The 144,179-nt window shown below is 42.7% G+C and overlaps 2 protein-coding genes across 2 annotated transcripts in view; one reads left to right on the plus strand and one right to left on the minus strand.

Annotated features, from left to right (window-relative positions):
* The window catches only part of blnk (B cell linker), a gene marked incomplete at its 5' end in the record, with an annotated part of 19,579 nt that extends 2,445 nt beyond the window's left edge, over positions 1–17,134 (minus strand). The window contains 19 exons of the mRNA XM_079230138.1: positions 1–24; positions 328–358; positions 468–483; positions 594–648; positions 805–856; positions 941–968; positions 1,055–1,111; positions 1,214–1,242; positions 1,340–1,365; positions 2,504–2,587; positions 2,697–2,757; positions 2,899–3,005; positions 3,321–3,438; positions 3,519–3,556; positions 4,929–4,978; positions 5,433–5,498; positions 8,182–8,228; positions 16,753–16,815; positions 17,066–17,134. The exon at positions 1–24 is cut by the window's left edge and continues 52 nt beyond it. Coding sequence (XP_079086264.1) covers positions 1–24; positions 328–358; positions 468–483; positions 594–648; positions 805–856; positions 941–968; positions 1,055–1,111; positions 1,214–1,242; positions 1,340–1,365; positions 2,504–2,587; positions 2,697–2,757; positions 2,899–3,005; positions 3,321–3,438; positions 3,519–3,556; positions 4,929–4,978; positions 5,433–5,498; positions 8,182–8,228; positions 16,753–16,815; positions 17,066–17,134 — 1,021 coding nt within the window. The remainder of the gene's footprint in view (positions 25–327; positions 359–467; positions 484–593; positions 649–804; positions 857–940; positions 969–1,054; positions 1,112–1,213; positions 1,243–1,339; positions 1,366–2,503; positions 2,588–2,696; positions 2,758–2,898; positions 3,006–3,320; positions 3,439–3,518; positions 3,557–4,928; positions 4,979–5,432; positions 5,499–8,181; positions 8,229–16,752; positions 16,816–17,065) is intronic.
* Positions 17,135–21,188: 4,054 nt separating this feature from the next.
* dntt (deoxynucleotidyltransferase, terminal) lies at positions 21,189–95,025 on the plus strand (the record flags this gene model as incomplete). Its single annotated transcript, XM_079229310.1, has 11 exons — positions 21,189–21,382; positions 27,533–27,707; positions 30,109–30,210; positions 42,347–42,517; positions 45,208–45,279; positions 45,511–45,634; positions 47,764–47,896; positions 55,673–55,775; positions 64,451–64,699; positions 65,118–65,201; positions 94,939–95,025. The coding sequence occupies 11 exons, from the start codon at positions 21,189–21,191 to the stop codon at positions 95,023–95,025; spliced, it is 1,494 nt and encodes a 497-aa protein (XP_079085436.1).
* Positions 95,026–144,179: the final 49,154 nt, after the last annotated feature.

Here is a 144,179-nt window from a genome sequence, read left to right on the forward strand (position 1 = left end):
TCCGCATCGCCGGCAGCGTGCGGCCTGTGGAGATCCAGACAGATGGTGATCAGGCTGCGGTCGACACATCCCACAAATGAAATGTTTTTTTTTGTTGCACATTTGCTTTATCTGTATTCCCTTTCAACCGGAAGAGTTTAAATGCAGGACGTCTATAATGACTTGTACGTTAGGTTGTCGTGTATGTGCAGCCTGGGTTCAGAATTAGATCATTATTGGACACTAAAAGCAAATCTGGATTTGCAGCGCTAATTTCCCAACGTTTAATAAATGCTCTGGTGTGACTAATAGTAATGAGTGCACACATTTGAATTAATGTAAACTTACTCTCAAATTCCCTAGGTTTGAATTCTGGCCTCTGTAAAAAACAACAACAACAACACATTTCATTATTTCCACTGTCATAAATATAAGCATGTTGACAGATATTAAAGACAAGTATTCGTTGTATTCAGAGCGCTTCCTACCGGTGGTTTTGGTGACCTGCCGGGAGAAAAAGAAAAGAAAGAGAAGATCAGACATTCAGTTATTCCCTTCTTTAAGCTTTACACAGATGTATAATTAGAAAACATATTTGGTCGAGCGATGCTTACACTTTGGGCAAAGGTTTTGGTAGAGAAGGGCCTTCTGCACGTTTATCACTGGAACCTAGAGGAGCACACAAGGACAAGTGATCCACCAGTTATTGGGACCAGCTTTGGCAGGTCACATCTTGCTGTTGTCCAGTCACAGTAGTTAAATGCATCTTTCTGGCTGTCCTCTAGATGGCGTAACATGCTAGGAGGCCTTTGATTTCATACTCACGGTCCTCTGGATCACACACTTCATATTCATCTTCATCCGAAGGTTCCCGGACCTGGAAAAATTCACAATAGCAATGAGTCCGCGTCGTCCTAACCGTGCATCACAAATGCGAATCTCTGCAAAACTCGGCACTTACAGCAGTGGGAGATCTCCTTGTGTTCAATCTAAAGAAAGAAACGCGGCTCATCGTTAGTGTGGTTGAGTGGGAAAGCAGTGCAACGACTTGACAGCGGACAGAGGGCGGCACTACCTGGGGCTGGGCATCGGTGGCAGAGAATGTGACTTTGTTGTGGGGCTTGGACACAGTCTGCAAGGGAACAATTGGTCTCAGACTGCAGGCGAAAAGGATTTTCTACCAAATACTGTCTTTTGTACTGTACATCTATGCATTTAAAAGTCTCCCACTGACCTGCTTGCTGGAAGAGATAATGAGTTTCCCTGCAAAAGAGACGCCATTAAACGAAAAACCACGATGAGTTCCACAAGTAAATGCACTTTGAAAAATACTTGAAATGGCGATGACTTAAAAGCCTACCTTTTTTTCAGGAACTTCATAAAAGTCTGAAAAGCAACCAAAGCCAGAATTAGACACACTGCAGAGGCACAAAGGCCTCGGGTTTTCTCTTTTTTCTTTTCATTGTTTTCATTGCTTCAAACATGTCTTCAGCATGCAGCAGAATCTGCCCTTGGGCGTTTCTTTGTGTGTGTGTGTGTGTGTGTGTGTGTGTGTGTGTGTGTGTGTGTGTGTGTGTGTGTGTGTGTGTGTGTGTGGGCTAACTGCTTTCGTCTGTCTCTCATTGTAGTGTATTTTCAAAGACCTTTCATGCATAGGCCTGTAATCTGTTCATTCATTATTGCAGACGCAATGGAGGACCTCTTTTTTTCAGCCATACTGGTAACATGACAGAGTTAGTTGGGCCAACAACTAAACGTTAAATATTTTTAGGCAACCACAATGTTACAATTTACTTTGATGAAGTGAAAACACTCTGTGAAAAATTAAAGTGGAGAGACGAAAACACTCACAACTCCCAGACGTGGTAGCGACCTGTCAATCCCAAGGCAGCCCCGCCTTAAAATGGTCTATTTGACTCTAAATGGGCCCTCAGTTACTAAATGAACATCATGCTGTATTGAAGAAGACTTGAAACTAAAGATTAAGACCATAAACTAAATAAATCAATAGAGAAGTAGAGTCATTTTCTCATAGATTTCTATACAATTGGACATCTTTTGTCAACCAGAGGAGTCGCCCCCCGGCTGACCAGTAGAAAGAATGCAACTTTAAGGCGTATTCACGTTGGCTTCACTTTAACCTGCAAGACTAATTACTTTTCCATCAACCTCAGCTGTACTTAATTTTTAGTGCTAGTTAGCTAATGTTAGCATGCTAAAACTCACAGAGCGTGGCCACTATCCACTAACTAAATCTCTTTTCAGAAAAACTGTCTTGTTTTAAAGCTACGGACATTTTTTATATATATTTTTATTAATCAAATTCATGTCTTATTCTAACATCACCACGCTTGGAGGTACATGGTCAAATTGGCAACTGATTAAATGTAGTCATCACTGCACATCCTGGACAGTTTCTCCTTGTGTTACAGTACATTTTCAGAGGGGTGCATTTCACACAGAGAGTCGCGATGAGTGCACGTTATCAGGACCAATAGAATGGTGCCGAGGTTTCTGTACCTACCGGGACTGGGTGGATGCTCTGGTAAAGGTGTGTGCAACATGGGACGCTCCCTCCCTGCTCTGACCCCACCATGCATCACAGGAGCTGTGTAGAGGCATGAAGATTTTCATCATTATCACTATATTTATAAGTTTCCTTTTCATATCCTCTAATCAAAAACTCTGCCTCCTCTCTATTCCGGTATGTATCTTACTGGAGGACGGATTCCCTGCTGGCTCCACGTAGTTGTCGTCATCGGGATTGATGTAGTCCTCCTGCAAAGCGACACATTGTGAAAACAAGGTCAACCGTACGTGGTCATCGTAAGGTATTTAGCAATGCACCGGATATGGCGAAATTCTCTGTGGGAGAGTTTTTTGCGAGCTATGTGTGAGGTATAGGGGAAGTTGCTTTACTTCATCGCTCTCCTGCTGGGTGGGTTCGGGGGGTAGTTGCTTGGAGTCTTTGCCCGGGCGGAGGGGCTTCCTGGGTGGCCGGCAGGGCCGCTCACAGCGGCGGTCGTCTAGAAAGGAGAAGCAGAAGCAGAAACAGGGCGTCAGCATTTGCATGAAGCTCCATTCTGAAGACCCCCCCCACCCCCCCGTGTATTGTGGCTTTGGCCCTATGGTGCCAAGATGGCAAGCGGAGAGCGATGCAACTCCAGCTGGAGGAGAGACTCATCGCTGTAAAGGAGAAGTTGTTGAAGAACAGAAACTGTGTGCGAAAAAAGGAGTTTTGAATTCCACCACGAGGAGAGGAAGAGTTTCGGTAGCTATTCGTGGTGGAAAAAGAAGTGCAGATATAAACAGTTCTTCCCCGTCGGGAGACCGTTACCGACCGAGATACTCCCCCCTCGAGATGGAGGCGGAGAGAGTCGTGGTGGGGGTCCTGTGGCTGGGAGGAGGCTCGTAGCTGTCGTCCTGGTCCTCGCGGGGATCCTCATACGTGTCGTTATCCTGGGAACAACATGTTTGTCATGGCGCCAGGCAAAAACAACACTTTAAATTACCCACCAATCACGGATGCCTTAACTTACGTAGTCCGGATCAGACAGTTCATCATCTTGCCTGTCATCTGTGAACATTTAAAAGGGATTTTCTTTACAACAAGGGAGAAATGTGAAAAGCAAATTATGCATTTTGTTAAACCCAGCATTAAACACAAGCATTAAATTCCCCTGAGCAGGTGTCAGAGCACATTCTCTAATTTTAGAGCCCACGGTTGAGGGACCAGCGGAGCGCATCTCCTCACCTCTTGAACTATTGAATAATCTCTCCACAAGTGACATAATTATTGATGTTTTTTTTCTTCGCAGTTTGAGCACGATCGTCACGTAATTTAGTGCAGTGTGCTTCTCAAAACAACATCTGGAAACAGGTGTGATGGGGCCTACTTGTTCCCTGAAGTTCACTTGCAGTGTTTAACATTTATATATATATATATATATATATATATATATATATATATATATATATATATATATATATATATATATATATATATATGTATACTGTATATATACAGTAGATATGTCTGGATATTTCATGAGAATGGAGACATCTGCTGTACTTACAAATTTAGCATTTCAATATTTTACTTAATACATCTACTCCACTACACGGCAAAAGGAAATATGCTGCTTTTTCACACACTGTTCTGACTTCGATCTACTAGTTGTGCAAGTTTTGCTTGAAAAACACTTGATATTAATGTAATACACAGTATGTTATAATGTTCTACTCTGTATAAAACATTCTGCCCAACGGATGATTTAGCTTCGGGTCCTTTAACAGTTTTTTGTACTTAGTGCATTTGATCCGTGGACGTGGAAGTGTGACTGCACCGGGCATTTGTACGCTGTAATATCATGTGTTTGTGTGGGAGGAACATTAACATGCTCCTCAAACACATGTTGTGTTGCTGGTGTGCAATTATCAGATTGGGTTTTAGAAATCCAAACTTCTCTGCTCTCTCTCTCTTTTTCAAGCTCGCCTCATATGTTAACATATGTTATATGTGTCCGTTCCAGTGGATATTTAAAGATACCCTTCCCACACGAACATGATTCCAAAGGGGGACCAAATCCACGTTTTCGCTCTGCGTGAGAATACATCTCAGGATCAACCCTGGCCTCTTCTGTTGGATTTGGACACATTCAAGTGGGTGTTTTCTACAGCTACGCTACTTTGAGTATGAAATGTTCACTCGGTTTCCATCACGTTCCCTCGTGTCGGTGTGATGGGAGCACAGGGAGTGGATTCTGTACTAAAGCCCGTTACTTTGGAAAGGCACACTCGCGCGATCACAGTGACTCTTTCATCGTACACATCGGCATCTGAGCGTCATCACAGACGGCCTTGAACACAGATGGACGTCATTGTTATTATTATTATGTATAATGTTTTCGCACTGTCGTGGAAGCGTGCGACAGCATCCCAGTTCTTACCTCTGTTGTAATCTCTCGCAGGCACTTTTGGAAGCGGCTTGCTCTTCAGCCTGCCGTACAGAGAGACACTGACATCAGCAGCAGGCAATGAATGACTTCACAGGGTAAACGACACTTTGTCTCTGGGGGTAAAGAGACGTCCTAATTTGCACACACATACGTCCCGGGGGACACCTACGCTGTGAAAAGCGGTTGGCAGGACCGCTGTGCGCCTTTAGCAGACAAGGGCGAGAATCAGTGGGTTCTGCACTGCGTGTGTCACTACAGCATCTGTCCTTTGAGGGGACTAATTTTAGAGGAAAGGAAATCGAAACAGCCATCTGTTTACATTATTTGTGATCCGTGGGTCCGACTCTTACCCCGTCGGTTTGTGAAAGAGGAATTGACATTCTCTAAATATGCATACATGCGCTGCGCAGAGGCGTCGGCCGGACCTCTCAGGCATCTGGCTCGCGGAGTGCAAAGAGTGCAGCGAAGAAGAGTGTGAGATTTTCGGAGACTGACCTCCTCAGTTTGTTCAGCAAGCTGTCGTCGTTCTTCTTTATGTCTTGGACGATCTTCTGAAGCTGCCTGGAAAATACGATTTGTTATTCAGAAGTTATTATTTTTTGCCCAAGTTTGAACCCTTTCTTGAATGCGGGGGAAAGTTAACAGACGTTGAGACCATATTGCAAAAATGTAAGAAATTGTGGTTTACTTTTTGTCCAAATCAGCACATTAATACATACTCTTGGACAAAAAGTAAACCACAATTTCTTACATTTTCTGAAGAGCAAGCCGCTTCCAAAAGTGCCTGCGAGAGATTACACAGGTAAGAAATTGGACGCTGTCGCACGCTTCCACGACAGGGTTGACGCGTAGTGCCACAATTTCTTACCAATTGCTCTTTTAATTAATGCTTTTTATATTAAAAAGCATTAATTAGAAGAGCAATTGTGTCATTGCCACAAAATATCAGATAAAACCGAATTCCTTACCGAATCTTTGCCGTAGCAGGAGCAGCGAGTTTACTTAACGTATCCATATTCATGCTTAACATCTTTGATCTTGGGTCCTCTCCTGCATTAAGTGTGCGCTGCTGGAGTGTTTGCAGATGTGACTGTCACTGTCTACGAGTCACGTCTTTGTCATAGAGGGGAGGAGGGAGTTCAATTCTGACCATTCTCTGCAGGAGAAAAAAATCACTTCTCTTTTCCACTCCTCACCTCTCACAGACACACACGTACACACACACTCAACAATAGATTTCAAGATTTCAGTGAGCAAACCTGTTGCATCACATCTCTCCTGACCCTCTTCAATTCTACTTCCTTCCCATTTCAATTGCTGATAATAGCCACTGGTATACATATATCACCTGAATGAGATCCCTGGCTGAGGTCTTCAGATTAACATGGGCAACAGCTGGAGGCCTCAAAGCATCACGTTGACTGCGTCCACATTTTATACAGTCTGTGGTTTCAACAAAATTGCCTTTGCAGTCAACAACTTAGGTCCATGTTTACTTCCGTCAACTGATTTCATTCACATACACTTCAACAGGAAATTTAAAACTGTGAAATTGTTTGGTTGTGAGGTCAAAACCGTGTTGAAATCTTTTTTTGCTATTTAAATGTCTGTTTTACCTCTGATCACTGTCAACCTCAGCAGAAGAGGAGAAGAAACCAGGGAGCTGTATGTGGTCAGAAATGTGCTTTCAGAATTAAAGTTTGTATTTTGTAGGAACCAGCTGCACGATGAGAAAAGTCTTTAGACAGCCTTTAGTCTCCATTTGGTGTAGGGATTAATGTGAAAACCATTTGGGACACGTATGTACTGATGAGACATTTTAATTACTTTCACTTCACTACTTGTTTTCCAGTGAAGAAGTTTGGTTTATTCCTGGCTATGTGAGAGTAGAACATGTTGTGTACACAGTAGTAGTAAATAGTCACTTTTCCTACATTGTCTAAGAGAACAGGAGGATATTCACCCTGTTTGTTCTAATACCCATAATACCATTTAATATAGCACGACAGAAACATATTTAGTATGTCCCAAATGCCAAAAATGCCAGGATGTCCCGTGTATCTGGTCATATTTTGCAGTATGCAAGCTTGCATGTTTTATGGTAATTCTGACTCACAATCTTCTGCGTAAATGATATATGAGCAAGAGGCTCAAAGTTCAAGGTGCAATGTTATGAGGAAGTAGTGTGTCCCAATTGAATCTATACTGCGTGTAACTGAACATACTATGCAAGGGCAGCTGCAGTATGTACTAAAAACAATGATGTTACTTCCTGATTTAAGCGTTTGAATAACCACCTACAAAACAGGAACTCAAATAGAAAAGTATGGAAGCCCAGGATAGACAATATTCAAATTAGTTTATAGTTGGCGTAGTTGTGCAAGGTTTACAACAAAAGCTCCTTTCACTTTGCACCCTTAGTGCTGAAATGAAAATTATGAAATTGATTTTTGTTTTGTCTGTAGAAAAAAAAGGAAACCCCAACAAAATGACTTAGAAATAGAGCTACTTAATTTAATTCTAGTAGGTGGAGAAACGTCTTTGCAAGCTTAAAAATGAAAGCGTAAGGCCATAATTTGGGAATGATTTTAGCTTGTATTTACCCATAACTAGAAATAGATATTTTTCAAACACAAAGATGTCTCTTTTTATTTCATTTTTTAACTCATTTATTTACAGTTTAGTTTATTATTTCTATTAAATTATAATAGATAAAAGGGTTATAAAGGGGGTTCATACACACTTATTGCAAAACACGTTTTACATGCAGACTAAAGTGCACGTGTAGTCAGACATATGCACGTGCACACAATAACCCAGCTGTATGTACACAAGTACAAATAAACTGTCAGCGCACACACACACACACACACACACACACACACACACACACACACACACACACACACACACACACACACACACACACACACACACACACACACACACAGTGTAATTTTGTTTCTGAGGTATCCTCTTATTGTCATGTATGTAGGTTTTTAGGTTTTTATATATTATACAATACACTTTTCCCTCCAGTATGTCACTCAGAATTCATGCTTATAAATATAAATATTAATAATCTGACTATCACATGGGATATGAAGAGCATGCTGTGTTTTATTCCCTCAACAACAAGCGGAAGGGAGGTGAGAGAAAAATGGGAGGAGGTAGGAAAAGCCGAGAAGACAGGGAGGTGTTTGATTGAGGTGTGTGATGACAGCGGTGTAAAACTTTTACTTACGGTCGGCTGATGAGACTGAACTGGTTCATGTCACTGTCGGACAGGCTCTGTGGAAGCATCACACAAATCTAATTGTAAACGTGTGGTGACAAGTTGGGTGAAAATGACTCGATTGACTGCGATCTCCTGCCGCAGAGGCAATGTTTCAAATGTGTCACCTTGGCACCAAACACGCGCATGAGAGCATGTCAGTGTATGAAGGCCGCGCTACGAGAACATTGGTGTCGGCCGTGTGTCGCCTCTTGGCCAACAGCAGATGGCAGCACCTCACTAAGGGCCAATTCCACCCGCACAGTTTGGTTCTCTAAGGAAGCCCTTGTGATATTTTTTTTTAGGAAGAGGAAGCACCTTATTGGTACTTACCGTACGCACAGCATGGGAGCCGCAGGGTCAGATGACACACATTACATACTTGCATAACACAGAGAAGCATGTCGGTCGGATAATTGTCAATGTTGTTGGTTAGAAAACAAGACATCATGACACTCAAGGATGGGAGATTAAATTCAAATATCCTCTATTGGTGTGCTGAGTGTGGCTCGTTAATAGCGATCTGCAAACTGTTGAACAAGTCATGAAGGACACAGAGCTGACGACACAAAGGCCAAAAGCGATAAAGCAAAGCGATAAAATTAAGCTTTTTTTTGGGGTGCGCCGTTGCCTAGTTTCCATTTTGTGGATTAAAGCGGCTGACCTTCAAGTGAAGCGCTTGCTCCCGCGTCTAAAAACACACACCACCGTATTACACAATTTCATAAATCATCAAGCACTTAGAAAAGGTTTATCCGGCCGCCCGCTGCATTGGGATTTTGTGTTTGCATTTAATGTCGGCTCCGCACTGGGCCAATTGTGATTCGCAAATGAAAGGAAATGATTACCATAAAATATGCAACAAAATCCCGCTAAATTATGTATTCCCCTCCTCATTCATAATTCATCGCTCTGGGTCGTTACTCGCCCTGTCTCTTCTCTGCCTCATATTTGTCGTGACGCGATGACGATCCGGAGACAACAAATGTTTGTGAAAGTTCGGATATTTTCCGCGCTGGCGTCAAAAAAGAGCAAACAGAGAGAGAGGGGCTTGTGATGAGAGGCTAGCGTAAGAGGCGTGAGTCTAATACGGCTAATTTAGATATGAATAATGCACGAGTGGCCCTTTATCTGCAGAGTCTCATGTGGAACAAGTGTGGACTGTGAAGATGCCTACAGTGGATTAAATGGTAGTTTTTCAGAGATTTAATGATGCGGCTCACGTTACCTTGGTGTGCGAATGTGGGAAACGCGGGTGCACCAACAGGACGCATTACCTCGAGGAACGAGCGAAAGCCCGTTAAGCAGAGCTTGTGATTCAATCATTTGTAAATCAGAGAGTGAGATCGCTTAATATGAAAGGCTTTACCTCCTTCAAAGAACTGAACCTTGGCCCCGCAGACACACACACTTAATCGTCCCATTGGCTTACAGGAGAATATCGGTATAAAATCAGACTTAGCCTTTTGACACCGCATCTAATATCAAACAGGCGGCCCTGGTGGATAATCAGACACCGCTCCTACCTTGAATTATTTATAGGAGTGTCTGTGCTTGTTCAAATGAGACACAACAGCTCTACAAGCTGCAGCCACTCCTTTGGGCTGTGGACCAGGAGCCCTGCCTCAAAGCAGCGCTCAATGACAGCTCAAGTTTTTACACGTTTTTATAACGTGCAGACAGTCCAATTAGCATTTGTTCACGGAAACAACGCTCTCCACAGTCTAATCGTTTTTGAGCTTGAGTTCCTGCTTGCAGTGATGCGGCTTGTGTAAATAGCAATGTGTGCGAGTGCCAACTTTTAAGCTGAAGATTATTTGAATGAATGCTTTGTTGGTTCTGATATGAATTGTTTGCTATTTCTTTAAAGCCACCATATGTGAAATATTCAGCTATATGACATTGGCACCCCCTGGTGGTAGCAGGACTTCACATTTACCGTTAAGCTAGCAGCTCTGTGAGGCGCTCCATTCATTAGCATGTTCTAACAATGCTAGCATACTGTTTTATAGCAGGTACAATGTTTATCGTGTTCAACTAAACAGGTTTAGTCTGTCAACATGCTAACATGTGCTAATTAGCAGCTAAAGTACAGCTGAGGCTAGTAAAAATAGTTAGCAGATAACAAGAAAACTAAGTATTGTACAATTTACACATTTGACTTGCTAGAGCTGGATAGACAGTCAAGATGTTAGGATGGGAGTCATCCTTTGGGGACCATGAATCTTGATCACATTCTTCCTTCAAATCATTCAACTTGGTCATTGTACGTAAGCGTCAAACCATGACGCTCTACGTAACCCTCTAGCGTCAGTTTTGCACATGTCAGTGAGTCAGAGTGTCAACATACGCTCGATGCATGCATTAAATAAACTTCCAGTCTTCACAGGAAGTTAGGTTCAGGCAACAAAACACTTAGTTGGGTTTAGAAAAGAGCGTGGTTGACGTTAACTTAACTCACGTTACTTTAGTTTTGCATGTGACACAAACACTGTGACGCTTGTTATACTTCGTCAGTAGCTGTGCCTGCCAAGCCATGTCAAGTCTGTGCATCGTGAACACACGCTAAATGATCCCTAGCGCATTGATAACAGTCTGGCAAAATTAATTACATTTAGATTGTCAGGATTTTATCTTTTGTCAAAAAAGTACGCCATCAACTTAATTTAAAAAATCATGTAAAAATTCCACCCCCCTCCACTATATAATATATATATTTTGTTTCTCTTATCCTTTTAAAATCCAATCCCCCCCTAGATTGTTATATAATATATATATATATATATATATATATATATATATATATATATATATATATTGTTTTATGAAGAAAAAAAGAGCCCAAAACAGCTGTATTTGGACGCATTGAACACCATGAGTAATATACAAGTGAAATATATGGTTTGGTACATGAAAAAATTCAAATGTCACGGATGCACGCAAATGTGTGCAAATGTGCCCCAATGCAAATTCTTGAGACCTCGCCTGAATTTTCTTTGTACTAAACCCTCTTTAACGTTTTCCTGCTTCACTTTGTCAAAGTCAACCTTTGCAGAGAGAATGTTCACATATTGTGCTGGGATTTGGGTTAGAGTTAGACCTTACAGCTGGATCATTTCAAAGAAATAATCATCCTGAAAGAGGTTTTTTTCTAAGCGGACCTGAAACCTTTACATTTTTTTCTGTGTGTCATATTCATTTACTCTTAACGAGTAATATATAGACTGATATTTACACATCTGAACACATTCTCACATGTGTAACCTTTTATTGTAACCAAAATTATTCAAATAGCCCTAGTGGTTGCAGAGATACACCCTTTTTAGTTTGGGTATGCAATTTATTAGTATATAGTATATAGTTTTTAAAAGGCTATGTAACAAAATGGGACTACACACTGCATATTGTTGCGTACATACCCCTGTTCTACTATGACAATAGAACCTTGTCACCTTGTAACCTTGGATAAATCTTTGCTGTCAGACGTCTGTGCAGATGTTGGGTCAGCTGACCTAAGGCCCAAACAATAAATACGCTCTGAGTACAATAGTACCAAGTTTAAAGCACACAACCTGCAAAGTACACACATTGTGCAGCCCTTTCTTGGCAGTTCTGTCAGCGGGAAATCTCAGCCTCATCTGAAAACAGGCACATAAACGACCACTTCTTGTTCACATGTGGCTTGTCTTGTTCCGCTCGGAACGGCACGTGGAGGTGTTGACGCGTGGCACGTTCGTTAAAGCCTTCCTTCGAAATGAGCTTCATTTCACGATAGAGAGAACAGCTTCGCAGATACATGCCCACAAAATTAGCTTCGGTGCCTTCACACGGCAGCTGTGCAAAGTCTCACGGCTGTCGTTATGTGTGAGACTTTTCCTTTTCCACATGTTCACAAATCTACGCTGAATGATCCAAAATCACGGGTGGAACAGTTCTGGTTTTGTTTTTTTCACTCCTCTGAGGCAGTTTTCTTTATTACCCACTGCAAAATCCAGTAGGATATACAGTACATTAACACCTAATTTGAACCTTACATTTTGTTCTCTCTGTTTTTAACTACAGCCTGCATACATTTTACAAAGCACACACCATTTGTATCCCGACAACAAAGTCACCGTGTGATGCATCTTGCTGTCCTTTACCTTGAGCGGGCGGCTCACAAGGATGGAGGCTGACAGCTCTTTTGATCAACTACATGTCTCTTTTAACCCGTCTACCTGTGCGAGTGAACGTGGCATCAAAGAGATAGAGAACACCTTTATCCATGTACTGTCATTCCCATCCACACTGTAGTGAAGACACCCACCACTCAGACAGAACAATTTCTCCTCCGATGCTCATTCTTACTGCTCAATGAAGAGACCTTGTGGGCGGAATGTGATGCTGTGTGTGCAGCTCACATTTGTGTTGCCTACTCGCTTGTGCCCATTTTCTTAAGAATTGCAATGACCTTTGCTCTATCTACTGTATAACCGTCGCATGAATATGCAAAGGAAGCCAAAGGCGATGCTCAGCAGCAGCAGCACATTCGCTGGATGTCATTCAAAGCCCCCAGTACAGGCCCTCTGCCCTCAGACACATGCTGAGTTACTGATGAGTCAAACAGAACTTAGCATAAGAAGAAAAAAAAATCTTCCTCTTCTGCTTTGATTTAAGGTGACCAAAAGACAAACGTTTCTCCCTTTGAATAATGTAAAAACAGCCAATGACACACCAGCAATAAGTGTGCTAGAGTGTTATTAATTACCTCTTCCATGGCCATTTGTGGTTGTGCGGTCTGCTATTTATGGTAGTTTGATAGATTTTTCTCCCCACCAGCTAAGACCCGCCCCAGTCTGCCTCTGATTGGCTCGTACTTGTTGTCTCATTCACATATTTATATATTGCAGATGAACCGGATGTGGATGGTTGGTTAATGATTTCAACATGAACTATTTCATAAGGATGGCAGCTCTCTTGTATAGTGCTCTCATATATAATGACAATGTACTGATTAAATGTTGCAATCCACGTTGCATATATGGATGGAATGACATTACAGATCCTTTGGAGATTTTTAAACTTTGATGGTGTCACAATCAAAATGTAATGTCAACCGTGATCTTCATATAGCAAACAGATTAAGAAGAACATTTAAAATAAAAAAGGTTGCCTTATTGTTTGCAACACACGTTTTATAATAAAGCGGTTCTCGGAGTCAAAAAGTGTCAGTAAAAAAGTGTCAGTAAAAAAAATGTTTTGTTCCACTCTGATTCATAACTCAACCGGGATTGAACCTACACTAGAGCCGCACAGTTTACAGTTGCTGTTGTAAAATCCTCTTGCAACAGGAACTTGCATTCGACTGCCAGGGGCACCAGCATGGCAGTATGTCAAAAACAGAAGAGGAACTGGATAGTTCGAAAAAGCAATAACACTCATAACTGGAGAGGTAGAGAGTGCCAGCGACTGAACTCTGATATGAAGCATTTCGGAAACTGACAAACGCCTTTACAGTAATTAATTTAAGAGGTAAGATTGTCAATACAAAAATCTTTGGGGATGCAGAAGGCAGATTAATTATTAACACTGCTCTGTCTGACACAGATGATGAAGTGTGTGATAAGTAAGCACAAGGTACAATGACACACAAGGACAAAGAGACAAATCACTCTTTATGTACACAGAAGGCTTTCTTTACAGTATACTGGTCAGGTAGTCCATCAGCTAACTCACTGGCTCTAAAACATTTCCTGTAATGCTGTCCTTCAGAAGCCGTAAAAAATAAAAATAAAAGATGAAATAAAACAAATGCCCAAACCACCTCGCCAGCAAAAGCAATTTCATCTCCATCAATCATTAATCCTACTGTGGGAAACCACTAATAAAAAGAGCCAAATCGTATTTGATTTAAATAAAAAAAGGACCCAGGTTAGCAAGACAGCCTTGCTAGCATCGGAGCACTTTTGTTTGTTTATGTCCCCGCATGGTTCATAATCATGCAAATTTAGTTCCACTTTTCCGTCAATCGTCATCCTCCCTGCAGTAGCTCTATTCCGCCAAAAGGACTGCCCTCCTCCCAGTTTCAAAACCACTAGTTATTTGTAACTCACTGCAAATGTTGTTGCATTGACCTTTAATAATTTTGTCACAATAGTACCCCATTGAATACCAAGGCGTCTCCATCATTGCACAAACTCCTCAGCATGCTAACATGCTGATTGATGATTAAATGGTCAACTTCACCACGTTGTCCATCTTAAGAGACTTTACCCACCGGAGACGTGAGGAACAAACAAAACGAAAACGCTGAATACTCGCCTGTGAATATTGCGCATTAGAATCATCCATACCAGCAACATTGCGAATTTGCAACGATTACAACACTTTTTCAGTGAACGTATTGAAAATATTCTCGCACTACCAGGATCCTTTTGACCCAGAGCAGCGTGCGGTTAATTGTTGTATAGCCCAAGCTATGCTTGTAGACTGTATTTGATGTAGTTTTCGACAAATTGAAATGTTGTCCTGATGGCGGCGCTAGAGGAAACGTTAAGGGATCACCAAATTCATTAGGATTCATCACTGGATAATCAGAAATGTCCGCACACAGTTTTTCTCAACCTGCTGGAGGTTCTAAATGGGGACCATGAATATGTTCACATAATTTCAAGTGAAGTCAATTTATTTACATATTTCATGGAAATCCATCCAATTGTTGTTGGGCCATTTCAGTCTGGACTGAAGTGGTGGACCGAATGAGCAACATTGCCATAGAGCCACACCACTGGTATGGATCGGGAAAAAAAGAAAAGATGTCCACTCTGTCTCTTGTATTGGATGAATACTTTATAGGCCAATGCATATGAGATCATAAAGCCATTATATATAGTATGGATCCTCTGGGGACCATGGATATCTGCAGCAAATTTCACGGCAATCCAATGTCGTACAAAATGTCACTGCAATCTATTCGATAGTTGTTGATACATTCCACTCTGAACCATATATACCAACCTCACAGTGGCGCTAGAGGAGACGTCATGAGATCACATGATCTGGGGGACCATGAATGTACAACATGTAATGGCAATCCATCCAATAGTTGTTAAGATATTTCAGTCTAAAGCCCATCGTGATGGACATAGAGCCACGGCGCTAGCGAGGCGTAAAATCAAATACAGCGTACAAAAGGCCACACAACTGAGTGTTCGTCTCTGCAGCCTTAAAGCTGGTTAAATTGAAAGTGTGTGTAAAGCCAGCAGTGCAGCCGCGGTGAAATATTCCTTTCAATACGAGCGTGGGTTTACCTGCAGCTTAATGGAGCGCGGCTGTGCTGGTTGCTATAGCTGTGGGATCTATCAGTCAATACACATACGAAATGTATATGTATTTTTCAGATCTGCACTGGTAGCTTGGACATCAAAGCCCCTGCTCTGAAACATTAATCATTTTTACTCATAAATATCTACAGTGAGCATTTTTTTGGGGGATGCGGGGGGATAAGCCTCCGAGACAAAGGGCTAATATGATTCAATATTCTATTTAAAATGGAATCAACTCAGGGTTAGTGAATAATGAATAGAACAGCTTGATGCTCTCATTTGTTAGAAACAAGTGTTTATAAGTGGCCTCTAACAGGACACGTGAAGGAATGCTTCGACGGACATGCCAAGGTATTGCAGAGGTTTTATTATGGAGTCTCAAACTACTAAATATTAGGAAGTTACAAAACCCACACTCCAGTTATTTCACTGCATAAAATCCTCATTAGACAGCTTTCTACCCTCACTACTGAAGCAGATTTAATGATACTTACTTAATAAGTAGGGATCACAGCTTTATTATCCCCCGAGTCTCATTTCACAGTTCTTACTCTCTCCCACTGACACAGACATTCGGCTCTCATTGTGTCAGTGGGCCTTTCTAACCTGACTTCGGCACACAACGTGACAATGACGGACACGGTGAAACGAGGGCAATCTTTAAAGCAGAAGTTGCAGCTGACATACTGACTTCCAAATTAGGAGGGCTCCCGATTGCACCCTGTGTAGGAAGTATGACAAGCTGCTCGGTTTACACCAGACACGTTTCATATCCTGTATACTCTACTTTGGACATTCAATGTGCTGCAAGCATAGTTTAATAATTCATAGCGACATTCATACTTCAATGTATTAAAAAAATAGCAATTTGAAACGTTAAGGATTAAATATTTTAACAGGAAGAAACTAACTCCCTCAAACACATTTGACTTTGAAATGTTGTGAGGAGGTTACAAATGTTTGGCATTGTAAAATGGGCTTTTACCAAGTTTCTTAAAAAAAAAAAAAAAGGTGCAAAACTGACACAAATAGCTGGAGGGAAATGTAATCGGCTGTTTTTAATATCATAACTATAAGTGCTCGGGAGGATTTATCCAGTTTGATGTAATTGGAGCAAACTGAACACAACCGCAATCCAGATATGATCCAGAACGGATTAGTAGATTATGTAACAGCAGTAGCGACAGAACAAGCAGGAATTCAGGTGAAAGAAGGAACATGTGAGGGAATAACTCACCAGAAGTCTTTGGCCATTAATTCTCAGTCTGTTCACGATGTTGGTACATTCCTGCATTTTGTTCTGAGTGGCAATAAACACGTATTGGTTTACTGTTCTGAATTTACATTTAAATACACAAATGTCATCTTGTGCCACTACCTGTTTATTTTTACACTTGCTTCAGCTGTATATTTCTGAAGAGAAATACTCAAACATGATTCACATTAGCTAGACTGAACTACTGAACTTTTAAATGCTAAGTAAAAAGATCCATTAGCACGGGTTTTCTGATAGTTGTCTTATTTTGTCTCCTATTTTTTCTTGTACTCACCCTGCTCAAAAAGAAGGCTACTTGCGCCTGATCCCATCCCTCACACTCCTCTCTGGACGGCAGATTCATTTTTTGGCTCGACAGGGAACCTCTGAGCAGGAGTGTGCTTTTGGAAGTACAGTAATAGACTGACCCCTCACACAACGCGGCTCCAGCACACCAGAAGTACACGCAGGGAGGTCACTTCATTTAAACCAACACACACTCTCCGTCTCCCTCCTCTTCATCCAAAAGTAATGTGGCAATTCATGGCGTTTTTTTGAGAAATACAAATCTAAATCTGGGAACCCACAAAAAGGAAGCAGGGACTTCCTCAAAGTCATATATAAAAGTCTTGAGAAACCATTGTCATAATAGAGTGTGACTTGATTTTCACCGCTCGCTTCATTTACAGTCAAGCCAGAGTGAATTTATTTTCATTCCAAGGTGTAATCTTTTTTGAGTTCTGACTCCAAAGACGGGAAAGATTGCTGAAGTGGTAATGATAGCGGCACTGTCTTTAATGAGTCGTGTAGAGAAAAATCTCATCAAGCCAGGAAATAGGGTGTTTTTTTGTTTGTTTATTTTTGTAGCATCTCTCATACCAGAAATATGACTGTGGTTAGGCATCTCAGGAAGAACAGAGATCTAAATAAAATCTAAATATGATAAAAGATTTTTGGGGGTTCTATCAGACAATGAATTTGAGTCGTATAATGTTGAAAATAACAATTTTGATTTTTTGGATGTACCTGGCAGTACCAGGTCTCAGCCTGGTACTGCCAAAAAGTACCAGAGAAACAACAGAGAAGAAAGTTGTCTAACTTGTGATTTAAAGATGCTCAATACAAGTTTGGTAGCAGCTAACGTTACATTTCTTTTGGAGGCATGACATTGGCCACCATGGTCTGACGTTCACTTTCCTTTAAGCTAATTTTCACCTCAACTCTTGAGAAAATCATCCGAATTATTTTGCTCTTACACTTTGTTGTTACACTCTTTGTTCCCCAGCTAACGTTAACTGCTAACTCTGTCTGTCTTTAGCGCTAACAAAAGCACAACGGCTGGAGACACAGGCAAACAGCTCTGTCACTAAGTAACAAGACAATGTGTAATTTTAACACTTTCTTTTTAGCAGTATGCTAAGCTAACCTGTCGCCGGCGATAGCTACATTTACTTTATCGTACATCGTGTTTCTGCATTAAGTATGGAGCGAGAGCTCGGAGGGGATTAACTCCCATTACATTTTCACTACTTTGAATTTAGCAGCACCCAGCCACTGTTATTCGTGAGCTGAGAGGTGCTGGTATGCATATTTTTTTACTTTAGAGAGAGACAAGTGCTTTCCCCTGGTTCCAGTCTTAATCCTAAACTAACTACATGAGCTCATTTAATTCTCAGCAAAAGAAAATAACAGTTTTGCCCAACTTCAATGTTTTGGGAGATATGAATAGGGGCCTTTGTGGTCTGAAACAGTGTTTGTGAAAATCTTTTATTTAAATCTTAAACTCAAATAGAATTAGACTAGTCCCTTTTCTCGATGGAAGATTGCAATTACTTTATTTTTTACATTTTCCAATTATTTCCAGTAATAGTGTGCATGTGGTTGATCCTCTCATTACCCAGCAGCAAATTGAATCCTCCCTAGATAATGAGTACAAGCTTGAAATACAACCACGCACTTCCTTAACACGTGCAAAGTAATAAAGACCATCGCCCAATAAAGCAAAAGGAAACCATTACATCTTTTTATATCACTTTGTTTTGTTAGTGGGTTAGTCTGTTCAGGCTTGCCAGGAAGCATTCTTAACCTGAAATATTGATGAAACAAAACAACAACTCTTCAGCAGGAAAACTGGATAATAACACCAAACGTTACCTTCAGGCTGTGCTTTTCTCTGGTGAGAATTGATTTGAAAATACGTAATGCAGTAAGCCTGAAGGACCTGGCACGTCTTTATCTATCTCAAGTTCAATAAATCGATAGATGAGTTGGCTTGTTCTGCTGCCTTCACTCACCATAGTGTGTGTGTGTGTATGTATATATATAGGTATAGTGTGTGTGTGTATATATATATATATATATATATATATATATATATATACACACACACACTATACCTATATATATATATATATATATATATATATATATATATGTATGTTCTGTAGCTTGTTCAAGGTTTTCCATCAAATAGAAATATTTGATACAGTAAATGTCTTCAGTAGTGGAAAGAAGTATTTAGACCGTTACGTAGGTAAAGAACAGGAGTATTATATAGCCCACTCATGCAGTTTGGTAATACAGATAATACAGTATGATTATTACTGATGTAATAATGTAGAGGTAGTTTTTTTTTTATGTGGCAGTGGGTTCAGGGTTGAGCTGCTCTTTTCAGTGTTGGCTAGTTCATTCTACTGACTTTTTTAAAATCAGCATTGGAAATAACTTTGAATCTGAAACGAACCAGTAACTGTAGTGCTGTAAAATTTTCAATATTTCTCTCTTGAACAAGTGGAAAATAAAGTAACATGTAATGGTAATATTCAACCATATAAGTCAACTACCCTAAACATTGTACATAGATAGAACAATATTTGAGTTTGTCTCACAATTTCACTTGTGACATTGTGACTTTCTTAACCACATTGACCATGAAGTCGGCTGCCGTGCATCCTCTGATGAAAGTTGAATTAAGAAATTGGGTTCGTTGCTCATTGCGGCGATTGCTGCTGGCGGTTGAAGAGCCATTTGTCTTAGTGACGGTAGAATTTCATCTGTCTCAGTTTGAATGGGGGCCAGCACCCTCATATACAGTTGAGCGATTGGGGAAGGGGTAAATAATCAAACAATTAGTCATGCCTGGCCTGTGACACCCGTTAACCCTCAGAACCCCACGCTAATGAGAGCAGCCTAATACATTCTGTCTATAGTTGACAGAGGCAAGGTGTGCCTATTACTGTGAAGAAAGGAACAGAGGCTTTGTAATTGGAGTAGAATCAAGGCTGTAATGATTTCCCCTTCCCCCGCTTTTGCCTAAATCAACAAATCGTTCCTCTTTGGTCTACTGAAGCGGATGCAATATTGTAGATAATTACAGCCAAGTGACATTTAAACCTTTTCTCTCGCATTGTTGACCGCTGTAGCGGAGGAAATCAAAACAACACGAGACAATGGCTCATGTTGTAATTACCTCTTTGGAAAGAAAAAGGAATAGACAAGTTCAAAAACATTAAATCCATTTCCATGTTCCCGATCACTGCACATGCAGTTCTTTTTCGCCAGATAAATGTTCCTAATCATCAATGGTCTGCATATACAGTACATGTGTGTGTGTGTGTGTGTGTGTGTGTGTGTGTGTGTGTGTGTGTGTGTGTGTGTGTGTGTGTGTGTGTGTGTGTGTGTGTGTGCACAATGGCCGTGTGTGAGCATGTGGGATCTCGGGGGAAATGCCCACAAAGGTTTTCATTTTTAGGCAGAGAGCTAATTAAAGTGGTGGAGCAGATGGCGCAGACTCGGCCCGGACATAATGAGCCGGTGAGTGGCGAGACGAACCGGACATGGCAGGACAGCTGTGAGGGGTTTGCGAGGTGACTGGAATTCAGGCGTGTGTCCCAGGAGCTTCCCTCCGCTTCAGCCAAGAGACTGCAGTCACAACTGCACAGAAAACTTTTGAGCCACTTTTATTTATTTATTTATTTTGAAGAAGAACCGACTGCACCGGAGCGGGTGTTCAAACTTTGTGCTTGCAGAATAACTTTTGCTGGAAGTAAATACTGCCATGCCAACAGGGTGTCTTTCATTCGTCTTTCATCCGTCTTTCATCCGTCCTCAATCAGTCGATCTTTGGCAGGTGTTTTTTTTCGGTAAACACCAAATCCCTCAACACCTGTTGCCAGCTTTTCCTGTCTGCCAACTCTCACCAACCCTGCTCTAACTGACACACTGTTCCACAGTTGGGCAAATAACAAAACAGCTACAACTGTGAAATAAACAACTGTGGCTTTATCAAAAGTGTGTGTCTTTTTATCTGGATGGAAGTTAAGTGGCACACAACAACAACAACAGAATAAAAGGCTCAGAATAAAAGGCAGACATTCCTAGAGGTGCAGACGTACTTTGGGTAGCTCGCCTCAGAGGAGATGTTCCGATATCATGCTGCGTCCCGTGTGAGGAAAAGGTCAAGACCAGTGGAAGCTGGCGTTCCCCGGCTCAAAGAGGTGAAGTTTGAGGACGTCAGGGTGTACCTGGTGGAGAGGAAAATGGGCCGCAGCAGGAGGAGCTTTCTGACCCAGCTGGCCACGTCTAAGGGCTTCATCGTGGAAGACGTCCTCAGGTAGGGAAAAAGAAAAAGCTCACGTTTTTTCTCTCTCATCGACAATGAACAAAAAGAACCTCAAAGCTGAACGAGGACGGGCTGATGGTAGAGCTAAGAGGGGACGCAGGAGTGTTGTATGTGTTTGTGTTGCGTTTTTTTGGCTTTCAAGGCTTTTTTGGTTCACTCACAAAGGCCTGTTTGAGCGTGGTTGTGCTATTTAGCCCCTCGGGCCTATACACGCAAAATTAAGGCTTGTTTTGTACGCTTTCATTATTAATTTAAAGTCTGTGGGAGCAGTTCTAAAGGTGTAAATAATGTTACGATTGATTTAACTTAGAATAGGATCCTACAAAGATCAGGCTGTTCCTCGCAGAAAAAAAACTTAATTATCAGCATATGGAAAAGAGCTATTTTCCAGTGAGATTATTCAGTGTTACATTGTGCCGTTCTCTTAAGAAAGTTCAGGTCCAATTATTTAATCAGAGAGCCACTGTTGTGTCATGGATACTTCATTAGGACGGGTTAGGGCATCCATCCTGTCTATGCTACACCTTAGTGGATTTCCCCCCTGAGCCATAACTCACTGCTCCTACATAAATACGTTTGGATCGGGGAAGAAATTGACAAACCCCACTACCTCTTTTAGAAAAAAAAGAAAAAAAAAGAAAAAAAAAAAACATTGGAAGAAAGGTAACACAAACTTTTTTTTAATGAGTTGGGCAAAAGTTTTTTGAGAAGTCGCACTTTAGGAGAGATGTTTTGCGAGCTTGTTCCCTTTCGGCGATGAATTGTCTATTGTGCGGTAATTATGGAAGCAGCATGCCTTCTTAATTTTTTTTTCTGGCTCTAATTTGAAAGCATTTTTTGAATCCCAAACTGTGAACACAGCATAAAGACGTCCCACACTTGTCACCCGCAATGCTTCAGTCAGTTTCCCCTTGAGGCCGGCGATACTGTCGATGCAGCCTCCCGTTTTTTAAACGTCCACTTTGTTTTTTAGGGACCGGGCAGCTCAAGACTCAGACTTTGAGCTCCTCTGGTGTGTAGGTGTGTGTGTGTGTGTGTGTAGGTGTGTGTGTGTGTGTGTGTGTGTGTGTGCGTGTGTGTAGGTGTGTGTGCGTGCGTTTCTCTGCTTCTGTCGTTGCAAAGGATCAATTTGACTTTTACAAATTTACAGTAAAGGCAGTTTTCCCAAATTGCTGTTCCTTCAAGGTAAAAGATTGAAGTTAGCATTTGATTTTGGTTAATAGAGGGTCCTCACGAGTATAGTTTATCCAACGTGCGTGCGTGTGTGTTGGTTGCGTGCGTGCAAGTGTTTAAATGCGTGTTTAAGTGTGCCTGCCAGCCGCGCGCCAGCTTGGCCATGGCAGCATTCCCAGAAACACAGCTTGAGCGCTCCTACGGTTACACTTGGCTTGATACAATTGTTTGAAACCAACAACAGGAAGTAGAGCGCGCCCGCCTCAAACTGACATTAATTCTGCAAGTCGACAAAACTGGTATCAGCTGCAGATTGATGGCAACACCTCCTGCATCCAGTCTAGTCTTACACAAGTCATAGGCAGACGGCCTCGAGCATATGGTCGGACACGCCACGTGCATTCCTCTGTGCATCAAAGGAATGTGCTGGCGCAAACACACACACACACACACACACACACACACACACACACACACACACACACACACACACACACACTGTCCCCTTGGTGTAATTTCAAGTCTGATGCACATGAACATGGATCCAAATATCGACATGTTTGTCCCGGCTGATTGATGAGCTGCAATGAATGCTCTTTTACGAATGACTGTCGTATCATAAGTTTAGTTTGTTTCAAGTTTAACCCTGTGTTGGCAGTGGGAGGGCTGTCAGTTTTTTCCCCCCCTGGTTCAATCTATCTATTTTATTTTGTTTGCAATACCTTCTTGCTGACATGCCCATGTTTGTAAAATATATGTATATATAGTATAAAGACACCAACAGACATCCGGCCTTCGCGGCACACTGACCCTTCGCTAAGTCCGGACTCGAACGCATTTAATTCATTTTCAGGCTGGTTTTCTGGATTTGGAGCTAGTCGTGGTTAAAAAACGTATAAACTTAATTACGGCGTCATAGTACATACATTTTTACATACATACTTTCTCTCTCCATTTAACACATCCCACATCCATAGCAATTTAGGAGCAGTGGGCTCCTGAGTGGCTCCCGGGGACCAACTGGGGGTTCAGTGTCTTGATCAAGGACACTGGACGACCACTCTACCCATGAGCCACAGCCGCTAAACATTGTGCAATACTTGTTCCCCAAAGAGGTAGGACGGAGATATTCCCGTGGAGCTAACATTGCTACGCTAGCTGCTGAAAGGTGTACTGCATGAATACACATGCTGCTTTACAAATTGTAACGGTGAATAAAGACCAACACGACTTTACAGGAACAGCGTTGTTTCCTAATTTCATTGTCTTCTGTCTTGATCACCAGGTGATGTGGTTGTTTAGGTAACACTCTTTAACACTCTGATCTGTGGACTTTAGCTTCTGTCTTTATCGTTTTAACCTGTTTTTACTACTAAAGCAGTTTGACATCCTGGATATATTCTTCAAACGCATATTGGAGACCACTCTGTCCGCTTCTCTCTGAAATAGCTTTTTTTTCTTCACAAAATTAGATAATAATTATGCAGGGGATATAGTTAGTGACAGTGTGGGCTCCCAGGTAGCTCTGACAGCTTGATTGAGTATAGCAGCAGGGGGCGGGGCATAGCAAAGGTTAAATTAAATAAAGTTGAAGCTCAGGAACAGGTTTTTTAATTAACTGTTCTCTACATCCTGACCTCTTTACTTACTATTGCTATGCATGTTAAGCTTTTCCATTCTCGTATATATGCAGTTTACAATAATAAAGCACATAAATAAGCATTGTTTTTGGTAAATTGTCATTTACATACATACATACATACATATATACATGACATTTTACCCATCCTATGCATTTTTTAGGAGCAGTGGGGCTGCTGTGAAGCACCCGGGGAGCAACTTGGGAGTCTGTGTTTCGCTCAAGGACACTTCGACGTTCAAACTGTGGGAGGCCAGGGATCAAACAACCTTGTGGTTTCAGGACGACCACTCTACCCGATGAGCCACAGTGGTTACAAGGCTCTCGCTTCAAGTCAGCAACCGTCGCGTTCCTCCGTAACTGTCACAAGCGTATTTTATCACTCAAAGCTGGCCAGCTAATTCAAACGCCGTCTCCAGCCGGCTTTTAATATTTTCAGCTCGCTTGTTTTAAAACAAAAAAAGGCTGAGGCTATTGCCGCAATCTCCCAGGCATAAAAGTCAGCATCCTCACAGTTCAGAGTGTTGTGTAGAGATAGACAGTATATATATATATATATATATATATATATATATATATATATATATATATATATATATATATATATATATATGTGTCTTGAACAGAGCTCTTTTAAAACATAACCAAAATAATAAGTAGGTTTAAAAGCCAGTAGAACTTCTAACGTTAGGTTACTACCGTGTGCGATCTAGTTAGCTAGACATGCTAACTTTTTGCAGCTAGTGCCACAGACACCCTTCTTGATCCATACACTTTTTGCTTTGGAAAAGGTTAAAGAAAGAAAACACCAGCGTATCGCTTCAACTACCGCGCCATGCAAGATGCCGTGTGCAGAAATCCAAAGCTCGGCTGTGATCGGACATCACTGTTGGGCCAAAAGGCTGAGATCAGTTGATCCATTCCTCACGATGTTTGTATGTGATGTCTCAGTCGACCAGTTATGGAAGCAACTCCTATTGTCTCATTTTAAGGATCATTGAATGTCATTAAATTAGGATATGTATTCGTTAGGATTCATTGACGACCAACAATGAGCAGTGGAGATGTCTCTTGGGACTAGCTGTAGAAGGCAAACGGTTGAAGCCTGGCCATGGGGTAAAGATCTGTCATGGACATACTGCGTCTTTGATCTGCCTGTTGGCTTTCACTGGGAGGAAGTGGAGGGTATCTGCTGACATGAGACGAGACGAGAGAGAGAGAGAGAGAAAGAGAGCTCTCCCTATCAAAGCCCATTGACTTTAGCCCGTCCTTGTGTCTGGGCTCCCACTGATTCTGGGAAGTTCAATCTGGTACTGGGCTTGCATTTTCCCTCATTTGCATGTCAATCTGCCGTTTCACATTCTGTGCAGCTATACGCGCAAGATAATGATCCAAACTTCAGGGGCTGGATCATATCTAGCTGAACACGACACGAGGAGAGAGTGTAATTTTTTTCTTCTTTTTTTCCTATGATCTTTATCTGTGTTCCACCAGAGCAGCTCATGTGATTATAGAGTGAAGTCAGCCACAAGAGCTCACTCTCTATTACTGCGGTTAGACAACGGTTCACGGCAAAGAGATTCTGAGCTGTTGCAGATAAAAGCTGTGTCCCTGAGACACCTCAAATGCAGTAATGATAATGATTTATTTATATCGGACCTTTCATACAGGTAAATAAATAAATTGCGTGACAAAACCAAGCACAATGTGAAATATGTCTTATTTGAGGTCTCTTTGTCCACATCTTGGTGCTGGGAAGGGTTTCTTTATTTTGTAAACACGGACCATCGGTGGCCGGACCGGTATGCCGGTATACAGGATTAGTTTCGCCAGTGATTTGGCCAATTAGGCCCCAGCCTGAGCTCTGCTGGGACCTCTCTTAAAGAGTCTTTCCAGTGATTTACCCACGTCAGGAGAGAGGAAGAGGAGGAGCATGCCGAGGGTAATTATGCACGGCTGGGCGCCCTGATTGGGTACGGTAGTTAGACTCAGTGGGAGGAAGCAGAGGGGAGGAGGCCGCGATAAAACGTCTGTCGAGAGGAGTCTCGGCGGAGCTGGAGGAGGCGCCGGTTGAGCGGGTTCAGCTATCAAATGGCAGAGGGAGGCACAGTGGGTCTGTGCTGATTGTTGTTCAGCAAGTGTTGATCCCCAAACAGCACGGGCAGGACCATGATGCGGAGATCCGTGCTGCATTTCAAAAGTCTCTCTTCAACCTCTGGACTCTATAAAGGCCGTCGAGATGAAACCCAGGAAATTTCTCTTTGGTCAATCAAGCAGTGAAGGAAATCCTTCACAACAATTCATGGCTTCCTGGGAATCCGAATACATGAACACGGCATCAAAGCTTTTTTTACATGAAGAGAAATTGTATTACTTCAAAGCCCAAAACATGTATTTTCTCTATCAGCTTCTCATTCTGAGCGGTTTGGTCGTACATTAAAACATTATTGAATTAGGACAGTTTTGGTGTGTTGACATTTATTAGGATTCATTTCTTCTCAGAGGAGGAAAGGAGACGTCGCATGCTTCCGTCCACCAATCAGAAGACAGCAACATTTTATTCCAAATCAGTCAAATCTGATCAAACCACACCCACAATTCCCTGATGACGCAAATTAGTTATTAGAATTGAACTCCAACAAGTAGGATTAATTATCCTAATATTATTATTAATATTAAGTCTCGTATTTATTATGCACATGTAATGTTATAGAGAGGCACTCGAATACTTGAAATCAAGTTTTCTCAAGTTTTTTTTCTTGTTTTTTTCGGCAGCAGCAGACAGCTGTTTTCAGTGAAAAAGCTCTGATGAACTCATTGTATGTTACGTGGCCAGCACCACATAGCAGATAGACAAAGCTAGCGACTATCTGGTGAAGACAGTGGAGCATATAACGGCTATGGAGACAGACTTTTCTCTCAGACGTTGGTGGAGACCAAAACAAAGCAAAAAGAGAGTGCATTTCGGACTTCAATCCGCCAGTTAGCCAGAGAAATGACACCTAAGGATTGCTGATGTTGCTCTGTTCTGCTTGATGTCATATCAACTTTAAAGCTGATAATAAACGTCTGTTTTGGGTTTACAGCTCTTTCCAACTGCCCTCAAATGGCCCAAAAGAATTACAGCTCTAAAGTTGATACTCTGCATACTTTATTGCTTTGATTGTTATGTTCTGCTCCTGCATCCCATACAGATGCTTGCAACTTAAAACAGTTCAACACTTAATGACGCTCACCACCAACCCTTGAGCTTTAACATAATGGGATAAAGCCAGAAATAGAACAACAAACCTCCTGACAGTTTGTTTTCTCCTGTTCCGTCTCCACAGCGACAAGGTCACTCACGTGGTGTCAGAGGACAGCCCGGCTGCATCGCTGTGGAAGTGGCTGAAAGAGTGCGCCCCACTGGATCTACCCAACATGCATGTGCTGGACATCAGCTGGTTCACTGACAGCATGAGAGAGGGGAGACCTGTTGCCGTGGAGACCAGATACCTCATTCAGGTGTGTGTGTGTGTGTGTGTGCCAATGGAAACACAGAGAGAGATATAGGGCAAGCACTAGATGGCACTACGAACCAAAGAGGACGCTTTTCCTTGAGCAGGTTGCCACAAAATGAAACGGTACTAGGCATGCACATGCAGTATAAACACAGTTAGAGGGGAGGAAATGCATATTGTGAAGGCATTTCCTCCACATCTATGGGTATGTCTTGTGATGCTTCCTCTCCCAGCAAAATCTATGATGCCAATCCCCCCGACAGGGAGCACTTAAAAACAGGATACATCTAACTTCCCTCCGCCTCTGCTCATTTCACTTCACCTCGCGGACAGCAAAAGGAAACATCCCCCATATCGCGTGGGGAGAGTCAAAGAACCAGGTCAGCTGGACGTCAGGGCTCGGAGCGGCCCACTGACTGAAACACACACACACACACACACACACACATATTTACCATCGTCAACAGCCTCACGAGAGCCTGGCAGCGTGTATGGATTCTAAAATAAAGAAATATGTCGCTGTCCCGAAGTCACGTTTGCCAAGCTCCATCTCCGTTGCCTCCCTAACTGCCTGTGCCGCGATGTGAAACATCCCTTCCCGAAATGGGCTTTCGTCTCGCCCCGCGCGGCCACGTGAGCGCGGCGCCTTCCCGTCGGCTACATCATTAAGCGACAGGGCTAATGATGCCACGCTGACATTTATTGACCCATCTCCCCAGGTATCCCACGAGCTCATTTCTCTTCTCGTTTGGCGTCGCAGTTCCCCTCCGAAAGCCGACGAGGTAACGCGCGGTGGCATTTATGTCCGCCACTCTTCCAGTGGATTGTTTTTATGAGTCATAAATCCATTTAAGGAGGTACCATGTAGAGATAAAATATTCCCCAAACAGTCCACTTCTTGGGCACATTTGCCTGCAGCTCTTCTTGATAGTCTGGAAATGCAATGTGTTTTACCGTCATAAATATTCTACACCAAGTCAGGGAGGAATTTCAGGTATTAAACCCGTTGAAATGTAATATTTTCCATTATATTCCCTGGCTTGCAGAGCGGCTGTTTAGCCTGTTTAAGTGGCGAGGTGGTAAGAAGTAGGAATGTGCTGCTTGAAAGAAACGGAAACAGGGATGATTGCCTGGGATTTACAGTTTGCATCATGGTTTGTGAACACTTTTTCACCCTCACTCCTCCTCCAAGGATAATTGTGGGTCGGTGTGTTGCCGCGCTGCCTTTGGAAGGTGGAGGAAGGTGACCTTTACCCTACTTAGCGGCCCGAGAGGATTTCATTAACCCACCTGAGTGCACCTTTCTGCCTGTGTTAACTTGGAGGCTGGACATGTCCCAGAGTGTCTCCGCGGGTATCGGAGGAGGGAGCAGCAGGAGCAGCAGGAGTGGGCCCCCCGTTTAGTGACCACACAGCGAAGGTGAGGGGGACACTGGAGAGATGGCTGGATGAGGGCCGCGTTGCCTTCGAGATCAGCTTTAATTTCCACGTAGTTGTAGGCCAGTCTGTAATAATGCAGCCCAGATGGGAGAAAACCAGCCCCTGCATGCTGATTGCCCAGTTGCTGTCTCCACGAACCCACAAACCTGCAGCCGAGGAGGAAAAGCCTTGATGAAACCCCACCTGTTGTATTTAGAAGGAGTACAGTTAGAACGTTTCAGAGTCAATTTTACTTTTGATTGGCAGAAGAAATCATCCCGTGAGATATATTCAAAGTTATTCTGTTTCTTTTATTATCTTTTTTTTGGGGGGAGAAAATTATGAACCATTTTTGAATGAATTTGATTGATGCAGCCCAGTAGCGTGAGAGGTACCAGCTCTTTCTCATTATCTTTTTTTGAGACGCCCATGTTCCTTCCACAGCATCAGCCCCCACCAGTCAACGTAGACTGACAATATCTCCCTCTTCCTCCGCGCTCCTCTTCCTCCCCGCTCCGTATCACACTCCCGCCCCCCGCTCCATGGGTAATTTTATGGACACAATGTTCCCTTTTGTGATGTCTAATTGTCTGCGAGAATATTAATATTACATTGGTAATCCGTTTGACACGTATATAACAAACGGGGAACCGGAGAATGAAAAAAAATTAAAAAAAGGCAATTTACAGGAGGCAAATTGGATGATGGCAAGCAGATCTGTAATGCCACGGGTTAGGTAGCGTAATGGATTTGGATGCCACCAGACTGTGAGATGAGTGTCATTAGCCTGTTGCCCTGGAGACACGCAGCCATAAAAATAACTTCTCCAAGGCAAATGGCTACATTTTTTAAATATAACTCAATTTGAACCCCTGACTCTCTGTTCCTCCCACGTATTTACATGTTTAGCCCCCTCAACAATATGCAAGAGCTCGGATGTTCAAGGTAACGCATGTGTGGGTTAAGTCTCTTTTTTTTTGCATGCAGGACATCGAGCCCACGTCGGCAGAAGGTTCCACGCCCAGTCCCGTGTCCCAATACGCCTGCCAGAGACGGACGACCACGGAAAACAAAAACACAATATTCACAGTAAGGAACTGCTACCTCACCTCACTGTTATGATTCTTTCTTTTTGGACGGAGTGAGGGCACCTTTTCACCTCTATTTGACAGACGATGTGTAAAAATGCAGCATGCCTTTTATTACTAAACTATGGTCCCCTTTAGAGTAAAACTGGTGTGGCTACCCTTGTGATTGACAGGTCGCTACCGAGGAGTTGTCCGGTCGGTGAGTTTGTCCGCGCTTTCGTCTTACGACTTTAACCCTTCCACAGTGTGTTTGTTCAGTTCATGAAAGTACATTCTAACAATTGTGTCCACGTTGTCCATTTACTCATGTGCAATGGACTCATATGAAATCATACATCGAGATATCGTGATGCACAATTACTTTGTCTAAATTGACAATAACAAGCTCAACTTTCTCAGAAAATCTGATTATTTTGCACTTAGGTTCTTAATTAACTGAGATAATACTAAGGACTTTTCATTTGTCAAGTATTTAATTCACAAGTTTATACCAAATCATGTGATTATTTAATATACCCTATTTATTTATTTATTAATTTATTGCATAACCAGAAAAACATGCTATATCATAACATCATTTTGACCACAGTGCCAGCCTTGTTGCAGCCTATGACCGTGACATGTTGGTCGACACTAGTGGCCGTCGCTCTGACTTTCCAATGTAAAAGAAAAAAGAAACGTCTTCTAATCTGTTCTCCTCTAATTGGATGGCCGGCCTGCTTCACTCACCAGTGCTCTGACACAACTCTCCCCAAAATACATTAACCTGCAAATGAGCAGCATCTGCAGCTGCGGCGTGTTGGAGGCGCAACAGCTGACATGCCCACGATCCCTGGCACGGACACACGCCCCCAGGCGCAGTGTGATATGCCAAGATGGCCGACGGACGTGACACTCCTCACAAGCAATGATGGATCCGTCCCTCTGCCATCTGGTGGGCTGTGTGTGTGTTAGAACATCAGGTTCCCGCGCAGAGTGGGGAAGTGGTTGATCGGCTGAGGTGTTGATGAGCATGAAATAAAAGCTTTTCACGATTGCCTGACACCTTCGAGAGTAAATTAATCAAGGAAAGAATTGAATCATAAAACAATTGGAACTATTAAAACAGTAATAAGTCCAATTGCACTGCTGTCACCGAAAGGAACATTCACTAAAAGAAGATATGGAGACAATAAAAACATATCAACTTTGATGTACTCTTTACATTTCATTCATTTCCATTTTTAATCCTGCGATTCCTCTCCGAGTCACCTTCTCGACGCCATATTTGGCACGGCATATGAAATCGCAGGTCTGAGATGTGTGTGTGTGTGTGTGTGTGTTTGTTTGTGTGGGAGTCTGGAGACTAGCTGATGAGCTTCTACGCATATCAAGCACGGCTTACCGAGGGCCTGGGAGGCATCTGTGATGACATAATGACTTTTTACCTCGCAGTGCTGCTAAGTGTATGCGCACGTCTCACCTGGGGCCGGCCGCCGCTCCGTCTCTTATCCCCTGGTTTCTTTCCACAGCATTAACTCCATAATTAGCAATCCCACTCAATTTCCCCATCCCCGTGATTGACTCATTATCCCCACATAACGGCTCATCGAAGAAGGCTTTCTGATAAGAGAGAACGGTCGTTTGTGACGCGGTCTTGAGGAAGCCACCGCCACAGCCTGGTCTCTTACTGCATTACGTTCCCCATGCAACAAAACGGATTTCTCATTTCCGTTTCAAGGGATTTTTTCAAATCCGGATTACAGTCGCAGTTTTAAACACGTGGTTAAAGTTTGTCGAGTGAAGCAAAAGAAATCAAAAACAATTTAACAAACCTACTTGGTTAGGTTTAGTAGATGCAGTTTTGTTCAATGGCAGCGTAATGTTTAGCAGACCAGGATGCCACTGAGGCAGAATTAAATGCATTCTCTTGAGGTGTTTCCTGTTTATTGTTCGCCTGCAAGCCAAGTCTGTGTTTGGATACAAGCAGCAGCAAGCCAATAGACACCGGATATGATCTACTGTATTGCGGCGCTAATGAGGAGCAAGCTATTGATCCACAGCGGTGAAGTGGTCCTCGATCCGTCCTGCCGTTCTGCTTGATTGCAAGCCACAGTAATGATGCAATCCCAGTGAATGCACGTCTAATGAAAACACTTTCAAGAGACACTGAGTCCGTGTGTGCATGTGTGCGTGTGTGTGTGTGTGTGTGTGTGTGATGTGTCTTCATGTTGGTTGGTGGAAAGGATGTGCTTTGTGATGTAGTGTGAACTGAAAAGGTTGATGATTACTTACTCACCGTCTGAGAGCTTTGTAAGGCAAATGATAACCGAAATGAACAAAAAAAGTATATAATTTCCAACAGAAACAGGCATGATTTCAGGGAGTTATTTCCATAATGCAGAAACAACACTTTAGAAGAACGTGAACTAGCAGCTTGGTGCCCTTGCTGTCAAGTCATGTATGAACTCTGCGCCGTTGGAAAGTGGCCAGATATTGATCACTCCTTCATGACCGTTGTCAATGATGGATGCTTGAAAGGTTCAGGTTAGCAAATGGAGACGTCAGGGAGCAGTGTTGCGGTGATGCCGACGGGCACCACATGGTGGAATACCCTCACTTCTAATGGCATCACTACATTCAGTTCATCGTTGAGCGGCCATGTGAGGACATTCTCCTCTGACTCCGCTCAGGCTGCTCATCTGATTCAAACACACAGTAATGTGGTCCGGCTTATGGCCCAGCAACATGCACTGACGTGTGCCCTGGCTAGACAGTGCCACTGTCACCTAGCAACCACATCCATTTGAGTGTGCCGTCCTTTTCATTATTTGTTTGGCTATCTTTATATTATTTACCCAAAAAAAAACAAAGCCCCTGCCAATCCAGCATTTCCACTTCCACTCAAAATTTGGACTCCGCTATGAAAGTTCTTTTATAATTATTCCATGTAACTTCAAAAGCTTTGCACAATACATAAATTGCAGATGAAAAAGCATCTCTTGGAAATAACTGGAAATAACAAGGTTTTGACTCAAGATTCCTGTAGATTTAAAGGAACAGTGTGTGATTTGGCGTGGTGGCAGATTGCAATCAACGAATACCTGTTCGCATATACCTCCCTCGTCTTAAAGAGACGGTAAGACGGCGCAAAACCGTTCACCTCACTCAAAGGTCATCCACACCATAATAACACTACTTTTACTTTGTTCTAAGCCAACGAAACACAACAATTCTGAGTTTCAGGTGATTATACGCGCATGAAAACATAGTTACTATACTAACATTCCCTTTATATTCCCTTTCACATTTCACACACTGTACCTTTAAAGCGTCTGCCTGTAGCATTTAAGACTGGAGGACTCTGGTGACCCCCTAAGCGCCTTTATGTAACTACTGCAGACTGCAGAGTGAATGCAAATCTGCATAACTACCACAACAGGGGACCTTAAACTGTCTGGGACGAGCATTTGTATGGATGATAATTATTTCTTCGATGGTAAGAGATGTATTCATCGGGAGCAGAAACAGGCCAGTCAGTCAAATTGGAATCTCGCAGCTCAATCAAATAAAGCTCTCTTGACTTTGTATGGCGTTTGCTTTATAAATGTATGCGTGCAAACCTGTGTTTTTCTTTAACATTACAATAATTTAATATCTACTTGCATGCAGACCATGATCATAGTGTGGGCGTAAACATATACCTTTTCAAAACGATGACGTAGACACCAGCGTTTGCTACTTGATTAGGTCTTAGCAGTCATGACGTGTCCTTGTCTGATTCTTCACGCCGTGTGTTTGAGAGACATAGAGCAAAACCTGCAGCGTTGTTACTAAATTGAAAAATAATGTAAAAGATTTCCACGAAATGTGTCTGTCTGAGTGTATAGGGGAACATTATAGAAGACGATCTTAAGTATCAAGCGCAACCTTTATATTTCCTGTCACTACGCGACCAATCTGCCTCCTGTTTACACCCGTGTACGTGTATACCAGGGGTGTCAAACTCATTTTAGTCAAGGGGCCACATGCTGCCCATTTTGATCTCAAGTGGGCCGGACTAGTAAAATCACAGCATAATAGCGCATACATAATGACAATATTTCTCTATGTTTAAATCATTGATGAAGCTTTTTGGATGATAAACCCTATTTTAAGGTCTTTGTTCAATAAACTAGAAACATAAAGAACATTCAGACCTCAGCCCACTGTTTACCTGCCTAAACTCTCCTCTGCAGATTCCCTTGCAGTTGAGCAATATTTTTAGCAATGGTTAGAATTTCTGTCTTACTATCAGATGATCAGGGGTTTGAGTACCAGCTCAGGTATTTTAATTTTTTTTTTTTTTCTGCGATTTTAACAATTATCCTGTGGGCCGGACTGGACCCCCTGTCGGGCCGGATCCGGCCCGTGTGCCGTATGTTTGACACCCCTGGTATATACTGTATTCGTGTGGTTTTCGATGTCAGGCGTGCTAGCGTGGATGGAAAAATATTTTCGGAAAATGTTGCTGCCATGTCCGTGTGGAGGCGGATCGTTCACGTTTTAAAACCCCAGTTTTCAAACGTGAACATATCAGTGTGAGTGGTAGATGGATTCAACAGATAGAGAGGGGAGGAAGCGACCTGCGAGAACGGCGGGGAAGGAGGGGGAAGCATCCGCGGGCCAGCAGGGAGAGGAAGTAGGTGGTGCAGAGAGGTGTCAGGATCAGGAAGAGTGGTTGAGCATCATCCCAGCGGCAGCACCCCAGCGAGGTGTCAATCACGCGCCGGTAGCAAGCGGGCCCATTCCACAGCCGCGCGCTATTGATTTATTCATCCACGCTCCCTCTTTATCCCCTCGCCATCGCTGCCTCTCACTCTCTCACTCCCATACCACTTCTTCTTGCTCTTTTGTTTTGTCTCACACCGCCGCCCCCTGTCTACCCATTCTCACTGTGCTCCCTTTCACTCTTGTTGGGTCTCGCTGCGACTGGGTATTCCGCACGTCCACACACACACACACACACACACACACACACACACACACACACACACACACACACACACACACACACACACACACACACACACACACACACACACACACACACACGCCTACACCCTCTCTTTTCTTTATCTGCTTAGCCATGAGTCCTCTGCTGTCATAATTTCACCATAAGCCTGACGTACGCTGCCACAAAAATTGATATTTGTGTCTGGGCTGATTGACGTGCAGCATCGAATGCCTGTTCTCCGATGGCAACACACACACACACTCACACACACAGTTAACTTAACGAGGGAAGGGAGAGGATGAGGTACAGAGAGAAATGGCTCAACATCTAGAATGTGTTTCCCCCCCAGCAAAAGGCCTCCGATGTATTGATAGCAGCAAACGCCACGGATGAGGAGACGGGTGGAGGAGCGGGGGGGTCTGGGAGCACTGAACCTTAAATGCATCAAATTGATTTCCTCCGTTCCCCCGCGGAGTTAACATTCTCAACTTTATAGAGCTAACAAACAAAAAGCCTTGAGGATCAGAAGTGCTTGTTCAGCATTCGATCGGCGAGTGTTTTGAAAAGAAATATGAAGTTTTTTGTGTGGATTTCATATAAAATGCCTGCAACTGTCCTTTTGAAGCCACTACGTCGAAACTAAAAGTTGGAGATTGAATGATGTCCAGTCGCTACATATTCATTAGATATGGGATAGCTAATATCCATCTCCGTGCTGTTAATCGTTTTAAAACTCTTCTCAGTGGGCTCTCTGACCTCCTTTTGTGGTGTCTTTTTTGCACATGCAGCGAGGCGGGCCGCTGTGCACGAACATGACTCGCGGGCATGTCCATGCTATCCGGTGGCGGGGGGTAAATCGGCGCGCTATATCAACGTCCCCACACACCGAGTCCCCCCCAACCAGCCCTAACTCCTCATTAATTAGATGGATGCATATGCAGGGGGGTTTTGAGCCCGCAGCGCTGACTCCATGCAGCTGCTAAGACAACATGACAGTTGACAGATCAACTTTTATGTCACAATTATTTCACTTCACTCGTATCAAGATCTGATTTAAAGAAAAACACCACCATTTTGGGACATTGTCACACGTGATATGATGTGTTGTGTTGCGTATTTTTGCATTCCAGCAGATACAGAGCAACATTAGCATTCCATGGAGTCCCGTCTGTTGACCTGATGAATGCAAGTCACTCTCCTTTTAGCTATTTTTTGGTCTCCACCAAGTCCTGAGGGGAATATGTGCTCTTTAGCGTCCAAATGCTTCACCTTTTTTCACGAGCTTGTTGCTAACTTCATCCGTCTGCCGTTTGGCGCTAAACAGGGAGCATGTCAGAGATTGCTAAAACTCTTTGTAGAGCTGATGCGACCTGCAGAGTTCAGTGGTTTCATGGTCATTTGAGTGATTGTTAGTATAAATCCATTCATTAGTGCAACTTTAAATAAGAATCAACACAATTGTAATCTTTGATTTCATAAAAAAAAAGTCTAGGACTGTGGTTAGCTGAGTTAAGCTAAACGACTGGACTGATATTGTTTTTTTCTGACTCCAAATTAAGAACTCAAGCACAGTTTCCACAAGTTATCATGTTTCATACCATAGCAGAGAGCAAAGAAGGGGAAGGGAAGGGCGTCCATGCTAACCAGCTGCATTATTTTGATACATTTTGATATACTCATTGTCCCCATAAGGAATTCAGTGTTGGGCTCGCATTACCAGGCATTCTTGCACTGCTGCGCTATGTTGTACTGTGGGTTATCAATCTTTGGTAATCCATAGCCCCCCCCGTGCATATTATTAGTGAGTTGCCGGGAACCCCAAACCAGTAAAAGTCAAAACACATCGAGACAAACTGCTTGTACCCTACACACTAAACAAGCGCGCCCCATCACCTATCCAATTACAAGCATGCTTCTCTAATTTGTTGCGTGCTGTGAAGAGAGTCCAGCTGAATCTGTCTGTGTGTGTGTGTGTGTGTGTGTGTGTGTGTGTGTGTGTGTGTGTGTGTGTTGCATGTGAGTTGCATGCGAGTTGTAAAGGGTCATTCCCTGTCCCTGTGCTGAAGCAAACGGGTCAGTGCATCTCCAGGGTGAGCTGGACCGAAGCCTGCTGCTCGCTGACCTGAGGCTGCATGTCTGCGCAGGACAGCGGGTGGTGCAGTGACCTCAGATCGCGGCTCGGCTAGGGGAGAGGAAACAAAAGCGTGAGTATGTCGGAGTGCGCCCTGAGCTCTGGTCACCCGAGGCTGCATCGAGTCCCGGTCCTGGATTTAGAATTCCTCACCTTTAGCCCCATGTATTTATCCTTCAGGCACTGTGCGCTGGCAGACTGGTTTCATCAGCTGTATGCACCGACTTGTATTCCTTTTATTATCTTCCTCTTAAGCATAACTGATGTTTGTGCCTTACATACAGGGTAATGCAGCAGCATGCTCGACTTTGCATAATATGAAACGTTGACCCAAATGTCATGAGTGATTACCGACTAATTTCTAACCTCCTTGTGCTATCTAAGGTTTTAGAGAAGATCCTACATGCTCAGTCGCCTGCGTTCTTAAAGTTTCACTGAGCAATGCTTTTTTACTAATGCTGAATCAACTGAATGCCTGTAATGAGACACAAACATTGCCTCTTTTTGGCCGTGCACCGTTCAGTGCACCGTTCAGCGCAAACTGTTCTGTGGTCAGTGTAGGCCTATGTGGCGCACCACTTAGTAGCAATTTTTCCTGAGATACACATCGAAAGACGACTGAGAAAATGTGATAAAAACAAAGGTTTAAAGAATAAGAAAAGAGGGCTGAATCCGATTTAGCTGCTTCATTTTCAGGTCAACCCTGTTGCCTGAGAATTATTATTTTGGAATTGTACGTTTCTGAAGTAAAAATACGCTTCAGAAATCTGTTTCATTCTCGCCTCGTATCACGCTTGCAGAAACGCACAATGCAAAAATGGTGATTACAGTTGCTAAAGTGATCGGTTAGGTTTAAGAAACAAAACGAGACAGGACTGGTCTGCTTGTTATACTCGTTCATACTGTACCACATAACTTTCAATAAGTATCGCCTGTCGCCACTTCTCAGTTCTCCCGATGTGCTGCTTCGATCACTCTGACCTAATGCAAAGGCGTCCACATTCAACGAGGTTAGTACAATGGAAACATTTTCTTCCTATCCCCGGGGTCGGGGTTGTTCCGGTTACTGGTATTGTGCTCACGTCAGGCTGTCACGGCTTACTGGGACACTTGAATAGAACAGAGCCATGACTGTTATTAGAAACACTTGGCTTTTCCCACTATGACAAGTCAAAAATTTCTCCTGTGAAAAGGCACTATTGTACAATCCCTGACAAGAGAGAAAGGGTTCAGAGAATGGATGGAAGAGAGTCAAACACGAGAACAAAGAGAGCCGTCGGATTTCTCCAAAGTTGTTATAATGCAGGAGAATGTATCCTCACTTCTCGGATTCATTCTGTGTTGCACCAAAAAAATCACCTTATATATATGTATGCAGCTTTTTGTTTCAGTCCTTGTTTAACAGTAGATTATATAGAAATGGACATATTAGACGTAATATTAAAATCACTGCACATAATTTGAATCAAGAATGTGAAAAGGAAGTAAAGGATTTTTTTGGTCGACCACAAAAGGTTTTCTAAGAAGACAAAAGACAATGTTTGTTCTTTGAAGCTTACGATAAAATTTGTGGGTTGGAAAGTCATTTTTGTAGGAGGCATCCAGTGTAATAAAGCACCAAATTATAACTATATACAACAAATCAACAATTCCCCCACCACCAAAAATATAACCCTTCAACGACAATGAAGACAACGCAATTATTACATTTCCCTTGTGGAAAGAAGCACATAAGGCAACATGCTGAGGTGTTTTGGCAAGAAGAATACCCTGAGGATTCACATCATCAACACATTAACATTTCCTGTTACGTTCTTCTATGAGTGAGTGAAATATGATAATTGTATCAAGTCGTTAGTTGTTAGATGTTCACATACTGTACTGTAGTCTTTATGGCCATTACTGTACCTGGGACTTTATATCAGAGAATTCCACTTTCTTGCTTCTATAAAAACTAGCTCAATTTTTTTTCTTCAGGAAAGTGTTGCCTCTTAGAAATAATGGGAGTTCTCACATTAGTGCAGGCACAAAGCCCACCTGCAGCTCTTTACCCCTCACTGCACCAACCTGCTCCTTCTCAGAGACATTCAGACAGCGGCCTCATTTAAAATGTTTGTCATATAGCCCGCACAAGAGTTATTAACCGTTTATAATGAACGGCGATACCGATGATCCAACCCCCATGTGGCGACATGTTTTCCTCCACTTGGTTCTGCAACAGTAGCTCATCACTTCAGCAGCAGCTGCACGCCAACATAACAAAGTGTGACGGTGAAGTTGTTTTTTTCTTATTTCATTCTATTAAAAGGGTTTTGGGCAGGCTAGCGCCTGAACTATGATGTGGAGCAGCTAAATTCTCATTTGTTCCCTGGAATCTTTGGTCAAACACGTCTGTCTGTCTGTCTGTCTGTCTGTCTGTCTGTCTGTCTGTCTGTCTGCCTGCCTCAAAACCTTGACTATTAGTTGAAACTGGGCTGCTCCCTCTCTGCTCTCTGCTGCCAGCGCTTATGGGTTCACTAGGCTGAGATGATCAACTGGTAACAGCGCCAAATTCATTATTTGTCATGTTATAATTGGCTGCATCAGCCTCAAGGGTCTTCCTTTTTTGTGTGTTTGTTTGCCTGTCTCTCTCCACTCGGCTATTTCTCCAAATGTCTCGTAATATAATGTTAGAATGGACTGGACCAAAGGTATTGGCTTGGAGATATGCTGACATGTAATACCTGTGGTTAAACAGCTTTAGCCAGTCATTCAACAGCACTTGGTTATTTTTTATTTAAAAAATATGTATATTTTGCGTTTGCATTGACCCCAATTATCACGCGGCCCATCGGGAAAACTCCGGGTGCTCCAGATGGCCAGTCAGTTTGTCCAATACTTTGCTTTATGGCTAAATACCTGCAATACTAATGTCATTCTCATCAGCCTCAGCTGTCCTTAGTGTTTAGTGCAAATTACCAAATGATAGCATAAATAATGCAAACCCTATACCTGGCGTTAGCATTTAGCTCAAAGCAGCTCTGTGCCTGAGTAAAGCCTTGCACAGCTGCTGGAATTGCTGTAGACTTGTTTAACCTCTCCTCAGAAATATTGAATCCAACATTTACCAATTATGGACAACACTGAAAGTAATCCATAATCTCACTTAATTATTTCAGTTGTTAATTTTTTTTAAATGTACAACACCCTTTAGGTTTCTAAATGCTTGCGGTTATCGATAAATTGCAATTCATTTTCATTTTCAACCATGAAATGTCAATTCTCTTTTTTTTGTGGAAATAAATATCAATATTATCATCAGCATTGACGTGTTTCATCTCAGTACAGTTACACATTTAAGTTCAAAGCTCCGTGTGCAATTACTCTTTCATGTTAAGAATGTTAAATACAGCTCCTTTAATGATTGTCCTAATGCCCAGAATTCCCACTATATCCTTCGTATTCTCCAACATTCTGCACTATTAGCATTGTTTGTATTTTGATGCAGATTTACATAATATAATGTATTTTTTTAAACCAGCATGTTGTTTACCACTTTGGGGCAGCCTTATATCAAACGGCTGCCTCTTTACACATCCAGCAGACACAGAGCAGCGCTGCTCTTTTCACAGCAGACACTTTGACTCGTCAATTTGGGGAAAGCACAGGTGTAGATAGTACAATTGATGATGCCTGAGTGCTTTTGTGCACGCTGTCCCTCTTTTGTGGCCTACTCTGACACGCTTCATAGAACAAAGCCATGGTTTTTGTTATTGTCTTCAACAACACACCAATAATCACTCTCTATGTACAGCAATAATTTGTTTCTCTTCTCATTAGCTACTAAATGCTCCTTTTATGTTCTCCAGCTGTCTATCGCTTGGTGCTGGTCTCTACAAGCTACCCCTCTAAACCAACACGCATTCATTTGATCCATTATTAAAATAAAACACTGTTTATAGCAGCTTCAAATGTCCAACTTTAGATGGAAAAAGTTTGAGGATTGTTGTCAGAGCGGAGCTCTCTCTCGTAGATCCGTTCATTCCCTGATCCTGACTGCAGCCTGTTTGAGCGTTTGAACATGTTGCCTTTGTGAAGGGAGAGCCCGTGACTGGCCCCCTGGGGCAGCCTGTTGTGAACAAGGGGAAAATGACAGGTTGCTGTCTGGTGTTCGCCTGCCTCTAATGTCTCTGTCCGGTCATCCAGAAGAAAACCAACATGCAGCACAACCCGTCCCGCTGTAAAGGGACGGAGGCGGGGACAGGGACTCAGAGAGCTGAGATAGAGGGAAGGAACTGGAGGGAGCTTCGTTTCCCTGTCTGGGTTCCTGCACGGGTCAGTGCATCTCACATGTGAATGCACACCTCACACACATGTGCCAGGTCTCACTTTCTTTTTTGGGTTTTCTCTATCTGTCCGGGGATTTGTGCCTTTTTATTCTCATTAGACAATATATTCCATCTTATCTTCTCTCCTTCCCTCTTAGACATAACGGTGCGAACTAGAGCCATTTAGGGTTCCCTTTTTGGTAAAATAAAGTTCCACCTGGAACTTTTACATTAATTTTTTCAGAGGGTTCTATTTAAAGGGTTCTATTTAGAACCCAAAACAAAGTGTTATACCCAGAACATCTGTGAATGGCTCCACCCAGAACCCTCTCTTGAAGTTCCTTTCAGAACATTTCCAGCTTTTAAGGATAGTAACAAGAACCTACCCACAGAGTTCTACCAATAACACTTTTATAGGTTCCATCCAAATCCGCCCAGGGGATTCTCCGCAGAACCCTTTTATATGTCAAGGGTGTCATCTAGAACCTACCCAAGGGGGTTTACCTAAAACCCTTATCTAAAAGACCAGGGCTAATCATCATGGATTTACAATCACAATCACGTTGGTTGTTCCCTTTTAACACTCATGCGTTCAACAGTCCTTGAAGAACTCTTACTTCCAAAAAAGGGTTCTTCCGAAGCAAATGGTTCAGAAAGAACCCATTTGGAATCCTTTTTTCTGAGGGTTGTATCTCTTTCTCCCTTGACCTGCGCCTCCCTGTAGGATGCTTTTGAGGTGCTGGCAGAGAACTATGAATTCAACGAGATCGATGGTCCGTGCCTGGCCTTCAGGAGAGCTGCGTCCGTGCTGAAGAGTCTGCCCTGTGCAGTGCGATGCCTGGGGGAAACGCAGGACCTGCCCTGCCTGGGAGAACACACAAAGGCAGTCATGGAGGTAAGGCCCAGAGCTGTCCAGCTGACAGCCAGTCCCTTTGTATTATGTGTTGAGAATATCGGTCACATGAAACAACAATACAATACAATTTCTTTTCTGACAACATAGCTTGTGAACGTGAAGGCTCTCAAATTTCCAGTTTTCAGATCAGTCTGAAAACAATAGTGCAAACAATAGATAATGCGTTGTTTACTGTGATGGAATCACACCACGCACTTTCAAGGTCTCTTGACCTTGATGTTCATACTCATTTGAAATTATCTAAAATTCTGAGGCTGCCGTAGAAAGTTTGGAAAATGCATTGGAAAATGGTCATCAGTAAGGCTAAGTGTATATGGGATGCTATTATTGAGTTAATGAGCGTTTAATGGAACAGTAAACCAGGACCTTGACCCATGACCCTTTTGTACTAGGTGCAACAATACTGAGAGAACGGATTAAGACGAGTAATAGTCAGTATTAGTATCAGTTAAATATATTATGCGCTGAAAATAGTCCCTAAGAACTGCACTCTTTTACTCTTGTTTAATTGAAACAACAGTGCTGAGCGGTTTTACAAATTAGGAACATTTAAAAGATGTATGTCCTCATTCAGAACCAGTAGGCTTGGGATTGTGACCTGTAACCACCAACATCAAATCAGTTCATCCTTGAGTTAAAGTAAACGTTCCTAAGAATGCCCCGGACGAACAGAGCGATGTACTGTGAAGGCGATAATCCATTATGAGAGCTCACACAGAACAATGTACATCAAGTGACAGCCTATAATAAATCCAGCAGTACAGCCAGTCATTGTCATCCAACCCAATCATCATCGGTTAAAAAATATCATCACCATCATTGCCCACCAATTTGATACGACACACTCTCAGCTGACTCACCGGGAGCATTTCACATTTAGATGTCATGAGAGACAAAAAAAAAGAAGAGATGTCAGCTGCTCTCCTTGACCTTGTCATCTCTTCACAGTGCGAGTATTTCGTACTTTTTCCATCAACGTCTGTACAAATTGTGCGAGTGCGCTGTCAAGAAGAATGTAGCTGTAAATTCTTCCTCTAACAACGCCGATCTGCACACATGTACGCTTTCAGGTGACACCGAAGTGGAATTTCATCTTGCAAGAACACGTTGGCTGTGAGTTATTGAAGGCTTAAAAAAAAAGAAAAAGAAATACAATCTTTTAAAAAAATATCAAAAATAGTTTTGAAATTCCAAGTCCTGGACAGGCAGACACTCACTCTCACATAACACACGCTCACACATGAGCACACACACTGACAGGCATCTCGTCTTTTTTTTGGGGTGGGGGGGGGTCACTTGGTAATCATCCCCTCACCTACAGTCGTGCTCGGGGCAGAAATCACAGCGAGTTGTCAGGGAAAGTGTTGAGAAATGTTTGCTCGGAGAGGACGCCGAATCCCTGTAGGAGGAGCAGGGTGCAGCTCTGCAGTCCAACTCTCTGACACATTAAACCTAACAGACACGCGGCGGGTCTCGGAGCAAGTTTCACAATCTGTCAAATCTGTCAACGCTGAGGCAGAGTCATTAAACAAAATAACATAAATGTCCCCGGAGACTAAATTAGACTGCCTGTGAATGACCTCTCCCTGTTGTTGTTCTTACATGATTCAGACGCACAACCAGCAGTGAGGGTTTGTTTCTTCTCCTCCTTCTTCTTCTTCTGCTAGGTTGTCTCTTTGAACAGATCGCGGCTCAAAACAAGGAAAAAAATGACATGACACGAAAAAACAAAAGCGAAACCAAACAGAGTGAAAACAAAACGCCTGACGTGCCTGTGAACATCGGAGTGACACTCTCGTCAGCAGCGGCTGAATTCAAAAGATATAAACCGACTGACAAGAAAGTCTGGGAGCACCGAGGCAGAGTTAGGGAGGAATAGTCAGTACGTGTGTGTGTGTGTGTGTGATGTTGTGCATGTGGAGAAGTGTGTCCTCCTCCTCCCCCCCAGCTCAAAAGCAAGGAGTGTGCCGAAGCATTATCCCAGCGTCTGAGGGGTTGGCCTCAGCTCGAGGGTTGAAAAGCAGCAGTGGACGGGTGGATGCATCATTGAGCAGTGAAGGCTGCTGTAAAAACTGCCCTGCACTCACACGCCGGTACACAAGTTCACCGGCCCACTGATACTCAACGTCGTCCCTCCACCGGCTAGCTCAACAGATACGCCTTGTAAAAACAAAAAGAAACACACTCACTCATTTCCAACGCCAAGCGAACTTTTACAGTCACCCCAGTGGAAGGCGGCTGATATTAACCAGATAAGCTCGTTTTATGCCTCCCCCCTACATGAATGGAGGCAGTTAACAAATGCGACCTGCAAATTAGTCGTGCTCTGCCGAGACAATTAAAGGCGGGATAAAGTTGTTGCGGGGCAAACAGAAGCAAAAGGGAGGGAAAGCGTTACCTTGGGCTTTTTTTTATTTTATGAAGGCCATAAAAAACGGTATTAATCCCAGGTTTCACAACAACAAAGTCGTTATTTCTTGAAAAGAAAATGGAAAAATGAGGATGCGAGGAGCCCCCTGATTTCAATGGAAACTGTTTTTTCAAATGGGCCATTTGAGGCCATTTGTTAATTGCTGATTGAACGGGAACCCGTTGAGAGTATAGCGTGCCGATGCTGACACCGAGTGTTTTTTTTCTCAGGGACATTATCTGCCTTTTATGTTTTGCAGGAGGTCCTCCAATGTGGCCGTTCGTTTGAAGTCGAGAAGCTCCTCTCTGATGAAAGGTATCAAACACTTAAGGTCAGTAGACGGGGGGGGGGAAACAACAACTTCGTCCTTAGTTTTGCGTCCCTCACTTTTGGTGCTTTGAAATCGCTGCGAACATGATTTGCATTTGCTATCTCTTAAGGACGCAGAGCTCTTCAAAACTCTGAATGCTCACCCTTTCACTCTCCCCCCCCCCCTTGAGAAGAGCCTGTCATTTCAGAAAGCATGTCTTCTTGATTACGCCCTTACCTTGTTTCCTGCCAGCTGTTCACAAGTGTGTTTGGAATTGGACCCAAGACGGCTGACAAGTGGTACCGCAGAGGGCTGCGCTCATTCAGCGACATTCTGGCAGACCGCAGCATTCATCTGAACCAGATGCAGCAAAGTGGTACATCAACATCTCAGCACTTCCACTCTGCCACTCCACAAATTAGAGGCTGGAAATCACAACTCGAGTTTGCTTCCAAGAGACAGGGGGGTGTCATTTTATTTTTTTCTGCTCCCATACTAGGCTCCTTATGCGAGGCGCCGGCTGTAATGTGCTTTCTCCAAAAGGGAGATGAGATGTGACCAGCAGGGAGTTTTCAGTGAAAAAGCACAAAGGGAAAGGCAGCAGGGGTGTTTTTAATACAAAATCAATGAACAGTGACTGCGGAGGGGAACGTTCGCTGTGGAATTCCCATGATTCCTCACACATCAGCCGGGCGGAGAGAAGGCCATCCAAGCAGAGACCGTGAGAGGTCGCTGACTTAGTTATGGTTTCAAAGGTTAGAGGTACTTGTAAAAGGACGATTTTGTCTCAAATTACTGTGTTGGGGGGGTTGTGTAATATTGAGTATATTCACAGATGATTTTTAATATAGCGTTTGGACAGTTTCCAGAGCAGTGAATGAATCCGGACATGTTGAAACAACTAAGAGTCTGCAGCCAGGTCTTAGCGGCTCTTGAAAGCTCAATGTGAAGGACACCAAACTGTTATACAGACAAGAAGTTGAGCTCCAAAATTAAGCTTTTTGATCTTTTGAATTATCTGGTCCTTAGCAGTCTTAGTCATGTAAATGTAACACTTGTCCAGACGGGGGTGTCAGAAATGAAGACCGTTGGCAACCGCCAGCAGAGGAGTTAAGAGATGTGAGTGGTAAGCAGAAAGGTCATCGTGTTGAGTCACTCGTGAGAGTTCATGATATCATTTCCTAGAGATGGACGAGATGGAAAGAAATGAGCTTGAGGGATGTGAGAAATGTGATATATTTTGAGCCTCGTTAGCAGCATGTCTCTGGGAGGGCAATATTGGTCTGTCGGTTGGCCAACCACTTAAGTCCAGACTGAAAAATATCACCAACTCACCTCTCTGACGACCTCTCTGTACTGTAGCTCGTCAGTGTGTTCATCACCGCTTACCATGGATACCATCTCGGGTTAGCATGTTGGCTAACGTTTGCTAATTAGCTAGTACTACAGTATTTTAACCTATGACAGCGTTAGTTCACAAGTTTAGAAAGACTGTAAAAGTCTGCATCCTTCCAATAGTTGTTGAGACGGTTCACTCAATGAACCTCAAATGTCCACCAAATAGAGGAACTGACCGACAGACCGACACTGCCGTCCTTGGAGCCATGGTACCGCTGAAGGAGTTATAGTTCAGAGCGTATCTGCGGTGGTCATTCTCTGAGGCGACGGTCACGCTCGAATCTGGAAGAACTGTCTGGATGAACGGGAATGCAGCAGCCTCTGGACATGTAGATCGCATCAGCCTCAATCGTGTTGGTGACAGAAATCCCACGGAGCGTTTAATGTGCGTGGTTAAATGTCTCGAAGGGAAGCAGCTTTTCATTTGTATTCGTCCTCTGCTGCTGCTCAGGAGGTTGCTGGATACATATACTGTGGCACTGCATGAGGCGGTAATTCACAACATTATATTACACCGCTCGCAGGTTCCCATTCAGTTAGAAAACTCCATCCGATGATGTATTAGGCCGACAGACATCTTCATCAAACCGGTCATAATCCATCATTCGGAACACTGCAGTCTCCGCTCCGTGCCGAGAAATAATGCCTGCTTTTGACAAAGGAAATGTGTTTGAACCCCGATCTCTCCACTGTATTCTGTAAATCTTAAAAGCGCAGAAAAAAACAAGTTGTTAAATTATATTATTCTGCGGTGGAGACAAATATCATTAAGGATTTGGAGCTTCGTCTGTTCTGAGGGAAGAAATTAAAAATGTACGCTTTGTATGTAGCGCAAAGGAAAAAAAGAGAAAATACAAAGTGAGATGCATGAAATCAACAAGATACCCATCAATCCATCAATCATAATTTCAGCTCAGTATCTACACTGGCTGTAATCTTCTTGTATCTGCAGCAGGCGTGCACCGCTCGTCGCCCTCCATCAGCCAGCAGAACACATCACATTTTACTTTACTTTTAATTCACCCTGACTCGCCACTTCTCAGGAGCAAATGGCTATGATTGATGGCTGGCTCCCAGACTAATAACCACGTGGTCTCGTCCCCACAGGTTTTCTGCATTATGGAGACATATCCAGGGCTGTCAGTAAAGCGGAGGCCCGGTCCCTGAGGAACATTATCGACGGAGCTGCCCGTGCGATCACTCCGGCCGCCATACTAGCACTGACAGGTGGCTTTCGCAGGTACACGACTCGTCTCCTCATCCCTCGCTCTGTTGATACGGAACAGCACTTCCTGTCCTGCATCTATTCTTGTTTTCCACTGTTGTTGGGAATACAAGGATATTAGAAAAGTTTCAAGAGGTCTGCTTGAGTCGTTATGACTAACTGCTGTCACACAGTCACAGTGCGTGGTTTCGAAGCATCAGAGCTGCTGGCGCTTCAGTGCATCCTGCAGTTGATAGGATTGAGTAGATCAATTGTGTTGACTTGACAACACAACACAAGGTCACCATCTCTTTGCTCGTGAAAAAAAAAGAAAACATTCCCCGACATGGTATTGCATTTACATTAAGATGTTGAAATGCATTACATTGCCAATCTCAAAGTGCACGGTGAGTGCTCTTGCAAAGCCACCTACTGAGTGCAACTATTTGCTCACAGCCGGAGCCTCCATCTACCGCCACCTCTTTGTGCTGCTCTTTTCTTTTTTTTTATGTGCGTGAGTAAGCGCGGGGCACTCTGCTCCGTGGTGTTGTAAAAATGCAGCCGTAACCAGTGCCGTGTGCGGCAAATAATTCAAAAGCAGTCTGGCAGTGAGGACAGGCGCTTGCCTCTCAACAGGGGTGACAGAGCTGCCGCAGCTTAGCTGATGGCCTTTAATAGTGCCCGTGACAAACAACATTTCTCTAAACATCTTGTGAACCCTTTTTCTTTATTCGTTGTACTCTAACACATTCCAGTTTGGCAAAGTTTGACACGAAATTATCATAGACTGACTAAAGTGAGACAAAGTAAACAACGACTTCTGTGCAATTAGCAACGCTTCAGCAAAAGCTAATATGCTAAGCTATTGTAACAGCAGTGTAATTTAGTTTTGTACCGACAGTATATGTTGGCCTTAATATTATACTATGTTTTGCAGTTAGAACACAAGAATCAGTAAACTTGACTGTTTTATACTTACCGCTAAAAATGTGTGCGGAACGACGTCAAAGTGCGAGTGCGTATAATACTGCATTCATTACCGTGGAAATCACCACAGATGGAAGTTGGACAGTACTGTATGCATGACTGATTTAATGAGACACACATAGGACAGGAATGCTAATAAACAGCACATTACTGCAACTTATTTTTGACTGTTTATGGGTGGCACAGCCATCTTGGATTTTGAGGTTGGTGGGGTTTCCGGAAATTGCTTTTGAGCCAGCTAAGCACACACAACATATAAATACAACAACTGTGGAGATTCCCCGACACACAAGTGTCAAGTGACAGTGCATCCTTATCATTATGTAGCAATATTTACCTTAGGTTTACCTCAAGCTAACTTTATAGCCACTATATACTATTAGTCATATCAGACCAAGTAAGTGGGTAGCAATACAACCCCTGAATGTAAGCAATAAAAACCCTGAATGTAAAGAAGGTTTTACTGCTTATGAATTCAACTTCTCATTTCTAAGAGGAATATTGCATTTTCTCAAAGATTTCTAAACCGGGGTGTATATTTGATTTGTCTCAGTGGTTATAGGTCCACAGCTTTCTAAAGTAAAGATGGTATCAAACTGCACAAACAAAACCCCTCAAAAAAGACATCCAATATCTCTAATCTCCAAAACGATAAATGACAGCTGGAATGATATCTGATTATGTAAATAACTGCTCCTCAAGGGGATGATGTGGTAAAAGAGATGGGGAAAGCGATTAGAGCATCATGCATAGTTAACATCCAGAATGAAGGGGAGGAACGGCACAGGATTTATGGGCCAGGAGTCTGCTGCAAAGCGTAAAGGGGCCTGTAAGGAAGCTTTTATGGCTTCAAACTCAGGGAGATGAAATTATTTCATCTCATATTTGGTGCAGGCTTGGGGAGAATTATGTGAGACCTAATTGGAATCACACAGAGCTATAATTGAAGAAAGATGACTTGTACGTTATCAGTCGGTAAGTAAGTAATTTACCTTTATCTCGCCGAAAAAGCAGAATCTCCAGACATGGGTTGAACACAGCGGGAGACGCTATAAGGCCTATTACGCCAAAATAGTTCATATGCTCTGTAAGATGCCGGCAGCACTACTAATAACCCACTAATTCTCTCCTGTGTGACATATTTAAATATGTTCCCTTCTAAAGTCCTGTCAAAGCTCAATTTAATTACCTCTAATTTCCAGCGCAATGTAGAGTCTCTTATTGGCTTCATCTTTCCAGCCGATAGCCCTTGTCAAAAGATGGAGAAGCACACATACCCTATACCTCCTTAAAGAGATGCATGCGGCTGCGGCACATCTTTCATCTCTGGATATCGTACACAAAGAAAATAACTCGGCTTCCAAAAGTTCCACGAAATAAGTGCCGTGCTCCAGTAAACTCAAGCTGTCATCCACTTCAGAGGGACACAGCGTGGCGGGGATTTGTTGACGCCGCTGACATTAGCCTTATTGAAAGGACAGCTGTGGAAGGCGGGTGACAAGTCTTAAAGCGGTTTTGTTGGGGGGGAGGATTAAAAATAGATTAGGCTTGGAAATACAGCTCTTACCACCACTGTGTGTGAAATGCTCACACGGTGTCAGCGGAATATGTGTTTATTTCGGCGTGAAGCCGGCAACTCCCCGCAGTGGATCTTACTTAACATCAGATTGTCTGGAATAGGACTCAAAGTGACACTGATGAGGGGTCTAGTGGTGTCTGCTTTCAGATCCTCAGACAGAGGCTGAGTCCCACTCGTCGTTTCTCTCGAACAACAACCGAGATAAATAACCCTTATCAGTTTAGCTCGGAGTGTCATGATTTTTATAAACAACTCTGTTATCGACTTGGAGGGGAAAGAGCTAAATGAGCTGTCTGATCATGAGGTATGCCCCACGTACGCTTTTACACTTGTGCTTTTTCTTGTTTTTATGACATGTCTTCCTGGTTATCACCTCATTGTTCTGTGTTACCAAGAATCTTAAAGGGAACGTTAACCCCAAAGGTAAGTAATTTTCCTCGTACCTGTAGTGCTATTCATCAATCTAGATTGTTTTAGTGTGAGCTGCCTAGTTTTGGAGATATTGGCCAATGAGATGACTGCCATCTCTCCAATATAATGGGACTATATGGTACTCGGCTTATGGCTCATGATGTCTTTTCAGAAATCATGGGGACGGTTACTCAAAATAAACAAACGTTGTTGTGAGCAGTTTCATGAAGGAACATTTTTTTTCTACTAAACTACACCCGCTAAAGAAAGTGCATCTACTCGTGGACGTGATAGCGGTTGGCGGGTGTAGTTCGGTAGGAAGTAAATAGATCCTACGTGAAACTGCTCACAGCAAGGTTTGTGGATTATTTTTAGTAACCGGGTAATGATTTCTATAAAGACACATTGCTGCAGAGTTTGAGTTTCACGAGCCGAGTGACATGTCGTCCTATTATAGCGGAGAAAAGCCAAACATCTCTATGGCCGATATCTCCAACACTCGGCCACTCGCACTAAAACATCTCGATTGATAAATAGCACTACAGGTAAGAAGGGAAATATGGATCTTTGATTTTGGGGTGAACTGTCCCTTTAAGAAAGCGAGTGTGAAACAAGGTGAAACCTGCTTCATTTCCCTGATCAGCCACTTTTGACTGCCGCTCAACTCTTCTCAAGGCAAATAAATGCATCCTGTAAAATTTTCCAGCAGCAGCAACACTTCACACATCTGTATTATTCATACATGTCGCCGTGTCGTTGACACAAATTTGTATATAACTATGTATATTTTATGGGCTTTGTGCTGAAGGAATTAATAATTTAGCACTTCCCCTCACGCAATAAAATAGTAGAGCCGCTAAATTCAAGTGCTCTGCTCTTTTGTTGCACTTAATTTAAAGGAACACTGCCGGTGTTACTGCACAGTGTGTAACAGCACCATCAAAGCTAATCTTTTCAGCCCAACGTCTCCCGCTGAGCAGGAGTGTATGCCCTCATGCTAAATAAAAACAGTGTTCTGAAGGTGCACCATTAGAGGCACAGAAGAAGGAAAAAAAACACCCTCTCTGCCAGAGAGAATGTGTCTAGTTTTCCGCTGACTGCGGTTGAATATGTACAGACCCGACACATACTAATGCTCCGGTGCGATCAGGAAGGAGCTGAGGAGTGCAATGCCACGGCATCGTCCCCTCAAATAAACCCCAATTCCCGTGTTTCCCATGCCTCGATAAAACGAGCTCGTTTTAAAACTCTGATTGGAAGTAAACACAATTTATGCTGATGATCTTCCCCCTTTTTTTAACTATTCACGGCACACATTTATGCAGTGCACTCGAGTGAGTTTTGCAGGCGCAGCAGAGGCTAGCGGTGAGGTTTCACTTAACAACTTGAACGCGCTGCAAAAGCTGGAAGTGTTGTGGAATCTCAGCCTTGCCAATTAAGTGTTGGGGTGTTCGGGGGAAAAGTTGCTCCATCAGCAGATGAAAACCTGTGATGCAGTCTCAAATAGCGGCGTCCTAGCAGTCAAATCATTAATGAAGTGTCAGCTTTTCACATAAAGGCCGACATAAATACCACTGAAACACAAGTGAGCTCCCACGTCCTCGATCATTTTATAGAAAGAAGGGATTACACACAGTCGAGGGGCAAATTAAACGACTGTGACTGAGTATGTGCTGAGTGAACCTGCAAGCCAGCCACTCATCTCGTTAATGCCACGGGGGGTACATGCTCTCTGCCACGAACGCTAACCATTGACATTATCACGCCTTGTGGAGCTCTAATGGCTGTTTTCTACTTCCTTGCTCCCTGAATTAGCCACTGTGACCTTTTAGCAGCTTTCCAGCACGCCATTTGCAGCCTCCTTTAGTGCCCCTCGCTCTTCGCTGCCATCACTCATCTGTTCGAGGCAGCAAGGGCTACATCGCCGTGAGCCATCGCTCTTTGTCATTTCGCCGTGTTGGTGTGTACATCTTTATGATTAAGCCTATCGCAAAGGTTTGTGTATGTGTGTGTGAGCCAGCGGGTGTTGGTCAGTAATGGTCAGTTTGAAATGATGCCTGGCAAACTTGAACAGTTCACAGCCTGGCAGGAGGGAAGCTTCCGACATTTGTGGGGCAACTTCAGCACTCGTGCACCCGCGTTTCCCGCTCGCCTCAACTGTCGAAAAAGCTGCAATGTGAGCTTGTTGCCAACTGAACTGGCCGGAGCAGGACGGATGTTTTGCTCGAAGGAGAAATCCATAAACAGCAGGTGGAGTTGGCTTCAGTAACGGCACAACAAATCAGCTCCTCTCTAAAGACCTCCATAGCACAATATAGAGGCATACATATGCTTTCAAGGACAGGTGATGTCCCATGTGCAGGAAACGTTTAAACTCCGGTCAGAAATAGAATAGGAGTGGAGCGGACATGCCTGCTGTTCTGCTCATTTTCTGGAACCATGTGTAGCATAACAGCATGGCGAAATAAGAAAGCTAGATAACTAGCGCGCTAGCTGGTTTTGGAAAGTAAGGAGATCAAAAAATATCATGCTCAGCGTTACACATCTGGTGCACATGGCCATAAACGACTGTAAGCTGCAGCAACAACATCTAAGCGAGCACACCACCAAATTTGATTGTATCGGCGTTTGAAAAGATGAGTGAGTGTTTGTTTGCTTGCTATGCTTAACACAGGACTCTCAAGTGTCACGCATTGAGCGTGACTGTCACACATTTCGGTCTTAAGTCACGCCCTCCCGCCACACATCGTATTTCTCACGCTGAAAGAAAACTCTAGGCTATTTAATGTGCCTACATGACCTGGTCGCGCTGCCCTCACCATGGAGGAATCAAGCACGTCTCCCCCGAATCTCCTGCCAATAAAAAAAAAGACATGGGCTACACGAATAGCCAATCAGAAAAACGTATCTGTTGTATCTGGGTGAAATGTAATCCAGCAACCAATGAAAATAAAGCTAATAATAACATGGGGGGGGTAACTGGTCTGTGGGCATACAGCATGGGCGGAGGCGGGGGGGGGGGGGGGGGGGGGGGGGGAGGAGGAGGATATGTCACTCTTACCTGTCTTAAAAACTTGAGAGCCCTGTTAACATATGGTGCTTGCTTTAGCATGGTTGTAATGGTTGGGTCACTAAACCATCCACATCAAACACTAAACCAAGAGGAAGACCACGTTAAGTTAACCCTGTGGTTCTATTCTGGGGCTGTATGTTCATGTTTTGTTTCTTTTGATCATATTGCATCTCAATAGCCTGTTTAAAGTGATCATATACACAACTAATCAACGCTGATACTGTATGCTAATAGATAAAGAAGTGATGATAATACAGTGGCCTGCATGCTTTGAATTCCTTAGATATAGCTATGCAGTGTTCTAAGCAGACCGGATGACATGCAGCAGATGATAGAACACTCATTGCAATCATAAGAGACTTGACACTTGACTTGGACTGGCAAGAAATGACTTGTGAGAATCTCTGCCTTGAGGAGCTTCTATCCTTTACACTTAAACAGGAAGCTCTTCCTACAGACAAACCAAATACATTATCACGTACGACAATGAAACAACATTTCTATGAAAACAATGAACTCATTTCTAAATAATTATTCTAATCGTTCTAAGACAGAAATATTAACAGGATTACGGCACTTAAAAATACCGTATGTGTTTATTATGCGAACATAACTAGCCACAGAGCTCTGGTAGCCCTGGGATACACAACGTAACACAACTAGGACTACACATCTATTGTGCTTTTCAGGACGGAATAAATAATAAAACACAAAACCAAAAAGAAATAAACTAGAAGCTATCTGGCCAGTGTGCAACCTGCTCTTATAGTTCACAGGTTAGCACCGTCACATTGTACAGAAGCATTTACATTGCATATAAAGTCAAATAACAACAACAACAACAAAGAACCACCTCCGGCTGAGGGGGTTGAATACAGGTGGACTGTACAACAACACAAACAAGTACATGTTAGCTTAGCTATAGATTTACACAAGAGTATGAGAGTGAAACTAAGATAGCACAGACAGAACACCACCTCCTGATCTGTGAAACTCGGAAACCTACCGACATGACTGTGGTGGCAAATTCACACAGCGCTGAACATACTCATTTGACTTTCAGAGTAAGATTTTCATAACCAAATGTCCCAGGTTTACATTTCACTGCCTCATGGACTAGTGTTGTCCTCAAAGAAGTCACAACGTGAATTTAAAAAGAGATCAACAAATCTCAACCCCGCTACCATAAACCAGCTTTAATGGATCCACTGTGAGTGAATCATCTCAAGCTGCACCACTCTCCTGAATAACAGTGAAAACTATGTCCCGTCACTGATTCAGTACGTCGATTTCAGACAGAAGCTTTGATGTGCAATTTGTGTACGATTGTATGCACATGCAGGGGTTCTCTGCTGAGCGTTTCATTGTATCCGTTCCTGCCTGATAATCACTTAACAATCACTTCCACCACAGTCTAGTTGTGCTGACTGAGTAAATGCATTGTGTGAGCGCAGCCAGGCTCCATATGGGTCTGTTTTATGACACTGATCAAAGCAGAAGATGATGATTCTCATAAAAGTTAAAGCTCTGACAGCTGAGGCAACAAAACAAAAGAGGAGCTTTTTCCACTGAACAACTTAAGACAAATTGCTTGTTGGGATAATGTAAAAAAAGTCAATGCCATTAGTATGGCCTGTGCTTTTAATAGCTCTGCCTGCCACCTTCCCTCTTCATTAGTTAAGGGGCTGTGACTAAAAGATAATTCTATTCATTATTTCCTGCACACAGTGAATGAGTAACGGTGCTACGTCTTTATCTCCAGGGGAAAGGAGTTTGGTCATGATGTAGACTTTATCGTGACCACACCTGAGCTGGGCAGCGAGGAGAGTCTGCTACCCAAAATTATTGATGGACTGAAAAAGCAAGTAAGTATGTTGTTTCCTCTTTTTTTTGCAATTAAGGGAAGTAATGAGGTTGATCATTCTTTGTAAATGAAATTAATAGAATGCAAATAATGAAATCTAATTGGTAGGCACTATTGGTTTAAATCCAAATCACTGAATTAAAACAAATGCTGTGTAGATTTATTACAGGATACGGTAGAAAGTAGGACACAATTATTGAATGAACAGAGCACTTCAGAACACTGTTTGAACACTTTGCATTTAAAGATACATTTTTGAAACTGGTTCTGAGTTTCAAAGAAGGGAAACTTTGAGGTCAATCCGGCCACATGTGTTTCCAGTGCTTTCATGGACATTTACAGACACAGACACTAGGTCTTGAATAGGGATTATTATTAAATATTCCCATCTGTTGCGTAGCTAACTGAACTAGCTGTCAAAGCTACCGCTAGCTTGCTAGTACATGACTCGTTTTCATTGAAGAGTAAAGCAGGTAATATGGAGGACAGTCAGTATGTTCAATAACGATGTAAACTGGGATGATTTTTACTTGCATTGACCAAAAACAACACATTACACCTGAAATTACAAAACGCTACAGTGCAAAGTTTAGGTTTATAATCAGAGGCCGATTTTACATCGCATGAATACCACTAACTCTGACACACATAGTTATCAAATTACATTTACAAGGTTTAACCCTAACCCGTGCACTCATGTTTGAACCGTGTGATGCTACACTAACTTCCTTTTGAAGGCCACTTTTGATTGGAGGACAGTACTAATGTTTCCCATTACGGAAGCTACTATGTGAAGATTTCATGATGAAACCATATTCAACAAATCACCAGCTCCAAACAACTAATAGTTACTGAAAGCTTCAGACAGACTTTAAACACAAACTCAGGAATGGGTTTATGAATAGCTGGTGCAACCCAATCAAGGTGTTGTGCCTTTGTGTTTATGCACTATTGACTATGTGATTACAAACCTATTTCAATCAGAAGCCAATCTGTCATTTCCTTGCCTTAAAGTCACAGTGAAACAGAAGTTACAGTGTCAGAAAGAAGGTCTGTGGTGAACGCTAGCTTACGAGATTGTAACGCTTTGTTACACAACTTTGTAACAAAGTTGTTACACAACTTAAAAGAGGCGGCCGCTAACAAGTGGCTAAATGAGACGACTGAACGTTATCTGGGCAACTAGTCTCATTGTGGTGCCCATGCGACCGTGGTGGGGTTCATTTAACTAACTAACTATACTATACTAACTTTAGCTTTTTGCCTCTGTCGATTGCATTCACGCTTCCAAAATCATAAAAGTGAAAATTCTTTTGCTGAACAAAACCTGGTATCATAAACATTTGTTTGCACCTAATCTTATTTTCTACAATAATCCCCAAATCCAATGGAAAAAATGCCATTTAAAGTAAATCCTTTGCATGTGATTGGCCCGTTGCAAAGTGGGCGGGTTTAGGATGAATAATTGAGCAACAGGAGGACTGTGGCTCAACACACACATCTATCTCCCCTCTGGCTAAATGTTGCAGATTGATTGATGGGTGGATGTTATGATATTATTGGTTGGTACAAGCTCTGCGATATTCACCCAACGCGGTGCCTGCCATATTTTGTTTTACAAGAGAAGATGATTGAATTTTGATGTAAAAAATATGATAAATTAGTTATTTTTGGTGCGTGCACAACATGACAATATGATCTAAACGGTTAAACATGCATTTTTCATTTGATCCTCACCCTAAGGATATATCTCTGATGGAATATTTCGATAATAAGGCATTGAACGGAGTGGGTCACTTTTCCATTATTCAGAAGCGTCCTTTGAGACTTACAGCAGCCTTTCCGTAAAAGTCAGAGAGAAAAGTGGTCCGAGGTTCTGATTCAGTCGCCGTTAATGGAACGCGATTGGGGAAAGGTGAGTGAATCAGGTAAAAGAGAAATGGTACAATTTTGCAAGTCACTTCAAAACTTTTGGCTGGGCTTCCGAGGACCAGCGGCCGCTCTCGAGGCCCCTTAATGGAAAATGGATCCCTCTGGGAAGGAAGGAGGACAGAAAAGGAGAGGGTGGATGCGGAGGAGAGACGGACAGATGGCGTCTGATGAAAGCAGAGGGAAAGTCAGAGCGAGAGACAACACCCGGAGTGGTCGACAATGTTAAAGGCAGCTCGTGTTTACTCGCACGTAATGGTTGAATTATTGGCTGCTCTCAAATGTTGACAATTATTTGCCGCTAATATCGCAGTAATGTGACAAAAACATCAACGCGCTCCAGAAGTGTCTGATTAAAACCCAGTGCATGGGAACACATTTACCTAATTACATTAAACCGAGGTCTTTATCAGAATCGTGCAATAGACTTTAAAGCAGTGGTTCTTTTTCTCTCGTGAAGCTGAAGTAGATTCTCACTACCATTGGACGCACATGGTTATCACATCCTATTTAACCAGTAACGGGTTTGAGGAAACTATCTAGAGGAGCCAAGTGTCTAATAGGATAAATTAAGTAAGTGAGGACATTTTGGACGGACAAGGATGCAAACATGCAACGTGATTGGTCGGTCGAGGCGTTTGTGGTTGACAAGACAAAAGGCTCCTCTGCTGTGTTTCTGTATTGAGGGTGAGCAAGCTGGAGAGCAAGATAGGCTTCGACTGACTGTTTGCTTGATGTGCATGGCCAGTTTTTCTTTTCCTCCTTGTCAAAATGTTTTACTTTTTACATTATATATATATATATATATATATATATATATATATATATATATATATATATATATATATATATATATATTTTTGTTTTTTCTCTCATCACAACATTTTGAAAAGCACAGGTGGAACTAATTACATTACCGATGGTTTCTGGTCCAGTAATTACTGCAATGAAATATGGCAAATGACTATGTCATGAGTTACATCTGTGTTTGATAAGTCTGAGTGTCTATTCTAGTTTCACTCATCATTATAATTGGTTATCTGAAAATGCATTGACACAAACCAGGGCTGTTTTAGAGACAGAGTTTTGAAACATTCCTCCTCCTCTCCTGGCCATGCAGCATGAACCTGAGCTGAGCGATGATGCTCCTTTCAACCTGGCAACTTCATTGTGTCATACACCACTCTGCTGTGTTTTTACATCAATAAACCTTCAGTCTCATTCCTCTGTAACTTGAACTGGACTCGTCACTGGCCGGTACCTGAGGCAACACGTGCCCACAGCATCTGAGTGGACGTCGTGGTACACGTGGCGTGTTTGTATTGCATAAAGACACAGTTATATCTTATTTAGTTTAACATTTAAAACCAATTTATTTAAGGATGACCACATCAAATAGAGCTGCTAAAATGTCTGTGCATTACAGTGGAACTCTTTCCATTGAACATGACGAAACAACTTGTTGCTCCACAATTGGATCGCTGAAGGCCAACGCAAATGAATTATGGGCAACATCGCTGACAAAGGGTGTACAGTACATGGTGTTCTGTAAAGAAAAAAATAAAGGATTTGTCAACAAGGTTTTCTCCCTCAGATAAACGTGGCGCCGGAGAGTCACGAGAGGAGACAAGTGTTTGAGGAAGAGCAGGGACGCACGGTTTAGTCTCGGTCTCCCATGCGATAATTACCGCCCACTCACCGATGCGGGCAATGGCCGGGCTGCTCTGGCCTCTCGCAGCCATTCGATGCTCACTGAAGAGGCGAGAGGGGACGAGGTGAAGGTGCGAAAGGGTGCGCGAATGTGAGTGGGTGCAAAGGAGGTTAGGGTGGGAGAGGCAGGGTTAGGGTTAGGGTTTAGGGTACAACCGGAAGCTTTCTTTCTCTGCATGCCAGGTGGACCAGTGGACCAGTGGGCGGGTCTGCGGGGATGAGGACACAGGAGGCAATGATTAAGTGGCGGTGGCAGAGGTTGACTCTAAGTCGTGTAACCTTGTCATCGGCTATCAAGCCACCTGGGGCGGAGCCCACGTGTCTTCACTCAGGCCTAATATCACCCCTCCCTCCAGCCTGCAGGGAGTTTAAAATACATCTATCTAGAAACGTCCTTGTAAAAACGGGTTCATCATTTTTTTTCCTCCCTCCCTTTCCCACTCCTCCTCCTCGTCCCGCTGATATTCCGAAAGCATAACTTGGGGGCAGAGGCAAGGTCAGCCACCAAGCTTCTGTGGCAGACGGATGAGATTCAGCTTGGCCCTGGTAATTACGGCGGAGGGAGCGGGAGGGAGCCATGTTTCACCCACGTCCATCTATCACCGCTGTCTCTAAATACTGTATAAGTGTTGCTTTTTTGTTTTTTATTGTTGAAGGATGAGTACCCGCTAGCATGCGGTCACGGAGCGGAGACGCCCCCCTACCTCCTTTAGGTTGAACGGGCCATGCAGTCACACTCCGATTTGAATAAAATCCGAGCGGCAGCGGCCACTTCGGAATGACACTGAGAGGAAACACACGCACGGATGCACGGACCCGCTGCGCTTTAATTTCAGCAATCAGTCTCCTTCATTCCGCCGGAGCTGCGGAATCAAAGCGGAAGTGCAGTTCAAACGGCCCGGGGCTAACGCGCGCTAATCTTCGACTCCGAGGCAGGGTTTTTTGAAGTCTCTCTCTCTCTCTCTGTGAGTCAGAGAGATTGCGAGATGAGATCGGAGCCCCCTCGCGTCCCTTAAAAAAAAACGTCCTGCCTGTCCTCTGCTTGGATGCAGGAGGCAGCGGCCACTCATCACTCCCAGTCAAAGCAAAGAGTAAATCATTGAATAGAAAGCTTATTTTTTACATTTTTTATAATTTTTTTTATCACAATTTCAAAAGTCACGATTACTTGACTCTTTTTTCTCTCCCCAGCACTCAGAGGCAAAGCTTTGGGGAAAAGATTATCTTCCCGCTGTCCTCCTCTGTAATTCCCTCTGTAAACAGTTCTGGTGGAATACGCTTACTCTCAGATGCTCGCTGACATTACCTGCTGCGTGGGAGATGATTACAGAGCACTATAGGGCTAAACAGCCCCCGGCGATGCTGAGATGGGGAACTTCATGACATCCTGTTTTCATAGAAGATGTGTGTGTGTGTCCTAGAGAAGCGTGCCACTGCAACGTGCGCGTACGTGCGCGTCGGAAGGAGGGCCGCAAAGCCCGTGAAACAAAGGGTGTCCGCTTTCAGGTGCTTAACGACCTTCTGCAACTGTCCCCATAACTCATTAATATCGTTCTCTCAAGGCGTCACAAGGATTAGAGGCTCAGAGAAACACACCGCTGAGGAGGGGTCGGAAATACGTGCCGTCGGAGTGAGACGTGACCTACATTTTGCGGCCTCGTGCACGAGACGGGCTCGCGGACCTTCTCCCACAACTTGTCTTAACTGTGGCTCGCGGGGCTTTTAATTTCAGATTAGTCAGCGTTGGAGTGCTTTTATGCCGTTATCCTGGCCTCATTATCTGAGTGGGATGTGTCGCTGCCTTCAGCGAAGCTATTATCGGACGTGAAGGGAACTTTTAAGAAGCCATCTCCCTGCCCGTTGTTGGAAGGTGAGTGGTTATCGGTAATTGCAGAGGCGTCGCAGACGTCAAGATGTTCTTCTTTTTTTTGTGTGCCTTCAACAAACGAGTCCATCCCTAAAGACGATTAGAGGTGGAAGAGCGAGGAGGCGATTTCTTTGAGATCTGCTTCCCCGAGTGCCACCATGGATTTCTCACTACCTTCCTTTTTTCCCAGCGCCCTCTGGGGCACGCTGACTAGGTGTTTAATGCTTTGTGATTAACCTCAGTCATCGGCTGGGAGTGCAGGGCTCGCCGCACTCGCCGCACTCGCCGCACTCGCTCCCCCAATTATTGCTCTTTAAGGAGAGTGCGTCGGATTTATGGCCAGCGAGTGGAGGGTAGCATTCCAACAATTACGTCCGGGCGCTGGAATTAAATTGACAATTTGTAATCTTTATTGCCTTAATGTTGCTGCATCCGGGGAGGAGGCCCAATCAGCCGGGCCGAGGCTCGGAGGAAATCAGTTCACAGACTCTCCTGTCTTTATTTCCTCTCTCTCTCTCTCTCTCTCTCTCTCTCTCTCTCTCTCTCTCTCTCTCTCTCTCTCTCTCTCTCTTCTCTTCAACACACTGACATCTTACTTGGCAGATATTTCCATTATCGGAGGAGTGGAACCATTTACCAGGGAATGGGCTTCAGCCATCTACTATGGCTGAATGAAGGCTCATCTCTCTATTGGATGCTCAGCCATCCCCCCCTTTTTTTTTCTTCACCACTCTGGGCTCAAATTAGATCGATGACAAGTCTGAGCAGATGTTCACACAGGGGTCCATGTCCTTTTACTGGCATCCATATCCACTGTTTGCAGCCACGGCCAATGCTAAATGTTACTGATCAAGTTGATATTGCTTTTGATTTGATCACCAAGGAGATTGAATTATTGTATTCAGGTGCAACCTGATTTCCCAAACATCTCAAAGAGGCCATTTGTGTTATCCACTGCATATAGTACCCCCTCAATGCAGGCGGGATTCTTAGCTGATCGTCATAGCGCGTTACATTTTATTTTGTCCCCAGAGGGCTATTGGTTTTATAGCGAGACATAGTACACTACGTGAAATAACAGAGAAAATAAAGGACAGTAAAGAGGAGGGGAGATGTCGAGAAGTGGAATAGAAGTCCAACAACAGTACTCACTGATAAATACAAAGGGACAATGAGTCGAATACACAATCAACATCTCTGCCATAATCGTCATCATCAGTGGCATAGACATCCACATAAACATCACGGTCGACATCATCATCATCATGATCATCATCATCAGCAACCCAAACCACATCATCATGCCATCAGCTCCTCACCACCTCCTCCCTCTGGCCTGTGTTCAGAGGTCAAGCGGCTGTTAGAATGAAGGAGTGATTCAACTTCATACAGGGGAGTGGAATCTGAAATTCAGAGTATAGGGGGGACCGTATAGGATGGCTAGGTCGTGCACTAATCGGAAGATCATGGTTCTCCTTCAGTCCAAGTGTCCTTGGGGCCCAAATTGTGTGCCATGATTGTCTGAATGATTAGAATCTGATGGGCAGGCGGCACCTTGTGTGCACTTTCAGTAGGAAGAGTTCATTCTCTGCTACCCAGGACCTTGTTAACTTTCACTGTCCCGGATAGTCCATCCACCAGTCCACTACACGCTCCCCAGGAAAGTTTGTTTCAAAATAGATATCACCATGAAAACAATAATCTTTGCTATTATAATTTGTCTGAAATAGTAGTTTAAATATGCAAATGAGGCATTGTCTAATGCTAACCTTTGGTGAATTTAGGAGAAATCTACAGACGCAAAGATACAAATGAAGTAAAACAAACACCTGAATGTGTATTTTGGATGTTTTCTTTCCACTAGTCTGAAAGAAGATGGACCAGTGCATACAAACAATGTTTTTGCCAGTGATGTCCCCCCTCAACCACAACTCAGCCATGTTCAATACCTCCAGGACCGTATCGAATCCGCCTTTTATCTCTAAGATGTTGATATTGCTGGATCGAAAGAAAGTTGCAGTGCTCATGGAAGGCAACAACGTCTTGTGAGAATGGCAGTCGGACTCCTTTCAGGACCACAACACTGAAACTACTTCTGTTAATGATGAATCCAGAAAGAAGGTCTGTGAAAACAACATGAGGCCACAAATGGTCCCAAAGTTTGTTAACAGGCCTCCCAAATGGAGCTGGTTCCTCCGTAGCTGTGCTCTCATCCAACCTGTCAGAGAACAGAAAGACTGGCTTTGGTGTGTTTAATGGCTCAATTCCAGGTCAGACAGCGGGACAGTCGTCCTTGTCTGCCAGACTGGCAATCACTTCAACGCCGACAATATTCAGCCAACTCTTCCAGCAAAAACATTTCACTTAAATGTATTAATGCCTTCAGACTTTCCGCAGCTTATCTGTGAAAAAGAGAGAGGCTGTTTTTAATTTCCTGGACAAAAGTGAATCTGACAGTTCCCTGATAAATACTGTAACGTCCACCCATAAAGTGAAACGTTTTACTATAATTGTGCTTTTTGATCCAAGTGTGAGCAGTATTCCAGTAATCACGTCTTTTTAAAATACTAATTTAAACATTACATTCCTGCCAGTCAGTCTGGCAATCCTCTCATACTGATTACCACGTCGCTATCAAGGCACAACTCAGGTCTGGTGGAATCCTCCGTGCTTTCTGTTCAGGACCGATAGACAGCGTCACCGCAAATGATGTTGTCTTTTGGAATTGATGAGGTTGATTAACAACTCGCTTACAGATTATACGTCAGGACTTTTTACCTTCTACGAGCCTCTGATCGTCAGATAGAGTAGGGCTCCTCTTGGCTGCTTCTGAAGTCTGGGCTAAAGATGAAAGGTGACCGGGTTTTTGCTGTCAAGGCCCCCGGGTGCTCGCTGGAGGAAGATTGAGAGGCTGGCTGTCCTCTTTAAAGTCGCTCGCCAAGACCCAAGCAGAAAGGCCTTCCCATAATTTAAATTGCCTGACTTTGACTTGATTTTACATTTATATAGTGTTACAAATAATGGCGTTACTAATGCTTGTCAAGACTATGTTATGGGCTGATGTGTGTCGGACAAACAGAGAGGCTGATGTATAGTGGAAGCAAGCCTTTTATAAAGAAAACAATCTCCAAAATCGATGCTAAACTAGCGTATTCGTCCCTCCTCACCAGGGCATTCTGCTGTACTGTGACTACCAGGCCTCCACCTTCAATGTGGCGATGCTTCCCAGCCGGAGGTTTGAGGCCATGGACCACTTTGCAAAGTGCTTCCTGATCATGCGGCTGGAGGGCAGCCGAGTGGAGGGAGGTCTCAACAAGGCTGAGGGGGACGGCAGAGGCTGGAGGGCGGTGCGAGTGGACTTGGTGTCGCCACCTATGGATCATTACGCCTTTGCTCTCCTGGGCTGGACCGGCTCCAGGGTATGAGGGATTTATACAGTACAGACTGAGCGACAGCTCACTGCAGGTGGAATCCATTGGGTAAAAAATAGCAGAAAAAGCTAGAGACTGATGTCTTTCATGATAGATCATGTCGGCCACCACCATGTAATAGAACAAGGTCAAGGTCCAGGTAGTCTTTATTCTGTCTGGCTCTAAGGAGGCATACATTTTAGACAATAGAACAACCTTCAAAGAGGTTTGAAAGATATGAAAAAGTCAATACAAAGACAAGTGTACAATATTATGTAAAAAAATATCTGATATGAAAATACCTCCTTTATCCATCGGGAAGAAAAAAATGCATCGAGGTCACCCTATTTCCTTTCAGTGCCATAAAACACATGAAGAGAGTGAAATAGATATTTGATTTCAGACTATTGATTATTTTCTTCCACAGCAGTTTGAGAGAGACCTGAGGAGGTTCGCTCGAGGCAAGCGAGGGATGCTTCTGGACAACCACGCCCTGTACGACAAAACCAAGGTACATAGTGCAGCATGAGATACACAACCACAAGGGCCGGTTCATGAGTCAATCTACGGATAACGGGCAAGAAAGCAGTTAAGATTTACTCTTTAAGATTTATACTAGTGGCTCAAACAAAAGCGTACCCATATGACGGACTGACTGAAAATTGTGGTTTATTCAATTGTGGTTATTTAGAGCTGCAAAACGTAATGTTTGTGTCAAATACTCTTGAAAGTTGGCCAAAAGATGGTTTCTGTCATCTTAGTTGGTTATTGTCCTGCGGCTGTATGTTAAATCATTAACTGTTTGGTTTTAATGAGTTATTTGATTCTATAATTGGAGGGTTTGACATCATGATTGACAGCTGCTCTGAGCGAAGTAGTCGTGGAGGCACCTGTGGACTTGTGGGAATTGTATGTAGAGCAGGAATGGGGAGAGTAACTTGAACTTTCCATAACAGAGAGCGTCTGTTTCAACGTCTGGACCAAGCCAACCAACTATGAGATGATGAATTATGAAAAAACTCTTGTAAATAAAAAAAGGCAAAGGTACACGACAGTGTACATCATTATTTAATTAAAGAGTGAAACCATTGCAAATGAAACTCTCCTGTTTTGGAAACGCTCTCAAAACGTTTAAACTAACCATTCTCAATCTGAAATGCAGATTCAGCAACTCCACAGCTCACTTCTGACCTCAAACGCTTTCAGAAACACATTTCTCTCAATAATTTTCATATTATGAGAGAACATTTCCAAGTCAGTCAGCATTTATTGAATCCTCGTTTCTGAATATGAACAGGATATGTTGTAACTCACACAGCCGGCTGTTATGTCTGTGAAAAAGAAGAAAAAAAACAGCCGTTGGACACGACACCAGACCTATCTGAATTGCTGAACAATTTTAGAGGAGCACTGTAGGCGTTTCAGAGAGATATTTAATCCAATCTCAGGGAGGGCACAAGTAAAACGCTTTATACAGTTACTGCAAGTGAAACTCAAAAACCACAACCTCCTCTTCGATTGAGCTTTGAAAAGAAAGAGGGAGATGGAGCGGTTGGATCGTCGTTTCCCACAGAGTTTATACTTAGTCTCCCCATCTGGGTGTGCGCCTATGAATCTGGATAGTAAATTACTGCCAAATCTCTGGTCCTTCAAGGTTCTCCCCCACTAAGCAGAGCAGAGAGTTGACACTGGAGCGAGGACAACGTTTAAAAATAATACATTTTAGCACAGCTCTTAGTGGGAGGCGGGCCGGGCTTAGCGGGCCGGATGCGGTGCACACACACATAACGACACCAGAGTGTGTCGCAGGAACAAAACCCACCTTAATGTCTGTTTGCTTGTTCGCGTAAAAATAATTGCATCGGGGAGTCCAAGGTTCATTTACACATCTCAAAATCAAATAAACCACATCTGACCTTACGCAGAGAGCTACAGCGGAGAAATACTTTTTCACACCACACCTCCTGCGATCTAATAGCCAATTCACTCTCCGCTCCCCTGCAATGCAAGGGTTTTGTTTAGGAACACCTTGTCTTTGTCGGCGTGCAAGTGGGCTTACGTCCGGTAGTTACAAGTCCCATGCAGCGACGGTAATGCCACCCTGTCATAATTAGTGATTTATGACAAAGGGAAACCTTCAGTTATGGCACTTGAGATAAGTTTTGCCACACAAAGAAAGAAGCCTTTCTCCACATGCGACCAATCCAATGGCAGCCGTTTTCCGTTTTTCCGTGCAAAGAGCAACAAGTCGGGGAGTTTGAATCAAGCAAATGCCGAAACGTTTGTCTGCGTTTGCGTTGATCGGTGAAGCCACTTTCAGTGTTTGTATCAAATGCCAGTTATTTGTATGTCGTACATCAACTGGAGATGCACAGGCCTCAGCTTTGTTTATGGCACTCTGATTTACAGCGATCAGACAGACAGACCCACTCCTGAAAGCACCCGTGTGTGAGAGTAAACTTGAAGGAAAAAGGCTCGACATCTTCAGCTGCAGAACTCCATTATTTAGCAGGGGAAACTTTATAGCACTGACAAGACGACAAAAACAATTCCGGGGAACCATCAATCTTCGTGACTCCGAGTCTAGCGTTTTACCAGTCGCCCTCGACACTTTTCATTGCATCCTTGTAAGGCAGCCAACGGCTCATTTCCAATGCACGGGGAAGAGCGGTGTGCCGTTTGAGCGACGAGCGTGGGGCGGGAGGAGGGAACGTGGCGGGAGGAGGGCGCGTATCGGGGCAGCGGATCGACAGGGGAGACACCCTGTCAGTGCAGCGTCCCGTCAGCCAGTCCCCCAGGGATACACAGGTCAGAGTCGTACGGGATCGTCGGGTGGCAGCTTCCTGACAGATTTTATACACAACCGGCCGACTCAGATGGTGTTTATTCAAATGCAAGGGCAGAGCCAGGCTTGCTGACAGCGCAGCCATCCGTGCGCTTGAGCGGACGGGCCGGAAATCATGTGCAAAACACAGACACACACACACATTCTGAAGAAAACTTTGCACGCGAGTCTGATGAGGTAAGAAGGCGCGTCGAGCACTTTGAAGAAGAGCAGATCATTCTTGAAAGGGAGCGCAACAGGAGATTTTAAAAGTGCAGGGAAACGGGCCGAGATATTCACACACACACACACACACACACACACACACACACACACACACACACACACACACACACACACACACACACACACACACACTCACTTAAGCAGCCCCATCATTTCCCAGGCCCGTTTCAAGGTCAGCAGAAAGCTTAACGTTGTACATCCGGACAGAATCGCGCAGCAGTGTGATCCTCCGCTCCACATCACATCGCAATTAACGTAATGAAGACCAATTAACTGTCCTGCCGCCACGGCCTGCACTCAACGCTCACTCAACACGTTTTTTTTTCAGCCGCTCATCGCCATTAATTGGTCCGACGGTGGCGCTTTCATCTTCGCAAACCCGTCTAATTGGCCGGTGGATCCGGAGAGATTGGGCGCCGAGTCAGAGAAACAGGGGAGCGATGAGGACTGGTGTCTGATTAGAAAGGGGAGACATCCCCGCTAAAGACGGTCATTTTAGAGGACTTAAATCTTGTCGGCCTCAGAAGCTCTCGGCGGATACAAGCCGTCTTTTTATAAAATGCTTAAAAAAAGATAAGAGGGCTAATACTCAAGCTAATGATCTCCCAATTAAGGACAGGCTCATGGGGAGTCCTCGTCTCGCCGTGGGAGGGAGCTGGACAACCGTCACACGGACACACACCGATCTGGGATTCATGCACACCAAACATGTTGAAGCATTCACTGTCACACAGACTGCCTGCACCGGTGTAAACATCGTCATTGGAAACACAGGTGACACCGGAGGAACAGCAGCGAAAACGGCTGAAAGTGAAGTTTCTGGCCCATAGTGGGAACATTATCGAAACCAATTACGGGGAATGACCCCACAACACGGAGCTTTATGGGTGCCAGGAGACGGGTGTTGACACACAGGAGTTCCTCGCTTCTCGTAAAGCCTCGCATAACATAATGAACAGACCATAGGCTGCGCTGAGAATATGGGCCGAGGAGCCCGGTTCTCAGGTCCCTGAAAGGGAGCAGTCACGTTGAGATGCTAAGCCACGCTGGTTCTCCGGCAAATCCTTTCAACTGGCAGTTACCAATACGTCAGCTTCTTTTTAAGCCGACAGTCAAGGTAATAAGAAGGCCCAAGAAGAAAGTAAATCACAAACTGAAAATCCATTTCCCGTTTTCACTGTTTCGGAAGAACCATTGTGATTAGGCAGGTTGTCAGAGAGGCAGTTTTCCCCTGGTCTTTTTGTTCCTTGTAGTTTTCTGTTATTCGCTTGTCGCATACAGGTGGACAGAGAGTGAAAACAGCAGAAAGACGTAATCCGACATGGAAACAATCAGGTGTTTTATATATTTTTTTTATTTTATTTCTGCATTAATAGTAGAATGAACAATTTCCACTTAGTGCTGAAACAATTAGTTTATTTATTCATTAGACGGCTGACAAAAAGATAAATCTCTTGCAATTTTGACTGTCGATTAATTGTTTTGTCACTTATCAAGCAAAAATGTCAAACGTTCTCTGGTTCTGGCTTCCGATTTATATTCTTGGCCTTGACACATTTTAATCTGAGAACAGAAATTATTGTCCGATTTTATTATTGAGTTTTAAATTTAAATAACAGATTTTTAATGCCCATGGGGGCAGCGGAAATATGTGACCTTTTGTTGAATTGGCAAACTAGTTTGCAAACTAATTTGGAGTTGTGTTTCTGGCCACCTCATGAATGTAAATCCAACATTTCCTCTGTTTTAGCTCTGCTTTTGGTCTCAACCAGCTCCTGAGGGAAGCACATGACTCTTTAGAAATCTAAATGCTCCACTAAGTTCCCCAGCTGGTCGCTTACTCTGTCCGCGTTCTGTCTGGTGTTAAACATATAGCAAACAGTGGGTTTTTGGAGATCTTTGCGAGAAACAAACACCATGAGAGCGGAGCGAGTGAACATGAACAGTAAAGCGGCGGGTGTTGAGCAGCTGAACAGTGAACCACAACTCACTACAGAGCTCCGTAAAGCCGAAGGAAACTGAGCGACACCTTTTTTTTTTTTCACATTGTGAATCGTTACATTGCTGTTAAATAATGATAGTTGTAGCCCGTGTCACACTGGGAAACACCGCATGCTCCCTGTATGAATGAATGCTGTAGCAGCAGACATTTTGACTCGTCATAGTAGGGAAAGCAGGTGTTACTGAAAACATTCACGCTGGCTCTGTTCTGTCCAAGTGTCTGTCACACCCTGAAACTGAAGCAGCTGAATGGAACTCGACCACAACTGATTTTATCATTCACACCTGTGCTTTTCCTACCGTGACTTGTTGAAATGACCTTTGCCCTCATAGTTTTCAGGTAGCAACGACCCCCATGTTTCGTGGTCCTGAGCCCAAATTCCAGTGGGGGGCCGTCAGGGCTTGCTGAGCTTTTTTTTGTCACTCTGGTACATTGGGTGGCACCGGCGGTATGCACCTAGTCAAGTTGCGAGCCACCACTTAAACTTGTAGAAGAAGAAGAAGCCGCGCCGCGATCAGCTGTTAAACTAAATAGACAGAGCAGGCATAGGTACCAAATCCACGGCCCGCCACTGCCAAATTCAGATCTTGATTTACGAGAAGAGAAAAAAAGAGTGTTTTTTCAAACAAAGAAGCCACTAAGTCGGCCACCGCGAACAAGGAATCATTCACACCCCGGCGTGATCGATACGGCCGCACCTCCGCTGTCGGTTTGGGTTGGGACACCCTGCGAGCAATAACTGACATCTAGGCGTCCTCTGGAAATACTCTGCTGACTTGGAGTGCCACAGGCACTTACAACCAGCATCAGTGTCAGGCCTCCACGGTTGAATTTTAACTGTAGGTCTGAGGTGCCGTGCGTGTGTGTCCTCTGCTGTAAGTTTGAAGGTTTGTGATAATTAATACGTGTAGCGGTCTTGATGAATGAGGACAGGTGGAGGATTTCATCATGCCCAGACAGAGTGACTCCCTCCCTGGGCAGGAGGGATCCATGACCTGCACAACACCTAGAACAAAAAAAACACACTATGTGTGTGGCAAGATCTACCCTTGAAATTCATTCTGTGTCCATATTTGCGTGCGCAGCGTTTGAGTTGCTCTGCTGATTCCAGGCTGCAAACCGGCCCCAACAAAAGAGCCCAACTGTTAAAAATACGCCCGTACAAATGCAGATCCTTGGTCATTTGTTCCGCCTGTTTGTGCGCGCTTCCGCGTGCATACATTGTACGCTATATACTGCGGGTGTGTATCAGTATGTGTGTCTCTCTCAGAGGGTAATTACTCTATGTCATCTGTAGGAGTGTGATTAATGAGGTTCTGGTCAAAAGGCAGCGAGCGTAGATGTCCTGGCTTTAGTGCTGAAGCACAGTTACTGATATGAGAGGACCATTCATATTCTCCCCTGACACTCCTCCGGCTCTACACCACACTCTGATGAGGAGTTCAAGGAACCCAATGTTATCCAATATACAACATTTTGCCTGTAATATCAGTTATAAAGATACAAAAAAAGTTTTTGACATCTTAGAATTCAAAAATCTACTGTACACTTTAGATAGTTTTCCCCCCATTTTGTTATTACGATTATACATTTATTGTGTAATATGTAGTATATACCCCGCATTGTTGATTCTTTGAAAACGTCTGTGTAATTTCAATTAACAATAACAATCTATATTTACAATATTTATAATGTATAAATATGGAGGAAATATTGTTAAATTGGCTGAAGCAAAAAACAAATGGAAGTAGGAAAGTTACTCTGCTGCGAGACTGATGAGAAATCCTCTGAGGAGAATTTTGTATGACGAGCAGACGATAAGGAACTAATCCTTGTTTGCACAGCTGATGAATGGAAAATAAGAAGTGGTGTAACATCACGTCAAGTGCTAAAAAATCAAAGTAAAATCTACTCTTTTCTGAATGAGACATGTTGCTTCATCATGACTTAATATTATTTTGCACACCCTTTTTCAGAAGGTATTTCTGTACGGCACTCATCTAGGATCTACTGTTCGCCGAGGTAAGAGGCCTCAGGATTTCTCATCAATTTAAGAGCATTTTTAAGCAATGAGAAATTGAATACATAGCTTTCATCCTTACATTTATGAATAGTTTTTTATTTCACTTTTAGCAATAATACAGACCCGGACTAATACAGATTGAATGCAATATATATTTAATCTAATTCTATTTAATTAAATGGTATTATATTGTTCTAATCTAACGACCTGATAATACTATTTAATGCTCAAATACTAATAGCAGGAAAGGCTTTAAAAAAACAAACAAACCTTCAAAGAATTCTAGATCAGTAAAAGGTTCCTGTCGATAATCTGAACATAAACCAGCACGTGAAGTTCAAATGTGTGATCCAAAGAAAATTAAATGTGCTGATTTCACGGGGAAGAAATATACACATTACATAAAAAGCTCAATTCAAACAGAGTTTATTGGTTGTACCAATATTACGTTTTTTATGTGTTTAAAAAAAAGGCCCATCTGTTAAAACATTTAAAGAAACATGAAAGTCCACGGGAGATTCCTTTTAACATTTAAAAAGTACATAAATGAACACCATTCTGCGGATTGCACTCCCAATTTCCCTGACGAGCATAAAATGTTTACTTTAAAAAGAGATCACATGGAAGACCGTTTCTTTCTGGAGCTCCACCACTACTTCCTCTCTCTCTCTCTCTCTCTCTCTCTCTCTCTCTCTGTCTCTCTCTCTCTCTCTCTCTCTTTCTCTCTCTCTCTCTCTCTCTCCACCGGGGGAAACAGCAGAATTTAATACGAAGCTCACTGTCAAATTACGATATTTGGGATGTAGAGTGCTCACAGCTCTTTTGACCCCCCACCCTCTGAGCAGTGGATGAGTGGACAATAACAGGGCAATTGCACTGGGCTTTGGGGAGCGGCGGTGTCGAGTGCTCCCCTTGCCGGCCGGCTGGCCGGCTGGCTGGCTGGCTGAGGACGGGGGCCGCCTGGAATGGAGCCCCTCCCCCCCTCATCTCAGCGAGCAGCGGAAGGAGGAGGAGCGGTTTAATTTAGCGGATGGTGGCACATGGGCCCTCGGGGCGTCACATACTGTAAGACACACACCTACCTGAGTGCGCGTTGTGACGGACAAGCGAGCCGAAGAAGGCGCGGCCCCCGTCCTCCAAACATCCTGGTGGCAGGCTGGGAGAGCTGGGAAATTAGTCTTTTTTTTTTTTGTTTAAATGGAGTGATGGGAGTAGGTGGGGCAAGGTTGTTCACTTACCGTTCACATTTGCAAACGTTTCTCCTCAACCTTGGTGGCACGTCTGTTCTTACAGTATGAATTCTAATTAACGGAGGCAGATGAAGAGAAGTGTGCGTTTGGAAAAGGGAGGGTTACGTCTCGGTGTTTTTCAAGGTCAGAAGTTGACCCAGTTCATTCAGCCCGTAATGTGTGGCTATAAGCTTTCAACCGAAGCCATCCCATTATTACAATATGCTATATAGTAAATTAATCTTTGTGTTATGCCTCAGCACCCTCCGTGTGTACGTCCGTCCGTTCCAATCTCATGAACGCAATATCTCACAAACGCCTGGAGGGAAATTCTTCAAGGTCACTGTGACCCTTCCCCCCCACCCACCTTCGTCCCATTTACAGGTTATATGGCCAGTGAGCTTGAATTGATAGCAATGTGGTGGTCAAAGGTCACTGGCCTCACAAAACCCATTGCTCATGAATTCATATGCCAATTATGCCAATTTCACACGAATAGGATAAAAGGATGAAGTGATGACATTTTGGACAGGCATGGATGGGAACTGCAACGTGCAAGGAAGGGATTCTAGTTGGGGATGATATGAAGACGGGGGGTTTGGAGAAAAATCCAGAAAGGAGATCATGGCCGTCGGGGAACACAGTGGCAGCGTTCTCCAGAATACGGAGTCACACTGAAGGTTGCATCCCAACCGCCAGCCCCTCTGCCTTTGATCATGAAAGAACAAATATGATCCCGGACTAATTTGAAACACGCGGCAATTTCATGCTACTTCAGTGCCATTTGTGTTTCCATTAGTGTGCCATTAGCGGTCGGGTTTGATCCAATGCAGCCCACGATAAGCAAGGAGAACCTTAAATTATTCCTGTTTTGTTGCCTACATTTTAAGAAATCAATAACAAGGAGCGCAAAAAGAAAATCAAATTGCTAAAATAAAAGCATGGACCATTTGTGCTGTGCGTCTTGGTGATATTCATTGTGTCAGTATGGAAGCATCAGCCAGAGGGAAAATATTTCCTTTGTCTTACATGGATACAAATGATATGTAGCATTTCATTAGGCACACTAAGTGAATAACAAGTCGAATCATTGTCACTGTTTATTATTGTTGCGGAAGTGGAGTATTCCAGGAGCATTGCTGGTAATTGCTACACTGGGTGTTTTCAGCATCAGAAATTCAATTTCAATTCAGTTTATTTTATATAGCCCAACATCACAAATACAAGTTTGCCTCGGAGGGCTTTACAATCTGAACACATGACATCCCTGTCCTGGGACCTCACATCGGATCAGGAAAAACTCCCCCAATAAAGATAGTAAAAACCCTTTCACAGGGAAAAAAGGGGAAGAAACCTGAGGGAGAGCAACAGAGGAGGATCCCTCTCCCCGGATGGAAAGAAGCAATAGATGTCATGTGACCAGAATGAATAACGTAACGGAGTTACAGCACATTCAATGGATATGACAGGAATAATTCATATAATGAGTAGTATGCATGGTCCATGATCCAGATAGCCACGATCCATTAAGCAGAAGGAGGTAGAGAGGAGGGGCATCAGCAGGGCCATGGCAGTAGGCAGGACCGGTTCCAGTCAGCCACGATCCATGGCCGGGGTCCATGGCCAGGGTCCTCCCCCCTGTTTTTTTTCTTTTTTTCTGGGCTTCCTCCAGTATGTTGATGTCCTATTTCACTATAGTCTTTGTGCCGTTTCTTAGCACTTGATCGTGCACTCAGTATTGGATTGCGCTCTTTTTTATTTATTTGTATCCACATAAATTGGTCAATAACTCAGTGCGGTATGAAGTATAAAGGTTAGACATAAAGAACAAATGCATGTGGGAAGTGAAGCTCCAGTCTGAAGCTTGTTTACAACTTGTAACTCCTTTCGGTCTGTGAGAAAAAGGTAATGGACCCATACAGCTCTTTTCTAGTCTTCCGACCACTCAAAGCACTTCAACACTACATTACATCATTCACCCCCTGATGAGAGGAGATACCATGAGAGGAGCAATTCAGGGTTAAGTGTCTTGCTCAAGGACACATCGACATGGGTTAGCGGAGTCAGGGATCGAACCGCCAGTCCTCTGATTGGAAACAATCAGGTGTGAGCAGGACGACCCTGCTCACCACTGAGCCATAGTCACCCACAACTGTGCGTGGTGGATGTACTGCGTCAAGACACCTTCAGAGGTGTTCATATCACTTCATCATTTCAGAGGTGTTCATATCACCTTCAGAGGTGTTCATATCTCTGCCAGCCAGAAGCGTTGCGCATCCAACATGAATTGTTTACGTTAGGAACCAAGTCAGCGTTGATTTATTTGTCCTTACTTTTCCCTGATCCATGAGCTCGTACACACAAGAGCAGGCCTCGCGCAAGTCTTTTAACGACAGACACGCCCCCTTTTTTTATTTAATTTGTTTTCTGACTCCCCATCTGGTTGAAATATATGGTGATGGAAGGTCTGAACAACTAAAGGATCGCAAATTACTTTCTTCGTTTTCTTGAGAGAGATTTGTCTATTTATGAGCCGTTATTCCTCCCGTTAACTTTGTATTACGGCTGTAATTAAAGTCTGTCAGCAAGAAACACTTTTTACATCATTTATCTTCTTTTCCATTCAGTCACGTGAGGCAGACAATTCCAGAGCGTCGGGTTGGATGAGTTTCATAATTAAGATTTTCCTCAAAACATTTAGCCTAATAAATAATTTCCAATGTTCAATAGACACCGTAATGGTATTCTGGGTTATTTAATAATGACTTCAAAATGAGAACATTTGAATACATAAAGACACAAATAATGAACACATAAGACAAACGCAATCTTCCAGTAGAAATCGATCTTGTGCTTATAAACGGCACACAAAACCCAGTATAAATAAATAATGCCTTTTGTTAAAAGGTAAAAGGTGAGGAAACGTGAATGCTATTAACACACTCCTCTCTGCAGAAATCAGCCACGCTCCACTAAAATGGTCTCTTCCATGGTTTTTCTTGTATATTGTATAATGCCCTTGGAAAGGCCTTTGTGACTTCTCTGTGCAATACAGTATATAATAAAAATTCTTACTTACTTTATCTGCGTAAAATAGTGCATCAAAGATCAAAGACCATGGCTGCAACTTGTTTAATGTTGTGGCACCAAATACAAGTAATGTTCATTATAAGCCCGTAGTGAAGCGTTCATATTTGATATAGAAATTGCGTCACCAAAAGGTACAGGCCGGCTCACCGTAGGACATGTTCTCTCTATATACACATCAACATAAATACAAACGTAAACACATATGGGCGCTCGTACACACAGACACGAGAGGAAAAGAGAACGAGAGGGAGAGAACGTGTCAAAGGAGAACCTTCTCTTTACAAGCGTCTGTCGTCCTCCACTCAGTCAGTGAAACAGATCTCTAGATATACAGCTACTAGAAAAGTTTTTTTCTCTCTCTCTCTCGCGGCAGGTTGTGTCGGGGTAAAACCACACTTCTCTACAATCTTCAGTCATGGGGCATCCCGCTGCGCGCCCTGCAGAACAGAGCCCTTTGTCCCAGAACAGTCTCACACAAAGTCAAGTGGGATCTTTTGTGGAACATTGTCGTGCATCACTGCAAGTTAAGTCACTGTTTGGAGAAATGGCATCATTTTTGCCAAAAAAAAGAAGGAAAAAAAGAGGAAAAAAGCGTCATTGCCATGGGACCAGGATGTAGAAATTTCATCATCATGACGGGAAACATCCTCGCCGTGGGATTGAACAGTTATCACCGCGGATAGAAATGTCATCACCGTGGGTATCAATGTCATCACCTCAGGTAGAAACGTGACCTCAGGTAATACTACTCACTGCGTCCCCTATTCCTGGTCATATATCATTAAATGGTGCAATTATCTTTTGCGGAGAAAACTCACAGAAACATTGGACAGCGATGTGTCAGCGCTTTCCAGGAAAAATTGGGCAGTTCATAAAAGTAGAGCGATATACTGCATGAAGACATCTTGGCGCAGAGCAGAGCTGGATGAGGAGTTGCTTCTTAAGCTGGGATCAGACTCCAGGATTTAACGAAACTCAACATATCTCATATTTACAGGCTGCCCGCTCCAGATTTCTCTCATAAAGCCTTGTCTCGCGCTCCAAGAGAAGCTCCCACCTAGCCGTGAGATAAGGACGGGAAATTACAGATTACAAGATTCGTTCGGATTTGGAAAATAGGATTTGGGAAAATTGGACCGTCTTGAATGTTGCCAACATGTGCATTCTCGCAGTCTGCGGTGACAAACTCAAATCCAGCATGGAGCTGGGCCAGCAAGAAAATCACTGCAGTCACAATTCGTGGAGGGAAAGTGAAGTGAGAAAATGTGGATGACAGACTGGCAGTGCAGGTGTGGAAACCAGGAGCTTTTGGTTTTTACTGTGAAGACAATTGTCTCCTTCTAAAGCTGGTGTTAGCTGTGACTTCTCTTTTCAGTTTTGTTATTGCTTTGCTACTTCCTGATACCATGCTAGGGTGTGCTTGGAATTAACTGTTGTCTTGGCCCCACTCCAAGATGGTGAGAGACGCTATGCAATGTTGAAATAGGGATAACTGCGCACACCAGGACAGTCTATTCTTATAGGCATTAATGTGTTGCTCTTGGTTACATAAAAGTAAAGTGACGGAAGTAGTTACTTTCACCAAATTTGCAAATTGCCAACAGTAATTTGCATGCAAGATCATTTTCCTCATTTTGTTTTACGAATCAAAATAAACACCATACCTGCCACCCACACACAACAGTAATTTGTGAAGCCTGTTGCCGCCGCCATTTGAAATCGGTCTGAAAGCGATGCTGGTAAATTGCTTGTAAAACGGACAACTGGCTAATTGCTGGGTTGGTAGGGGACTTGTGTTTTGGAACCTTTCAAAAGTTGTCAGGCGCAGGCCCCAATACCAATGTCAAAAAAGTGTTGACGAAGAGGGTTTGAATGGATTTCCTAAAAACACACCATATCTATACGTAACAAGTGATTCCTCCTTTTTTCTACAAGTTCAGCAACACGTGTCAATTTCAAATCACAACATGCATTAATTTTTTCAAGTGAAACTTTAGGTTTAGAAATGGATTTGATTTGGGTTAAACTACGGAAGTTAAAAGACAAACAAATCAACTTTGACTTCCCGCTTCACACGAGGTACGAACAGCGGTCTCCTGCGTGAAAGACCGGTTGTTGTTTGGCCCTCCAACCCTCTATGAGTTTGTTGTAGACTTTATACTTCCTGGATCATCATTACGCAGATTTCATTAAAATTATTTAGTGGGATATCTATGAATTACAGCGCGTACATTTTTGTAGGAATGGCAACAAACGCTGTATGAGCCTGATCACTTCATCTTGCACCACCATGAGGTTTACATTTGTGCTTCTGAATTATTTGGTGAAACCCAGATTTTTTATCTAGAGACATCATCCGGTCCATTTTTGTAGGCACTAATACAGCGAGTGTTAGGATGCTAAAAGGCGAAACAAAGATGGTGACAAAGATTTTTTTTCTCACTTAAATTTGTATTCATTTAGACATATTAACATTATACATAGAAACTAAAATGAGGTATGTCAGACAATACAATAAGATCCCACATAAAGGGAAAAACAATAATAATGAGAAAAAAAAAAGAAGAAAAAAAACTGCACCCCTCCTCTAATTTTTAATATAAATCATTTTTTTCCATGCTTTGTCAGTTGTGTCTGGAATCTTCTTGACCCTGGAAATCACATTTTCAAATGCAGCTGTTGATCCATTCTTTGAGCATGGGCATATGTGGGCTCTTCCAGTTTCGCAGAACAAGCCTCGCTGCCACCATAAAACCTGTTAATGACGACGTGATCTCTGCTTTGGTGAGACCTGGTGGCACAAAACCATTTGTCTAATTGTGGGGATTCTTTGACACACTTTAGATGCCCAAAAGGGAAACCCAACCCTGTATCATTTACTATTTGCAAACGAGCTACTGTGTGTATTGTACATCCTCTGATACATGCAACAACGTGTGCAATTTCCACACACTACTAAAGAAAGGATTACAGTGACTGGGATTAGAGCCAGATCTAGTCGATAAAGACTTGATCATGTGTGCCACAAAGGTGATTCCCACCATCGCAACACTGGAGAGCAACACGCTAGAGCTGCTTGGCTTTTCGAGGTGCTTTTCTTTTCGAAATGTTTGTTGCGTGTGTAACTGCCCTTTGAAGATGAACACGATAGATATCGTGGCTTGGGGCATAAGAAGCGCGATAACATCACAGCACAGTTATGTGATACAACAACCAATTTGATCCTGGCCACCACAATCCCCTGAGGTCAATCCCATTGCACACCTTGGGATGAACTTGCTCGGTTTGAAACAGCGGGACGCTCCCGGTCCCATTCTGAGTCGCCGGCGTGCGGCGGTGTGGCAGTAAATGTCAGCGCCAAAAAGGTGGTAAAAGTAACACTGAACACCGGTTTCTTTCTTCTGGTCACTGAGGGAGAATAGAGTGCAGGAAGGACTGGTTACTTCACTGAAACGACCATGTCGCGATTGTTGCATCCTCAAGCAGACATGACTCTGTCTCTTCTCCTTGGCAACTTTCTCCATCAGTGTATCACGTTTGTTTGCCTCGACATGTCTGTTCTTTGTTGGTTTGGGCACAAGTTCATCATTTTCCTCTCCAATAGCAGCCACTCTAATAGTCTTTGCTTTTTTTCGAACTTGACAACTTGTTCTTTCTTTCCGTTTCAAGAGTGTACACCGCAGTCATTTTCTCAAGAAGGACTTCATCCGTCACTTCCGGACTTTGCAAGAATGGCTTCATGTCTGTTCGAATGGTGTCATCCTGTAGACCAGTCATTATCGTTTGGAGGAACTGATTTTGCATTAATTCTGAACTGTACTTCAAAACAGACTTGACTCTTTCTGAAGCAATGGCAACTTGTTGTCTGAGGTCCATTGCTCTCATCAAAAACTGTATGGGCGTTTCTTTAGGCTCCTGAACTGCACGTGTGAGGGCGTGGTATAGCTCTGTAGCATCCTTTTCAACATAATGTGTGCGTAGAATTTGCCTGAGCGCTTCCAATGTCAAATCCACTCTGTTTTCAAGATAACTCTTCAGTTTTGTTCCTGGAGCTATGGCTTGAATGACAGCTTCGACGACTTCTTCCTCATCATATCCTTTTTTCAGTGCCCTTTCAATTTGTCTTTCCAAACTACTGTAGGTTAGTTTATCCTTTTGATTTGGTTCTCCAATTTGTCCGATTATTTCCAAATCCCTCCTGTACAGCGGATGAACATCAGATATCTTCTTTGATTTAGCACGTGGACTTTCATCTGTTTTCCTCATCAGCAGGTTTCCCCATTAGCTTGCCAATATTGTCCTTTAGTTGCAGTAAAAGACTCATGCCTGCATCTTCTCTTAAAATCACATCATCTGTTTATATGTGTTGCAGAATAAGCCTCCTCAACCTGCGAGGTATGTCTTCATCCTCTTTGTTCACAGTAATGCCGAGGGATTCACATAATGCATGCAATTCTGGTGCTTTCAGTGTTAGCAATTTTTCTTCTATCTCTGCTACAAGACTTTCCCATTCCGCGGACATTTCTTGCACTTCCGACATGATAGAAAACATGTACCTTCACTGTTTCGTTTGTAGCTCTGCAGTATTGACGTTCAGCAGGCTTGGTTAGCCGCTACTGTTAGCCCTTGCCGTGCGCTTCGTCTTGACTTCTCCTTCGTTGGGGTAAAAACTGATGAAGACCGGGCGGAAACACCAGTTTTATGTTGCACCCTCAAGCAGACATGACTCCGTCTCTTCTCCTTGGCAACTTTTATTCGCCTCGATTCAGGACATCACTCGTTCCACACACCAACAACGCCGGCGCGAACCGCCATTTACCAACGTAAACACTACGGGACTTCCGTCCCTTTCTTCCGCGTTACGGCGCAGATCAATGACATCACTTCCGTATCTTAGCCATATCTATATACAATGAAAATAATAATATATTCATCTGCTTAAACCCATTGAAGCTGATCTTAGCTCCTTTTAGTGTATCTAATCAATATGCAAATTCCCAAATAGTTCTAGGGCACAACACGATCCCATGTGGAGGTCCTCCCTGGAAAAGATCCTCGGAGGGAAAAAACAAAAGGTGGCAAGTATTATGGCTCAGCTTGCAAAAGACTAAAATCCTGCTTGATAAACTATAAGTTCCATGGCAAAGAAAAATGTTCGGGGTGTACTTTGTATCTTCAATGTCACCTTTTCACCTCCCTTGCGCAGTTCAAATAGCATCTGATCAAGACAGACGGAATACAGATCGCAGCAAATACCATCAGATCTTTAATTACCTGGATAGCATATCCAGCTGCAGATTGTATTACCAGGTGTAAATGAGGTCTTTGTATTCTTGCCAAGAAATCAGTTCCGTAGGGACACTATAAATTCTGCGTTTTAAAAGCAAAGAGAGCTCTTTTATTCTCACTTTCATTCATGCTCATACAATCCCTGCACACGTCGGAAACCTCCGGGTTTGAGCATTTATTGCAGCACTTCGGCAAGGTTTTTATCTCTCGCTGATTCATTTGCTTCCAGTCCATGTGCAGGTACTATAATCAGGATCACCTTGTACACGACTGGAGGGCCTCTGTCGCCTCTCCGTCTATGTGAATGCCATAACCGCGCAACAGGTCCGAGTGTCTTCTCGCATTTATTCTGATTAAGAACCCTGTTCTCCTCCGAGGGTGCTGCCACTCAGCATTACAAAAACGGGGGTGCTGGTTCGCCATAAAAGCCTGCACACATTTCTGTTTTCTTTTTCTTCTTCGTCTGCCAGTCAAAATGGGGTTCAAGGAATTTTTCACTTCAGGGATTTGCTTTGATCACGCCAGTTTGGACATTTTCCCTGCTATGTCCCCGAGTTGGTCTTGAAAGGCTCTGACTGTAAGACGGAAGCCGAGTGGAATGATTGCAGACAGGTAAATCAGCATGTGTGTATGATGGATTATACAGTGACAGCATTCGTTGAGTGTAATGTGAAGGTGTGTGCAGCGACGTCTAGTTCCGCTCCCATGTTTTTCTTACCAATCCCTAGTCGTGATTTGTTCTCTACTGTTGTTTTGACAAAAATATTTTTAGTCTGGCAAAGGGTGGACACAAAGCCTTAGCATGTGTTATAGTAGATAACTCAAATGTCACATTTTGGTTAAGGAAATCTCAAGCAAGGCTTGAGAGGAATTGGAAAATTAAAATCAGCTGTCTACATGTCTTTCCATGTGATGGCAAGGTCGTTAAAACATCAAGATATTCATGAGAACAAATGTGCGAGAACCTTTCTTTTGTCCTCCCTTCTTGTGAACAAGAGGCCCCTTCGCTCCAACCTCATGTGGCGACGCCCCCATGACAGGTGGACAATGCAAATATGGACTCATTTCAGGATACAGTTGCCTTGCGATGGGGTGGTTCCACACAGAGGTCAGAGACACAATTAAGGGACTTTAATGGGAATGATCGGGGAGTGTGAAGTGGGAGGGCTGATGCAATAATGTTGCATAGTGATAGAGGTAGCTGAGTGTTACAGAGCCAGTTAACACAAATGGTTCACCAGCATTCGGTCTAATTGCTTATTTACTGGTACAATGATAGTCTTTATTTATATATATTTTTTAATTAGAATTTGACATGGTCATGTTTTGGCTCTAAAACTTGGTTTTGGACAAACATCATGGTTTAGCTTAAAATACCTACCTAATCTAAGTAAAATAATGTAGCACCACTAAACAGGAAACACATCATTAACTTCACAAACATCACTAACATAACTGACGGCAGAAAAACATTGTTCCGCGATTTTGAACATTATTGTATCCATTTACCCGCCCCCCACCTGACCGCCATAAGCGCTCTCTCTCACATTTTATAGTACATCAATTGTTGAGAGCGGAGCATATTCACGTGAATGCATTTATATTGCAGTCAATGCCGACTACACGGTGTACTAAGGACCAGAAGAAAGCAAGAAATGTTTATTATACCATGCAAAATGACTTAAAGATTGCTGTGTCATTCATGCATCATTTGGTGAGAGCGGGATGGATGCAAAGGAATAAAGCAGGAGAAAAACCGTGCTGAATTCCACTTTCTGTAGAAGAAGTGCTTCTCCCTCCTGTTTGGCAGATAGTTTGTGCTTCAGTCTAATGTTTCAATTCATCACTTTCTGTAGTCGGAGAAGATTCTGTTCATGCCTGACGCCACAGTTTTTCTGGGGGTCAATCGGGCAAGTCTAAAACATCACGGGGAAAGGGTCGTTTTTTGTGTGCTTCTTTTTTGCTGTAAATTTGGGATTTATGTCGACAGGACAACTATATTTTCACATGAAAGTGTTGCAGCGTGCAGCTTTAACAGGCTGGCATGTGATGCTTAATGTGAGAATGTGCTAAGGGAAAGCAAACAGTCATGGCAATAAAACAGGGCGAGAGATAGATAGATAGAGTGACACGTGAAGACACAGAAAGAGACAGGAAGGTTTTGTCGCCATTCTGTTATCCCCGACGAGGCTGTATCAGCAGGATGGTCATCTAATCAGCCTTCACAGTGGGACAACTGCATCAGTTAGCATCAATGATAAATCATATTGACAGCTATTGCCTGACAGAAGGGGGGTAATGATAGAGGAGGGAATGTGGAGCTGTTGAAAAATAGACTGAAATTAAAGGGAATTAAGGCGGGGAAAGAAGAGTGATGGACACAGCTAGGTGAGGGAACATTTCTAAAAGAAAAGAAAGACATTCCGGATAATTGCATGAACATTATCCATTCACTCACTTTACTTGAATTTCACCACAGTCACTTTTCCCCCTGTCACCCGTTTCACCGCTACACCACTGTCTCAATTTCTATGCCCATCCATCCACCCACACAGTCCCCGTTACCAGTGCTTAATGGCTGAAGATAAAGGATAGGACGTATTTGAGCCTGCATTTTGGATCACAAAAAAAGAAAAGAAATTAAATAGCAGGCACTCACAAATCCTGCAACCTGCAATCAGTTGTTCTGTAATTGCAGTGTAAAGGAAATACATGAGTTGACTCTGAACTGAGAAGGAGAGGACAAAGAATGCAATATAATGAGAGAGACGGAGATGTTGGAGGTGGGGGCTGCATGGGGATTGGGCTGAACCGGGTGTGTCAGCTCACTCTGGAGACAGATTCCGCTCCATTATTGATGAAAGTGAATGGCAGAAGGTTTCAGGAAAAGGCCCGGTGTTGGACCGTGTCTGCTTGCCATGTAACATTAATTGACACAGCCCTTGCGGTGGTACAGGCACCCGTCTGTCCGGGGCTCCTGTTTCAGTTTGTGCCATGATTTATTTACAGGGATGCTCGACTGAACAATCATTGGGGTGGTTCAGGCTTATCTTGTGGTCTCTGTGCTGCCATGCTCCTGAAAAGGCATGGCTGGTCTCACTGTAGAACACCAGGAAAAGGAGATGGCTCATGTTGCATGAGGTGTTCAGTTCATGTACGAACAAGTCTTTCACACAGACTCTTTAAACTGAACCGACTGCACGAAATCTTCACTGTCACGGAACGAATTAGTGTCTCCCCTCACTGGTGACTAATCTGTTGTCAGATCAGATGATTACTTGGTTAACAGCTTACTAAAATCAATGTATCCTCATACAACCGTTCTTATTATATCTTTTGAAGTTATTTTGTTATTTTTTGTGCATTTTTCTAGGAATCAGTGTACCTGCACAAAACCTACTTGATAAACCTACTAGATTTAGGCTTAGAAGAGTTTTCCAGACGTCCCTCTCCCCAGCGATCCTTTCAGGGTCCTCCCTGGGAACCCTGAGGTGTTCCCAAGCCAGAAGCGTTATATAATCCCTCCTCCTATCTCTAAAGCTGAGCCAGCCACCCTGCGAAGGAAGCTCATTTTGGCTGCCTCTATCCGTGATTTCATTCTTTCCGTCACTACCCAAAGCTCATGAACATAGATGAGGGTCAGAACGTAGGTGAAATGGTAATACAAGAGCTTTGCCTTCCCATCTCAGCTCCCTCTTCAACACAATGCTACAGTACAACACTGCTGCAACAATGTACCTGCCTCTCCAGCTAACCCTCCATGTTTCCCTCATTTGTGAGCATGAACCTAAGATAAATGATCTCCCTTGCTTGGGGACATTGACTCACTCCCAACCCTGAGGGTGCAATCAACCCTTTTCCGGCAGAGAACCATGGCCTCAGATGTGGAGGTACTGACTCTAACCCCGACCGCCTCATACTCGGCTGCAAACCACCCCAGTGTGTGCTGAAGGTCACGTTCTGAAGGAGCAAAGAGCTGAGACACAAACAGGATTGGTGACAAGGGAAAACACACACTGGAAACTTGCTTGACGTTGTGCCAAGTATACAGACACAGCTCTCAGTTGTCGTAATTCCTATAGTACCCCTCACAGGACTCCCCGGGGTACACGTTCGTAAGCCTTTTCCGTCAACAAAACACATGTAGATGGGCAAACTCGCCTGACCACTCCAACAGACCTGCAAGGGTAAAAAGCTGGTCCACTATTCCACGGTCAAGACGGAATTCGCATTGCGATCTGTGGTTAGACAACCGGACAGATCCTTTTTTCCAGGCATTATGGAATAAATGTTCCCGGGGAAGCATTGTGATACCCAGATAAGAAGAAGAGAACCATGACTCTAGTCTGCCAGGACCTTGTTGGGCAGTCTTGGCTGAGACGCTCCAAAGTATCACGTGGAGGACGTGGACAGTGCTTGTGGAGTGGCGTCTCAGCCAAGACTGCCCAACAATGTCCAGAGCACTCAGCATCTTAGGGCCCTTGCCAAATCAGGATCATATTGAAACTGTTTGGAAAATTCAATTACAGGCAGTTTGAGTCGGTAGTGATCTAATTACTGTTCAGAGGATCATTCAGTCTTTGCGAAAGTAATTTCGTTTGTAAATCAGAACAGATCATTAGATTATAAAATGCAGAAAAGGTTAGAAACATAAGGTTTTTGCAAACTGCTATTTGGTTCTGAGGCCTCAGGGACGAAGACTAACTGGTTGGTTTGACAAATGCAAGTCTGGTTAACCATTCCTCCTTTGACAAAGACAGGGGTGTAGTGCTGTTTGCTTTAGCGCTGAAGCGCACCTCTTACGCTTGCAAGCCATGCAGGTACGGTTAAGTTGTGACTAGATTCCAAGGTATTGTGACCACTGTTCTAAGGTGGCAAGTCTTCATACGTTAAAAACAAAAAAATAGAACGATGTTCTGTGGGACTGCCTCCCACACAGAACCAAACAGAACAGAACTATACTGTACTGTACTGAACTAAATGTGGCAGGTTAGAATATCAACTGACTGAATAACTACTGACCTGAAGAATCAGTGCGAACGTTACGGCGCTATAGCTTTGAAAAACGTGAGAGAATCTTTGAGCTGGACTGAACACAAATATTCAAATGATCACTACGATTGATAACCACAAGCAAATATAAATGTTTCATATATGAATCTATGTTATCAGTTACCTGTTCCCAGTTCATGAACTGTTGTAATGAGCTATTCTGAAAAACTGTCTGTTGATCAGAGCCCTTCTGCCAGAGGTGACTCGTTTTCTGTTTGCAGAACCAATAACTGCGGTTTGTTTGGACGAAATATGAGAGGACAAAGCAGCGATAAGAGGCTGCAGCTATTTTAGTTTTGACGCAGGCACACAGGATGTGGAAACAGATTTTTTTTTGTCTCTGTATGACCCCTAGTGACACTGTTGGAACCAGGGTGTGATTTGGGGGAATACATTATTTCCAGTGTGGGCCGTGACATGACTCATGACAAATTCAGATCACCTCTTTTTTTTCGTTTTAAAAGCCGTCTCCTCTGAGCGACCGCGCTCTAAGAATTTAGAGATGGAGAGAATAGTTTAGTGAAGAAAATCCACCACTAAAGACTCTCTGCCACAAAAGCATCTCCCAAGGGAAAGCAGATAGAAGGTACCTTAAATTAAATCGGCGTGGGATGTGATGGCACATTTGCCAACATGTTCCTGGCTTCTAAGAGAACCATTTCCCAATGTAGGACACTGTTCAATGATAGAGAAGAAGAAGGACGATATTTGCCAACCTTTTAACTCATGACGCATATTGGCAGTCCTGTGTTGGATGATAATAGTTCGAAGCACAGCCAGGAAAGCAGTTTAAATGAAAAATGACATTTATTTCAAAGTTTTAAGATCTCTTGATATGTACACCGGCGAAAAAATATATAGAAAAGGGCAGTTTCCTCTGCCATGAAACTCTGATAGAATCTGTCTGTGCGCTCACAGTCCAGGGCCCTGACACCGGAATTACCCAGCGGCGCTTGATTATTACTGACACACACTATATTGCACCTTCGGCTCCCCAATGGGTCATTCCCCCTCACAGTGAGTTCCGAAAATACAAAATGACTGCCATCAAGAAAATAAAGTGCATCAAGCCCACCAATGCCCCAAAATAGAAATACCTGAGTGCCCTTATAGAACAAATCCGCTGGCTGGGTCGTGTTTTCTCTCACCACACTGAAGTCACAGAATCAAATGGAATTCATGCATCCAATGACAGACACATTATTTTGTTGATAATCAGAGTCAGCAATTGTTTTCTCCGAAAGACAAAAGTACTTTTTTAGTAAAAAAATAAATAATTTTAAATTGGTTTTGACGTGTATAGACTAAGAGAAAAAAGTATAAATAATGGCAGCTTACTTTATTGTCAAATGAGTTTCCAAAACTCTGGAAAACAACTTACTTTTGGAATTGTTGTCTGGTCACAACTTGCATTTCTAACCTTCCAGAATAGCATATTCCCGGCCATGCCAGTCTCCAGTGGTGTGACCGATCAAATGACTCCGAAGATCCTGGCTCATGTCGGTACAAACGCACGTCGTTATGATTCCCAAACGAAGCTCATATTTTGCCAATGTGTTGTTTTAATTGAGCAGAATGAAAAGGAGTGCTGAGGCAGCAGTATCCGATCACACTGTCTGGAGGAGGAAGCAAATTGGTCACGCAAAACCAGCCCCTCCTCAACAAACCAATTAATTATTTATGGGCTTCAGTGGAGCAGAGAAAGTTAATTTATTGTTATCATTAGGAGAGCGTTCTGTTTGGGTCCATATGAGGAAGAGTCAAGCTACAATTACGGGCTCCACAGATTAGAGGGGACTTCGTACGACTGTGGCAGACAGTCATTCTCACACTTTACAAGTTCACAGGATGCCTCCAAACTTCAGAGAGATGATGGGCTAATAAATGAAAATTAAAAAGATGAGGACAACAAACAAACATTTTGCAAGGACAATTGTCCAAGCTGTGTGTCAGGAGGAATAGTAATTCCAGTTTGGAAGGAACTTTTAAGTGGTTCATGCTGATACCTCTTTGTGACCTACATAAGCAAACAATACTTTTTCTATACATCTATTCTTAATGCGGCTCCGTTCATCCACAAAATCAGACGAAACGATTTACGGCACGCAGGTTCACCAGAAACTCCTTCATCTCAGACTCCGGCAGGGTGCCACGCTGCTGGAGGCCCAGGCCGTACTGCTGGGCCCACTGGGGGGGAAGAGAGGCACGGAGGAACCTGAACCAGGACTCCGCAGGGCAGATTGTTAAACCCCACTGCAGTAAAATGTATATATTTTAGAAACACTCCCACTTTTGTCCACAGGAACCACCAAAACATTACTTGAAAAGGTTCTTTTTAGTAACTGTCATCTCTGGGAAAATTAATACATTGTCATTAAATTTGTATTGCGGCGTTTTGAGAAATAATAATGGCAGATCTACTGTTGTAATCTTCCATTCCATTATCCGAACCCCTTATCCTACTCACGCTCACATTCACACCTACGGGAATGTCCAATTAGAGTCTCCAATTAACTTGAGCTGCATGTCTTTGGACTGTGGGAGGAAGATGGGAACATGCAAACTCCACACAGAAGGATCGCCCGGGGTCGGGGATCGAACCCCGACTCCTCTTGCTGCAAGGTGACGGCGCTAGCCCCTGTTGTAATTTATCTCCTGTGAATACGATATATGTAGCTTTCATCTTTAATGCTATGTTATGGATGGGCAGAACCTACATGATTCAAATATTATGTATACAGAACATACTTGTGTAACCCATGGGAAAAAGGGTCACATTGTCTGTGAAGCACCTGTAATCACACACAACACACTTCTTCATCACTGCAGCAATGTGAGACGTTCAACCACTCACATTTGAGTTGCTCATTTAGCTGACAATATTACAGATAATACTTTTAAGATAGCTTTCTATGTATAACTTTCAATAATAATTCAGTAGAAACTTGATTGTTCTCATGAACATTTCAAGGCCGATGTATTATACAGTATACGTTATTCAACAGCCGGAATGAATATATAATGTTTTGTATCACAAAGAATTGTGTGGAGCTTTTGAAGTGCTATTGAACTGCGTCTTCCTTGGCATTCATGACGACCGAGCGAGAAGCTGCTTTGCCACGGCTCGAGCAGGCATGGCAACACACTGAAGGACTATGTCATGGCCAGCCATCGCTTCATTCAACTTCCTTTTATTCAATGATAATGATGTGCAAATGAAAACATCCATTCAGAAGTTCTACTTTGGCAACATCACAAGGACGCTGGAAAAACATCAAGCTTTTATTACACTTCTCTCCGACTCTTTGCCGTGTCTGCCCATTACCTTTCGGCAGCCTAATCAACTAAATAACTTTGATTTGCAAATGTTTACTTCTCCGCGGGAGCAAGGAGCCATAACGCCGGGGACGTCGAGTGGGGGGCCCGTTGTTTTCCGAGTAGGAATTCATTTTGTGCTCCTCCCCCCCTTGTCTGCCTCTCTGCCCAGTGCACGGGGTGATTAGCAAGCCGGGGACGGATAGGTAATGACGATAACACTAAACTCAATCGCTGTTTTATAGGCGGCGCTGCTTTATGACGCTTGCGCTAATTGCTGGTGTGATTAGTGAGGTGTCTGTGCCCTCTCTGGTTGCTCCCGCTGTCCTGTGAGCCGAGCTCTCGCAGACCGGAGCACAGGGGAGGTGTGGGTGTGCGGCGGATCGTTGCAGGAGGAAGACACAGGGGCATAATCGACTTCCCACTTTTTTTTGCTCCTGTCAGCCTTTTCCAGTGTGCTGCAATAAAGACAAATTAACTTAAAGGCAATCAAAGGATTTTCCCTCTTGATCTCTTGGCAATAAAGCAATCCATTTCTAACTTGTCAGTGAGAAGAAGAAGGTCCAAATAAAAAACAGGAGACTGAGATCATTGGCTGATCTGATAAACTGATATTCTGGGTGAAAAAAAACATCACTTCTCTTTCAGCCTTCGAGTGTGCATCTCTGATGGAAGTGTACCTTGTACTCGTCATATACAGGTGGAATGTCCTCAAACATGAAGTGCCAGTGAAAATACAACATGTTGATACTGAGTTTTAAAGCTTTTTGTGCATCTGCCATTCAGTCTGACCTCAATACTCGAGTTCTTGATACGCGGCCATTGCTTCTGTGGCAGAGCAGAAAGTGAGACGCCTGCACACTTACTGAGGCTTTTGTTCGGATTTTGTTCGTTTTACTAGCAGAGAGTAGCTGGAAGGGGATTTGCATGGATTTCAGGTTGTGTTTGCATACTTCTCCTCGTGACCTTTTAGCTTGGCTTTCTTTGCAGCCTTCTTTCCTTTTGTGTTTCTAAAGATATCTCTGTCTGCCTCATACTGTCTTCATACATTAACACTATTTATGTGAGATTATTCATGTCATGAAAGTATCCTGTTTGCAGCATTAAAAGATTACCGACCGTGGAACTGTGAGCAATATCTCATTTGTTGATTAAAAAGTCAAACATCGGATTTGTGTTCACATAAATATGAAATGAGATAATTCAACTATAACTCCCAATGTGCTTCACTAATCTTAAAACTCAGCAGTTTAAATCAGGCTACTTTTAGATTAAGGATGAATTCAGCCACATTTGAACACCATATTGTTCCCAATTAAAAAAAGTAGGACTTTTTCTCTGCTTCTTGTCTGATCTGACTGGCTTTATTCTGCATAACAACAGTGGTTGAGGCTCATGGGTATTGTAGTATTTATTGTATCCGTCCATCGTGTCAAACTATCAGAAATGAAATTGATTGAACCATCATGTTGACCCAAGTGCACAAAGTTTGCGTCATGTCTGATTGTGTCAGTCAAGCTGAGCATTGTCTGGAGAATTCACAGTGAGCGAGTGGGCGTGTTGAAGATGTTTCTACGCGACTGGCGTGAAACCGGAAGAACGCAAACATCCGAGGGCGAAGAAGAGGAGTCACTTTCACGGAGACGTCAACGGGAAAAATGTACTCGTCAGACAAATTCAAGGAACGGAAAGAGAGTCGTTTGTTTATGACCACATTTTGAAAGACCAGACCCAGACCACCATGTAATCCAAGTCCAACCGGCCTCCCCCACGCTCTACCAGGGCGCCGGCCTTCAATTTCACTGTTTAAAGTATTTCCAGTGGGTGAGGACGAGACTAACACAGACAATCTCCTGTTGCGTGCCGCATTCGTTAAGCGGCAACTCCTGACGATGGCTAGGAATGGTCCTCCAGACATTATCCACGGTTCATATGAGACATCGGCTTTGGTCAACAGCTGCAGAAGCTACATCTGTTTTTTTCTTTGCAACGTTAGTTCATTCTATAGAGACTCGGAGGTGGGCGGTATATTATACACATGCTATAAAAGCTAATATGTTCGCCATGTCCCTTCAGAAAGTTAATTTGATGAGATTGGTGAACGCTCAGTCGGATATTCAATCACATCCTTTCAAACAGAAGTAGCCATGCGTGGTAGTTCTAAAAATGATGCTAGAAAACAACAACTTGAAATGAAACCCAAGCTGAAATCAGAAGACAAGTTGATTTTGCCTGTTTCTAGTATAATTTGAGTGGTTATGCTCGTTTGGGTCTTGATTGAGCTTTCCTCCGTGTTTCTGTCCTTCAAGTGCTCGCTGGCAAGATAGCGTTGAACAGCGATCCAGGTTTTTCCCTCCGTCTCCCTTCCTCCTACTCCTCCACCACCTCCTCCTCCTCCTCCTCCTCTCTTTGATGTGTCAGATGAGTCGGGCCAGAGCCGGGCAGGCAGCCATGTCCATCAGCCCCATCCATCAAGCAGTGGGCCGGGTGGCAGAGAGAGGATGACGGGCAGCAGAGAAGGGGCAGATGTTTTTCACAGGAACTGATATGTGTCCACGTCCACGAGGGATGTCATTACGCGGCGGACAGAGAAACATGTAGCTGATTAGCGGCTTATTAAGTCAAGGACACTGGCTCGCCGTAACACACGCGGCTTCCATGCTGGCGCGCGGTGCTGATGGCGTGCCAGTCACTGAGAAACGCCGTGTTTCCGACAGATAACCTCTCCGTCTAATTAACCGCCGCTCTGTTCTTTAACTCTAAGCTCTTTTTGAGACACCCAAAAAAATAGATCGGCTTTGCCATTTGGAGTATAGTTCCCCTGCGTGTGCCTGAAGGGGAGAACTCAGGTATATAAGGCTCGTGGATTTTTATCTCACTTTGGTGTGCTAAGTAAATAAAACAGTGTCTCCCCGAGGGCTTGTGAGGATTGTAGGAATTGAGGGAAGTGGACAGTGAAGCGGAGAGAGGACTTTAGCCCTAATCCAGGACAATGGCTAAATTGGTAATGTTGAGAATCTCATCTGTTCCCTGTGTCTCTCCTTCAGCTGGATCTCCTGTAAGTCCTGTGTTGTTGGAAATGTGGATTTGTTCCAAATCACATCAGCCGTTTCTCTTTTCTTCCCTGCTTTCTTTTCACTCCTCCCCACCTCCACTTTTTTTATCACCTCCAAGTTATATACAGTGCGGCCTTCCGTATCATAAATTGCAGCGATCTGTGTTTTGAGCGGTGAGTTCAATAAATGGGTTCAGGGTTATGAGCACAATGAAAAATATAGGCAGTTGTGGAGCACATAATGGGCCTCGGGATGGTTTAACTCAAATATAATACTGTTTCACTCACAATACAGAGTTGCTGTCTCTTTTATTATTAAAGAGCAATACTGTTTCAAGGGGCAGCAGGGCTTTGTGTACAAGAGGAAAAAGATAAATAAACTAACGGGAATCACACATGAAAACGCTTCAAACTTGGTCTCTCCGGAGATTTTCTCTGATGTCCATCACAATAAACTGTTCCTCATATACATGGGAGCGAAATCTGCCCTCAGGTTTCTTTAATTCTCAACACCACATTACAGGAACCGGTTTTACCGTGTACATGTCATTCAAGAAATCTTACTGGAGAAAGATGACTGGAACACAGTTACTTAATTTCAGCGATCCAGCAAGACTTTTCAGCATGCAGATGTGCCAGAATTAAAAAAATAGGGCAAAAAGCATATCACCCCAAATCGTGTGTTTTGGTTTTTCATCCACAAATTGTTTGAAAATACATATAAGCTTGAATGACGTTGAAACATTGACTCCAACATTTCAATCCTTCATAAAAAAATTCGGAACAGGTTCGATTTTCTGTGTTTTTTTTTACGTCCGTCGGAACTGTTTGACCGCTCAGAGCCAAAATGGCATCCGATTCGCCTCCCAGCAAAGTGAAGACGACAGAGATGCTCAATTTAGAGATTGTGGAAGGGGATTGCAGAACAGATTGGAATCAGGGGTGGTTGCAAAATAGTAGTAAAGCATATATATTAATAATACTTTAATTTTATATAGTGCTTTTCTAAATACTCAAAGACACTTTGTAGTATATACAGTTACTGTCACAGTTACTGTATATACTGCAATGGTTTAACTCCACAACTCAGTACTACATAGTTCAGTCATAAATGCTCTGAGCAATTATTTTCTAACATATATAATGTGCTGAGAAAGAAATGTCAGCTTTAACTTTCCCTGGAAGCAAACCCCCCGGTTAGACAAACTTATTTGGGAGCCAAAAACTAAAAAGCTGAACGGTAAAACGTATCACACTTCCATAGTTGTGTTGGGTGATTTTCATTGACCTTTCAAATTTGCTCACTTTTACTTTTACTCCCAAACAAAGTGGTGAAGAGGATCTGCGATATGAACAAAGCCTAATGCGGCGTGCACCCAAACCTCCCCGCCGCATGGCTAACCTGTCATTTGCATTATAAATAACAAGGCAGCGTGTTGGGAGACGTGCCTGGTGGCGTTTTTCCCTCTCCTGGCTGCCGACTAGTTGCACTCAGTTATGTCTGCCTTCATGCTGGCACCGCGAGCCGGTGCGCTCTCGGTTTTTCCCCCTGCCATCTCTTCGCAGCCGTGTCAGGTCCAGTTTAGCACTTGGAGGAAGGATGTGTCAGAATCACAGCCCTCTCTCTCTCTCTCTCTCTCTCTCTCTCTCTCTCTCTCTCTCTCTCTCTCTCTCTCTCTCTCTCCAGGCTGTCTCGCTCTCAAGGTGAGTCAGTTCTCGTCACCGCTCCTATGGAGACATAACCCATCACACGGCCGCTGGTAGACGGCCAGCCGTTAATAGCCCCTGTCGTGATTTGTCAGGGAAAATACTTGTCTGCTGAGAAGTGCAATCACTTCGAGCAAGGTTAGACTGTTTATGGGTCGGAGGGGAGGTGGGCGTTCAAATATAAATCGGCACAGCGTTTGAGCCCTGGCACAGTCTGGGTGAATGAAATCCTCAATTGATATTGACAGCTTGCAGCGGAGATATGAGTACAAGTGCAGCTAAAGCTGCAAAACGTGAACACTTTCAGGACAAGTTAAGCTCAAATTTGAGAATTTTGTCGGATTTGCAGTGGTGTCGGCTAGACCAAATTCCTGCACACGTCACAGTCTTTCTGTTTGTTTGTCCTCTCTCTCTAGAATGAGTTCCTGGCAGCCGAGACTGAAGAGGACATCTTTGCCCATCTGGGTCTCGAGTACATCGAGCCCTGGCAGAGGAACGCGTAGGCCTCCGCTCCTCCCAGGCTGGATGATAACCCTGCGTGCACATCGCTGTTCATCCCATCTGCTTGCCATTCTGCGGCTCTCCCGTGATTCACTTTCAAAACGGCTCTTGATTTCCACACAGTTTGTGTGTTGTTGTTACTGCTACTGTGCTTGTTGTTGTCTGGACTGGTGTGATGATTCATAATTCTGCTTATTCGCTGTTTGTCTGCTAGCAAGCAAACACTCCGCCATACCGTCAGTGGCTTTGCCCGTCTCTGAGTGTTGTAATCATCGGCAGGACACAAAGACAAATCAGACGGAGTGCGATTCATCCGAGGTGCAGAAGAGGAGGGAGCCTTGAAAGAAACACAGAGGGGTGGAGGGAAAGAGGACCAGAGAAGAAGACAGGAAATGGCGAGGAAAGCAAAAGGGGAGTAGGGGGGGGGGGGTCTTTTGTCGAGCAAAATGTTGTAATCACCCTCCTCCTGGCAGGAGAGTGCTCGACGAGAAGCTGAGCCAGGTCTCTGGGGAATGGAGAGGCGGGTAATGAGCTTCAGATAGAGGAGTGTTCACGTCGCCATTTAGCCGGCGTCCACTGGAAATCATTTAGCTGGCAGCGCGGCAATACACAGAGACCCTCAGCCCCCGCTCTTGTCCCACAATGAATCCCCTTCCCCAGATGCACGGCTGAAATTAGAGGCAATCAGCTGCACTGGGGAAATCCGGAAGAATTCAGATGGAAGGTAAATGAGTCCACTAACCACATGAATGGGTCTCAGCATTCAAAGCAACTCCGGGCTCCGGCGCACAGAACATCCATTATCTTATTGGTTTGACTTTGGCTTATGTTTTATGCATGACGGTCAATTATTAAGATTTGTGTGCTTATTTTTTTCCCGTACGGTTGCTCTGTAGGACAATGATTCACTGATGAAGAAACGTTATTGATCCCCGTGGGCAATTTGGGTAAGTCCGCCCCGCTGTCCACACCCTTAACCCACTTTCCCATGATGCTCAGTCCCCGGTTTATCCCATGGTGCCTCAACAAGAGCAGAGACGGATGAGAGCCGGGCCTTCTTATGAACCACCCTATTTAAAGATCTTTTAAGTAGAACAGTCCGGCACTTTGAGGACTCGACCCGGGCCTCCTACCACCACCCTTTCTTCACTCTCCCTCTGGGTCTCTTTCTTTCTCTGCAACACAAAACAAACTGAAGGCTCCGAGTTAACCAGATGGAGCGAGCTCCGGCACCCGGTCTCCCGGGTTATCTAATGTTTTCACTTTAAAGCAGGGAAAAATTCTTACCAGAAAATAGAAAATATCTCCAGAGTGAAAAAAAAATCAAGCTGACCTCAATAAATTAACATTTGTCCTGCTCTCGTTTTCCTTTTCTTTTTCAAGTGCAAATTAGTTTTTTTTCTACTTCCACATTAAATATCCACCAGTGTAAAGGGATTAAAAGGTTGTAGCACTCAATTTAAGAATTCACACATTGTTGTTTTGGTCTTAGAGCGGGTTAAACTGTTTGTAAAGCTGAGAAGCATAGCTGCTCCAAGCCCTCCATTTCTTTCCCTACGGAGCAATACTTTCGTGGTATCACAAGTTGTTAAGTGAGACCATCTTTTCTCTTAGTTACTTTATCTGATTGAACTGTAGCTCATAGCTGTGGAAGCCTCACAACACAACTGATTATTATGGAGTGTTTCAACACTTAACCTCAGTGAACTCGAGGTAATTACTGATTGTAATACAGAAATTAATTCGCAGAGCACGTGCTTGGACTTCAGACATTTTTAGTCTCATCACAGGCTTTTAATTTAAAGGTTTCAAGTCATACACGTCCTGCATTCTAAATGCAACTTATACACCAACAGAAGTATTATCAGAAAACTGTACTTGAAGTGTTCAAAGTAAAAGTATAACTGTATGTAGAAAAAATACCCCTGTGTGTTACTACATATTGTATTATTAGATAGTTTATTCTTATGTCAGGGAGAAAAGGGCTTTAAACCACATCTGTTGGCCAATTTAATCTACAACAACACATCATATCTTATGAATGTATATGTTTTGTGTGTAAAGTCGCAATGTACAAAGTTAAATTTAGCTAACAAATGGCTAAAAATCACAACCCCTCCCTCTGGGATGTAAGGGAGTTGAAGTATGAAGTAAAGTAAAAAAAGAAATGACACAAGTAGCTGAGATATGTACTTGAATACATTTCTTGACTACATGTATTTGTATTATGCATATTAGTTGATGTTGAAGCAGAACTCCAGGTGAGTGTCTCAGGTGAGGTTTGAAAATTACTTTCAGCTGTTAGTAGTACTGGTTATTTTTCATTTATTTGAACATTTACAAAAAAACAGTCATACATATAAATGGTAAATATTCCTCAGATTTATACTAATACAATAAAACGTCAAATATATACAAAAAATGTACATAACTAAATACATATTGTAAATGTAAGTACATGTTTTGCTGTGTGTGTGTGTGTGTGTGTGCTGCGTGTGTGTGTGTGTGTGTGCATATGAAAGAGAAAGAGAGAGAGAGAGAGAGAGACAGAGCATGTACACGCACACACCACTGTGCTACCACAAGAAATGTCCCTCCCAAAGCTAAAAACAAGCCTTCCACCTTGAAGCAAACCAACTACTTTGCCTGTCTATTATTATTCTCTCTCAGTAAAACAGCCCATCGACTTTTATTGTAAGATACGCATCTTACAATAAAAGTAAAACTAAACTAAAACAAAAAAATAAAACAAAGTTCCAGTTATCGGACACTGCAGTACTTGTTGTTGCTATACACAGGCTCAATATTTCGGGGAAGAAATTACTTGATAAATTCTATTGACTCATTACAGTCCAAATTTCAATCTCGCTTGGAGAAATTGTTTTTGCGGAGGTCCAACTCAAAAGCCTCAGATCCAACTCATTTGTTTATGCATCACTTTCAGCCAATCACATGTGGCCTTTTTCTATGCAAATAATCGCCTTTGGCTCCCCGCAGTATGGCAAACCCTTTTTATTTTTGCATGTTTGATGTCTGAGGTCTGACTGAGATGACAGATGTGTGAATATATGAAATATTGCTTTGCATACAAGTGTTTGATTTGCTGACAAAATATATTTTTATTTTGCCATCCAATCAGTTTTCATTTTTAGCTATGCAATCATTTCCAGTCCCCAGTTTTCTCTCAGTGACATTCGAGCGCTTTCAATCATTGCAGTCTGACAACCATTCTTTTAACTCAGCCAGACCTGTCATGGCACAGGAGCTTTATATCGACACCTCGATGGTGTATGCCAGCCAGGTCTCATTCATTCTGTGTCTTCAAACATCCCAGCCCCCCTCTTGACCTTTTAACAAACATGTGCAGTGGGATACAGTCATGGATGGATCACCTGCATGCACCTGCTCAAGGGGCCAAAGCTGGCAAGGGCGCCCTGGACCAGAGACTCGGTTTAAATTGATTATCAATTGTGGTTCCAACATTTCTTGTTGGAAAGTCAACCAAAAGCCTATGACGAAATGAATGCAACAAAACAACCACAAAGACAAGAAATTACTACAAAGAGATGCAAAACAACTGAAAAGAGTCACACAAACGCAAATCACCGGCAAATAAATGTGACACGAAAAAATGGCAAAGAATGAATGCTTAATTACACAAGAGACACAAAAGGATCACAAAGTTCCACAAAACAACAAAGAGATACAAAACGACCACTAATAGACTGATAATGACCACAAAGAGACACAAAATAACTACAAAGAGATACAAAGCAACTTAAAAAAGAAAACAAATTGCCCACAAGGATCCATTAAACGACTATAAAGGGACGCAAAACAACTACCAAGAGATACAAATTGACCTCAAAGAGATAAAAACCAAACAAACAAAAAGATGTAAATCAGCCAAAAAAATACATAGCTACAAAGAGATGCAAAACAACTACAAAGGGATGTAAATCGACCAAAAAGAGACACTAAACAACTACAAAGAGAAGCAAAACAACTACAAATGGACACAAAACCACTACAAAGAGAGGCTAATCAGCCACAAACATACACAACATGTCTCCAAAGAGACACAACACAACTACAAAGGGACACAAAACAACTACAAAGAGACAAAGAAATGACCAAAACGACCCGCAAAACGACCACAAAGAAACTAGTGGGGCCCGTTGTCTCATAATTCCTCCATGGATACATTGCGATGTGAAATGACGTAAGGTCATTCTGCAGCTCTGTCAATTTGTCACTGCAGATATTATGAGGTTGATTGAGGGAGCCGATGATGTGGGAATGGTTTGCATTGATAGGGAGTGCTCAAAGATTAATGGGTGGCTCTTTGAGGAGGACACGTGTACCCAGGGGAACATGCATCAGCCATAATGCCTCTCCAGCGACAGGCTGAAGATAGAATATGAAGTGTCACTTTCCTCGCAAAGTCACGTGACAAAAGGTCACCATGAACAATGAATGACTAAGTGCCTAATGTGAATAATTGTTCCGAGACACCCCTCCGAAGTGAGAGCATGCATCTGTGAATGAAATGCCAAAAAGGATCTGCCACACAAATCCAGATCAGTTTAATTATTATTATTATTATTATTATTATTATTATTATTATTATTATTATAACCATTAATGCAGAGAAGAAGATCACAGTTTACATCACAGTGTGATACACAGGCATATATCTATCCTTTCATGTCAGATATCCAGCGGCTGCAAAGGAGAGGACCAAAATAGATCGGGACCAAACAGCGATAATGTCTGCGCCGAGCTCCTTGAGCAAACTTTCTCTTGTTTTGTATCAGAAGACAGTGATTTATTGGCTGTGCTGTAGGGGGCTTGAATGCTGCTGTTGGGGCCAGTCAGAGCCAATGGCAGAAGGTGACAGAATAAGGACACTGCGTATCCTTGCCTCTCAAGGCCTGTCACAACGTCAACTCAGCCGGAGAGAAGTGAAGCCGATGCGCGGCTCGGGCCAGCTCTAAAACAAAAGAACAGAGAGTGAAGAGAAGACGCTGCACACTGGGATGTCGACATTAAATAGATATCAAGACGTTTTTTAAATAAAGTTAAGAGTTCTCATCTCGAGCCTGTCACCACCTACGAGTTCTGCACAGATTTATTTTGGTTCAAATCACTTTTGAAGCTGAAATTTCTCACATCGCGAATACACAAACTAAAAAGGTTTATATTGACAAAATACCAATATAAAAGGTAAAATTTCTGCAAAACAAAGCCCTTTCAATGTGTCTGGGAAAAAAAGGGAAGGGAAGATGTTTAAAGTGGATCTGGGAGATAATTTTCCCGCAAGGACAAAGTCCCATCGATGTCATCGTGACTCTCCGACTCACTCGAGTACAGAGTGAGAACGATGGCGCGCTCGCACAACAAACTTTAGTTTGAGGTGACCTGCTCCCTTCATGATAAATGACCTACGTCCTTGATTTCGGGGAGGGCGGACAGTTTCTGAGAGAGTGCGTCCTCCTCCACAGGTGGCAGAGGAACGAGGAGGAGGATGAGGATGAAGAGATGAGCCATCTGCTGCAACGTGTCACCGCAACCCCCCCCACCCCCCCTCTCTGCTTTGTAGCTAACAAACTGTTTGTCTTTCAATGCGAGTGCGCATGCGGCGCTTTCTTCGCGGCACGTGCAATTGCAAGTCTGCGCTGATGTGTGTGTATGGCTGCATGTGTCACTTTGTCCCTCCGTAAATGGGCTCTTTGTTTTGTTCCATTCTGGGACGATCTATCGGTGCACCGTATCTGTAAGTTTGCATCCGTGTCACCAATTGTGAGGCTAGGGAGAATCAAATCTTTGGTCAAATTAGTTCTTAATTCCTGTTATATTTCCCAAACAAAAACACTATAATCATAAAGCTTCTTCTTGGCATTTTCGGTGATCTTGTATTCATAACTTATATTTGTATTCACTCTTACCTGACCTTTGTTTTCTCTGTGTTTAAATGTGACCTCTCTACTGCATGCCCTCTCCATAAACATGCAAAAAAGGCAGTTGGATGGTGATTTTTCTTTTTCTGTAAAATGTTCTTGAGACTTGAACGTGATAATAATTCGTAAAATAGTGGGGAGTGTTAACAGAAATGCTAATCGAAGCAGAATATCTAAATATCATGTTTACTAAGTGATACAACTGCGATGAATTAAGTTTTTCTTTATATATCCGTCCACGGGAGATATAGATTATTGGGGCAGATGCAAGAATGGGGAACATCCTCATAGTGAGTGTGTTGCCTCAAATATTCCCATGTGACCGTTTTATGGAGAAACAAACATTGTTTTAAATATTTATGGACTTTGAAGGTCAGTGTGAAAGGAATAACCCCAATGGTGCCATTAGGGTTAGAATGTAATGCACAGAGCCTATGTTACAAACTGGGGCAAGGATTTAAATAAGGAGAGTCATATTAAAATATGCTTATAGCCTACATTACCCAGAGCATGACATTACCCAGAGTCCCCCAACTTAATGAAGTGAGTATCCGATGAATGCAGAACAAACTGTCCACAGTAAGAAATGACTTAGTTTAAATGCATACCCAATGCAACCATGACCACTCAGTAACACTCATGCAGAGTATACAGTATTCATATTTTCTGCATCATCTTATGGGCATTTAAAATACACATACATTAATAAAAATTGGAGCAGGAACACATCTGTCCTGTTCCATGAGGAAAACCTATTCGCTAAGCTATAAACCGTGTTTTTACATCAAGTTATGAATTTGCCATTACACTTGGAAAAGGCTCTTGAGCAACAAATTAAAAGATGCACGAAGGTCTAAAGATGTAACAGAACTGACAGAATGTGCGATGGTGGTGACGTATCTGTCTCGGCATTGTGTGTTTGCGTCAGTGCTGTATGTGTCTGGGTGTGTGGACGTTTATGTCTTTGACTTTCACAGTGATCATCTGAGTGTGAGCTTCACTATATCTCCATCTTTGTCTGCTTGTTTCTGTGCTATTGTGTTGTGTGTGTGCGTGTGTTTGATGTGGTCAGTTAGTTCATCTTTTAGTTATTTCTGTCCTCTGTCTCTCTCTCTCTCTCTCCCTCTCTCTCTTTCTCTCTCTCTCTCTCTCTCTCTTGGTGCCGAGTCACAGTCTCTCTCCAGATGGAGCGGCTTCCAAAGCAGGCCGCTAATGAAGCAGCACTGTTCATTCTGAGGTTCCTCGAATGAGGAGGCCAACCATTTAACCCCGCTCAGCGCCCCCGACCCCCCTCGACCCCCCTCGACCTCCATGTATTTTTAGGCGTCACCTCATTTCATGCCAAATAAACACCTACGTCTGGCCACCCTCCGGCCCGAGCCACACGCCATCCCCATAGACTGAGCAAAAAAAATGAAAAGGTGAAATTGCTCGGCTGCAGTTGGCCTTATACTGCCGGTTGACAATGTCCAGTAAAACATGACCTTTAGCCCTTTTGAATAAACTTCGTCCAGGGCGTTACATGACTCTTTGTGTTACGTCTTACACCTCTTGTTTGTTGAAGGTGGTGTTGGCAGTTCGTTTCACATTTTGCTTCATGCAGTGAGAGTAGGTCTGAAATCTGCTGGAATACTTTGGAGCGCAAAATGGAAACAGCTTTGATTTTCATATTAATGTAAAACTCTGTTTCATATCCACTGTTATAATTGCATCATTTCAACTTTACATAAGCTTAAAATTGCACATTGATGAAAAGTTGCTACGAACTCCGTAACAGCCCTTACCAGACAAAAAAGTACATGAAAAGTAATGCTTGCTTGGTCAAACACTTAAAACTAAGGTCTGTTTTTCTACTATATGTTGCTACATGCATTGCCACAATACTTCAGATTGTGGTGTAGTGTGCAAAAGAGTCCTTGACACAGGAGACCTCCAGCTGTCTAAAAACAGCTTCTTTTAAACATGATTAGGGCTTTTCCTCAGCTTTAAAGCTGTTATACTTTTCGGTGCTTGACAGTGAGTCACAGTGAGTGTCAGTGAGTGTCAATGGAGCTTTGTCTCTGAACCAAACCAGTAACGTTGATGGCCGTAAAACCAAAACTATAGAGCGCTGCAGGAATGACGTATGCTGGCCAACCCGGATGATGGCCTCGCTCTGGTTCCCTCGACAAAGAGCCAATGAGATGGATATGGGTTATTGCAGAAAAGATGACGTTACACATTTTGTTCAGCCAGATAATCAGCCAGGGGGAAGGCAGCGGAAGTAGGAAGTCTACTCTTTCCGGTAGAAGTCAAACCATATTTCTGGGATGTATTATCCCGAAGATATGAATATTTACAAAACGTAAAACTGTCAAAACGCAGATCCGCGTCGCGAGTCTCGGAATGGTGGCGGACTAGTGTTCGACGTGATGGCGTTTTGTAGTCATTTAGCAACTGGTTAGCAACCAGATTTGTTTAAAGCTTAAAAAAGAAGAACAAAACATTAAAATCTCTGAAATTTCAGGCATCTTACCAAAAACCCATTGACTCGGTTCGTCGGTTCACGAGCAACACCTTTCACATTACAGTCATTTGCTCCCTTGTTAATATATCCATGTCAGATGTAAAAGGCTTTTGTTTCGGCACTTTTGGGCGTGTCAAGTCAAACCACGTCTTTTCATAACCGACCTTAGCACACCGAGTTGTGCTGAGTCTGACGCCCCTTTCTCCCCCTGATACACGTCTGTGCAGGAGACCAGAGAGAAAGACGTGTCTCGTAGAGAAAAAGTCTCCACTTGTTCAGTTCTCAGTACTTTGTGTAGCTTCTAACTGAACTTCTGTGGTTTTATAGGTTAGTTTTGCTCCTGTGTCCCTGTTTTGTTTTTACTTTCAGCTGATAGGAGTCTTGAAAAGTTAGTTTGTATCACGGAATTAACGGAGCTATGTTAGTGGCTATTCTTCAATAAAATCTACTAATACTGCAGGGAGGCAGAGTAAGCAGCAAAGATAATAGGGGACTTTTATTATGAAGAGTTTATAGGAAATTGAATTGGTTTACAAACCCTTTTACAACTGCTCATTGGACCCCCATGGTGAGACTCCTTCAAGTGGCTTGTGGTCCGACTTCACTGTGCAAGCAAGAGCAGTTCCAGAAATGAAGCAGCATTTGAGGTAATCGCCAACAGTTTGGGAAAGGAGGAGCTATGCAAGAACTTTCCTGCAATGCCAAAGAAAAGTAAAGCATCTAAAAACTACATACTGCAAACTGCAAAATACAACAAAACAAAACGTTAACTATATCCGATCACTATTCGATCAAGCAGGTCACCTTGAGGTGTCAAGGTGGACGCATATACGGACGCAGCTGTGTTCAATCAAATATCATCAGAACATCCATTCTCTAAAGTCTTATTTTGGAATAGCCATGGCTTTTGACCAATCGGGGTACCAGAAGGCAGCGACAATCTATTTTGTAGTTTTAAATTGGAAAACGACTTCATGGTGGGAGAGGGCAGATACGGACTGAGACTTTTATTCTATATAATCTGATTAAAAGTAGTTTGTATGGCTGATAATCCTCTAATGTTTAATAGAAATGTTTCGGGTGAAATAATATTTGGTAAAAATATACGTAAAAACATTCCAACTTGTAAATAGCGTTCACATCAACTTCCAAGTCACAATCTCAACTGGGAATGCCTTGTATTAGTGTAATTAACACAAATGTAATGGATGCAGTTCCATAATGTCAGTGCACATGTATCTCAAAACTCACACAACCAACTCTCATCAAACAACCGTCTTACTTTCAAGTCTCGAGCATCCATCCCTTGTGACCTGAACTTTATATCAGGAAGCAAGCTCTGAGTAAACTCTGCTACCGTCATGAACACACCACCACTCAAATCCTGTGGGGGATTACAATGCACTGGGGATTTGAGACATGGTCTTTACTGTGAGAAAAACTAGATTATTTAAGATTAGTGACTAAAAAGTAAAATAATGATGTCATAAAATCTTTTTTTTTTCTTTTTCTTTTTTTTCTCCCGTAAGCGCTCATTGTGTCAATCTAGATGATTGCTCCGGTTTAATGGGTGTAAAAGAGGAGTTGGATGTTTTCACTGAGCCAATCCCAAGGCGTCTTTAATTGTCAGTCTGGCACAAAATGAGTCTCTGTCCTAATTTATCAACACGCTGCCTTTCCATTCACACGGGAGCTCACTGTGACAGCTGTTGTATTGGTTTCTGCCTACGCACTACTTTCATCCTAATGCGTCCTGAGGTTTAACAAAGACACCTACATTTCAGCACTGATCACAGAGAAAACCATTATGTTGTCCGTTGACTTCCAAAAAGGCGGTCTAAGGCACGCGCCGACAGAGCTGCAATCAAACTGGGGAAACCGACAGGGATCAGACAGCCGGCTGCAATCAGTCTCCTACTCACGCTTTACTCCTCATTCCTTCTATCTCGTTTTCTCTCTTCTTCTCTGGGTCGCCTCTCACCCCATTGCTGCTGCTATCGATTAGCGTAGCAGCAGCCAGAGATGATGATGTTTCATTTGAGGGTGAGCAGAAATGTTATCTTTGAAAGATTGCAAAATCCTCGGCTTTCCAACAGGACAGAGTGAACATTTTCTTATGACAGTGTTTATAACCCGTCTTACTCTCTGCAACGTTTCCAGCCCACCACATAAAAGTGCACTTTGTAAATAGCAAGAGATCTGATAGAAGATGGGTCCAAAAGACTTACATTGATGTCTTTTTTTTCATTCACACGGAATTTAACAACTCAACACACTGCAGGAGGCATGACAGACGGATAGCTTAGTGCGATGACAGGGAACATAATTTACACTATCCTTTACTCACAGATTTATTGTTAACCCCACGCCAGGATGATGACAGTGAGTTAAAGTAAAAGAAAATCAATGTGTTGTAATACCTGTCCTGGCAAAACCTCACTAGATAATAGATATTTACAAGTTAGTCCACCCAAAGAAAAGCACGACTATCAGGCACCTTTGGTTTTATTTGCCCAGACTTTTGAGATGCTCTCATTTGTGAATTTCTGCCATAGTTATAGTTATTGGGACACTTTAGCAAGAAAATGCCATTGAATTAATCAAATGTGCTTTTGATTAATGTGATCACCACAAATTAAATGCCATTCACCTCCATTATACATGACAGATGGCAGAAATGTAAGACGGTATTTCTCACGACCGGGACAAATACTACCAAAACTGTCAGCATGGCTGAATACATTAAGAGGTTTAGAGAATATATATGGCAAGGCAATTTGATTCATGTAGAACATCAATGTGCAAGGGTCTCCCAAGGCAAATTGGTCTAAAGGGAGTTGCCACACCAAGAACAAATCACAGACCCCACATAAATCAACCAAGAGGGAGCTGCAGCACCTTGAGCGCCCTCCAAGGAGCCGCACCTGTTTGACTGTATTTTGTGCCAATGCACCATACAGCAGTCCTTAGTGTCCGGCTTTCATGGAGTCTCTGGTTGGCGTCCTTGCAACCCTTCAGCTGGGAGACTTTAGTGCTCAGATGGGCAAAGATGGAGAAACCTGAAATGAAAGGAATGGACAGCCCAATCTGAACCTGAGCAGCGCTTTGTTATTTGACTTCTGTGCTAGTCATGGATTGAGCATAACATACATCATGTTTGAGCATCGTGATTCATAAGTGTACCAGAAAACCTAAAGCCAAAGATTGATGATGGACTTTGTGGTTGGACTGGACTGATATGGTGAAGAAGGAGCTGAGCGGGAAGGCAGAGCTTTTTGATTTATCAGTCATTCCACATTCCAACCATAACTTATGGTCATAAGATTCGGCTGGTGACAGAGAGAATGTGATACAAGTAGCTGAACTGACTTTCCTCCGTAGGGTGGCTGGGCTCAGAGGTAGAGTCAGGGGCTCCGACATCCAGAGGGAGCTCAGAGCAAAGCCAGTGTTCCTTTGCATCGAAAGGAGCCGGTTAAGGTAAACCACCTTGTCCATCTGATCAGGAAGCCTCCTGGGCGTCTCCCTTTTGGAGGTTTTCCAGGCCCGTACAAACTGGTAGGAGACCAAAAAGTAAAGCCAGAACAGAGCGAGATTATCCTTCTCATCTGGCTTGGGAACATCTCAAGATCCCCCAGGTAGGAACATGCTGCTTGAGAGAGGGTCGTCTGGATTACCTTGCCAGGTCTGCTTCTTCTTTTCAAATTAAAAGCGTATCAGGAATGGAAGGGATTATGCCTTCTGAGCCGCTGGAAGACTTTCAGTTTGACTTATCTGCTCAAAAAATGTTATTCAGAGCAACTCAACAGTGATCAAGAAAAAGCACAATGGAGGTGATTATTATAATTTGTTCTGGTAATGGCCACTATTCAAAGACAAGATGCTTTCACACTCTATGTTGGCACAATAAACGCCTTTACAGTATTCCCTCTGTAACTTCTCGGTGGAAAGGATCAAAACAATGGCAAAAACTTTGTCGCCAAAATAACATGGTTTCTCTTACAAAAGGCACAATGTGCTGTTCTCGTCTTCTACCTCTCATTATAAGCTTCAACAATGCTTTGAACATTGCAACCCCTTGACTCTGGGTCTGCAGGCTACACAGTGACAGCTGGAGGTAATTCACTTTGCTTCATTTTTGCTCGCTGTTAACGGCTCATGGGATGATAGCGGCAGCGCGGAAGCTTTAATCATATTGCTCTGCCTTCAAGAGAGATATTGCTTTTTCTCACAGTTTATTGAGCGGGTAAGGGAGGTGTGTGTGTGTGTGTGTGTGTGTGTGTGTGTGTGTGTGTGTGCGGCAGAGTAAAAAAGCAGGAACGTGGGGCCCGGTCGTGCGATATGTGTGTGTTTTGCTGGTTGGTGTCATGGGTGGCTGGGGGACATGTATCATCGATCCGCTACTCGGGGCTTCCTGTACACGAGGCGGCATTAAAATGATCCATGGCCTTTTTCCCGTGCTAATACCAGTGATATTGAGATATCAGACCGCTGTTTTCTGTTCCTGGCAGCAGGGGGGCACACGCCCACGCAGACAGCACTTGCACACACGCACACACACACACACACACACACACACACACACACACACACACACACACACACACACACACAGACAAAGACAGGAGGAGAGAGTTCTTCCACAGGGGCTGAGGTGATAATCTAATAGGTACATTTGTTTTCGTCTCCCGCTCATCCCTCGCCCGTCTCCTCCTCTCCCCTCCTCGAGCGCCGTAAAAACAAAAGCTTTCGTCGAGGGGGCCCGCTGCTGCTGCCTCTGTGGCGTATAAATAACAGCCGCGCGACAGCGAAACAAGTGTAACGCGCGCCATCTGGCCTTCCGCCGGTGTCGGCCTCAGTCACAGAGACAGGCAGGAGTGGCGTATCAAAGGGGGAGGAGGTGGGGATTAGATGATCAACTCAAGAGGGATGCAACACGGGAGCCAAAATAGAACGTATCTTTTTCTACCCAGTTATAAATAAAACAAAAGTGCAATTCCTTTGTTTAATAAACAACAAGTCTGCCGCATAGGTTTTATCTGAAGGTACTGCCATATGTATGATCACCTCTGGCTACAAATCATTATGAATCCGTCCACAAGCAGGACGTGGGCTGGAAGCAAGGTGTCACATACAGTAGATTTACATACATCAAGCTTCTCCTGAGGGGTTTAGTTTGTGTACATCTACTTCAGTTTTGGCAGAATATAGAGCGATGTTGATGCATGATTTTTGCATGACTTTTCCTCTCTTGTTATTTCTATTTCGGCTCAATCAATATAAGATGTCTGGAAAATCCAGGAGCTCGTTACCCCCCATGTGATTGTCCTCTAATTCATTTCTCTGATAACAGCCAGATATATATTTTTTCATCACTTCCACTCCTATCGATTCTTTGAGCAGAGCATGTGCCGTGACCAAGAATTAGTCATCCATTGATGGGCCATGAGGGATATTAATCAATGCAGCCGTTGTAATTACAACCTTGTGATTCTTTCGAAGCCAAGCTAAACGAGAATTTGGCTGTGCAGACATTTTACATTGCTATAGATCTTGTGTGAAGGCAGGCTACACAGTCAATACCCACAGGCAATGAGAAATGGACTTTTTTATGACTGCATCCTGCAGAGAAAAGCAGTTTTCCTCTTTTATCAGATGTACATCGTTCTTCTGGGAACATTTGATCAGAGGTGGAGAGCAACGAAGTACATTTAATCAAGTTTTGTACAAATACTGTTTGAGGTGCTGGTGCTTTTGTATTTATGTTCTTGGCAACTTGATTCTTTTATTCCCATCTGATACCTGTATTTGATGTTTCTAGACAAATACCACATAAGCATGACACATTACTACTCCTGTGAAGTTTTGTTTGTTTTTTACTGTTTTCACCAAACTATTTTTAGGCCCTTTCCTCGAAGATTGCAAACCCAAACTAAAAAGGGTGTATCTCTGCAAACAATAGGGCTATCTGAATAATTTTAGTATTATAATAAAAGGCTACACATGTGAGATTTTGTTCAGAAGTGTACATATCAGTCTATATGTTACTGGTTAAGAGTAAATGAAGATGACACACAGCTAAAATTAAAAGGTTTCAGGTCCGCCTAGAAAAAAAGCTCTTTCAGGATGATTATTTATTTGAAATGACGCAGCAGTAAGATCTAAACCTCTCCCAAATCACAGCACAATATGAGAACAGTCTCTCTGCAAAGGTTGACTTTGATAAAGTGAAGCAGAACAAAGTTAGAGAGGGTTTAGTACAGAGAAAATTCAGGCGAGGACTCAAAATTTTTAATTTTTTCATGTACCAAACCATATATTTCACTTGTATGGTGTTCAATACATCCAAATACAGTCGTTTTGGCCTTGTTTTTTTAATAAAACAAGCTATGATTTACGGTTTTATATAACAATTAGTCTTCCCCTAGCCCCCCTAGGGGATTGGATTTTAAAAGGTTAACATTTGGTAGAAAATATTTCTCAACAAAAACCTGTCGATAGCAAAGTGTGGATAGCAAGGCCAGAGGAGAAAACTATGATTTAGAATACATTGAATGTTGAAATATTCCCGATACAAATAAATTGTATTTAGCTGTTAGATGTATTTTAATTTTAATGACATAAAATAGGATTCTCCTGATCTTAAATTGTCCTGTACATCAGTATAACAATTACATGTTTGATCTTAAACCACTCATTTTGTTTGTTCATTTTTCTAAGTTATTTTGAGAAGGCCATTTTGTTCGTCTCCCTGACAGCCCGTTCTCCCGCCTACTCACCTCCTTCTCCCTTCACCTGAGCTTCTCCGCCCATCTCTCCACCGGCACCTCATCCTCTCGTCAGATTAGTTTGCATTTTAAGGCCCGGTTTTCACTTCAGTCCCTGCATTCGTCGCGTGGCGTTCATGTCGGCTGCCAGCACCGAACCGTGAATTCCAGTTGTTTCTCCGAGTTCCAGTAGCTGCTATCTTCTGCATTTGGGTCCACCTGCCCCACTCTTCATCATATGAACAAACCGTTCACAGTCTGACAATATAAAACAATACAGATTAGTTCTGCTGTGAGATTTTGAATGTCATCCTTTAAGGTTGTCGGACGCCAATTGTCTTATTTTATTATTCTCTCTTAATGATCTGTTTTTGGATACGGTTATCTGACCCTTTAAAATGTTATCCTGCTCGGTTTTTAAGTCTTCTGAAATACATGCTGTTTAATGACCCATGACTAGGGTCAGAAGTTAATGGGCAGTGAGGGCAAGTTCACAAAATGCCCATAAAATGAGGCAAGAAATGCCTTAGTAATTAGGCAAGAATTTTATTTAATTTATTTTTTGCATTTTACCCAGTTGACATTTATTTTAATAGAGTTGTGAAATATTCAAACAAGCATGCGGCTCCTGACCTCTTTGGGCCACTTGGGCAGCTTGTGACTGATAGAGTTTTTACATTGCGTCGTGCCTGCTAATATGGAGGGACTAGAAAACACTACACTACACACATGACTACACAAATAAATGTGTAATTCCTAGATATCCCACGAAATCAATGCATATGCAATTCACGTGATCATGAACCAGGAAGTATAAAGACCGCAAAAAACCCAGACAGGGTTTGAGGGCTGAACAAAAAACAGTCTTACATACAAGAGATTCAATGTTGATATTTTTGGTTCTGCGTAACTGCTGATCTCAAGTAAGCCCATTTCCGTAGTTATTTTAACTCCAATTAGAATCTTTTCCTAAACCTAACTAAGTTGTGTCCTGTGAAGACGAAAGTTAATTTAGAAAAATTGGTATGCATGTAATAAGCAGAAATTGACACATGTTGCTGGACTTTTGTGGGAAAACGCACAAAGAAATTAGTATGTTTTTTTGTAAGATATCATACGAACCTTTGTGAGATGATGAGTTGGCTTTAGATGTATGAAGAGAACTGGGATTCAGCGATCCTGTGACTGTTGCTCAGTGGTGCATGATGCAAAAAGAAATTGACTTCCGTGAATAGAATTACCTGGATCTTCCTCATTGCGCAAGCGCATCAGCGTTTTTTTTAACCACGAATCCGAGCCCACGTCCCTGCTGAGGAAATTAACTCTGGATGTGTCTATAAGTTCATTTAAAGAAAATAAAAAATAAATAAAAATGGCTAATGATCTCTTTCCAAATTGTAGTCTCTGGGAATACAAGTATTTTGGGGCCAAATGGCAGCATGTGACGGACCTGGAAATTGTAATTCCAGTGTTTGGACACTTTGTAAAATTTGCTCCAAAACTCGGGGCGCTTGTTGAGAACTTGCTAGAATGCAGAGATCATCTATTTATAGGATGTATATTTTAAACAAAAACTAATCCAAGCAGTGAAAATGTTGCAAATATAGAAACAAAAATGATTTCACACAAGTGAAATATATGAGTCATAGAAGAGTAATCTTAAACACAGCAAAGGTGCCAAAACGACTTTCTCACTTTGATTTCTCTGAGGTGAGCACTCATCACGTTAGTGTACCTGTCACTGTGAGAGATCTTTCATCGATATTTGCAATATATGCAGTTGTGATAATCATGTCAGTAATTTAATGTGAATCCAAGTGTCACAGATGAATTAGGCCTGTTACTTGTGAGGTTAAAAGATGCATAGATGTATGTTCAACAGTGTGAAAATTAAATTACATTCAATGAGCCAATGAGTCTGATTCCTCTGGGATTACGGGGAGTCTTTGCTAATGAATGACAAATGTCTGCTCCTCGTACGTATGTTAATTAAACCACTCCCACACCCCTGCAGACACACTTTGAAAATACAGTCTAACAGAGTAAATATGACAACTCAGGAATGCAGAAGTGCGTTTTCACGGTCGTGCTCATGAAATGGGAGTGATTTATTGGAAGGAAACATCGTGGATAGGCAGATCAGGAGGGCGGCGGAGGACAGAGAACTCGCACATCGGAGTGTTTGCTCTCTCAAACTCATAATCTTCAATAAACAGTGTAAACTCAGAAAGTTAAATATTTATCCCGAGTACCCTCGCGCCACTGCTCCTCCTGGCGTGCACACAGCTCTGGATAAATAAGCACTTATATTACTTGGGAGGACTGTCTATAGATTAATAGTATAAAGGCCAGATCATAACTGGATCTTATGATAAAACACCGGGTGTAATAAACGTATTTCATATTACTATTGATAATATTTATTACAGTCCTGTAGTTTGAGCTCACTGGGGGTTGGTGCTCCAATCAAGCATTACATTTTCTATAACGCTACGAAGTGGCACATAAAATAATGTGAAAACACAAGGACAATCCCAAACTGTCTCTGATATAGACACTGACATTACTGTGTCGACTTTAGACGTCACATGATTTAAAGCTGAAAATGACTTAAATCCTGGTTCCAAAATTTGATCCTATGATTGGATGTTTGTAAAAAGGTTGCTGCTGTAGGCCCCGGCTGTATTGCTGAGCCGGCTGGAGGCAAGGAAAACACAGGAGGACCAGGACCAGGAGCGAGCTGGGCAGACTGTCAGACCCTAAAACTAATTCTAAAGGGACTCTGGTCCTCGGAAACACTACCGCTTTTCTCCATGGGGACCGGCCATATCAACAACACATCCTCGTATGTATCATAACTGCAAAAACACGTGAGACACCTTGAGGCGTAATGAAGGCCAACGCTCATGTGGTCTCTTGCCAGTGTTTTTTGTGTCGTGCTTCCTGTCCCAAAGAAGATGTTGCCACTACCTCCTTTTTTAGTCCCTGTGATTTGTTTTCCTCTTTGTCTCTCTGGAGGATCAATAACCGATGAGAACGATTTTTTGTTACTACGAGCTCTTTGGCTTCGTTTGTACTGTAAGTCCAATAAAACAGCATTTTCCCGTTTCTCGTTGTACTGTAAAGCAATTTAACAATCTGCACAATTTTGGCAGACAGGACAGGGGACCTTAAATAAATATGCAGGCATTTATTGCATTTTGATACACGTGCTCACCAAAATAACTCTATACTGTCTGAAAGAAGGAGAATGATTATAATTACACTGCTGCTGACACCGACATCTCAGAAGAGACACCGATGAACGACACCAACCTCCTCAGTGCTGCCTGCCGCTCACTACATTCATCAGATCTTAATGTGTGACAGGAAGGCCTCTCCGACAGTTACTGTCTATTATGACTTCAATTACAACAGCGGCAGTATGCTATGTAAGTGGAATAATTACATCTTTGGCTCTCAGCCTAACAGGCATGAAGCTGTCCGCGGCCATTTGTTGGGTCTCTTCTGGGTCTCTCCATGACAGCTGGAATTTGAGTGAGAAGATGGCAAGCAATGGTAATTTATCAAGAGAACAAGCGTATCCTTTACTGAGCATTCAGTACATTTTGCGTTGTGAGATTAAATTGATTCGAACATTTAAAAAGCTTTTTTTATCTTGATCAAATTGCTGTCTGCAGGCATAAAAATCCCGAAGAGGCGTGACAAACCCTTTTCATGTGCTTTGTCACATTTGTGCACAAACACATTGTTCTATCAGCTGCGTGTAATTATTCTCGACTTAGACACGACGTCAGCTGCCAACCCAGGACATCAAATGTCCACTTGGACATGCCACGCAGAGAAAAGTCCCAGCCAAACCAGAGTCCAGACTTTGGACCAGCTCTCTCTTTGGCCCGAGCCCTGCCGCCAATTGAAACCCGAGCAGATGGTCCACCGCCATACAGAGAGAGCGCTTTCCCAAAAGAAATGAGCCAATATTTGGCAATAATCTCAGAGATGTCAGAGCTGGACTCAGGTTATTTTCACTGGATATCATGCAGAGGGTAAAAGGGGACCGGCGTTTGAGCGGCCCATAAAAATTACTCAGATTCAGAGGGGACCAAAATTGCCGACACGCTCTGGTAATGATTACATCACCCTCACCTCTCTCTACCTGCTAAACTAATCCTATCTGAAAAGTGCTGCATCTAGTGAGGGCTTTTGGGGGGAATTACATGGCAGTTCGTTATAGTGTGAATGATTTCAGCGAAGAATTCTGAAGCCCCTCTTGATTTCCATTAGCAATAACAGATGGCATGTAATGACGCAATTATTAAGCATTAAGTTAAGATTACACACAGTGAATAAAGATAAGCGCATCTCTAGATCTCATTAGTTTTCATTACATTCAATCAACGGCTGGGATTAGCTTCTTAATTCTGTCGATTTCACGATGAGCAAAGTCTGTTAAAACAACTGACTCCATTGATCCAACAGATATTTTGGTCCCATTTTCATCACCTCCGTTGACATGATGACTGATGAAGACAGAAGGGCTTCGACCAGTAACAATACAAATCCTATCGGGAAACAAAGAACATGACTCCTGGTAAATAATGCAGTCTCTCTGGTATTACGCTGCCACCACTGTCTACTTCTGCGAATGGTATCAATAATAAAGTCCATTTCTAGGTTGCTGTCTGCGCATGATTCGCCCTGAAGCATGCGTGTACGGCAGCTGTCAGTCATTTTTCTTTTTTTTGGGTTGTTGAGCCAATTAAGTTCAAAGGGTGAGTTTCTGACACATGAGCACCCTTCCATACCTGTGTTGGCACCCTCTGTGCCAGGAGCGATCGAGTTCCCGGTGTTTATTGTAAATTCTTGACGAAATCCATCTTGCACTTGGCGGAAAGAGAAAATTGCCCAAGAACAGAATGTTAGGGATGTGTGCACTTCACATGTACCGACTCCTGGCCTCCTCTGACACTACGGTTGCAGCAACATAATATTGAAATGCTGTTAATATGGTGATAAGTGGATCTAACATGGACAATTGGCAGCGCACTTGGTAGCAACATTTTCTTTGCGATAAGAATGAACGAAGCAGACTGCAAAATGCATTTCCTGAAACATTCAATTCAAATGTTATCAGTTATCAAAGGCCTTTACACACCGTATGATTATGATGCATGTCAATATGTTTTTGAGGGCGGGCACTTTCACACTGAACGAGAAAATTACACAGTGAAAAAGCGATGCCGTTTATAAAAAATGTTGGCGCACGGTCAATTGTTCTGAGCCTTCTTAGCACAAATAAATATATATATATATGTATGTATATATATATATATATACATATATATATATATATATATATATATATATATATATATATATATATATATATATATATATATATATATGCGTAACTGTTTACCAGAAGGAACTACAATGTATTCAGAGCATTTTGCTAAAAGGAAACTTAATCAGATAGCTTCCAGTATCTTAGGCTACACAATATTTACCTCAGGCAGCCTGCCAGACGCTGCTCTCAATAGGATCCCGTAGTTGGTCCTCCTGTCTGTGCGAAATTATTTGAACCTTTTTTATTGAAAAAGCGTCGCAACTGTTACAATTACCAGCGCTGCTGGTGTGAATAGTTTTGATGCAAAGTCAAGCATTTCACATGGGTATTGTTTATCCGTCAGGCTCCGGAAGTGCAAAGGCCTTAATGCCTCAGACAGGGCAAACTAACTCCACACCGAACCACATGCTATGAGAGTCACGTGTTTTAAAAGTGTCTTAAAAACGTGGTTAACCATGTGATTTAAACACAACTACATGGTTAAGTTGAGGAAAAGATCACGGTTTGGGTTCAAATGAAGCTCAAGCAGAAGTTCAGTAAGGAAGACACTCTTTACACTTCGGTTCATTCACAACCTCAGCCTCTAATTCTCCCAGCGATTACTCCATCAGCTGTAGGTTAAATGGACCAACCAAATTCTGCGTAGTTTCTGTAAGCCAATCACATCGTTGTTGTCAAACTTTTAAATATGTTCTCCTCTCTGCTGCTGTCAGTTGTCATTTCAGCTCAAACTGATGCAACCCTCCTCCACCCCAGGCTCCTCCAACAACTCCCTTCTTCACCATCACCACCACCAGTCTGGACTCCAGGGGTGATTCTGCCTTAGCAGATATCAGCATCACTGCCCATTGCTTATCATAATTCAGGATTGAGTCCAATCATCCAAAGACTTCGCACTATTCAAATATATGCAATTGTAATAAATTATTGTTAAACTCTAAAAAAAATTGTTATGTACGTACGTTAAGTTATAGCATATAACCACAACGTCCCGAGTTCCATTCTGGCATTGGGACCTTTGTAGCATGTCATTCACCCCCCCACCCTTCATTTCCAGTCTGTCTTTATGCTATCATCTGTCTAATAAAAGGTGAAAAATGCCAAAGCATTGATCTTGAAATAGAGAAAAAAAACACCAGTCAAAGTTTTTGACTCTTATGGCAGGAAGTGAAAAAGGGCATGCCTGCTCAGCAGACTCTCTAAAGGTAACAAAGAAGATTTCTCAAGGGTAATGGCTGAACTTAGCTCATCACTGTCGTTAAAGAAGGGGCTTACATTATTAGGTCTCCTCCACTTTCTGCCTAATGTAGTGTAGAAAAGGCTCATGCAAATTCAGGGTAAATCCAGTTATAGGCACAATGCCTTCTATCCTGCTTGCTGCTGCCAGTCCAGAGAGTGAATAGGCATTTAAAGCATTGCTGCCGTTGCAATGAGTGTAAGCTTTAGATATGAAGAAAAGTACAACACTATATCAAACTCTTGGATGTGGTTTGCTTCTCTGCATGATTTGCCCTTGCACCATCTTTACTGAGCTTGTGACACGAGTTTAACGTGTTGGAAATGAGTCTCAGTGTGGTATTATTGACGCAGCTTTGATGTAAACACTTTTCTCTGAGGGTGTTAAAGATTGTTTTCAGGATTTGGAGAGCTATTTCCTTTGCAACTGAAATGTGGTGTAATTATCGTTGAGGCTTTCGACATTATACAGACGTTTGCACTTCTAACAGGAGGAAAGATAAACAACTTCAGAATTAAAGATTCATTTTGCTTGCAGCCCTTCGCCCTATGATCTTTGGACTACTCCCTCGCACAACACACACAAACACACATGCACAAACACACGCATATTAAAACAGCGGTATCCTAAGCCCACCAGTCTTGTTAGGCATTCTGCTGCAGTCCAGATGCAGCAGGACCAACTCCATCCACCATGATGCACACATCATTAAATCTTCAAAATATATGAATTATTCACAGCTACACATAAGGCCATATAGCAGCATGTCATTGTTATTATATGTGTGTCTAAATGCTTTTGTGTGTGCGTCAACATTCATGAGCGCACGTGTTCATGCTATATAGAGCACTTTATGCATTTATAACAATAGAGGCTGTGTCCGAGAGGAATGATAGAGATACGTTTATTGTTTTTATTTTGCATCATCGAAACCATTTGAATGCCCGTGGCGGAGATCATTATGCTGAGACTGTCCACACAAGAAAAACAATAGTTAACATTGAATATATTCATGACAAATCCATCAGCAATCAAGGTTAAAGTTATTCCACATTAAGATTTTACCACTCAAAAGCTCAGGTTATCTGCATCATCAAGGCGGTGTTGAGTGTAGTTTGAGCACATTTGACCTGTCAACATGAGCAAGTATAATCGGATTATCATTCAAATGTTGCTGAATCTTAATTAGTGCAGCGAAGTGTGTGACAAACCTTTTCCCCAACCTCACCTCATCACTAGTCGTTCCCCAGACCACTGAGAAGGGCGCAGAGAAAAAAAACTAAGTGGTTGAAAAATGAAGCCAACGCGCCAATAACTGCAGTTCCCCAAACGGCCACTTGAGGCTGGCACCCAAAGCGAATCAATCCACATTGACGCCCATGTTAAAGTGCCCAACTTCACACCAGAAATGTTTTGTAGTCTGGTTCAACAAACAGATTTGGTTTCCACGTTCAAGAGAAATGTACAGAAGGCACATTTTCATATAACTCACGCGTTTAAATGATATTACGGCTTAAAGTTATCCATTATTAAGGCCGTGGCTGCTTTGTGTGACAGGTGGGTGCCGGCTCAGGTGACTAGCTGTCTCCTCTGCTGCATCACCCTGTCAAGTCTACTGTTGATAAATGATCCCTGGAAAACTGACAATGTCCAAGAGCCTGGGTTGGAATGGAGGCAGGAAATATTGTATCATTTGCATAGAAATTAACATTAAGGTACTTATGTATGTATGTATGTATGTATGTATGTATGTATGTATGTATGTATGTATGTGTATGTATGTATATATAGTTAAAAACATCCTTACCAAACCATTAACATAGAGGTGAGAATTCAGAAAATGTTCATGAATTATTTTTGTAACATGGATAATTTTTGAAGGCACTTTGGAAGCATGCTGCACCACCCTCAAATCAGTCTTGAAAATGAGAGGAAGAACAACAGCATTAGTCTTATCAGTTTCAAAACAGCACAATGGAAAACATATACATATTGAAATGAACTTTGTTGAATGGAGCCCGACATCTTCAAGATCTTCATTTCCTACGACTGCTTCTTTGTAATTGTTGATACAAAATTTGAAACTTGAAACTCGTTGGGCTAACATAACATCAGACTTCATCACAAGATCTGCTGTTTGTTTCTCATTCCAAAGCGCCTGTCAATTTTGGTTTCAAACCTTTTTTGGATCCAAACCTTAACCAAGTGGTTTATATTGTAAACATGAAGAGGAAAGTCCCCGAAGGACTCAGGATACTCCATCGGAACTAGTTTGAATGACGTGTTTTCCTGTCACATCGGAAATCCAAACTGCTTCTTCTGGGATACATTTGTTTAAATATGAGAATGGCTGCGCACATTTTCAGAAAATCCCTCCTAGAAGACATTCATAGTGTACTCAATTGTTCATGAACACTGATAGAATGAAGGACTTCACGAGCGTAATAGTCTTTGTGGCTACCGACATCCCGGTGTGTTTAGCATGCCGGAGACAAGCACAGGTGTCAGCTGAAGCCGACAATGCAATCGCTTTTTTGTCGTTGCCTAAACCCAACCAAACCTAAAGTCAGCCACAGCAGAAGGAAGCATTCAAATATTTTGATTTAGTCAGTTGTTATTTTTCAAGCCTTCCTGCTCATAGAAAGCTTAAATATTGTACTATTTCAACCCAGTGTTGACATTTTCCAGGTTTGAGTGTGTGATTATTCCTTTACTGTATTCAGCATTTCCCCCCTGCAGCGGAGATGAAACCGTGTCTGGGGAGGAGTGAAAACTAAAGCACAATGTTGTGGAGATGCTCACTCTCTGATCTACTGGCGTGTCATTGACAATGTAAACATGTAATTGTTAGAGATTTTAATCCGACCGGTCGTCACTAAGCAAATATATTTTAATCAGAAAGGGTTTGCCGAGCGTGTCTGCTCTTTTCCAGAAACACCTCAAATAGACAGAGAGGGAGAGGAGAATATATTTAACTCGAACCCGTTAAGGCCTCCCTCTGCCCTTCTCCATCTGGGAGACAATCCCAATCCAAGCATTCTTTTCACCGAATCAGAGGGCCATTTATTTTTAATGGGCAGCCTTCAAAAGGAAAATAAAAAACAGCTTTTTCTTGTCCTCCCTTCTCCTCTGTTTTCCATGCCAGGCCACTGAGAAACGGAGAGGTATGAATAAATTAGTGGCAGGATTTGATTTTCTCGGGGCAGAGCAAGAAGAAAAGTGTTCATGAGGAGCTGAATGCATGGAACCCTTTTGTTTATAAAAGCAGGACCGGCGGATGCACAGAGCTAAACGGAGGGCCGGGTGCTCATATGAGCAAATATGCCTGTGATGAGCACAATGAGCTGTGTTATGTTTTATAATAACGGTCTGCAAGATTGAAAAGCTCGAAGAATTGAAAAACTTGGTTTCAATGAGGGCTTTAATTCTGACTGCAGACATCTTGCCTATTGTTGATAACACCGCTTCACGTTAAAGACGGACACTATTTAAATAAATGTGTTGTTTTTATTTATGCTAAGACAGACACTAAATTCAGGTACCAGGTGACGATTCAAAATATTGAAATATAATTGAACATAATGCATTAAGACTTTTAGTCATTCAGTATTGCTTTCAAATATGTATTATCCTGTAGATTGACTTTTCTCATTTAGTGTTATCTCTGCGGAGGCATTATTTACTCTTCCCTCCTCTTCTGTGTTTTTAACCTCTTCTAAAGGTGCATGTGACACATATTCACCTCAATGATGAATGGAATACATTTTATTATATTTGCATATCTCTGTATGTAACATTGATCTTGGTTGAAATAACAAGGGGATTAATAAATAAATAAAACATCAATAATTCCACATAATGCATCCACCTATTAAGCTCCTTAACATACACTTTAGGACCAAAGCATGTTGCCAGCTGATGTGTTGGGCAACTTTGAGAGGACAGGGTGAAATTCAGATATGTAACATTAATCTTGGCTGAATTAAAAGGGGTATGCAAATCCTGGCAGGTGAAAAAATAACTAATGCCACCTAATGCATGCACCTATGCAGTTCCTTTACATACATGTTATCACCATTTAATGAATTCACAGTTTGATTTGAAGTGTTCTCACTGAGAAGTTAAACGGTAAATGTATGTTTGGTAGAATAGATTAGCTGCCAAGTAATGGCTTCCCTTTTTTTCCAGTTAAGGCTGTACGTTCTTATTAAATGTATGGAAGTATCAGCATTTATAGATCTCTATAAACAAAGTTATTATGTGGAGCAATTATTCATTAGAGGTATATTTGATTGCCTGCAAAGCTCCTTCCTCAGACAAGGGGAGTTTTAAATGTATGAAATGGATACTGTTCCAAGATTGATGTTAGATATATGAAATTCACACTAAAGAGCTATACAAAATAATCAGCTGCTTACATTGTTTGATCATGATCATGGTGTTATCAGCACATACTTCATTTAATCTACTTTGACAGAGTGAATGTGACATGTGTCTGCATTTAAACACCTTAATTTAAAATAACAGTCGAGTGTTGCTTTCTGAAATCTGTAAAACACAACGAAAAAGAACAGAAGAGTTCGCCCTCAGGAATGTTTAAAGATTATTCAAAGAAACCGTGCAAATCTCAGACCAATCGTATCAAGGAAAAGTGAGGTTACTGAGTCTAATCAGATATTGATGACTCTAACCGTTCATAATCTATAGACTTAAAAAAATATATATTTATCATCGCTGATAAACCCCAACAAGAAGTTTCTATTTTTTTAAGCCGTACTTTGTCGTAGAAACAATTGAAGTGTTTGATATGTTTTATGTTCCGCTCCCGCGAGGTGCATTCATATTTCGGCATGACACTGGACTGTCAGCTACGGACAGTCGTGGATTGCCGTGGAGCTGCTGATGAAATTATCATCATTGGGTGTAGAAATAAAGAATGGCACAACAGAGCACCAATAGTTTTTGATAACATCTTCTAATACTGTGTGTGGAGGGAGGGAACCAACAACGCCACCTGGGGAATTACACCCCGGGGAATGTAAGCTTAACAACCTCAAGATAAGTTTTTTAGAATTGTTAAGGCACACAGATTCGTTACTGATATTAAACCGGCACGTGTTTCGTAGAAATGAACCAATGCTTTTATTAAAGAAATCAAAGAAAATAATCAAGACAAAATAAACAACCAAAACCGCAGCAGGTGAACCACCTCATACTGTATATGGGGTTCCAACATAAGAAGTCATTGAGACGGCTGGACAATGAAGAAATGTCTGGAACATGAAAACTACTATGAACCACCACAGGGCGAGACAGGGGCCAAAAATTAATGAGGCCATACCAGCAGGTGCCTTTTTATATGCTGGCACTGATTGGGGAATCGGTTGGGGGAGGAGCCAGCAATGAGGGCTGCATTCACAACCCTATACTTCATTCTCTGGGGAGCATCCTCCACTACATGTGCATATATCACAAAGTACTGATCTGGTTTTCACATGTTTTGTTTTTGTGTGTAATATCGCTCTAGTGACATGGATGTGCTGTCAGGCAATGGAGACGCCGCGGTGCACCACACTCTCTGCCTTCTCCTCATCCCTACAGACAGCTGCCTTGGTTGATGGCTTCCCTTCCCATCCTTCCAGGACTCACACATTGCCAGTCAGCAAGCCATCTGAAGTTCGTTTAAATATTTGGTTTAGGACATGTCCCTACGTCCGTATGCAACACTTTACAGCCTTGCATTTTAAGTCAGGGAAACAACCCAGACAGGTTTCTGCCATTGGCTAACACACATGAATGACTTTGAGACATGCACCTTGTTAGCATGAGTAACTGTGATGATCTGACATTGGATGTCTTACCACACTTCAAACACGGCACCAGTCTCATCAGCTGTACCTCATCCTTCTATCATCAGTATGATACACACACTGGTTAAGACACATTCAATATGACTACAATAGCCACGGTTCGATTCCCGGCTGTGGTACCTTATTTTACATGCAGACCCTTCTCTCTGCCGTTCAAATGAAGGCTAAAATACTAAAAGATTGTAATGATTGTATTATGTCAATCATGATCTCTTCTGCGCAAAGAAAATGAAATCTGTATAAAAATGAGGACACAATGCGAAAGAGACAATTTGAAGTTGTTGGGAGATTCTTCTCAAACCTTTGTGACCGGTAAAGAGGTTCGACCACAGTTAATATTTAATTAATTTAATAATGATGTCTCAATGCTCATATCCATTCAGCCCAACTGCATTAATGCCAACTGATTAATAAGAATACAATAATTTAAGGAGAGTCGAGAGTCTCTGTCTTTGTGTTGCATTTTGGCTCGTTTTAGTAAATCTCACACAAGGAACATGACTGTAAAAGAAAGCTGCTGTGTGTCTGAACGACAAAAAGGCCAACATTTAAACAGATACATCTATCCAGCCCTGTAGGTAAATCAGTATTTGTGTATAAGTAACTATACACTATACACAAACACACTGCTGTGGCTAATCACGTAACCGGCAATCCAGAACTGTAGAACCCAGCCATGAGGGAACAAAGGATGTTGATCAATCATCATGCAGTTGCTTGGGTTCAATAGTCCAGTAAGAGACAATCCCACACCCCAGCACACCCCTGTGCAACGCCGGATTGCTACGAGCAGCCTGAAGAGGGGGACCAATGGCCCTTTCCCTCTTCTTACCCCTGTATTTCTGTCTCCCTTGCTTGGACAATGATGGTTGGGACCATCATTTTGATCCCAACTACACATCCGTACAGTTTTGTGACCAGATCTCGCGATGACACAATCTGTCCACAGACACCTGGCAAAGAACTCAAAGCCTCGTTGTCGGGGCTGGTAATGACAAAGCCTTCCCTGGGTCATTGTCGCTGTTACAACCTAGACTCTTGCTGCCAAATAGCTGCAAAATCGAGATTCGTCCTTGGCTATTGCTGCTCCTGTGGAAAGCTGATACATGCATACATGCTTTTAGTGACTAGGTTGTCATTTAGACCTTCCGTGACATGAATAATTCAGGGTTTCAGTCAGATAACGCAAATGTATTATCATGTACCTGGCATTGCAAAGAACATTACTGTCTACATTGCCTAGTGTAGTTTAAAGTATAAGACTCATTATACAGTACATTTGGAGTCTGCAGAGCATGCTGGTAATACACATGTACTTTAATATTACACAGTGCATGCATCATATACGCTGTGGGTCTGGACTTGTTTATCTGTAATGTTCCTCCACTGTCGTACACTGTGTTAGGTTGGGTAAATTGGGGCCTCTGAAACACTATACCGTATGTTGTCAGGATGAGATGTCTGCTCAATAAAAGATGAGCAACATCTCTTTTCACTTTTGCCAAATGCATTCGGAGTGACTGTTGATCCCGATGTTTAGGGCAATTTTACTGGTGTTTAAGTCTTAGCTACAACCGTGTGTATGAAGGAAGAGCTGGAATAGTTGAAGTTGCCTTAAATGACACGATTGGGTGGAGTTGGAGTATTTACCTCCTGAAAGCAGTGAAACGGTTCCCCATAATTACGAAAAGCAACATTAATAAGGAAAAATGGAAAACCATGTGCAAAGTAGTAAAGTGGGGAAACCATAGAGTGCTGGGCTCCAGTGCAGTTCTGGCGAGTAGAAGTATTTATCCCGAAATGAATTATGGTAATATCGGGCTAAATGGGGTGTGAATCCAACATTTCCCCCTAAGCTTCGGCTCATTGGAAGATCTATGTGCGAGACTGCTTCAGCCTGCAGATGGCCCAGGCTGATCGCGCTCCCAGACAGGTGGGGGAGCCCTCTCGTCTAATTGATATCCCCATTGTTCCTACTTGGTTAAGCATGCGTCAGTAATCTCGACGGAGAAGGCTCTCGCAATGAATGTGTTACAATTCACAAAGCATAAAAGCACCAGCATTTTACGTCTTTGTGATGTATACTCAGTGGAGATGAAACTGCCTGTGATTATACTCTACCAAGGAGTTATATCCCGCCGGGCACCTAAATCTTTTGATAACCGCTCGTCTTACGCATCAGTGATTTCTCCTTTTATTTATTTTGCCCACAGTTCCCTAACAATAAGTGTATTATTAATAATAATGAAATATTGCTGTGTTATTACCTCAGGGGAATATTGCAATAACATCAATAAATCATTTTATTTACCAAGCACATTACATGGACTGGGATGTGTTGAGGGGGCAGTGGCACTGGTGCTGAACACAAACTCTGAAATGCACATTTCAATATGTAAAATGCAATTATCACAAATTATGGGATGATTGCATTTCAGCACCACAAACCAGTCTTTGTGGGGAAAAATACCACAAATTGGATGCATTAGTGTTAAGCTAATGCTATGCTTCAAGCTACACTAGGCAACAGTTGTATATTAGCAATAGATCAAATGGTCCATGTGATCATGTGCGACGTAATGAGAAAGGTGTCGCTCATAGTGACGAACACAAAGAGAAATATCACCCAAGTCTGCAGTTCAGCTCGGCTCTAAAGAGCGTTTTAGAGTCTTTCAGCTCATTGTTTTGGTTTTATGACCCGTACTGTTTTGATTCACTCTCATCGCTCTCGTCAACTTTGTTCCCAGCCACAGCGGACAGGCAACATACAAAGTTAGCAGCTAGTTGGTAAACATGGTGAAGAATGTAGCAGCTAAAAAGACAGGTGAGTTGGTTGAGACCCAAACCGAGCAAAAACCAGAGTCAGTATTTTACTAAAGATGACCAGAGACACAACTCCCACTGAATGTTAAACGTGCTCTTTGCCAAATGTGAAAAAACATGACAGCTGTTTGCATACACCTTTGGCACAATAACTTTATAATGTAGTAAAATGGCAATGGTGAATTTACAGCTTGTTTTGCTGCCCGAGTGTCTAATTGATGCTACTTTAAATTCTGGTTATTTGGATTGCAAAAATGGGCCAAGAGGTGGATCTTTGATGGAGCTGAGGCGACTGGGTGACACCGCAGAGCAGACAGCTCGCGACCTGGTACAGCACCCACTTGTCACTCAAAGCGGCCATGTATAACTTTAAGCTTTGACATCATTTTAACTGTTGAGTTGTATAAAAATTCAACCCGCCTACAGTTGTCATTAACGGGGACATTATCTATAGAGAGCAAAACCTTTTTTCTTCTTTTACCAGGCTGTAAACATGTTGACTTCTTCTGTAAAGTTGGGCATTTCACTTCAGCGAGATTCCAATTGAATTGTGATTGATTTGCTGTCGGGTTTGAGCTTTCTCTTATTTATTTGTGGCCATTTAAGGAACTGCAGATTTTGGCACTTCCGCGTTGGCCTCATTTCTCAGCAACAGGGGTTGCCACTTGAAAGAGCGCCCGTCCTTCAGTGGAGGCGAGCCCCCGCCCCTCCCAACCCCTGCTCTTATGTCTTCCTCCCCACGGCAGTGTGAGGAAATCACATGTCACCATGATATCTGGAATATTCACAAGTGCTACTATTTCAAGTTGCAGAGCACATCATTCCCCCGTATGGATCCGGAAACCTCCATAGAGCGGCGTATCATTTATTAAGCACGTACATGTTTGTGAAATCTGTTATGCTGTTCATTCATCATGGCGGCCCCAGATGCATGACATGTGGACCAGTTGAGATTGCGGAGCAAGAGTGCATCTCTGAAGGGCTCAGAGACCATTTAGCCTGCTTCAGCTGGCAGCCCACACATTATTCAGGGATGGATGCCGGGGTGCGTTCACACGTTGGTGTCACGGAGAGTTCAACACCTAGCTGCTCCGCGCAGGTGTACTTTGCAACCCCCCCGCATACAGACCGAGGAGCAATTGGCACCTGTTAATTTTAATTTGACTGGATGTTTGCATGAGGTGCCTCAAATTGTTTGTTTATGTTGTTTGGATTAGCATTTTGTTTAAAAGCATCTTGGAAAAATATTCAGTCCTCAGCAGTATTCGCTTCCTAGTACTTTTCTTTCAGACATAAAGTTATCTTTGTCTTTCGAACAAAAGATGTGTATTCCTTAATTTCATGCAACCACTGACACTGTTCTGGTGGTTCAGCAATACATTTATATTTTGTAATAACATCTCTTTCATTGTTAGTGGCAGAGTCCGCCATTCCCCTTGCAGGATTCAAATTGCTTCCACACGCACAAGGAATTCACAGGCAATGATGCATTCATTGTATTTTTAGTTAACCTTTATTTAGCCAGTATTCTCCCATTTTAGATGTTTTTTCTAATATCCTTTGCAAGGGGAACCTGCCCAAGATGGCTGCACAAAAAAAAAAATGTAACAGTTGTAAAAACCAACAACAAAAAACAGAAAATGTCATCAATCAAATAAATTGTTATTCAGTGTCAGCAGAAGTTGAAAGTTCCAAGGACTTTAAAGGTTCAGGAGATGAGGGTTTGATCACAGGTTTTGCTTCAGGGAGACGCAAAATGGATTTTGTTCAGGGCCACCAAAACACCACCAGAACTGGATCTGTTTTATTGTACATTTCTTGACCCTTTTTTTTGTTATATTTGTTTAAGTACATTTTTTCCTATTTTTTTAATAATAATACTAACAATAGCTGGCATAAGCAGGGGCCTTACCGTTGTATTTAAATTGTTTTACCTCTGTTTGACACGTGCACCATTATGTCGACAGTGTCTTTCTAACATGAACAAAATTATTTAATTGTCCTCTTCCGCACGATGAGTGACAACCCACACAGTGTTTAAATCAAAGAATCTTTCTGGCTCTAAATATATGAAGGCTTCAGCCTTTTCTTTAACTTTATTTCTGCTGTTCTTTGATAAGTTCCCCCATCCGTTAATAAGTTTACAAGCTCAGGGAAGTTATATACATAACTTCTCAAAGATTAAGTTTCATCAAGATTTCTAAACCAACTACAGTTTAGTTTAGATCTTTTTTAAATATGTAATGAAGTGAACAAATGTCTGATTTTCGTGACGAGCACATGGTTGATTTAGTTGAGTCAACAGCACTTGTAGTTATACAACAGGGCTGCATTTCAAATAGCGTTGGTCTGTTTTGTAGTGGAGGGAGCAACCACTTTCTAATCAAGTGGATTATAATCGGTGGGAGTCGGTTTTATGGGAAATGAGCTCGACGTGACAATCAGTTTCTCAGTAGGCACAAATCAACAGCACAACAAGTTGAGTCACCCTTTAAACTTGATTTACCAAACCCATAGATGCGTCAAATTGAGTCAAATGAACTGCATCACTTGAGCTATTGTTAATGTTTTCATGGTGTTCGTTTTACAATGCGAAACCTGCTCTGTGCATGTTTTCCTCTTTGCAGTCGATCCAGCAGCATTGTATAATCAGTGACAGTGTTGTGGCAGTGGCGGATCCATTAGACCCTACAGATGTCACATAACTGGGAATGAACGACACAGGTGGAGCTATATGGCTCCATAGGAGATCCGAATAAAAGCCATATTTCTGGCTATTATCTATTCCTGCACAGACAGACATTGTGTTTCAGACCTTGGCTTCTGGCATCCTATTGCATGGTGAGCAGGTAACTTCATATTCATGTGTTTAAATACAAATATGAAGACGAAAAAAAATTAAGATGTTCTGAAAACTCTGACTGCCAACCTTGGAGTTTATGCTTCAATTACAGTATGCAAATCTATTAGAATATAAAGTAAATATTGCTTTATCCGGTGAAATTTACCCAGAAACCTCATTTGCATGGACGGATTACGAGAAACTGGGCACCCGCGTGCAGACATGTAAAAGCTCCACGGAAAGAAACGCAAAACAACTACAAACCTGACCACGTCTTTTGTCTTTTTGTAGTAATTTTGCATCTCTTTGTAATGTGTCTTGTTGTAGTTGTTTTGTGTCTCATTGTAGTACTGTTACGTATCTTGAAGTCTAGTTGTAATCGTTTGTGTCTCCGCAGGCGAGCCCGTTAGTCTGGGCTCCGTTAATAATCCATCCATGGTTGGTAGAGAGGTCTATCTCTGGGGTTAACAAGCAGACATTTTACAACACACATGTTCCAATGAATGAATTGCATAGCACCTCCAGAAGTCATCCTATAATCATCCCCTCTTTACCAACATCCAGGGCTTTTCAAGCCAACACTCACCCTTGATTAGGAGTACATTCACATCAAGTATGTTTAGAATGTTGTATGCAGGCTCGTTCATGCAGAACATCTCAATGCTCTTTCAAGAACGCTGTGTAGTGCCATGTTTTGTATGGCGAGAAAATAGCTAATCAAACCACTGAGAAGGAGCTAGATTGCAAAGTTTTGTATGCATGAAGAAATGGATCGCTGTCTTAAGTGGTACCAACACAGGATGAGGTCAATTATGGCATGGAGAGCAGATCATCTGTCGTGCTCAGCTAGAGTTGAACTGGATTTGTTATGTATCTCCCCCCGCTGAGATGACATGTAACCAAAACTCTGCCAACAAGATAATTATGAGTCATTTTGTTCAGTTTTCCTGCAGTTTTTAGTTGTAATTATGCAGTGTGATAAATTCCAAAACCAAACCCAAAAATGTGACAAAGTGTTTCAGAGCCACTAAGCTGGCACAGTAAGCCATCCGTCTGAACAATAAACTTATGGGGTGTTAGCCCCTTCAGGCCCAAAGTGACTCACTCAACAGTTCACAACTGACAGAGATGAGAAGCCGGTTGACAATGACCTCTGAAGTGCTGCCAACTCGTTTCCACATGAGGCTCCCACTGGATCTACATACACTACAGGCTAATCGGTACTCTTCAACCCTTTTATCAGGAAGCAAATTATCTGATCATTTCATCATCATATGACACCATATCGACAGTGTTCTGGTTATGAAAACCACAGACGTGATAATGTGATAAGACCACACAATGTATATATTTTAAGCAATGGTGACGTTGAGGCTCTGAGGATGGTAAAACTGTTGTTTTCTTGATGGTCTGTTGGTCCAGCGTGGTCTCCAAAAAGGACATGAAACAAAAATGGATTGTCACTTGCGTTTTGAGAGAGATGCCTTTCCCCCGGACTATGTTTGTTTCTCACATATCACAAATATGTTTCTTATCACAGGCCGCCGTGGATAATCTTCACTAATTTTAATTTACATCTGAAGCGAAACAACTACATGTTACTAAGTCATCTTGTAATTATAATTTTTCTTGGATAATCATGTATTTCAAACTACAGCCATAATCAGGGGGAAATGTTTTTCCTTTGAAACGCAATTGAGAATGCAGTTCAGTTGTATTGGAACATCATTTTGCAGGAGTCTTGGTTGGTCGGTCGAATGTATAGATCAGGGGTCCCCAAACTTTTTCCTGTGAGGGCCACGTTACTTTTCCCTTCTCTGATGGGGGCCGGGTTCAGATTGTAACAGAAAAAGTGTGACGATCGCAGAGGTGCCTAAATGCAAACATTTATTGTTTTCCAGAAAGCCACACATAACCAAATGTTAATAACCCTTTCCAGGATCTTCACAGAAAAAAAAGTCAAATTCTTTCGTCTTCTGCTGCAGCTGGGGATGCGTGTGGTCAATGCGTGTGGTGATTGTACTCGCCAACAGACTCACGGCATTAAAGACATCTTTCTTCTCGGAACACACCTCTTCCGCGACAGCATTCAAACATTTCTTGACAAACTCTCCATCAGTGAAAGGTTTACTGCTGCTTGCTATCAGTTGAGCAACCCGAAAGCTTCAGCTTAGCTAGGCGTACAAATGTATTCTGCTGAGCTAACAGTCCACTCTTTAGCTTTGAGAGTTTGTCTGCTCGCATTTGGCCTTGCAAGTTATCATACTTGTCTTTGTGACGGGATTCATAGTGTCGGCGCAGATTGTATTCTTTGAATACCGCCTCGTGACAGATGAGACAAACAGCCTTTTCTTTGCATTGAACAAAACAACAATCGTTTGAGCACTGCAGGTTAAATACCCTGCATTCTGAATCAATTTTTCTCTTACCTAACCTTTTCGCCATTATTCCGTTCTATTTGACAGGGGCTAGTCGAGGATTTGCGTGGCCAGACTGAAAAAAAATCATAATGCGTCTCTGGTATTGTTCAGGGGGCTGGGCCAAATGTGGAGGCGGGCCGTATCCGGCCCGCGGGCCTTAGTTTGGGGACCACTGGTATAGATTGTCAAGAAGGAATTCTGTCAGGATTTTGTCAGAGGATGAATCATAGTGACACCACCATGAGATTGATAATCTTATGTTAAGACAGTTTATTAATGTCTAATGTATCTAGCACAACGGTCACTTACACAGTGAAATATCTTGACATCTCCCAGATGGATTACTGCAAACCTTTGTATAATCATTCAATGATTTTAGTTTTTTTCCTCAAGAGCCAACATGAGATTGAAATTGGAATGCCTTTAGTTTTTCCAGTTTGAACTGCAAAACTAAAGGCATTCCTATCAGCCTCAGCTTCTTTGGCGACTGTAGACCCGTCATCTTATTTTTAAATCTCAATGTATCCTTTTACACTTGAGCATCATTTCATTTTCAGCTTCTTTCTGTTTCTACAGTGTTATTCTGATCTCCCCATGAACCTAGAGCCCTTAACAAGTGCACTCTGCACACAGACAAGCTATAACTCCCTTAGGCTCATCAGCGTGTCTAAAATATGCTACGCTGCATAAAATAGGAAGTCGAGGAGAGAAACAAAACAAAAACCAAATCTTACAGCGAATGAAAAGCTCTCACACTCTTTTGCTTTGCCTGAGGATACAAATATCTTCAAAGATCTGACAGAGAAAAGGCAAAGATGTAGAGGGGGAAAAAAAACTTTTCCACTTAAAAAGTGCTACTCTACCTCCTTTTCTACTGCTTTTATTTCCAAGGATGAGGGCAGAGCTTAACGCAGGACAAAGCTACCAGGTTTAGTCAAGAGTGATCTTTCAGCACCATCATTATCACACTTTGACTTTCAAAGATAAGAAGAAAAAGAAAGAAGTTCACCTGGGGAAAGCTGCACCTGTACTACCAACACAAAGGTATTTCCCCGGCTATCCTGGCCTTCCATCAGCCAGAATAATTAAGATGTTGAATGCACATTATTACACAAATCCATCAAAGACCTGTGTGCATTATGCCCCGTGCGTTGTGTTTTTTAAATTATGGGCCGGAGAGTGAATTATAATCCCAGTGAAATGAGTGATAAATGTTCAAGGAGTCCATTTGCCCGTACTTTCCCATAATCACAACTTTATTGAATCCACTGTGGGCCATCAACACAGTTGCTTGCAGAGCCTTAAAAGCATTTAAATATGCAAACACAGCATATCCAGGGGAAAAAAGCCTTTACATGCCATTAAATATTTAGATCCTCCGCATAGAATAGTCACGGGCTGTGTAAACAATGGAAACGCACACGTATACAACTACATCATGTGATGAATGTTTGGGGGACCAATGTCATTTCGATTTCCTTTCCACGCATTAGCGGGGGAAAAAGGATTTTTATACTGAGGCTCCGCATCCACCTGTCCGCCATTAGTGCCATTTCAAATCTGCAAGAGCTGACATCATCCTCACCATTGTTAATGCAGCGAGGTCACATGGGCATCTGAAAAACTCAAACTTTAAACCAGCTTACACTACTGTCATCATTATCACAATGTAATCTTCCCCTTTAAAAAAATAATAAACACATCTGATTACTGGTGCTTGTGTTATACTGCAAACATATCACATATTTCAGAATGGACACAGGCATTCGTAATTTGCTTATGTTACACTCTTAAAAGTAATTGAACTTCATCTGATTGCAGCGATATCCATTTAAATGTCATCCTGTGATCAAAAGGATCTGAGCAATAAGGCCTGCATCCTGACCTGAGTGCTTGGCAGCGACTGAAGAAAAATATTGTAGGCACTGTAGGGAATGAATCTTCTGGAAAGCTCTTTAATTAATTAATTAATTAATTAATTAATTTTCTTGTAAGGAACCGTAGTTGGGAGAAACCAGAGAAGATATAGTGCTAATGAGCAGAGATTACTTATTTAAAGATGGCTCTGAAATGCCTTCACAACTTATTTTTGTACCAAATGTTTGCACTTAAATTCTACCCAACATTAGGCCTCTGCACATGTTTCATTTGTACATATTTTTTAATCAGTTTCATCGTGAGCTAAGAATACTAAAACACAAACATATGTGTTTCTTTAGTTCTGTGTTTGGCCGTTCTATTCCCGACATGTGATTATTTATTGCTTTACCTGCTTCTCCCCTCCTTTGATTGACCTACTTTTCAGGATGCTAATAAGTCAGCAGGGAGACGTTTGGTGTCGGAATTGCTCACCGTGGGCCTACATCACACTGTCAGCCCTTTTGCTGTTGATGTATTCTCTTCTTCTTTTTCCCAGGGTGGTGTCCCACCGAAGCCGCCATCTAGTCTTTCCTTTTGGAAGCCCGAAATATGGAAACAGATTCTTAAATGGTAACTTCTGTATTTTTCAACTTTGACCCTGTTTTCCCATATTTTAAGTGACTAATGGGGACAACTTTTTTTTTAAATTGGCCCTGTATCGAGGCAGAACGCTGCAGACGGCAGCCACTAAACGGGCTGCAATGTAATTGCTCGGGGCAACTGCTTGCCATCAATGTACTTCCACTAAAAGTGCTTATTTTTTCCACTGACAGGCTCAGTTGTGTTATTATAAGTGTCTGACAACATCATGGAAAGAACCCTACAGAGAATTAAAACCCTTTTTGTCTTTTACTTGACAAAAAAAAAAACTGGATCGCTTGATCCAGTTTTTTTTCAAAAGAGAGAAGCAAAATGCCTTTTCATAATACTGCTTTTGTCAAAGGCAGTACGGTACGTTCAGGGACGCGGTGTAACGTATAATTCCGGACATGTAGAAGGCTTAATCGTTCTCAATCACGGTTGAATGTTCATCGTTGGAAAAAACAAAAGCTCAACGGGGAAGCAGTGCACTTCTAAAAACATCCCATGCCTGTCACGTATGTGCTCGTGTGGAGAAGCTTTGTATGCATAGTGAGAACGAGCTCGTCGACATCAGGGATGTGAGGCCATCGGATTGCAAAGCCGGCCATTGTGAGGGTCAAAGTTCACGCTCATCTGAGTGAGGTCCTAAACCTGCTCCGAGGTCGTCTCTCCAACCGGCACAGGCCAAGAGCAGGGTGAAGAACACTGAATTACACCCACACTGTGAGCTCACATTGACCGTATTGTAATGTATTAACATATTCAAATGGGAAGTAATGCATGCTTATTCAAAGGACTTTAAATATGTCACCTTTCGAGGAGATTATGTTCTGCATCTCTGATGAGCTTATTTGCAAAGCATGTCTGTATTATTGTGGAAGTAGACGTAATCTGTAACACAAACGCTGTGTGAAAACCACATGGCAAGTACAGGCGGCATATAATCAGAGCGCGCTTCACACAGTGGCAGGTGGTACATTGTCAGCTGTGAATGTGTGAACAAAAGCACAATTATAACTTTCCCACATCACCTGCTCCAAATTAGCTCGGCTGAGCCTCAGATTCAGCCTCAGAGCTGGACACGGAGAGGAAACGACAGCTTGGAAATACTTTCTGTCACACACAAAAGGGGATAATTTAAGACCTTTCTTATTTTTGACAAAGTAATGCAGATTACTGGGGATTTCTTTATGCTTACTATCAAATGAATATTTAGACAAATGCAGTAATTCACTTTCTGCCAAGAGATTTCTGAGCAGATTGATACACTGCTGTACGTTAAACATGAAGCTACACGAGCAGCCAATTAGCTTAGCTTAGCATTACGACTGGAAACAGGGAAAACTCTGTCTAAAGGCAAGAAAAGACACCTATCAGCACCTCAAGCGAATGTATTAACATCCTACACCTTGTAGGTTAAATTCAGACCAAAGAGGTTCACGAGCAGAATGTTTCCAGTCTTTGGATGGACCTGTACTTGTATAGCGCTTTTCTAGTCTTCCGAAAACACAAAGCACTTTAACATCATTCACCCATTCATGCACATTCATACACTGTTGGGAGGAGCCACCTGCCCATTAGGACTAACTAACATTCACACACTGTAGGCACAGCTGCGGGAGTAATTTTGGGGTTACGTGTCTTGCCCAAGGACACACCAGCATGGGCTAGCGGAGCCGGGGATCAAACCGCCGATCCTCTGATTGAAGGACGACCATGCTCACCAATGAACCACAGTCGTCGACAGTCTTTATGTTAAGCTAAGCTAACCGCCTCTTGGCTATAGCTTCATATAAGGTATTGATCTTCTCATCTAACTCTCAGCAAGAACATGAATAAGCGCATTTCCAAAAAGGTCAAACTATTATTTTTTAGATGTACGAAACACTCTGTCACCAACAAATTACTCGGAATGTTGGCTTTTCCTCTCATAGAAAATCATAGTATGAACCGAACCAGGAGTCTCTCATGAAGTCACAACAGAGTTGTGAGTCATTTGCGCGAGAGTGTACATGGAGAACATTTTAGTGGTGGTACATTACATAAAATGGAAATGGGTGCTAACAGATGTAAATTCACTCTCTACGGATTAAAGCACTTAATATTATTTTATTTCCTCTAATCTTATCTTGTCTTAATGTGAAAGGGGTTGCTCATATTGACCAACCCACAGATAATTATTACCCACAATCCAAAGTTCCTATACTATGTCTCTGGAGTTATGTGTCTTTAAGCTCATTGTTTAGTTTTTCCTGCACACAATTCCACTCACCTCAATATTGTTTAGCCATAGCACGCAATGGTTTCCTGCAAAGATTAAAAAAAGAAAAAGTGACTACTTTTTATTGCACCAAACAATAGACAGGCAATTAGACGAGGAATAAATAGTATTTAAGCAGTCAGATATTTCACAAAGGGTTTGGAGGAGACCATAACAGAGGTAAAAGGAGAGTAAACGCAACTCCAAATGCTTATGTAGCATAGCTGTTGATTTGTTTTCTTCCACAACTGAGGTTGAGTGGCTCCACCTCGTACAAAGACAAGAGAATAAAAGGAGAGAAACCAGAGAAGTATGACGGAAAAATTGGAGTCTCTGGTGAGTTATTAAACTCATGAGACCAGACAGTGTGTGTGCCATCACACAAACACACAGCCGCACACAGTCGGTGTGCACTTTGCCAGATGGGGACAGCTAACATCTGTACAGTTACAGTACATTGGCTGTTTTTAAGCGAATAAACACAGACTGGGAAAAAAACACCGAAGCGAAGATTCGCTTTGCATTATTGGCTAAGAATTTGACCAGTGAAAGACACCTTCTCATGACTTCATCCAAAATGTAAAGAAGATTTTAAATGACATCGAAAAGGATTCTCAGTTTCCAAGAGTCTGGAAAATATAGTGGACATATAACCTGTGACTGTGGTTGACATGGAATGGAATAGAAAACATTAAAAGCCTTCTCTGATTTACAAATGTTTAAATAAACATGAAGCGTATGCGACAAGTTGCAAAAGGTTTGGCAAGACACTCAGTGCCAAAAGCAATAGAAACATTTCATTATTTCTACTCCCACATTAAAATCTCAGAACGGCGTTTACATTGCCTGCAATGTGTTCAAACTTTTTAAAAGCACTAAAAAGGAATTATAGGAAATAGTTATCATATATTACTGAATGTATCACTATCTCTGTCGTCGAGCTGAATAAGGATCTCCAGCATCTCGACACGTTTGAGGCAGCATTACATTTTAAACACACCCTTATGCAAGGATTTCACTTGTAAATCTGCACATCAAGAAGCAATGGGGATGCTGGAATCCCTGCAGGAACAGTTATAGATGCATCCCACGATTACACTCTTTTAGAGGAACCTTTGTTGTTAAATGATCTGCATGCTGTAGTTCAGCAGCCGAGTCCCCCATTGGGCATTTCTTTAGTCATTTCAACACAAAGCACTGTTGTATTGACAGTTAAAGATGGGGTAGGTGCTATTGGTCACAAAAAGAATATCCATAATAACCTTTCAGCACATTGTAATTCAAATGTGGCCTGAGAGAAAACTAGACTTCTGCAACTCCTCTCTATTTTCAGGATTTAGAAAATGTAGCCTGTGACAGACTTTGACCAATCACAGGTCATGTTAGAGACATGGCGTTACTATTGGCCGTTCTATAAATGCACATCCTTCAAGAAAAGTTGCGAAGAAAATTTAGCATTGGCAGCAACTGGCTACACTGCTAAGCAACCCCCCCAAAAAAGGAAGACAGGCTGTTCAAAGAGTCTGACAATAAACGCAATAAACACGTGTTGATATTGGCAAAGCCGTGACGGCAACGGTTAGCAGAAGGCTAAACTATGAGCAACATTTTCTCTCCATCAATGTATTTTTTACGGCCCCCAGTAACAATATGTCATCACAAAGAGGTTTACAGGATTTACAAAGAAGTATTTGCCGCCATACAACGGCATCACAATCCCAATTGGACACTCGAAGGACAGAGAGGGGAGAGCGACAGGATGAGGTCTTAAAATGATCAAATTATTATATATTTTTTTGCCTATGCTTGCGTACAACTTGAATCACAATATGTTAAAAGGTTACTATGGAATTTTCGCCCAATGACATCAAAAATATGCCAGAAACCCCCGTCTTTAAGGGCCCAAAAAAATGGCCCTGTGGGAGGAAAACTGTATCCACGTCTGTCACTCTGTATTTGAAAGCTGCAAAACACCTCGGAAAGGATCATCCACAAACAGAACAGGATCCGCATCAAGACATCAATTCTGCTCTTAGCGGGTCTTGATAGAACAATATCAGTACAAGCTGATGCAACTCACTGGAGAATTATGAAAGCACGCTCTGCTTCATCTGCTCAATGAAAATTTCATCAGCGGGAGTCTTTTCCAGGGCAGGACGGGACACGTCTGCAGAGCGCCGGTGCAGCTCTCTGGTTGCACATTGTGTCGCGGAAGCAGATTACACAAACGCTCAGCAGTGACAAACGGGGAACGCTGAAATGACATGAAAAGAGTTTGTATCAGAGCTATGGCAAGCAATTAAACCCATGTGAGGGTCAGTATCACAAATAAAGCATTATATTTGATCAAGAAGGGCAGAATGTTAGTTTCCACTCCCCAGAAGTGTTATCCTGTCACTTAAAAAGGCTCATTTGTGCTCAATTAAAGCTCAACCTTCTTTTTTTTTATAGGATTCGGATTCCCATGTCGTGTCGCTGGTGCCCATTTCTGAGCATTCATTTCTACATGCGGCTGCCTTCTTTTTGTCATACAATCACCATACATTTTAAAGCAGCCAAATGTGACCTCTTTCCCCCACTCTCTGAAGCTGCTAAAATATAAATGCACCCTTCTCTCGCCATCTCTTTGGCTCACTTTTTAGCCGTTAGGATGTGGTGAGTGTGGTCAATGGGGCTCTTAGACACACACACACACACACACACACACACACACACACACACACACACACACACACGCGCACACACACACACACACACACACACACACACACTTCCATTATAAATGGGGATTTTGAATTCACATGTCGCTCCCGGGCATATCTGTCCCTTTCTTTGTAACAGAGCTTTGTCTTTTTCCGACATTATGTCCCACCTGTGAGGTAATAAGTCTGTTTTCAGACTTACAGACTCGAGCAGATGTTAACAGAGAAGAAGAAGTAGTATGCTTATGTTAATGAGTACGGGGTAAACTTAGAAACCTAGGTGGAGTATAAAGTTCCCTCTTCCTTGGGTGCAGGAAAAAAAGCATACATTGTTGTGCATACCTCCCAACCACTGTCTAATAATGCACTGTTCACACATTATAATGCAAAACCTGTACACTATATAAGGTTGGTGACACATCAATGCAAAAACCTGAATAAATGAGGAGAGGAATACAACAGTAATGAATGCAGATGGTTCGAGGTGAAATCAATACCAAGTTACTCTCAGTGACCACTATCGTCCTATGACGAGGTATTACTGAACCATGTAAATCATATGCGATGGCCGTTACAGTTGCCGGGTCCCAACCAAGTTGAACAGAACACAGTTCATAGCTGTTCGAATGGAAACACTCAAAGTGGTTAAAAGCCTGTCATCAAACAGAGGGGCACAACCTAAATTTCGCTTTTTAAATGCGGACATAGCTGTGCACTTTCATGTGTCATTTCCTAGAAGGCATTTATTTATTTTCATACTCATTTATACTGAATATACACACAAAAACTGTCAGAAATGGGTGTGTAAAGAATGAAAAAAGAGAGAGAAAAGTTCAAACTCAGCTTACTTTGTTACTTCAGATGGATGGATGGATCAGATGATGGCGGTGTTTGGGATAGATCGTTTCAAGGCCCATAAACAATAGATGCTATATTTCACACAATGCAATTCAATTGCTTCTTTACCTTAAAAAACACCCAAACCCCACGGTATGGATTGTAATGCAAGCTAAGAGTTAAACCTGACAACGTCAATAAAATGCAGCAACTTGGTCAGCGTCCCCACGCTTCAAACTATGACGCTTTAGGGAACTCTCTTTGCCGTCAGTTTTGCACACATACATTTTCGCAAATTACATGCACACACTGTCTTTTCAAAATAAACTTCTGCCTTCACAGGAAACAACTTGGTATAGGTTTAGGCATTTAAAACCATTGGATTAGTTTAAGGCAGTGGTTCTCAAACTTTTTCTGTCAGGCCCCACTTTGGAGGAAGAAAAATGTTCGGGCCCCAACAAAATTGTAACAAAATGGTCGAACTTTTTGTGACTCCTCCATCTGTGCTTTTTAAAATAATAGAATAAAGAAAATTGAAATCCCTTTCAAGTAAACCAGATTGCTCCATCAGACAAAAACTAATAACATGTGCAATCCCTTTGTTAGAACAATGCAAATACATTTCTATCTGTGCAAAAAAACAACTAATATTTGGCAAAAGAAATACGTATTGTGGCTGCAAATAACCTGTTTTGCAGTGAATACATTTTCAAGTTAAGAACAATAACATTCAACCTGTGCACAATGGAATGAAGATGGAGTGCAGATATGTGAGCCATCACGTTGTATCAGTATTAGTGGCTGCAGTGAGCTGCTTTCCTCTACACGTATTTTTAAAACAGGGTTGTAGATTTGATACGGCCGCTCTCAATTCATGCTCAATGTTGAGTTTAGATCTGTATTCTGTTTTGAGAGACGCAACAGCAGAAAAGCCGATCTCACGGAGTCTTTCAGCAAAACGACAAGAATCGTCGAGTCGCGCATGCGCAGCGTAACCTGTTAACTGCGTAACATAAACATTTCCACAAAAGTACAGGCATTTTGCCATGTATTTATTAATGACGTTTAATGTCCGTGTACTTTGTACTTTTGTAATATGTAAAGTTATCATCACTCTTTAAACGATACACAACATGACGTCCACCTTTTACTCGACTCATAACTGCGGCCACATACTTAGGGCCACTGACCAAGCTGCTGCATACCTGAGTTGGGATTCAGAACCGGATGTCGTCCCGACCCTAAAATCGCTTTGATGCCTCTTTTTGTTATAGAATTGGGTTTTTCTAGTTTCCCTTGTCTTCTCTCTGTCCCATCTCTTGTGTCCTCTGTGTCCCTGCACTTCCTGCCCCTGTGATTGTCTGCCCTGTCCCTGATTGTTTCCTGCTGTGTCCAATCACCTGAACCTTCCCATGTATTTAAACCCTGTTTGTCTCCTCCCCCAGTGTCGGATTGTCCTGTGTGAAAGCTGGTTCAATTCCTGTTCGTACCTCTGCTTTTTGGGTCTTTTGCAAACTTTGCCTTGTTTTTGATCAATAAATATACTTTAAACCTTGCATCGGCATCTCCCTCTCTCTCTCTCTCTCTCTCTCTCTCTCTCTCTCTCTCTCTCTCTCTCTCTCTCTCTCTCTCTCTCTCTCTCTCTCTCAAGCCTCCACTGACACTTTTTAATTGCCAATGGCTCCTGTGTGTTTGTATTATAAATCATCACCTGGCCACGTATCTGCACAAACACGAACACACAAACACGATACACCTGTATAAGTGACAATGGACGGCAGATGACCCGATGGGGATTGCTGTGCTAAAGTTTGATCTGCATGGTTCCGCTCTGCTGGGGATGCGCACCTTGCCCAGATCCTCTGACGGCAGACGGCTCCTCCCCGCTCCCTCCTGTCTGCGCTGCGCAGGGCAGCGGCTCGGGCACAGCTCTGCCCGCGTGTCTCTGACACACAAGCACAGGCTCATCTGCGCGAGCCCGGAGACGGGAGTCGAACCGCCCGCTTTGAATAAACGAGGACTCCGTCCCCCTCCCAACTCATGGTGTCTGCTCTCACATGACTCAGTGATGAGAGTGGCCGAGAGGAGAGACGGACGCTTTTCCTCTTTGTGGACCGGCAGTGCGCCAAAGTGCTGCGCTCCGTGGTTCGGCAGCATCATCACCATCCTCATCCTCCTCCTCCTCCGCCGCTGCTCCTGAGATCAACCCAAACCCTGAGAGGCGCTGCGAGACCCTCCCCGACACCCCCGTGAGAGGTAACCACATTTTATTTCTTCCACTTTGTGATAAATACACCGCTCGAGAACGACACAGCGGCTCTCTCTCTCTCTCACACACACGCACGCACGCACACACACATGCTTTTACACAACACTTGCCCATCCGTCTTGACGAAAAGGATGTTTTTTGCTTTTGAATTCACCGGCGATTAATTTATCAATTATTGAGCTAGAATAAACCCAGTATCGGAGGCTCTGGCATGTTGCAACATGCTCAGTGGTTCGCGTGGACTGAGTTGCCTTGTCTTCCCCCCCCTGCAGATCACATTTAAATCCTCCGTAATAGAATATTGATTCCACTAATTAAAATGCTACATCCGATGAATTGAATTTAATGGAAGCTTTTAAAAGCTCCCAAGAGAGATCCTGTGCAATGCAAAATCAACTTCACATGCATTCAAAGTTTGGGCTGAAATCGAATAAGTTGACAGGTATAAATTAAATTCAGATAACAAGCAAGCCCCAAACAGACGTAAGTTCTTCCTCTAGTGCTGGAGACTGGTGGATAAAAACTGAAAGGTATCACGCTGTGTAGTTTATAAATAAAATAAAAAGTCAAAGGGCAGACAAATGCATGTAATTGTCAATGTTTGTAAATGTATGGCTTGTTGATGTGATGCCCTCCTCAGCATCACATCTCCTGTATCAGGCTATCAGGCTATTATCTGGTGAAATTCCAGCAGCAACGTCACAGCATGCAAATTGCCTCAGGCTGTGTAATTCACCTTTAATTATGAGCATGTGGGTGTTGGCTTGTGTGAGCTGCTGCAGTGTTTCTCAAAGGCATTAAACAAATATACAGGGAAAATGAGCCCCCCAGTCGATTGTTTGTGATTACTAGTCGACAAATGTTACCAAAAGCTAATGGAAGGCTGATGTCCGTCCCTCGATATTCAGTGTTAAACCGACTCCCAAACACTCCGGATGGTCAGATAGCAAGCTGGTTGAAGAGTTAATGCAAACATAGAAGGATAAATAGAGTTTAAAAAAACAACTGCTCAGCTTTGGGTCATAGTATTTTTTATTGTGTGTAGCTTTAGTTATCTACCTAACCCCCTAAACCCAGTTGCCTAAACCATCGACCCACATCCGACTGAAGATTTTTACCCTTGGGTGTTTGACTGGGAGAAGTTCTCTGATGAAATTCAAATGAAACACGCTGTTTCACAGCAGCAGCAGCAGCAGCCTCATCGCATGTTTCAAAGTGGGCTTTAATTGGCCGGTCTTTAAAATAGGGTCCATTCTTTTGCAGTCTTTAGTCGTATGAGCAGCACTCTGCGACCCTGAGGGTGAAAGTGGGGGGGTGTCCCGATGACTATATGGTCGTAGACTTCTCATTTAACTGAGAGGTGCTGTACAACATGTGTATGATGCGATACGTCTGTACCAGCTTCATTCATCAGCAGGCACCAGGCCACATTCACTGGAGTCAATCTCTTTGAAGATATGTGCTAAACATATGAATACAGCTCAAGCACAAATCATGAGTCAATTTGCAAAAGTGGCAAAAAGAAAGAAAAAAAAAGTAAAACAACGGCTGCAAACATAATCGTAACTGAAAGGCAACTCCTTGTAGTGAGAAATTCAATTGTTCAGAAAAGTGGGAAGCAGACGGACAAAGGGTCAACGTGAGAGAAGAGTCGCTCTCGTTATTTTCATACCCGACTGGTCAACATGAATTGGGCGACTGTTTATTTGTCTCTAAACTGGGACACATATTCTGTTTGCTCTCCCTCGTCCTGGAACCAAACAGCTGAGCAACGCCGAGCGAGACAGAAGGGAGGATTTTCCTGAATGTGTTCATGAGTCCGGTTGTAAAGACGATGGCGGTTCAGGGAGGTGTTGTGATTTCTAAATCCACCAAGAATACCCAAGGTGTCTCAGTGATTTATGACCGGACAAAAAAACAGGGGCAGTGGATGTTACAGCGTAATGGCAGGAGAGCTTCATGTGGGAAGGATGGAAAGAGGCAGAGGAGGAGGTGGTGGAGGTTGGGGGAACAAACTGTTTCTTTTGTTCAATTTCCTGTTATTATGTTTTGTTTGATGGAGTTCATCCAGTTGGCTCTACTTGAGCAAAGAGGGGGGTGGAAGAGAAGGACAACAAAACAAAAGTAGATTTTCTTTTCTGCGAGGTTCTTCCAATCATGAGCAATACGAAACAACAAGGGAATGGAGATGCTGTTTAATGAGGTTGTGGTTTTGGAATTAAAGGATGGAAACTATTAGCTGAGACATGCAGGGCTATTTGTTAAAATGCAAATGAATGGAGTCAAATTTACTTTTTCTCTCGGTGCTGGGTTGGTTGATTGTCCTTGAGGAGATAAAAGAACTAGCGCCTTCTGCTGTGAACGGTGATCAATGCTAGCTCAAGACCTTCATTCCTCTCCTGAAGTCCAACTGAATACAAATAAAACATATGCCAAGCAAAGGGTTGTTTGTTTTGACTAGAATGCGTATTTGGTCCAAATTCCAATTAATAAAAAAAAAAAAAATTTCGTACAGTGATGGCCTCCTCTACAGTTATGTTACCTGATTAATGCCATACCTGTGTGGGCGGGGTATTAAAAATAGTTTGTAATATAGCTGGGATTCCACACAGGCAGTAAACCAACTACAGGTCACTGTCGAGTGTTGAAAGTCTGGTCATTTTGTCATCTTCAAAATATTCTCCATGACAGCAAAAAAAGGGCTAATGCTAGCTGACCTCGCTGCTTTGCATGATGTGAGTGTCTGGGGAGCTGCTAAAGGCTGTGCAGGTGTATCTTGCTCGATTACACTACAAACGTAACAACACAATGAGTCTT

Source organism: Taurulus bubalis (assembly GCF_910589615.1).
Source record: "Taurulus bubalis genome assembly, chromosome: 14".
Classification (NCBI taxonomy): Eukaryota; Metazoa; Chordata; class Actinopteri; order Perciformes; family Cottidae; genus Taurulus; species Taurulus bubalis.